The 144,179-nt window shown below is 34.6% G+C and overlaps 1 protein-coding gene across 5 annotated transcripts; it reads left to right on the plus strand.

Annotated features, from left to right (window-relative positions):
* The first annotated feature begins 1,117 nt into the window (after positions 1-1,117).
* On the plus strand, positions 1,118-120,795 carry LOC149778462 (sushi, von Willebrand factor type A, EGF and pentraxin domain-containing protein 1-like). Of its 5 annotated transcripts, none has more exons than XM_089939303.1 (28): positions 1,118-1,276; positions 12,704-12,814; positions 15,299-15,376; positions 16,808-16,898; positions 31,379-31,473; positions 32,642-32,857; positions 35,265-35,356; positions 35,821-35,950; positions 37,764-37,855; positions 38,322-38,451; positions 40,728-40,819; positions 41,281-41,410; positions 43,247-43,459; positions 44,231-44,322; positions 44,787-44,916; positions 46,707-46,919; positions 48,718-48,885; positions 61,992-62,201; positions 66,433-66,729; positions 69,124-69,327; positions 70,440-70,637; positions 92,242-92,511; positions 93,079-93,252; positions 94,218-94,328; positions 96,744-96,947; positions 97,804-97,980; positions 119,076-119,345; positions 120,325-120,795. In XM_089939303.1, exons 1-28 carry the CDS (start codon positions 1,219-1,221, stop codon positions 120,522-120,524), a joined length of 4,446 nt encoding a protein of 1,481 aa, XP_089795429.1. In that variant the 5' UTR covers positions 1,118-1,218; the 3' UTR covers positions 120,525-120,795. The 5 variants fall into 5 exon arrangements, with proteins under 5 accessions (XP_089795429.1, XP_089795431.1, XP_089795433.1 ...); XM_089939305.1 differs by having other exon boundaries at positions 32,642-32,689; XM_089939307.1 differs by lacking the exon at positions 119,076-119,345.
* Positions 120,796-144,179: the final 23,384 nt, after the last annotated feature.

Raw genomic sequence — 144,179 nt, forward strand, 5'->3', positions numbered from 1 at the left:
ACAAAATGTCAAAATAAAACATAAATTTATCATACAATTATTATTTAGGGTATATACCAGACACATCTTCAGTTTTGTAACTTATCATGGTATTTTTATCGAGTTCTAGAGTGTTTGTATCTTGTTGGATAACTGAAGGGCACTGGGTTACGATCTTTACTTCAGGTCTCGCGATATCGATGTCTCTTGGATATCATTTGAGACCATGTACAGGTGGTACTCGTGTTGCTGTTAAAATAAGATGCTTATTTAATTACAAGTGTCTAGATCATTTGGTTACTCTTGCTAACAAACTTTTGATTGAAAAGTCTTAAGCTAACATGTAGAAACGAAATAAATCATCACTATTTTGCAACCTTCTGACAGTTAGTGCCACAAAAACCATTGCGTGTTCATTCGTACTCTCTATACTTGACCCTTGTAACTCTTTCATTCTGGCCTGCCACTGTGTCTTTTGCAGAAACTTCAAAAAGTCCAAAACGCTGCAGCTAGGAACATTCTTTGAGCATAAAGAACTGACCACACTGCCCTACTTCTTCACAAACTCCACTGGAACCTGCTCGCAGAAGACTTAAACACAAAATCTCTTTCTATTACATTTCGTTGAATGCCTCTGGTCTGAAATACTTCAGTGATGAACATATTTTTTGTTTTAGGTAATACATTAAGCTCATTTATGTTTCATATTTTGTGTGTGTGTAATAATTCATTTTGTTTCTGTAGTGTTTGTGAGATATTTTCGTGTGTTTTATCTTGTCTGTATGCAACCTGTTCTTATGCCGTTGTGCATTGACTTGACGTTATAAAGAGCTTAGGGATTTTAAAAAAAGATTAAGCCCTCCATTGAGTCGTCGTAATTATTATTATTATTATTATTATTATTACTACATTTCTGTACCGAAACACTAAGAGCAAACAGAACATTTCATAGTCATTTATTATCTACTTTTCGTGTGCGTTGTTTGCTGTATCTTCTCTGAAACCAAGTGGTGTGAGTGCAGATCAGATCATAACTTGCACACACCATGAAGGTGATAATAACTTACATCATGAAGATATAAAAGACCACACAAAAAATCAAACTAGGACGAATTCGCAGAAGATGGCTCTTTCAATAGAGCATGTATGATTCCCGGAATTAGACCCTGCCATAAAAGGAAGTGAAGAAAACAATAAGAGCACTAGTGCAGTGTGCGGACATAAAATCACCGAGCTGAGATGGAAACCTGGTCTCTGATTGTGGTATTTCTTATTTCCAGTACGGCATCTTCAGAAAGTAAGTGCTCACTTTGCTTTATTTCAAAACAAGTATTAGTGATTTCTGTTTCCGGTACTTCCAGTTCAATCGCAAAATCTTCACATTAGTTTATTGAGCGGGATTTTCCAGCAGTGGTTAGTTACTTGACATCCATCGATCCCCTCTTTAATTATTGCAGGCTTAAAATATCAGTAGTCACTGAACTTGTCATTATTAGGATGAAGATCATCCTTATCCTAATCGCAGGGGAAGACCGCCATGTGCCAGTGCGTGTAAGAGTTTGTATAATCTTCATTTACCAATCAGTCTTCATTTTAGGGGAAGACCGCCATGTGCCAATGTGTATAAGAGTTTGCATAATCTTCATTTACCAATCAGTCTTCATTTTTTATATTCTAGGAAAGATTATCCACCTCCGCCTTCTGTCATCAGTTAGAAAACAAAAATCTAAACAATATTGTATCAGCTTCAATTATGACACTGAGAGGTTAAGGTAGAGAGGAACAAATACTTCACTGACTTTAATGTTTAATTTTTTAAAAAATATTTCGAGGTGATATGTCATGCTATGCGATTGGTTGAAGGGGGTTCGTATAATGTTTATGATTACTGATACATCAATCTATGTTTCTTCTTGTGAATCCATAGAGTAATACAGCTGCAGTTTACACACATATTTATAAATTGTAAGGGACTTGACAATTATTCCGCTCTCAATAATATCTACATACCGAATATACTCGCTCATAAGTCGAGTCCAACTGCCGGCGCATTATCCGATGACAGATCCGGATCGGTGCAGTTTGTAGTGGGACTTAACTTACAAGCAAGCATGACGGTATAAAACGTATTAATTTGATACTAATTTTCAAGTACTTCTTTTAGAAATAAAAAGTGGCAGAGGGTGCGGCGCAGGTTTCGGTGAACTATTTAATAACTGGAACAACTTCGATATCTCGCCATATATCTCAGCTTCTATTCTTTCTGTTGTACTTACGCCACCCACTCTACGCCCTCTCCCCCAATCTCTTCAGAAACGTCTATCCTCAATTTCTTCAAGTAAGGAATACTATGTAAAAAAAACAATAATGTTTGATAATTTTCCTAACCTTATAGACCTCTTGCAGGATAAGTGTTGATTGTATAACACTCTCTGAAGATATTAATGTTTTAAATAAGTATCAACCTGTAAGATCCTGATTCAAAGCATTAACTTATCAGTTAAGTGCGCATTTTAATGGTAATTCAAAACGTGAAACAGCAAACATTGGCGCAGTATGTAACGCCGTGCCTGACTTCCGTTGGTTATATTTATATAATTAGTGATATCTTGCTTAAGCCCCTTACTTGGTAAATGCTACAGGTGTTGCATATTATCTGTACTTTGAGACAATTAGCTAAGTGAAATAACCTCTAATTAAGGCGTGAGGTGCAGTGCATTCACATCAGTGATGTTTGATATCATTATCACAGTACTGTAATTATTGTGTTGGGATCGTGGCAGAACATTTATGCCTAACAATAACTGTTGAGAAATCCAGCACTGTAGTTATTTTATTTTCATTGTGGCATAACATTTCTACGTAAAAATAACCGTTGAGAAGTCCAGCACCCTAATTATTTTATTGTTATCGTGGCATAACATTTCTACGCAACAATAACTGTCGAGAAGCCCTTCACCCAATTAACTGCTTTATGACCAGGTCTTGGTATAACGGTAAGGGGTTTTAAATTTGTGTTCGCATGTAATGTTTTGAATAATTTAAGTCTAATATATAGAATAAAAAATACCGGAACGAACAAACGCAAGCACAATTCTACGAATATACGAACTTTCAAACATACAAAGTAAAATCAAACAGACAATCATGAACAAAGTTATATCCTTCCCAGTTTTGCTGGGCTGAGATAAATTACGTTTTAGTCATCAGCTGATGGGAAATACCACTTAAAGTCTTTTCTATGTGCACAAAATCGTCTTGGGTCTTATTTAGATATAACGCAGTAACCTAATTACACCCTTCCAGAAATTTATAGAGGTCTCTTAATGGGCAATTTAGTGAAGTGATGCACACGTGTACAATGGATAATATTGTACTCAGAATATACAGTTTTCGACGCATAATGCACCTTTCCAGAATATCTAAGGATTATGAGGTAAGCTGTCAGTCCGTATCTGGGCAACTTGGTTGACCAAATAAATAAGTCTTAATCTGTTTGATCCTCTGACTGGAAGAGGTAAGCGACATTTTGATTGGCTGAGATTAACACAATTATCGGATAGACTGGTAACAGACAACATCGTATGTATGTATGTATGTTCGCTGTGTCATGGATATACCACGAGATGTATACATTTTTCATTAAAAGGAAACTAGGCTTGCAGAGTTTCCTTTTACTGAAACCTTGATACAACGAGTGGTATATTATTGATACAACGTACATACTATAAATATATTTTATTTATATCACATACAAATACACATTTGCCCTTTGAACCAAGTTAATATTGACTACAGGCAATTGTGTATTGACTGAGTGAATGAACTCATCACACCCCTTCCCAATGTGTCCGCTACAAATTGTATTTATATGCTTTTTGTGGCGATTCACAATCACCTTTGCTTATGAATAAGTTTATTGTTTCCTTTATGAGTTTATTTTGTTATTCACCTTGATTAAATCAGTGTATGAAACACTCATGATTTGAACATGAAAGATGGTTTTAATGACGCTATTAGAGCACTACAATCACTGAACGCTCAGTCATTTACGTACCGGCGCATGGAAATAACTGTGGTGTATAAACTAAGCGGCGAACTGACGAACCGACAAGTGGTATTTAAAATATTTAACATGTTCACAGTTTATCCAGGTCGTTAGTATGTTTTAATTAACATTACTACCATAAAATTATTTGACTGTCTCTCTGTCTATTCCTTTGGTCGGTTTGACTTAACTTTCACCATCATAGGTCCAGAGATATCGTCGCATGACACAAGCGAAAATCCTCTACGCTCGTCTTTTCATGGATTTTCGCCCGTATTTTGCTACGATGGTACAGAGAGAGAGAGAGAGAGAGAGAGAGAGAGAGAGAGAGAGAGAGAGAGAGAATGGGGGGGGGGGGAGGCCTTTGGACATTTTCATATTTAATTAATAATAATTGATTTTTCAACATTTTCGTAAGCTTAAGAAACAACAACAAAAGCACTGAATACAGTATAGTATGTGTGCCTTGTAACCAAGAAATTTACCGTATAATGTCGACAGTCTATAGCAACTTTTGTACAATTTTTCTGAGAAGTTGTCTGCTTCAGAGGTAACATGAGCTATTTATTAAGAATTTTGATGTGCTGAATTCAAATCTGACAATTAAAACAACTGATTGGCGACTGTTTCTAAGATAATTAAGTTTTTAGTCTTTACGTCTATGTATATTATGTAGATAGTAGAGGTTTAATCATAAATTGTTAGCCTAGGTTGTTTCATGTGTTTATGGTTGCTTTACATGATAATATTTCACCCGTTTTGTTTATATAAGACTATAAAAACAGCAAAAGGGTTATATAAATGAAAGTTATTATGAAACAAAAGGCAAATAACTATTATGTATATATGAGTACATAGCTTAATCCTTGTTCAGTATATACTCGGCACATCTTGGCTTGTCTATTACATTCATAAAATGGAGCATCTCTTATCACTGTCCAGCAAACGTCTGCAGGCATTGATGGGCTCCGTTTGCCCTGATAGCGTTTCTCCATTGTTGCAGTGTCCTGGTGAAATCATCGGCGTTGCTCGTCGCTCACTGCTCCGCAGGTCGGTGGAAAAAATCTAGACGAGAATGCACAAAATGCATCATTAGCGACATGTTGCAACCAAGGCTTTTGTATGCCTTGAGGAGGTTTCCACTCCCTGTAGTTGACTGCTTGTTTGTTTCCGAGACAATCAGTTGTCACTAACTGGAAGGCTTTTCATGCCGTCTTTTCCTTGCCACGCAGTGCACAGTCAAATGCATCAACTTGAAGAAGTTCACGAATTTGAGGACCAACAAAGACATCTTCCTTTATCTAAGCTTCACTTAACCTTGGAAATTTTCCACGGAGGTACTTCAAAGCTGCTTGTGATTTGTCCATGGCCTTGACAAAGTTCTTCATCAGACCCAGCTTGATGTGCAAGGGTGGTAGCAAAATCGTCCTTGATTCAGCAAGTAGTGGATGCTGAAAACTTTTCTTTCCAAGCTCCAATCACTGTAGGAGTGGCCAATCTCTCTTGTTAGTGGGAATCTCTTGCACGACTATCCCATTCACAGAGAAAACAACAGTACATTGTGTAAGCAGGCTGTCTACCAAGCAAGAGAGTAAGAACCTACAAACCACCACAAAGCTGCCACTGATGTTGGCCATAGTTTATGCACCTCAAACGTTGTTTCATATTTTCATAGGTTTCCTTCATATGGACTGCATGACCAACTGGAACCGATGGCAAAACTTTGCCATTATGCAGCAAAACAGATTTAAGACTCGTCTTCGATGAATCAATGAGCAGTCTTCATTCATCTGGATCATGAACGATATTTTGGCTGCCATCACACCATTGAAGCTGTTTTGAAGGCTACAAGATCAAATTCCATGAAGAGGAATGGAAAAAGATCCTTGTGATGGTAATGGAACATGAAAACCCTTATATAATTTTATCCTCTTCCTGGTCTGAGTCAAGTTAGAATGATTCTGGTGCATCAGGAAAAGGCAGTTCCTTTCCGTGGGGTACTGGGCGTATAGCTGATGGAATGTTTGGATAATGCACAGTCCACTTTTTCTTCTTTGACACACCTTTCCCAACTGGAGGCACCATGAAGAAGTAACAATTGATGATATGATCAGTTGTCTCTCTCCAAGTCATTGGCACTGCAACAGCCATATATTTTCTGTTCATGGTCAACCTAGTGCGAAGAATTGTTGCAAAAGTGTTGCAGCATATGTGTGGGGCCCATCTTTTGACCTGATCTCCAATTTTACAGCCAAAATAAAGGTAATAGGCTTTCTTAACCATAGTGGTTATACTGCGGTTTTGTGATGCAAAAAGTCCCTTCACCACAAACATAGTAGAAGTTATCTGCATTGCTCACTCAAGTACAAGGCATCTCTGATCACTCTTGCTGTTACAGAAATGTATCCCTTTGCAAAATCAAGCACTGACACATAAGAGAGCACGACACTGTGTGATTTATAGAGCTGATATAGGGCAATTTATTCAGCAGAGTGATGTAAGCTTAGTTATGATTGCATCATCCATGACTTCTAGGAATAAAATGATGCAATTCATATCATTTATGACACAATACCAGCTTTAGATTGCATCATTCATTGTTTTACTTCAAAAGCAAGTACTGTCTAAACCCAGTCATATATTTATTCATATATCTAGTCAAAAATGTATTTTAGTCATTGTTTGGTTTAAATTGAGACCTCATCCCTTTATAGCTCACTTGTCCTATTCCCAAGTCAAGGATCGTATATACTGACCTATTATCATACTTTTAAACTAGAGCCAATCAAAAATTTGAAGGATCATTTTCGTTTTCAGTGACCCATAATTAGTAAAGTTTAACTCCATTTATTTCGGAAGCATTTTGGCTGTAGACCAGTGTTATATAAACACTGTAGATAAATCCCGAGGAACATGTACATATACCGTTACGACGAACCATATTCTTGTAGGTTACTTGGTGTAAGTTCAGTTACAAGGTTTTCATCCAACCCAAATTCTTATTCTCTCTTAATCCAGAATTCTGTGTATTTTGTCGCTTTTGCAGGAATGCATGAGATAATAGTGGGGAACTGAAAACATAAAGGTTTGCGATGGAATTGTGTACTATTTTGAATTCATTCAGAAAACGGGGATTATTAATACTTTGTATCGTTAATTTCATACGTCACTAATGATCAATGAGTGGAAATTCATCATTGTTCTAGAATTACCAGGGCACAGTAACAATAAGTTGTATATGTGCGTATGTGCGTATTATTGCGCAAAGGTCTGATCACAGTTTGATATGCCAATAGCATTGTTATATCAAACTAATTTCTATCAACTATATATATATATATATATATATATATATATATATATATATATATATATATAATTGATTAAATTGCAATATATAGCAATGGACAGATTTTCATAAATTTAGGCAGCTTGATAGGAACTATATGTGTACTGTGCAAGGTTTTAAGTATTCGTTAAATGTCTTGAGTTTATTTACGTATGAGAATTTGAAATCTTCTTAATGTAGGTGGATAAAGTTTATCTAATGTCTTTATAATATGCATGTTCTGTGATTCATGGGAGACAACTCTACTTCAGCTACGTTCATTTTGCTAGGCAGGACATACGTAACAAAACTTTATAGCGTTAACTTTCATTAAACGTGATAACAAACTGACATAAGTACTTCGAACAATTCCATATAAAATAATCACAATGCATATTTAAAACCTTCATTATTTGCCAAGATTTTATAATTAATTTCAGGGTTATTTATCTTTCTATCCGGGGTGTGAGTATGCAATACAAGTATATGTACGAAGTCTATTAATTGATAACCTAATCTGGTCTGTTCAAGAAAAGCATGTAAAGAGTTTTTAATATCGTTATTACTGAGAAAGAAATAAACCATATTAGGCTCTCGAAAATACAATCAAAGAAAGCAAGATTTTTCTCGATGTCTCTCCCAGCTCATCATAGCCGTTGCCGCACGGTGAAATTAATAAGAAACATTATATTAGAATACATACGACTGGTAAGAATCAACGCAAATGGCTTCACACGAGGAAGACTACTTACTGTGGCCAGCATTGTGTTTGCGAATACTATAGGATACAGGCCGATCTTGCGAGTAAAAGGGCGGCGGACCTGTTCCATGCGAAATATACCACACCAGTGTAAGGGGAAAACACCACTGTGTAGTTCCCATGATGGTCCAGAGCGGATATGAAAACTCTGGTACGAATCATCCAAACTGCATGCGGACAATAAACTGGGCGGGGTGAAATCCTTTTAGAGATATCAACACACACACACACACACACACACACGCACACACACACACATAATATCAATTAGTCAGTCGCGAGCTAGTTGGGCACAAAACAAACAAAACAAATATCGCCAGCTTGCTGAAATTCAATTTGCCTTCCCGCGTTCAAATTCACAACTAAATGATCTCAATGATATTTAGGCACACCTGGGAATAATTCTTTGTTATCAGGAAATCGACACATTTTACACTGAAAAAGAATTCCAGCCTTGTAACGAAATGGATCCCTCCTAGCTCCGTGAACCGCTGTTTGATATTGACAAGACAGCTCCTAACGGTGGGTCAGCTCACCCGCTTAAAAGAAATCCAAAAGGAGTTCAAAGAGATGCATCAATATTTCTTGAAGTAAAATAAGAGTTTGGTGTTTAAGGTACCGCCCATGGATTTTCATTGTGGTAAATTAAACAGGAGCACAGGGGCTCGTTACAAAGAAAATCAAGAGATGGTGGTTCTAACCTGTAACAATATAACACAAGGGAAGACACCGGTCCGCACCCCTAGGTAGTTTCAACACTGCTAGTTTATCCTAATTGCGTCTGCTAATTTCCAACTTAGGCCAGTCGTAATCAAGAATAGTTCAATTTTCAAAACAGCTCGACACACTTCGTTCAATTTGTGATATAATGGAGAAAATGCAATAATTGTTCGCCGATCTTGACGTCTAGACAAGAGCCGTCTAGAAGTGCTGTTTTGCATTCGGATAGTCTTGGATTTCACCACTGACCGAAAGGTAAGATCCGAACAAACTCGAGTGTGTATAAAATATTGAACACAATTTTACATTTAGATAATTAGCAGTATCTACGCTACTAATCTAATTTTACCATGGCAAAATAAAATTGTCCATTTCTTTCTTTGCTATCGTCTGCTTGATTTAGCGCTCAACTGCGCACTTGTACAAAGTAATATTAGAGAGGAGTTACATATGTTTGGACTGTTCAGTGGACATAGAAAGTTTTCATAATTTGGGCTATAATATTATTCTGGAAATGTTGTGAATTATTGGAAGGAGATCTGGAAGACACTATCGTGATAAGTCACGATTCTTGGCGGACCAGTAGTTTTCCAATTTTGAAATTTATATGGAACTTTTCATTCTTTTGGACTTTCATACAAATTTACCAGTAATATTTTGGATTTTCGCCATAATTCTGTAAGTTCCTCTCACCAGTTAAATAGCAGTATTTAAAACATATTGTTTTCAGTGTTATTTTTAAACAAATGCAGATTTTGGATACACGATACAAGAAAGAACGACAGAAAAAATAATGAAAAGGACCAAATTTACGTTACTGAAAAAATAAAAGAAAACGTTTTATGCACATAAATCTAAATTGAAAACAATGCTTCGATGTAGACTTTAACTGCTGCCTTATGATGTAGTGAAGTTTGTTGTTAGTGGCCTTCACCTTACGTCTGTAAAACTTACAAACTTTACGACTGTAATATGCAAATTGTTAGTGGGAGGTTGCTGTCGTGTGTCGTGTTCCTATAGGGTAAGATCAATTATGTCCTAAAATTTATGTCCTCCCGACGAAAACTTTTTTCGTTACATTTACATTATACGTATATATTCATAACAAAGTATATTCATAACACTGCAATATATTCTTTTCTTTAAATTGTTAAAATTAATTTGCAATTTTAGGTGTTTCGAAAGTTGACACATTTCGAGCCATGATGTCCTATTAATAACAAAACGAGTTCTTATAGGACCTACCCCTTTATGAAAGTGGTTCGACTATTCCACCAAAGTAAGCTAGATTACGAGGTAGACGAGGGCGAGTCAACTAAACCATTCCCAGTTACCAATAGGGTCAAATGAGGTTGCCTGTTGGCTCGAGCCCTTGTCAGCAAAGTGTTCTCTACTACACTTGTTGTTGCCTTCTGTGACTGTAACACTATGCTAGACATCAGTTATTGAACCGATGGTAAGGTCTGACATCTGACGAGACTACAGGAAAGTTGAATAGCGATTTCGGGAGGATAATGTTAGGATTGAATTGGTCATATTGTATTTGTTTTGTTGTTCACTCCTTGAGGTCCAATATGACCATGATAATCGAACGACCTTGTGTGCACATACCAACCTCCATACCTTCTTGACCAAGCGCTCATCCTCAAATGATACATGGAACCTAGTCATAAGTATAAGTATTAGTTTGTAGAATACAAACTCGTGTGGCTAGTCCTCAATAAACTCATCGTAATGCAATGTCACTTCGTATTGTTCTGACATTAATTTAATCGCGTATAAGTTACAAAGAAGTTACATATATACGCCACAAAGAGAGGAAAGTGTTCTCCCTGAATGCTATAAATGGATGCGTGAGAATATGAAATTAAGGTATATATGGCAGAAGAATATTATCATACAGGTTACATAACTGTTAATTCGTTCCCTACTTAGAAACGAAACCGGTTCTCCGCAGGTGACGAAACCCATCCCATTGCCTGCAAGCAACAACCGCCTTATCCTCTCAATTAAGGGCACATCTTCACCTAAAAGATGGGATCTAGTCGCGGATATAGACATTTGTACAATAACAGGCACTTTCGTATGTTGGTCAGTTACTTACCTCCCGGCTGAATACACATTCAATCCAGATTCCTTTGATGGAAATCAAGACATATTGAAATTAATATGGAACGTTACATATATGGCATCTATTATTTTTGTCATGGTACACAAGACATATTCCGGAAAAGGTAATCTAATTTTACTTTAAATTTGATCATGCTTGTGCCCCATTCCATATCTATAAATTAGAATGCATACATACAGAGATTATTATATGATAAAGGAGTCTAGTTGGTGGTAATTGAAAATCCGCTTCAACCCTGGTTGTGCTTTCTATGTTTTACTTTATAAGCTGATGGCGATTGAATAAAATCTGAGGAATCTGAAAAAACATTTTGCACATACACATTAAAGTAACAAAAATGGTCGAGCCAAAGTTTGCAATTCGTTTACTGCTACACTACTTTTCATTTTCATCGCTTTTAAATTGTTTGAATAAATTCCAGACTTAGTCTATATTGTTTCTGTTTAAATCTTTACATAATTTGGTGAAGTCAAATGCAATATTCAGACAAATTATTATTGTGTCTATTCACTTAGAATATTTATCAGTTTTGTTTTAAGGACAAGGTCTCTTGCAAAACATTAGTTGTGTGTGTATGCAAGTGACAGTTTATGCTTTTTGAACTAATGAAAAGTTGACATCTCGCAAGATATATATCATATATTTTAATATATGCATTCTTTTCACAGTTTTGAAGGAAATAGGGCGCACTATTAAACTTCTGCAATCTGTAATTGACGTGATTTCTTGCATCCAGTAGATTCAAGACCATCATTTTAGTAGAACATTTACACGCCAATTATCCACATGCTTTTTTAAAGGATAGCTTGTGAATTGTGTACTAATCTTAATCTGTTTGACCATTAATCGGTCCGTCTGTTCGTCTGTTTGTTTTCGCATCCCATTCTAAACCATTGGTTGAAAATCACAAAAATGTGTTATGTTGCAAACATAGTGACCATCTGGAAATGGGATGTCATCCTTTCATCTGTCCCAGATGTCCTTAGGATTGGTAATCTCTCATGTACCTTAATGGACGAAAAGGTGTGAAACTTTTATGCAGTAATATAAATGTTTACAAGCACGAACAGAGTCTTGATAAACCTTCAAAAGACGAAAACGAGAATTTAAGTATGGTGAAAGAATGATAAAAGATAAAAACAAATCTTCCCAAAATAAAAGATATATAGTCAATCATAAATGTACGACACACACTGTTTGACACACTCCAGAGCCACACCAAGACCAATACAAAATGTGTGTTGCGGAAGATACCCGATAGAAAGTTGTATTGCCTTGGAACGTTTTGTAGACAATGCAGTTTAAATGGTTTAGAAGAGCCAACACTGGAAAAGTCTAACTGATCGTATCAGTGAAATGTTCGTACGAAGACAAAGCGTTAGTATCATCGAGGTCGGAAAAAAGTAATACAGATAAGGAATTGGTCAAATAGTTAACTAACACATTAACAAGATAATGTTAATATGTTAACATTAACACGATATTGTTTGATATGGACTTAATTAGAATGTAAACATACGACAACTTTACAAAAGTTTATTTTATGCCGCATGTGTATGACCTTGAAATTAGGTCTCAAATACATGCTATTTATGGAAGTGATACATATTTACCATACATAGAGTCCATGAAAAATATTTTGCAATTATTTGTTAAGGAAACCAATTTTAAAATAATTATCAAATGTTTGTGAAGGGTACCGAAAAAAAGAGTTGTGTAATTTTTTCTCTATTTTAGCCGTATCCTGTCCATCACCGAAGCAGCCCCTCCATGGACGTCTGGTCCAAAAGGCGTACAACGGTGTCCTCAATATCTATCAAAGTACAATCCGCTATGACTGTGACCTTGGTACATGCATTACGCTTATATATATAACTGTGATATATATATATATATATATATATATATATATATATATATATATATATATATATATATATATATATATATATATATATATATAATTTTATACAATTTGCTCCACAATCCATTCAAATTGTTTTCGGTTCGGACTTAATACAATGGTAACTGCATAACATTTACATCGAGTTTATTTAGAATATTCTCCGCTAAATATGTGACAAAGGTAACTGCATTAAATTTACCTCAGAAACTCTCATCGTACTCTCTGTTAAAAATATGAAAAGTGGAATGTTTACTTCAACACCAATTAAATTTTTGCTCCCCGCTACAACTATGACAAGCATGATTGCATTATCTCAGCTTATTTTAAAATACCTACCGCTACGACCATATCAATGGTACTTTCATACAATTACATCCAAAAGAGCAATGATCGCGATAAAGTTAATTACACAATTGAACCTTAATACCTATCAATGCACCCCCAGTTACAACTGTGACAAGAATAATTACATTGAGATTACCCATATATATATATATATATATATATATATATATATATATATATATATATATATATATATATCCACCAATATATGTTATGTACTCTCCGTTACTACTGTAGCTATGGCAACTTCATAGTTTACCTTTTCACTAATCAATTGGTTCTCCAATATGGCTGTGACAAATATATTGACTTGGATATTACCTAAGTATCTATCCAAATATCCGCCCCTGCGACTATGAGAAGGATAATTGCGTAGTGTTTATTAAAAGACTAGGTTATCTGATGAATTCCAGATGTACTATTGTTAGTTCGATTTGCCCATCGTCTCCAGATAATTTCTCTTAATCATTGCTTTTGTGTGCTTCTAAATAAGGTACACAGTCTGAAACGGTAAACTAAAATACGTAGGTGGGTGCTATTACGTTTGTGACCTGCAAATACTGTACATCTGATAACAAAAGCACAAATCAAGACTGATACAAGCTTTGAAACAAGTACCGAAATGAAGAATTGGTTTTGATGAAAATGGCGTACGACTGGCTATCTACTCAACTTTCTTGAACTTGTTTCGCTTTTGTCTACCTAGACCTTCGTCTATGCATATTACTAAAATCTGATAAAAGCTGGATGAACACGGAAAATCAGGCTGCTAGAGAATGATACACTGTATCTGGTTCTTGAAAAAGAAAACTAGTATCACTGATTTGGTTCGCATCTAACATCCTGACTGACCAATACCTGTTTATAATTACTGTGGCAGTTTAACACAGCTTAACTATTTTAAAGTCATATTACTACATCATTTGCAGAATGGCAGTTTATAGTGATGTCTAGGACGAGGGTATCATGATTCAGTTATGTAGCATAATGTCCCACCCGGTCACATTATCAAGACACAAGGCAAACCAGTATTTACACTCACCTCTTAATGCCGAGCTCCAAGCGAGGCAGCTGTTAGTACCATTTTTATAAGTCATTGGTATGAATGGGCCTGGGTTCGAACCACCCACGATCTCCTACGTTAATGCCGCAGACGTTTCATACTTGAGTACAAGAAAGCGACATTGTTGAAATCTTAATTCTCGTCTAAGCGAAATCACTAGAGTATTTGTGGAAATGACATACGATCAAATTTAGTACTGGAAGACAAAAGCGAATACAAAATTTAAATGTGTAGTATACTGTGTATATTTGGGTAATAAAGAAACAGAGGTTTCTGTACATGATGAACGCAAGCAATAATCTCAATACTGTATCCTGACCGAATGTTTTCTAACGTTGTTTATCCTGAACAAAATCAAAAGAAGGGCCTGGTGATTGAACTGAAAACGATATTTCACTTAGTCTCACAATTGTCCATATCAAACTTCATTCGAATTATATTCATGCCAGCATGCATAGCAACATCTTGTATGACATTTGTTTTAAAAGTGATGAAACAAATAATTTAACTTGGGGAAGTCTTTATGTCTTTTAAAGCGAAACATTCTTGGTTCTCTGTTTAGAAATTGTATCTGCACACAGAAATATATTTTAAATCTGTGTTTCCTTCGAGAAGTGTTTTCGTTGAAGTTATTCATCAGGTTGGCAAGCTACTTTTTCAGCTGACGTACCCGAGCATTACAATAATAATTAGGAAATTGCTCTACACGTTTCAGTTATGTTGATCTATTGGGAATCCTGTCGGGCAGAAAAGTGAATATTTACCTAAGTCACTGAAGATCATTTGAAATGAGACAGAGGACTTTACAGGACATATTATAGGGCTGTATGGTTCAACTAAGCGCTGACAAATGTTCATGAATTCGCACCCTTCAGACCATACTTGTCTACCTTATGCTACACAATGTCCTAATATTGAGCTGGCATGGCATGTGCTTGCTAAGCATGTGATTTAATGCGATAAACTTCGTTAGTTTTATTCAAATGATTCACTCGCTTATCTTACTGTTTACTGACAGGATATAGGATGGTCGGGCCACAATTTCGAAAGTGCCAGGCAGACCGCACGTGGTCAGGAAACGATACAAAATGTGAAGGTAAATAAACATTACTTGCCGAATATTTCCACATCCAATGGGACTAAAATCTGCTGTCTATGTAATGATGCTGTGAAGGTGTCTTTTTGCATATTCTAACACTAAGAACTAATGAATTATGGAATGTTACACATTGCAATTTGTTTAAATAAATAAACTGACTAAATGTTAGCAGCTTCAGTACATCATATTCACACCTTTGTATTGTCTGCGTGGCTTAGTATAACAATTTTGCGCAAGTAATACTTATCTATAGGTATATTATCATATCGCTGTCTTGTAAATGTAAAATAGTTTCTCTAGATATTTTATTTCGGTAAAATAAAAATTCCGATTAAATTTAAGATTCAAAAAAGCAACATAATTTAAGCATTTAAAATATCTTTACCAAGTTGCATTTGAAGGACTCACAAAGAAGATCGAAATAAAAAATCCAAAGAGATAACGTTGAAACTTGGAGTGACAATTCAAATTAATTTAACTTATGGACTTTCAACTATAAACTATTGGATCTTAGTTTCTACTGTATATTGGATACATTAACTTGAAAAAGTCTCCATGTTTTGCGGGAAAAAGAAAAGCGATTTGAGTTGACATTCTATTGATCTTTTGACCATCCAGTGAAAGTATATGTAAATAGATTAAATGAGAATGCACCCCATAATGCAATTCAAAGTACCATCAGTATTGACTCCATTGTGCAGTGGACGTTCAGCTGAACTATTTCCATATTTCCCCAGAAGGTGTTTGAAAGATAGTTTACATGTCTGCGAAGAAACTGGTATGGAAAAATACAAGAAAGGTAGTTGTAAGGAAACAATATTTTCGTTGCCATGAAATTTTATTCTTATTCTAATACTTAAATGTATATATCCTACTTCAAGTTATGACTGTCTGAAATGTAAGTGCAATGTGTTTCTCATCTGTATTCCGGTTCTGAGTCGATTGAGAAAATTAACGTATATGTCGCTGAAGATTCCTAGCGAAAGAGGTTGTCGTGGAATACAAAATAATGTACCACTATCTGGCTTCAATCGAATACTTTGTTTATAGGGATCTATTCTATTATTTAACGTTTCTTCAACGTATTGTACGCCAAAGACATTGCATTTGAATGAGACTAGATGTTTCTTCATGGTGGTCACGATACAAGCCTGGATTGAAAGGGTTTTTCCTATCTTTTCCGAAGATGTTAATATTTGATCAAATTTTGCATTTGTCATCCTTTCGATTGACAATCTATTATCAAAACTACATCAACCATGATCTATACATGACATGTATAGGAACAGAAAACATCAAACCTGCAATATATGTAAATACTGAGAAACCATTTAAGTGGGTAACTAATTTATTGGTTATGTATAGGTAACATACATGGTTTTTTATCGTGACGTGCCATTAAGTTATATGAGATGTATTATATTTCAGAGATCTTATGTGATAAACCATCATCTCCTGAGAATGGTAAAGTTTATTTCACTGACGAATCTGTGCAGTTCGGATCCCAGATCGAGTACATGTTAGTAATTAATTATTTTTTTCGCACTATCTAGCTTATCAGGATGCTTGACAACAGATAGTTCAATATTCGACACGATTTGTTTTTGAATATATTCAATCAATATCTTTTCGTCATTATTATAGAGGACACATATATAGGAGATAAATATCATTCGAAAAGCAGCAGAGAGGGTGAACAGACCACTTAAGGGAATGGTCACCCTTGTGTTTAGACCAAAAAAAAATAGTGACCCTTCATAGAGGTCAATACCACGTCTACGATTATTGTTTGTCCCAAACAGAATTGTAGACAGGACCCTCTCTGCTGCTCAATAATCCTGGGAATCATCATCTGAATCTTGGGAATCTTCATCTGAATCCTGGGAATTTGTTCTATGTTTCAAGTAATATTCAAGTTCTGATGGTGGTTTTTCTATTTATGGATTTATGTTTTTTCTTTTTTTGTAATATATCATTAAACTTCTGTATCGATCTCCACCGCAATTTTTGCAAATCTGATATAATCCTCTAACGCCGTTGTTACATCCAACACAACTTCGTGGACCAGCATGAGGGTTTTTCTTCATAAGATAATTATGTTTTTTACAATATTCTCCACGACACCTTTTGTTGCATTTATCTGTTGTTCCTTGACGCAGCCACGTACAATTGTTCATTATATTAATGATATCTGTTTAATTCAATTTAATTTTATCATCACCCCTACTATCCAAATATTTTATCAAGACCCACACGATATCTTGTTCTAGGATCATGTAAATTTATTGTTATAAATCCATGCGGAGTGGCTTGCGCTCGTGAAAAGAAATTTTTGAATTTAATTATATCCATGTCACCGCTGCACCAAGTTTGATGAATATTTCGCAGCGTGTGTGTGTCTACGCCATTAAACACAACTAAAATATTACAATTGTCCCTGATCACTTTTGGTATTTGTGTATATCGTTGAGTAACATAGATAACATCTGTATTTTTATGTCTGCCGCGAGAAAATATCCTGGCTGGATTTGATTGTTTATCTAGCATCACATCATCATATACAACTAAATTATTAATAAATCCGTCTAAAACATCAACGGACGGTGCTTCATCAATGTCTGTTATAAACTCTATAACATCATTATCTTCGTCCAGTAATCTTGCATTTTCGTTAAAATCTTTTAATACTTCATAACATCGTTGATCATCAGCGGATGGTGCTACCAAATACAACTTATCCCATTTCAACCATCTCATTATCAGATTAAGTAATAACTGCGTCTTACCCGATCCAGATGGTCCTATGATAATCATTCTGATGGAATTCGGTAGCGCAGGATGATGTTTAACAGGTTCTCGTTTTCTTGTCGCTGAGAAATCAATTATATCCATATATATTATAACATGAATTTATATTGTTTACGCTGTAGAGTTAAAACTCCGACTACTGATTTAGCTACAGTTATAAAAAAAAATAAAAAAATAGCGTATGGTGGAAAATGTTCTTGTGCGGTAGAAAGAAATTTTCGTTTTTACCTAATAAGCGCGGTGGTGATATTGCTGATTTGATGTCAAAGTTTCCAGGTACTCTATGGGCTAAATACCCAGGAGAAAAACATCTACCAGGATATAATTATTGCGGTCCTGGTACCAGACTTGATATCAGGCTCGATAATTAAGATCAACAAAAACCAGGCGAGGAACCAGTAAACGCTATTGATCGAGCTTGTCATATTCATGATGTTGCGTATAAGAGTAAAAATCTACAGGATAGGCATATTGCAGATGTGAAATTAATTCACGCGTTAAATTCCATAAAAAATAAAAATATCAGAGAATCATTAGTTAATTGGTTAGCAAGATCTGCGATGAAAGGTAAATTAGCGTTTGGGTCTGGTAATATATAATGGAATTAATTTATTATTCACCAAGAGGATATTGGAGAGGCAAAGCAGCAATTGGTAAACTCGCTGATGCAGAAGCGGTTAAACATTCTACTGCTAGCGCGTGGTTATCCAAACAGGCAATATGGCAAATTTATCTACCACCACCGAAACGTATTCAGTACGCGTATTTCGATGTTAGTGTTCCTAATGAAGTTCATCAAGCTGATATTCTGTTTTTACCACATGATACTGTGCGTGGAAAAACGTACAAGTACGCGTTAACTGTAGTTGATGTTGCAAGTAGATATAAAGAGGCAGAGCCGCTATCAACGAAAACATCATCTGAAGTAGCCGATGCGTTTGAACGAATTTATCAACGAGGTGGTGGACCACAAAGTGGTCTGCGATGGCCACAGCTGATACAGGTTGATCCTGGTAGGGAATTTCTTGGTCCAGTGTCATCGTTGATGAAACGACATAATACCAAAATACGACGAGGACATACTGCGATTCACCGTGATCAGGCAATTGTTGAGCGATTTAATCGAACACTTGCTGAGCGGTTATTTGGATATCAATACGCGAGGGAATTTATTCAGGATACGAGATCTCGCGAATGGGTTGCAAGATTACCAAGCCTGATAGCTGCATTAAATAGCGAGATCGCACGAACAACTAACATGAAACCCATTAGCGCAGTCACAAAAAAAAATATACCAACACAGCGAAAAGATACTGAAAAACAAAAAATATTGGGTGATGTTACAGTTAGATATTTATATGAACCGGGTGAACTTGAAGGTGGTAGCGCGAGAGCGACTGATCCTATTTGGAGTGTTACCACACACAAAATATCCACCGTGACAAGATCGCCAGGTAGACCTACAATCTACAGACTAGATTCGGCTGCTCCTCAACGTGGATTTGTACGTGAGCAACTACAAATAATCCCCACGGATACACAACTACCACCGCGATCACTTAACTAGCACTAGCGCCTCTGCGTCGATTACACTCAAGACAGGTCAACATGGTATTTTCTCGTGTATGACCGCGACCATTATCTTTTCTGTCTACGGTAAATTGTCTTGAATCATTACTCGAATACCGCCATAACATTATACAATTGCAACTGGCGCAATGATTATTCTGCTGCTGTTTTAGCTCAATAATAAATTCAACATCAAGATCAAAGTCGCGTTTATTTTTTATTTTATCAGATTGTTTGTATCCGATTAAATTTTTTCTTATTATATCATCATCAATTACGTTGAATTTATTAACGATTTCAGGAATTATAATTCTACGTAATTGAGATATATTTCTCACCCTCGATACCGCTAAATAAACTAAATTTGACCACTCGATGTGATCGTCTACAATCCAGACTCGTGTGTCACAAATAGTTAATCCCTGAGACGAGTGGATCGTCATAGCGTATCCCAACACCCATGGAGATTTGTCAGCGCGTAATGCATCTTCGACCACACTGATATCAACGGCGACAATATCATTTAATACGAGATTTTGATTCTCAGTCTGTCCTGGAATATCAACAATTAATATTCTGTTTTCGTGCATCTGATGGTCTGTAACATAACGGTACGGGTAATTCTGAATATTTTTCTTTATGCAGCTGAAATAACTGCTGTTGTAAATCGTCTCTGATTATTTTTCTGCTTGCTACGATCAAATCGGTGGGTCTCCATAATTTCAAAAATTCACTCATTGAGGTCTCTGAGATTACTCCGCGTATTATTTCACACTGAATTTTGTTTGATTGTAATCTGATTAATTTTTTAAATTCCTTTAAATTTGCATCAAGAGCTCTATGATCATCATCTATTTCTTCGTAATAATCAACGAAATGTTTTAACCAATCATGTGGAGATGGTCCAACAAAAGGCGGTGGTTGACCATGATCGCCACACATTATTATAGCGGTATTTTTCGTCAACAACCAATCAAGAAACGTTTTTAATGTATCCAATGACACCGTACATATCTCGTCCCAAATAATTATTTTAGGTATATATTTTTCTCCCATTCGTTCAGGAGTCCATGTATCCCCGCGCCACCGAAAGAAACTATGATACGTACACGATTGTACTTGCCGTTGTTTCATCTCGCGTGCAAGTCTGTGTGTGGGTGTCAGCACGATCATATCTGAATTTCTAAAAACATTAATCGTTCGAGTCGTTTTGCCGCATCCACCAGGTCCATTGAGATATACTGTCTTATATCTAGTTATTGGATCACTCAACGATGGCGCTTTCAACACTTCTGATATTGATGATGTTGACGGGGATCCTCAGAACAACTCCTTATCCAACCTTCGTGTTGTCACACAAAGCATGAACTCTGCATGTGGTAATACTGGAAGATGTAAAACAATCGGAAAGAGGGCGGTAAATTCCACAAACACAGAAACTGGCGAAGTAATTATATTTCGTTCGATATGTTCTGCTGCGAAATACTTTAATATTAATCCACGTTCAGTACAAAAAGTAGCAGAAAATATATATAAAACCGCTTTCTCAAAAAAATATAAGCAGAAAATCACCTTTCAGTATTGTTAACTATCATCACCACCTCGAATTATATTTATTTTTTGGGGGTCAGAAATTGTCATTATTATACTACTTTTTTTTTTGACTCATGAAAGGGAGGTAATTTATGGTCATAATCATATACAACATCCAAGGTCTGTGATGCCTGGTGGAGCAAGTTGAACAGTATGCATCACAGAATGGATTTATGATTTCTAACGTACAAAAATATACAGTTCGTGTATTTTTCTGCCCTATTAGAACAGCGCAACACGTAGACATCATATACATTACATCTAAACTACAGAAAACCGACATGTATATTCCAGCCTACTGAGTGCAGAATCCAGCGTCTAGTCTGTATCGTGTGGCGGGTTAATTTTAGATCCAATGTACAATGTACTGACTCGATTACAGAAATAGGTCCACGATAGTGTTTGGAATTAAAAATCAGTTGCATTTTCCTTGTTCAGTGCAGAAATATAATGCGAGATTGTGTATGTATGTGTGATTATTTATTTATCGAGTAAACTCCCTTTGACCAGTCATGGGGGGGGGGGGATGGAAAAATCTGGCAATTAGATGATCTAGACCGAATGTTCTATCATAGATGGCGTGGTATAGTAAATAGGAAATTCCTTAATTTATCTTTGTTTGGTGAAAATATGTCATATAAACGTATTTCTTGAATTAAGAATTGTATTTTGAGTAAATATATTCGAAATTAGTTCCTTTTCAATGATTATTAGCTATATATTAACTTTCGAAACATATGTTTATAACAAGATTTGATAGCTCAATCGGTATCGTATTGGACTGTGACGATCGCGGTCCAGGATCGAATCCCCATGGCTGACAACATGTCGGTGGTTTGCGCATAATTGCGATTTTTATAATAATTGGGGGCTCCGCCAAATCCCCCCGCTCAGCAAAACTCAACACGTATGAACCGGTGGTTGATACATATTTTCGTATCACCCACGGGCTTGATTATTGTGGGTGGGTTTTTGCTGAGCGTATGTCCTTCATTCATTATATGTTTGTACTGTCCTTCATTCATTATATGTTTGTAATGTCCTTCATTCATTGTACATACCCATTTCATTGTATATCCATTTCATACTTAATGAACTTGCTAAAAAACTCGAATAGAAGTTCATTTCATAATATATGTTTGTGCCGTCATTCATTCATTGTATATATCCATAATCTGAGCTCATTCATTGTATATATCCATTTCACTGTATATATCCATTTCATTGTATATACCCATTTCATTGTATGTCTTCACCAAACACACCCTCTTGGGCCTCTCGACCGTGGTTTGTCGGGTTAGGGGCTTTCATAGGGGGGTAGTGTTTCGTGTACCTGTACCTTGAAACATCCCGACGAACTCGCTAAAGACTCGATAGGGGTTCTAGGGATAATTTTTTTTTATTTTAAAGATTTATATATTATATAATGAACCATGAAAATATCAAAGACATTATTTCTGCTATTAAAAAACTAGAAGAAAACGGAATTAATATATCTGATGAGCTAAATCTTGAAAAAATAATATCTGATTTTGAAACGTTAGAAGAACTTAAAAATGAAAATAAGTATGTTCTATCATCTCAACATAAGTTCATAAAGCGGATTCAGGCAGCTATGTTTCAGTCACTGGCTATAGTGAACGATGATGAAGTAAATGAATTTATTCCTCTTTCTGTTGCAATAGAAAAGATCAGGTCGGGATTATCCAGCGAATACGAAACAAAAAAACAATCAGTACCCGCATAAGATACTTAAGAAAAATTATGTCAGCGGGTAACGACTGAGTAGTAATATAATTTCCCTCACTGTATATCACATCAGAATTAATTTACATAAAAAATAAAATATTTCAGAATAATAATAAAATATTTTTTGGAAAACTGATTGATTTCTATACTTTTAAGTACCAACCACCCCATCAGAATTAGCAAACTGATTGATTTGTATACTTTTAAGTAGCAACCACCCCATCAAAATGAGCAAACTGATTGATTTGTATACTTTTAAGTAGCAAGCGCTCAATCAGAATTAATAAATTAATTAATTTACATAAATAATATTTCAGAATAATAATAAAATATTTTTTTGTAGTATTTTTTGGAAAATTGATTGATTTCTATACTTTTAAGTACCAACCACCCCATCAGAATTAGCACACTGATTGATTTGTATACTTTTGAGTAGCAACCACCCCATCAGAATTAGCACACTGATTGATTTACATAATTTTTCAGTACCAACCACTCCATCAGAACGATTCATAAAAAAATAAAATATTTCAGAATAATAATAAAAATATTTCAGAATAATAATACAATTTTTTTTGTAGTATTTTTTGGAAAACTGAATAATTTGTATAATTTTCAGTACCAATTACCCCATCAGATTGATTCATAAAAAACAAAATATTTCAGAATAATAATAAAAATATTTCAGATTGTACAAAATTGATTAATTTGTGTAATTTATCCCATCAGTGATTATATTTATTTATTCTGAAATATAATTTTTTTAAGTTGTTCGAGTTTAATACAGGAGTGTGTATAATTTAGAATCTGATCTATGTTACAGATGATCTCAATAATATGTTCTCGGCGGAGCTCATCTAACTGTTCTTGTGTTAATAAGAAATCCTCGCTTCTGTATTCATCAATAACTAAATTAACGCTAAATTGCTCTGTGTTTTGAAAACACTGTTCTGATGGCGTTTGTCAAGTGCTTCTTTGTCATGTATAAAAACAATCACGTGCTGGTACATTATATAACATTTACTGGATTAATTAAGATTTCATATACAGATTTATCACAAGCTCTTCTCCACGCATGTCAATTAAGCGATTAAGGTGGTCTGTGAGCTTAAAATTTATTCGTGTTAACATATTATTGTGACACCGCAGATACACAGGATTAATTGGTTCTTGCACGATTAAACTTCCAGGGGGAACTTGTGGTGTAAATGTATATAAAATATATCCTTGTTGAGCCTGATTTGATTTTCCGAGATCTATTTGATAGCTACCATCGACTACGTCACAAACCATATTGACCACAATCGTGCTGGTTATATTAACGATTCCCGGAGAAACGTGCCTGCCGCCGCCGTGTGGATCATTATTATGTCTGAGAACAGTTGGAGGTGGTGTTAGTTTTTTCCACGCATCGAGTAGTTTAGGAAAATATTCATCAATGACATCATTGACAGATTTTCTTAATTTATCTGGATTATAATCAGGGAACTTAAATGTTGCAATATCAGCTTCGGATATTTTGTATTTGGCTGTGAAGGATTTTTTTATAATCGCTTGATGACTTAAGAACTACATCTCTAATTCTATTATAAATATTTTCAGAAGAATTAACTATAAAATTTAAAACTTCTATGTACCTGATGATATTATCGCGCGTAGATGTCAAATCAGATAAATACTCCCGAAAACTATCATGTATATTATTTAACTGTATTTTATGGTCTGAGTTTATTGAAGAAAATATAGGATCAATATCTAAAACAATAATATGTCTAATAAGATAATAAAAAATAGAGTCAGGATCATAAAAAAGTCCTCCATCTATCACCGTTGGTTTTATTTATATGTAACCTAACCAATTTGAATTCATTTCAATATCGTGACGAGAGCTACTTGTTGACGTAAAATCAGAGTTTTTCGGTTCTGGTGGTCCTTCATACACCGGGGGAACATCCGGCCAACCTAGTACGGATCTTATCGTGGATTGATAGATATCAACGGCATAATCAGGAGAATGTATCTCAACCGTCGAGGACAGCGTCGGTTCATGAACGTTAATTGATATTTTTGCTTCTTTTCCGGTTATTGATTTTATTCTACGTTGAAATTCCTCATTGATTTGTTCGATCTCATAACTACCAGTGGGTATTCCAACATCTATCCAGTCAGGAGTACCATCTGATTTGTTCTTGTTAGCAAATACAAGCAAATTATTTGCTGGTGTACCATTAAATGATTTTGATCTGATATTTGGCCAGCTGTAATATACTCGTAATTGAGCTAATGCTATTTCTTTTACTGGAATTGCAGTAGGAAAAATAATACTAAATTCAGGATTAGTTGAACTTAACGAGATCATCGTTATCTTTGGCGGAGTTGTGTTAGTCACGATCTGATGTAGTAATTCTGTCATTATTAGTATTTATGTCTTTAATACCGATACCTTCGTCGTATATTTTAGTCATCATTGAAAACTCGCAATCAGATATAATTCCATCACTGAGACTCACTGACAACAACGAAGATAACTTCGAGTATGCGACCGTCGTTGTATGTAATCTTATCATGTAATCGGATAATTTTTCATTCATGCAGGTGCATATTTTTTGTGATGATATTAAGCACACCTGCAATCGTTGTTGCTGCTGAAATACAAATAGTTACGACTGCTGGTGCCATCATTGTCACCGCTGATAATATAACACCGGTTCCAGCAACAACAGCGGATACTGAATAAACAATCACGTCCACGATAACTAATCGTCGTCGATATTTTTGCACTTTTACTGTATATTGTTCGACTTGATCTTTTAGCGCCGCCTGCCATTCACGCGCTTGATTGTATCTGTATTGTGCACCGTCCATATATATTTATGCAGCAACCAATTGAGGTGTTTCAGCTACAAATTCCAAACACCACCAGTAAGATGTTGCGGTTAATTTCTTATCATCTGCTTCCAGGATAAACATTTCTTCGGTTCCGCTATTTAATATAACAGATACAACTCCGGAAAACCTATCCGTTGAATGACGCCATGGATACGTTGTAAATATCTCAAATCGCGCACCACTGAACACAGACAACCTGTACACGCCAGTGACTGTTGCGGTATATTTGATGGTTTTATTTTGCTGCGACCATGTTGCGAATCCCGATGATACAGTGCATACGATGTTTGTGATATGCCCAGGAGTTATTCCGGCTGAAATTTTAATCAAATTGGTTTTATTAACGATATCAGGAATCCCCGCTACGACGTTTTTCTGTGTTTGTTTGATCGTGTCTAGGTTACTTTTGATATCAGAAAGTTTTATGTCAACGGAGTGCGGAATGCCGAAGAATTCTTCTGCGGTTCTTTGATGGTTTCTGCAAAATCTTCCAAAAGCGCCCACGTGAACGTCATACTCGACCCGCAACGTGGATAATTTACCATCTACGGTGTCGACGTATTTTTTTGTTGCTGCATCTTCGTCGGATGTTGGATCTCTTAAAACTACTATTTTATTTCCGTTCATGCTGAGTTCACCCGTCATTGTGTCACCGGTATTTTTCACGCGATTAGCAACGCTTCTTGCAATTTCATCTCTAATTGTTGTAAACGATATACTTGAATCTTTGATTCTACCACCGTCAGTAAACACAGGAATATTATCTGTAACTGCAACAAGTACTCGTCGAACTATATCATTCCATCTGATATTGCTCGTTTTTAGTTTACCATATCGATCTTGAAAAATAACGACCTCATCTGGATCAACTCCAGCCAGGCTCATGATATCAGCAAGTTCATCTTTAGTCGCATACTTCGACGGATCAACATCGCCGGATTTTCTCTTAACGCGGAAAGATCTTCTTCCGTAAATATCAACCATTATATTTTAAGATCCAAGATCTATTTAAAACGCTTTACGCGCAACGAATCGTTGCTTGTATAATCATGCACAACTTTATGTGGCGGTTTGGATGATTTTGATATAGCGTCGAGTACATTAATTACCTCACGGCCGCATATTGGCGGATCTGTCATTGTTTGTGTGGGTAGCGTTGAATACCAAACTTGCGCGTGGAGTGGTGCGACATACTTGATAAATTCAGCAGGTGGAGCTAACCCGTATGAATCAAAATAAACGATTCCACGTTGATCAACCGCGTATGATACCCAATGAGTACCGGGTCAGGAACGTTCGTCGAGATTAATAATACCTGTTTCGAATTTATTCGGTTGGTTTGGTAATTGATCTCGCATAAAAACACCTCTAAAGGCTTTTTTTTTAATCGTTTAGCAGCATCAAGTAAATCAAAATTTGATGCTGGAACATCTAACGTGGGAGCCTCAGACCGCTTCCCCAGTGAGATCCCGGTAATCTTAGACCGCGTCCCTTTTTTTGTATCCCTTTCCTACTGCTTTCTTTAGAGCCATTCCAGCAGCTGTTCCAACAGCACCTAACGCGGCTGCTTTTGCTACGGCTGGAGCGGCAGCAGCTATTAACGCTGGAATAGCCGCAAGAGGTGGAAATATACCACCCGTTTTAACCATGTCTTTGATGGCGCTCGGAGAAAGACCTAATTGAACTCCAGTGTTTGATTCTAGGGCTTTATTGAAATGTTTAATCTGATTATTTGTCAACGATAATTTGTTTGGACCACCACCCATCTGATCTCGTTTTAGTAATATTTTAGTTCCGCATTTGCTGGTGGTTTTTGATTGAAGCTTTTTGACCTGACCGGGAGTCAGAGTAACATTAACATGACTATACGACATTTTTATATAAATAATATTTTTCTGAATAATTAAAGATTTTCCACTGGTGCATCAACGACTCTCATTCGACCACTACCACCTTCAAGTAACATGGCTTTATCGCTGAGTATGACCGCGATTGCTCTATAATTAGCACCACCTGTATTCAATGTTGCTTTAAGATGTACATCAACGACAGATTGTTTTGATAGATCAAGATGTTCCAGTGAAAAATAATAAATCGGATACAAAGTTCTGAAATCATATTGTGATATTTGCAATCCAGTATCAACATTTTGATCACATCCCATGAATGACATTAAACGATGATATGCACGTCCTATACGATTCTGTTCATAATTTAGTTGTATATTTTCTGTTGGTTCTTGTTGTCCGTTTATCCGTAAAGAAATATCTGTGATACCTAGTTTATCAAATATCATATGAGAGTGAACTTGTGAGCCTAATCGATTAGTTTCCTGAAACGCAACAAAAATATGTCGCGGTGCAGAAACACCCTGTTGTGATGCTATATGCCATGTAAACTGACCGTTAACGTTAGTTTGCATACTATCTGTGCTTGTTGTTAACCATGACAACAAGGATTTACCACCAGTGTCCATGAAAGAAATTAATTTTTGTTCTACTGCGATCGTTGGAGTCATTACCGGCATCCATAGTGAAGGTTTAGACAATATTACTTTACCAGCATCACCAACAGGTCTCCACAGAGCATCGTTATCATCACCTTTTCGCACAAGAACAACCGTGTGTCTAGCTCCAAAAATAACCTTTCTAAAATTTCTACAAAATCCAAAAGTATGCGATAGTGGAATTGCACATGAAAATCTTCTATTGTCTCCTAGTAACATATTTTTACGTGCTGCAAATCCCAAGTTGAAATTTTCGCTGGAAGCATGAACCACTGGGGCCACATCAGCATCAGCGTTATTGGCAAAATTTCTTGGTCGTCTTATATTATACGGATCGCTTTCAGGGTGATTGGAGTTATCTTTCACAAACATCATTGTAGGACCTGTTGATCTTGTATAATCATCAGAATATCTTGCTAATCCTATTATTGTTGTAGCAACGTCTACATCTTTCTGAATCGATTCAATATTTGTTCCATCGATCATATAAGTGGCGCTATCAAACAACGCCATAATCCCATTGTTGACAAAACCAACTTTTACTGCACCTCCGTAATTAGTATCATCCGTTTTTACAACTGTACTTTCTACCTCAAGAAAAGCCTTAGCGGGTAAAAAGTATATACTTGTATCATGAACTTGTAGTTCAATTCTTCCACGTTGATCTGGTATTCGTGCCTCATAAGAATAAAACTGATAATCACGTAGCGATTCATCTTTAAGGAATGTTGCCTCCATATCAAATGCTTCATCGGATTCACGTTTAAACATTTTATTATAATTATTTTCGTCTAACACGAAAACCGGGTTTGGAAACTCCACTTCCTGATATCATGCTTGAAATATTATTTCCTGATTCACTGAGTCTTTGATCTGCTATCAAATTTGATGTTATATTTCTTTCTGCCTCTTTAGATAATTCCGCTAGTTTTTGATTTGCAGCCTGATTTATTATTTACTTACGTCTGCGGGCATAATTTCAGTACTTGCCAGTTTCACTGGTGGTTGTTGTTTTCGTCGCAATAATCGTGCTAGTCTTTCTTTGATTGCCGAGAACGCCTTACCAGCAACATTGACAATTGCTCCAGGAGCTTTTTCACGAACAATATCGATAGCTTTGATCGATATTTGTTTTGCAACGGGTGCTGCTTTTGGAGCTATCCTTGTGAATAATCCCTGAATAACATCACCAAGTCCATCTCCGTAAGTAGCTCTGTAGATTGGTAATCGTGAGTTTACCGCTCTGACCTGTACGGGTTTACGATGATTATTATGTATGATCATCTTTTTTAATTTACCATTTATTTAACAACTAGTCATCAACAAGTTCATCGATAAGTTCTCGGTAAACTCCGATATCCATGATACCACCTTGAAATAATCGCCGACAAATATCAGCTGCTTCATTAATTATTTCTGGTGAATTATTTCCGGCACGTTTTCCTCCTATGAGAACTTCTAACCGTGACACGTCATTGAGGATATCATCAGGACAAACAAAATTATTTCCCAGACCACTTCCCGTTGCTCCTTCTTCTGCTGTTTTCTTAAATAGTCTTAAGGGTGATCTTTCCTCTGCTGATTTTCCAGGTAGCTCTTTAGACCTTTTAAGTTTCGGCTTCAACCTTTGCTGCGGCGAAGAAGATTGTTGTTGTTCTGTTTGTTGCAGAGGTGAAGGAAGCTGATACTGGGAGAATTGTTCCAGTTCCTCTCTATGAAGTCTTCCCACGTCTTCATAAAGAGCTCTGTATTCCGAATCATTAGTTTCAACCCGTCTTTTGTTTGCATGTATGCGATATATCCATTTAATAAGATCTTCATTTTTTACTTTTTCATGACGCGGTTTTAAAATCCCAGATTTGTTAGTTATTACATTGTATATTTTTTCGGGTAATTTTTCTCTTTCAGTATTTCTAATTTCTTCAACAACCCCTTCTTTGAATTTTGCAATCAATTTTATATTTTCTTTTACTGGCCAGGGTTCAGGTGCATGTTATTTTTGCACTTCGGCGACTTCAGTACGAAGTTTTCCAATACTTTCAAGTATTTCTTCGCCAACAGGTGGAGGTTGAGCCGCAGCTATTTCCCTGGCTATGCCAGGTGGAAGATCTCGTAAAATCTTCGTTTGTTTAGTTCTTCTTGCTATTTTTTCAGTTTGTTCTGCTGTTTGTTTTGATACCGGAAGAAGATCTTCTTTGATGACAGCTGTAACCTTTTCAGTAGCTGCAGTGACGGGTTTAAACAATTTTTTAGTTTCTTCTTCGTACTCAACTTGTGCTTCTTGCTGCGCTTGTAGATTTTTTCTAAATGAGTCTCTGACAGGAAGAAATTTTTTAATTGCTTCTAATCGTTCTCGTGCTATTCTTGCAGTATGAGATTCTGGATATACCATTATTTTTAATATAACAATTTTTTAATTAATAGCAGCAGAGAGGGTCCTGTCTACAATTCTGTTTGGAACAAACAATAATCGTAGACGTGGTATTGACCTCTATGAAGGGTCACTATTTTGTTTGGTCTAAACACAAGGGTGACCATTCCCTTAAGTGGTCTGTTAACCCTCTCTGCTGCTCGAAAGCTATCTTGTGATGTTCCTAAGATAAATTTACATGTCATTCCCTTAAACAGTGTTCCGTTTGTTATTAACAACATTACAATGGCTTTGGGAAGTAACATTTGCGGTTATAACCTTTTGATTGCTGGCGTCATTGCAATATGAACTGCTATAATATTTGTAATAGGGCATACACGTTTTAGAAACCAATATCGATTGATCGAATATAAATTATTGCTTTGAAATATTATTGTCTCCTTTAAACTATTTCTTATTGTATCTATCGAATACTGTCACGTTCATCATAAAATTTAAATTCTTCTGTTTCCAGCTGTGAAGACCATCACATAATGGAGCCTATCACTTCACAGTTTGCTATATGCACTGAACATGGACACTGGTCAAGTCCAAAACCCCGATGTATCAGTAAGATATACATGAATAATCAAATAAACACATTGCGAAAAATTAGAAATAATACAATTTCAGTGTGTCTAATGCAAGCATCTACAATTCATTTGTCTCTAGATTACGTTGACTCCCAAAAGATATACACTCAACATTTAAAGTAGTAATAAAAACTTAAAATTGTTTCAAAAACGAACCTATGCATAGACCTGTTTTTGTATCCATATGAATGGTGACTGAAGATTAGTTTTAAGTTTTGTTTACTAAAGCGGATGTGTATTATTGTCTTTCTCTGACTCTCTTTCTCTCTCTCTATCTGTCTCTGTTTCTTTCTCTCTCTCTCTCACTATCTATCTAATATATATATATATATATATATATATATATATATATATATATATATATATATATATATATATATATATATATATTAAAGTTCACTTTTCACGTTTACCTGGATACTATGTTCCCTGTAAATCATGCCTCAGACAAGACAGTACTTTATTCAATGAAAATAATGTAGAACTTGTAAAATATTTTGTGCTTCAATTTTGCTTTTGTTTCATACCTTGAAAATATTCATTGATACGAATCTCGTTTAGGTTGTCCATGCATTATTTTAAAGTTTATATAGCTTATGGTTAGAGAAGGAGGTGTCCCAAATTTTACCGGCTATGCCTAGCTGTATTCCCGATACGTTTATAATGAATGTTTTCAAATGTGAAAAGCTCGTTTTCTTTTTGGCATGTAGAGTCAGTTTTTAGTTACTATATGTCACGATTTGCTTTTAGTAGCATGATGGACATTCGGCTAATTAGCAAATGCGAATTATATATCTTCTTTTGTATAAAGTCTTGCAACGGGTCCGCTCTAGCCACCGGAACACTAAAAACGATTTGCAGGTGGGTAGAGGAATTAACTAAAGACACATATTTTTATTCCAACTCATAACTAATCTTCTGATGTGATAATGTGTTTGAACTCTATGATGCTTGTTACGTAACTGAAGAAAGATGAGAATGAACTGGGCTGATCGGTCGTTGACAACTAATTGTAATCAGGTAATGGTAATATATTAAAATTAACGTTATCACTAAAGTAAAACTGTAAAATCTGCATTGGATTGATGAGCACGATGGAGCATGGCTAAGGAAAAATTGCTAATTATACTCATTCCATTTTGTAGAGACGTGCAAAGTTCCCGCTCTTTCCGACGGATCAGTAAGAATAAGTGGTACGTTGGAAAGGAACATAACTGAAGATACCGACGTCACTGACAATAATACTCTAATCTTTACATGTGATAGTGGGTATGAAACGTTTGCAGGTGGCTATGAAACTAACGGACTATTGAAATGTGTTAATGGCGCATTGCTTCCAGCCTCACCCGAGTGCAAACCACGTAAGCCTAATTTAAGCCTATAGATATTGTGCATGGTGACATGAATAGACTCATAAAAGAAACTTATTGGATTCATAATTTAGATACTTTGTATCCTAATGGATTAATGCCAATGCACTATATACAATTGTACAATTTAAATTGATATATTGTATATCCTTTATAACAATATAAGTATATGTATGACGTTTGTCTCTATTTTATTGTATTATTTTATTATTTTACTCTTTCAAAACTTGGAATCCTTGCAGTGAGGTAAGTGTTGACGTTGCACAATAATAAATTAATTACGATTGCTTGTTATGCTCTTATTTAATAAAAACATTTCATGCATTTATTTACGTTTATAGCTAATTCTTTTGTTTTTTCAAATGCTAAGGAAACCTCTTTAAGTATTTAATTTCCATGAGACATACGATAGAGGAGAATTCCTTCCTAAGATATTTTGCTGGATGTCTTTTTGCAGGTAACTCATTTCTATTGGCAAAGTCTTCTAATATATTTCTTTCTTCGCTTTTAAATGCGTAATATACATAAATTAGGCTTACGTGGTTTGCACTCGGGTGAGGCTGGAAGAAAAACTGAAAGAAAGAAAGAAAAACTGAGGATCTCTATAATTTTGTATATGAAAGCGATGATTATTCATTCTCTTAGAAACTTGTTGAAGTGTTTGTCCAACATACTGCATGCTACATGTTTTACAAGTTATTAAATAAATCAGATCAGTTGATATGCAGTTAGTTTTATCACGTAGAGAAAATACCTCTTTTGTATTAACACTACTGAAAGAAATACTTTCTCTTTATGTTTAAACATTGAAAGCACCGGTGTCTGTTACATTTAGATGACGAAAATGTCTTTTATATTTTCTGTCTGTTTACTTCTAATTAAAAAATCTTGCAAACTCTTGGGTCCTCTATAAGCGAGAATTGGTGTTATTTTGTAAATTGATTTTACACTGGTTTTATTGGATACATTTTGGAGACTATACTATTTATTAATTATACGACCTATGTTATGTAATGAAGGATTATACTGTATTGTGAAATTAATTACATCTCTCTATATTTTACATTATGCTGTGTTTAAAGTCTGATGATGAATAAGATTACGGGCTTTGTTCAGCGCAGAATCAATTATATGTGTAGGATAATTTCTATTTTGGAAATATGTTTGTAATTTATTCAACGAATTTTGTAATTGACAATCATCTGACATAATGCGTCGGTATATTTTGGCCTGGCTATATAGTATACCGTTTCTACATGACATGGTATGACATGAAGAATATTTCACATATTGGTGAATATTAGTTTCCTTGATATGAATATTTGTAGAAATAGTGTTATCAATATTTGTTATTACATTTACATCTAAAAATGAAACATGCGTACTAGATGCAGTATAAGTAAATTTAATCGTCGGGTGAAAATGATTAAGGCGATGAATACATGTTTTCAGTTCTTCAGTTGAATGGAATTATATATTAATATATATAAACTGACTTTAAAGGAATTGTGTACACTGCATACATTTTTCATATCAGACACAAAGTCTACGTCACGTCCAATAGGTATTAGTATACTCTTTGCACTATATGGTCTATATATCTTCTGATTGTTGGATATAAATTTGGTGAGAATAGTTTCATGATCTTAAGGATATATCGAATATAAAATGAGTCCGTTCTTTGAATAAGGAGTAGTCAATCAATAGTCTGAAATTGTATTAAAATGACAATACAAACTAACTGGAGAAAATTCAACCAAAATAGTCTAATGAGTCTTCAGCCTTAGGAAACAACAAAGGATCCACATACAATTCTTAAATTCAAGAAATCATAAAGATAATGTGCCACGTGTATCAGACACATTCACACTCACTCTCTCTCTCTCTCTCTCTCTCTCTCACACACACACACACACACACACACACGTATGTATCTATGTATGTATGTATGTATGTATGTATGTATGTATGTATGTATGTATGTATGTATGCATGCATGCATGCATGCATGCATGTATGTATGTATGTATGTATGCATGTATGTATGTGGGTTGGAACGAGTAAATATATTGAGGTAGTCCCTTGTGATCATATATTTAGCATTGATGTTTAATTTAATAAATTAATGAATTGTTTACCGAGGCCGATTATGAAAATGCTACATATATGCAATTTGCAAGGAAACAAACAGGTACTAAAGGACAATAATGCCCGTGAAACCTTATTTTGTTTTCTCATGGGTCGATTGTTTTTACCGACGTTTTCCCAGATTCTTCCTTCACCAGGCATACTGGCCGCATATGCAGCCTATCAAGCGAGATTGTAATAAGTTGGATAAAATGTTCTAATTTAAATTTTATCACAGTTTTCATATTGTTTGTTTCCTTTGAAATCACAGAAAGATGCAACATCGCAAATATTGAAAACGGTCATTTTAGAAACAGTGGGATTGTGATTGTTGCAGGAGAGAAGATTCAGTCGGGTAGTAATGTACGTTGTGTCCTGTTTCTTCATTCTAGCCATCCTTACATTCTTTTCTTTCTTGGATTATTTTTTTTCTTCTCCATATGTATAAAATAATATATGTACTATGTACGCCGCACCAACTTGTATCTTGATACATTTTCGGAGTGATATTGTCCCAGAATGGCTGTTTGTCATCGATGCACTATTGGCATTGCTGTCATCGAATAAAGAATTGTATTGTATTTTAATGACTAGAATCAGCACTAAGAGATCTATGTAGACAATTGAGGAATTAAACCAAATGGCATATATTGAAAGCATGAAGTAGAGAAGCCTTTGAGAGATGTCTAGAAGCAGTTTTTGCAATCCAAATATTGGACTGTACAGGTAATAAGGATATAATATTTGTTCGCAAGATTTCATTTTTGGTTTTATTCAGGGAAGTTACCTTTTAGTGTAATTTCTGGGTAATATTTTACAATTTTTAGATACGATTGATATGTTCTGATGGATATGAACTGTATAATGAATCGAATTCGATGTACCTTGAATCAGAACATACAGACATAAAGTGCTATCGAGGTTCATTCACCGCTGAAATTCCGACATGTACACCGAGTAAGTATTGCCTTTATTTTTTATTACATTGACTACTTTTCTTGTGACTAATCAGGTCGTTGAGAACCGATAGTTGTATTCTTTCTATTGTTACTGTTTCGTTTTGCTATTATTGTTTTTATTGTTATTTATCTTCGGTAGTATACGAATAAACAACCACACAGAGTCTGAAAGCGAACGTAATATTCATGGTTCAACACTCAACCTTACTTTGGTAATGCCACACCCATAATAAAAGCGAACTATTTTCTTTCCTTTAACGTAGTTGTGGTGGGATAAAGACTTTGCATCTTATTATTGTTTTCTTAGATAAAACGCAATGTTAGAGAACTGATTTAAACAATTATGTACGCTACAAATATCTTTTCATACCAGGCATAAAGTCTACCTTAAGTCCTATAACACTCAGTATATTCTCTACTCTATGTGGTCGTAATGTGTTCTGATTGGTGGATGCAAATTGCGAGATTAGCAACTCGAGGAAACGTATAAAAAAGAATAGGTTCATGGGCTTACGGGTGTATCGTTGATAAAAGGAAATCCGTTCTTTGACTGGTTACGTTTGCCCATCTCCAGTTAAGGCTGCCTAGATAACATCAGTTATAAAAATGTATTAAATCAAAATATTTTTTCAGTAGATAACAAACTGTTGTCAATTATTGTTATCTTTATTAGAATGATTCATTGTTTATGACGTTCTACTTGATTAAAAGAACACACTAATTCATGGGCTGGTGTATTTTCTAATATGAGTTTTGTCATCTTTAAATACTATTCCTACCTCTGACTGTTTTTACATCAAAAATGGAAAGTGATTATATCTCTATTGGAATTACACAACTTATTATATATGCAAAACGGCGACCAAATAAGCAGGATCTTTTTATCGATTTAGCCACGGAATACACGCTAATTAAATATAAGCGATTTAACCATTACACCAAGAACAACGTATTCGAGTAGGAGTTTATATTTATATATAAATAAAAATGAAGGCTTATACAATCAAAAAACAAAATGTGTTATATAGTTTTGCTCATTGAAATTAATTAGCTACAAAACATCCAACAATGTGTCTTTCCCAAGTTACTGTCTGTCTCACGGAACTTAAATACATAAGAAGGCTTGATTAGTAATTCAGATAATAAATGCATTAGCCATACACGTAATTAAATGCATATAATATGCTTAAAATAAAAAAAGCATAACAAGCTATCTTAATTCATGTCATTTTGAACGACATAAAAAAACTACACCTCTGTAATGATTACACCTTTTGAATTATAAATAGGTGCTCTTGCCTCTTTGCTGAAAGATGTCAGAACCATTGACTTGGGGGAATCTATTACATTCAAAAACTGTAGCATTTAGACAGAACACACTATGTCTCACACACATACACACAAATCACACACAGCGACAAATATATCGGTTGCAACGAGTTGCTTCTGTAAATATATTGAGGTAGTACCCTAACAGAACACGTACATTTTATTACACTGGAATAATATGTTTCGCACTAATGTCTAATTTAATAAATGGATGCAGACTTTACCGAGGCACGCCAAAAAATGCTAGACATCACTTTCCAAGGAAACAAACAGGTGCTATAGGACAAACATGCTTATGAAAACTTCCTAGTTTCTTCACGTAGGTTTATGGTTCTTACCTATGTTTTCCCATGTTCTTTCTCCACCATTTATATTAGCACCATGTGTGGTCTATCAAGTGAAAATGTAGAAAGTTGGATAAAATATTCAGTACTTAACTTGTATCATACTTTTCTAATTGTCCATTTTCTTTGAAATCACAGAAAGATGCAGCATTACAAAAATTGTAAACGGTCATTTTAGACATATGGGGATTGTGATTGTTGCAGGAGAGAAGATTCAGTCGGGTAGTAATGTAAGTTGTGCCCTGTTTCTTCATTCTAGCCATCCTTACATTCTTTTCTTTCTTGAATTATTTTCGTTCTTCTCCATATGTATAAAATAATATATGTACTATGTACGCCGCACCAACTTGTATCTTGATACATTTTCGGAGTGACATTGTCTCATATTGCCTGTTTATCACTGATGCACTGTTTGCATTGATGTCGTAGAATAAGAATTTTGTATTGTATTTTAATAATTAGAACCATCACTAAAACGTCTGTATGGACATCTGAAGAATTAAACCAAATGACATAGATATAAGCATGAAGTAGAGAAGCCGTGGAGGGATGTCGAGAAGCAGTTATTGGCAATTCAGAATATTGGACCGTAAAAGTCACAAGGATATATCACTTGTTTACAAGATATCGTTTCTCATTTTATTCAGGGCAGTTACCTTTACACATAATTTCTTGGTAATATTTTACAATTGTTAGATACGAGTGACATGTTTGGATGGATATGAACTATATAATGAGCCGAATTCGATGTACCTTGAATCAGAACATACAGACATAAACTGCTATCGAGGTTCATTCACCGCTGAAATTCCGTCATGTAAGCCGAGTAAGTATTGTCTTTACTTCTGGATTACAGAAGCTGATCTTTCTTGTGACCAATGAGGTCAGTGAGAACCGATATTTTATTTTTGTTACGGTTGATGTTTGTGCTGTTGCTGTTATTATTGTTATTGTTGTTTATTTTCACTGTTGTAGGTAGAAAGAACTGCATTATTAATGTGCATTCTCAAACCCGCTACAGCCCAAATCTATATCTTCAAGCTTGACCGCTGAAGATTCTCACCTAACGGCAGACGGGTAACAAAAGCGAGACATATGTTCCCCTAACGTGATAGTAGTGCACGTGTACTATGCATTTTATTATTGTATTTTGAGATAATGCGCAATGATAGAAAACTGGATTAAAAATAACTGTGTACTCTGCATATATTTATTTTCATATCGGATACAAACTGAACGTAACGTTCAATATCTTTTAGTATTCTCTTTACAATATGTGGTCCTGATATCTCCTGAATGGCGGGTACAAAGAGAAAATAGTTTCATGACATTAAGGATATATCTAAATATAAAATGAGTCAATTTTTTCAATGGTTTTGTTTACGACTCATGAATTAAAACTGCTTAGATAATTTCAGGCGTACAAATATATCATTAATTTAGGTTAGAACTGATTCTGTATTTCTCGCAATACATAACAAACTGGTAAATTGGCATCATCTTTAATGAAATGATTCTCTGTATCCAATATACTACTGAAAATAAATAAAAAAAATTCAAGTCTGATTTATGTTCATTTATGCATTGAAATCATCTATACATACTATTCTTAGCACAGAATATTCTAAGTTAATAATGGAACGTGGCTTCTATCTTTCTGTACAATTGTTCACATATATGAAAATAACGAGTTGAAAGCAGGATCGAAGTTTTGATGTAGTCATGTAGAAATACGCTAATTATGTATTAGAGATCGTAGCACAAAACGAAAACAAACACACCTTGAGGTCGAAGTTTGTATACATTTATATATATAAAAATAAAAGGTAACGGCATAAACAAGAACAGAACAAAATACCATAGATGACTCTGCCCACTGAAATGAGTTAGCTACCAAAGACATCGAACAGCCATGTCTTCTGAAGGAGTTCTCCTATATCATATGTCACATGTATCGTCAATACATAAAAATGTTTGATCAGCCTTTCAATAAAACTATAAGTGAACTAGGCATATATGTATATTAATGCATATGTGATTAAAATAACCAAGAAAAATAAAACAAATCTCGTAAAAGGTACAAATTAAGTCCCTATGTATGTGTTATGTACAGCTATATTATATAACTCTTTCGAATGATTGTGTTTATATTTTGTGTAATTTATGACAGTAAATTCTAACGATCACCTGTACTTAAAATATTAGATAGCTATTTGAATAGGTTATGGAATTCTACGAAATTTATACGATATTACGACTGTATATTACACGGGCTGCATAAACATTTTTTTCTTATTTCAAATAATAATAATAATATATGTCTACAACTTTGGAACAGTTTCTCATTGGCAGCTGGGTTTTTAGAAGAATTAAATCACTGACCTTAGGATCACATGAATAGGTAATTTAAAATATAAGAATGAGTAGCGAGATCTGTCACGTGGGGTATATTGCAACATATAGTCGTAATAGACTCTTCAAATTGTACGTAAGGTGGGAACTGAGTCGTTAATTCGTTCCTATTCTTGATTCATTCATATCTCCTATTCTTATTTCATATGTTGCAACCAGTATACATATATGATTAATACTGTGTTTAGATAATTTGAGAGGAAACATTTGTTTGTACTTTGCATTGGAATTACAAAGTTCTCATTGGACGAAAACTTTATTCTGGGACTATTTTGAATTTTTCATCGGAATTCTAGATAATGCCATTATAATTGGTGCATTCTAGGACCAGAAATGTATTAGAAACATTACATTATTTTGGATATGAATCCAACTGGTTAGGTTTATTATGGATTCCTATCATAATGCTATAAGTTTCTCTTACACCTTACCGAGGCACGCCATGAAAATGCTAGACATCGCTTTCCAAGGAAACAAACAGATGCTATAGGACAAACATGCTTATGAAACCTTCCTAGTTTCTTCACGTAGGTTGATGGTTCTTACCTATATTTTCCCAGCTTCTTTCTACACCATTTATATTGGTACCATGTGTGGTCTATCAAGCGAAAATGTAGAAAGTTGGATAAAATATTCAGTACTTTAATTGTATCATGCTTTTCATATTGTCCATTTTCTTTGAAATCACAGAACGATGCAGCATTAGACAAATTGAAAACGGTCATTTTAGACAGATGGGGATTGTGGTTGTTGCAGGAGAGAAGATTCAGTCGGGTAGTAATGTAAGTTGTGTCCTGTTTCTTCATTCTAGTCATTTTTACATTCTTTTCTTTCTTGAGTTCTTTTCTCTCTTCTCCACGTTTATGAAAAATATCTGAAGTATATAAGCCTCACCTACTTATATCTTGATAAATTTTAGGAGTGTCATGGTCTCAAAATGCCTTTTTATCATTGTTGGACTATTTGCATTGATGTCGTAGAATAAATAATTTTATTGTTTTGTAATGATTAGAAACATCACTAAAACATCTGTATGAACAACTGAAGAATTAATCCAAATGGCATCGAATATAAGCCGAAGTAAAGAAGCCGTTAAGAAATGTCTCGAAGCAGTTAATGGCAATATAAATATTGGACCGTAAAAGTCACAAGGATATATCACTTGTTCACATGATTTTGTTTCTCATTTATTCCAGGGCAGTTATCATTTGATATAAGTTATGGGTAATATTGTACATTTTAGATTTTATTAGTATGTGCTGATGGATATGAACTGTATAATGAGAGGACACAAAGGTACCTTAATTTAGAATCGACAGTCATAAATTGCTATCAAGCTTCATTCACCGCCGCCATTCCGTCATGTAAACCGAGTAAGTATTGCTTTTTCTTCCGATTACAGTAGCTACTTTTTCTTGGGACCAATCAGGTCCGTGAGAACCAATTTTTTATTTTTACTACGGTTGATCTTTGTGCTGTTGCTGTTGTCATTATTGTTACGGTTGCTGATGTCCACTGGTGTAGGAAGAAAGAACCGCATCATTGAAGTGCATGCTCAAAGACGCAACAGCCCAAATTTGAGATCTTGCTTCAGGCTTGACCTTCGAGAGTTTCCAGGTAACGCACATGGATAACAAACGTGGGATATATGTTACCCTAACGTAGTTGCAGTGCGCATAGTCTTTGCATTTTATTATTGTTTTTAGAGATAATGCGCATTGGTAAGCAACTGATTTAAAAGGAATTATGTACACTACATATATCTTTTCATATCAGGCACAAAGTCTACGTCACGTCCAATAGGTATTAGTATACTCTTTACACTATGCGGTCCTGATATTTTCTGATTGTTGGATATAAATTTGGTGAGAATAGTTTCATGATCTTAAGGATATATCGAATATAAAATGAGTCCATTCTTTGAATGATTTTGTTTACGACTCACGAATTAAAACTGTTTAGATAATTTCGATCACACAAATATATCAGAACTATTGTTAGGTTAGTATTGATTATTTAATTTCTTTCAATAAATAACAAACTGTAAGCAATTGGCGTCATCTTCAACGAAATTGTTCTTTGCTTTTATATACTACTGAAAATTAAAACAAAATAAAATTAAAACCTGATTTATAGTCAAGTATGCACCGAAACCATTTATACATACTATTCTTACCTCCGAATATTCTACGTCAATAATAGAGAGTGATTGGATCTTTCTGTACATTACATCTGTTCACATATATAAAAAATAACCCATTCAAAGTAGGATCTAATTTTTGATTTAGTCATGTAGAAATATGCTAATTATGTATTAGAGATTCAAATAAAAAATGAAAACTAATGCCTTGAGGTCAAAGTTTGTAGTCATTTATATCTAAAAGAGGCAATGGCATAAAAGGAAGAGAAGAAAATACAGTAGATGATCTACCAACTGAAATGAATTTGTTACCAAAAGACATCGAACAAACATATCTTCTGAAGGAGTTCTCTTATATTATATGTCTCAAGGATCTTCAACACATAAAAACGTTTGATCAGCCTTTCAACAAAACAAAATGAACTTGCCTTACACGTGCATTATTGCGTATGTGATTAATAAAACCAAGGAGATAACAAGCGATCTAAATTTATTTTATTTTGGATATCATCAACAATTACGCATTGTATGAGTCAACGTTCTGAAAAATAAAAAAGTGCTATTGCTTCTTTGCTTGCAGATGTCAGAATTATTGATTTTAGTGAATCTTTTATCAACAAAAGCTAAATGACCTAAAACAATCAAGCTAATATTTTCTTCGCAGGATCGGAGGAAATATAAATTATTAATCAAAGTGAACGTCAGTAAGCAAGTCAGTAATCGAAACTGATATTTTCAATATATATAACTGCTTGCATACAAGCTAGTTTACGATTACATTAATAAAGACAACTCGGCAAAGTTGTCTAATAAACGTAAGCAAAGTTTTGAAGAAGCAATGCAAATTGCAGTTATTGTATCTTTCGCCGATAATTTGTGAATGTTTATTCAATATGCAGAGTTAAATCATGGCATTATAAATTGTCTTACTATAAAAAGAACTTGAATTATATTCGGGAACAACAAATAAGAAACCGTGTAAAAGGGACGTATTGTTTATCTTGTTTCACACCAAATTATATTTGGCGACAATACAGCTAGTAGTTCAACAATTTGGATTAAATCACAGGACGATGCCTGATAGACCCTCAAGTTAATTTGGAGTATTTCATCGAAGGAAAGAGAGTATTAGATAGATATATTCATAATGGAACCCAGATTCAATCAAGATGTCCTGATCTTATGGAACTTGTTCGTTTCTCTGAATATCTTGACCTAGAGGAAGCATCTGTGAAATGCAACATGGGTACCTTGGATCCTGGATCACTTGACTGCAAGGATAGTAAGTAGATCTTACCTATATTTTACTGTTTGATAAACTGCATTTAACTGTCGGTTAACGAGAAGACAGTGTATAACGAGCAGTCAATCAATAGTCTGAAATTGTATTAAAATGACAATAAAAAGCAACTGGAGAAAATTCAACCAAAATAGTCCAATGAATCTTCAGCCTTAGGAAACAAAAAGGGATCCACATACGATTCTTAAATTCAAGAAATCATAAAGATAATGTGCCACGTGTATCAGACACATTCTCACTCACACACACATATTTGTGTATGTATGTACGTATGTATGTATGTATGTATGTATGTATGTATGCATGCATGCATCCATGCATGCATGTATGTATGTATGTATGTATGTATGTATGTATGTATGTATGTATGTACATGGGTTGGAACGAGTAAATATATTAAGGTAGTCTCCTTAAAGCATACGTTAACTTATATTAAACTGGGATCATGTATTTATCATTGATGTTTAATTTAATAAATGAATGAATTGTTTACCGAGGCCGATTATTAAAATGCTACATATATGCAATTTTCAAGGAAACAAACAGGTACTAAAGGACAATAATGCCCGTGAAACCTTATTTTGTCTTCTCGTGGGTCGGTGGTTTTTACCGACGTTTTCCCAGATTCTTCCTTCACCAGGCATACTGGCCCCACATGCAGCCTATCAAGCCAGATTGTAATAAGTTGGATAAAATGTTCTAATTTAAATTGTGTCATAGTTTTCATATTGTTTGTTTTCTTTGAAATCACAGAAAGATGCAACATCGCAAATATTGAAAACGGTCATTTTAGAAACAGTGGGATTGTGATTGTTGCAGGAGAGAAGATTCAGTCGGGTAGTAATGTACGTTGTGTCCTGTTTCTTCATTCTAGCCATCCTTACATTCTTTTCTTTCTTGGATTATTTTTTTTCTTCTCCATATGTATAAAATAATATATGTACTATGTACGCCGCACCAACTTGTATCTTGATACATTTTCGGAGTGATATTGTCCCAGAATGGCTGTTTGTCATCGATGCACTATTGGCATTGCTGTCATCGAATAAAGAATTGTATTGTATTTTAATGACTAGAATCAGCACTAAGAGATCTATGTAGACAATTGAGGAATTAAACCAAATGGCATATATTGAAAGCATGAAGTAGAGAAGCCTTTGAGAGATGTCTAGAAGCAGTTTTTGCAATCCAAATATTGGACTGTACAGGTAATAAGGATATAATATTTGTTCGCAAGATTTCATTTTTGGTTTTATTCAGGGAAGTTACCTTTTAGTGTAATTTCTGGGTAATATTTTACAATTTTTAGATACGATTGATATGTTCTGATGGATATGAACTGTATAATGAATCGAATTCGATGTACCTTGAATCAGAACATACAGACATAAAGTGCTATCGAGGTTCATTCACCGCTGAAATTCCGACATGTACACCGAGTAAGTATTGCCTTTATTTTTTATTACATTGACTACTTTTCTTGTGACTAATCAGGTCGTTGAGAACCGATAGTTGTATTCTTTCTATTGTTACTGTTTCGTTTTGCTATTATTGTTTTTATTGTTATTTATCTTCGGTAGTATACGAATAAACAACCACACAGAGTCTGAAAGCGAACATAATATTCATGGTTCAACACTCAACCTTACTTTGGTAATGCCACACCCATAATAAAAGCGAACTATTTTCTTTCCTTTAACGTAGTTGTGGTGGGGTAAAGACTTTGCATCTTATTATTGTTTTCTTAGATAAAACGCAATGTTAGAGAACTGATTTAAACAATTATGTACGCTACAAATATCTTTTCATACCAGGCATAAAGTCTACCTTAAGTCCTATAACACTCAGTATATTCTCTACTCTATGTGGTCGTAATGTGTTCTGATTGGTGGATGCAAATTGCGAGATTAGCAACTCGAGGAAACGTATAAAAAAGAATAGGTTCATGGGCTTACGGGTGTATCGTTGATAAAAGGAAATCCGTTCTTTGACTGGTTACGTTTGCCCATCTCCAGTTAAGGCTGCCTAGATAACATCAGTTATAAAAATGTATTAAATCAAAATATTTTTTCAGTAGATAACAAACTGTTGTCAATTATTGTTATCTTTATTAGAATGATTCATTGTTTATGACGTTCTACTTGATTAAAAGAACACACTAATTCATGGGCTGGTGTATTTTCTAATATGAGTTTTGTCATCTTTAAATACTATTCCTACCTCTGACTGCTTTTACATCAAAAATGGAAAGTGATTATATCTCTATTGGAATTACACAACTTATTATATATGCAAAACGGCGACCAAATAAGCAGGATCTTTTTATCGATTTAGCCATGGAATACACGCTAATTAAATATAAGCGATTTAACCATTACACCAAGAACAACGTATTCGAGTAGGAGTTTATATTTATATATAAATAATAGACGAAGGCTTATACAATCAAAAAACAAAATGTGTTATATAGCTTTGCTCATTGAAATTAATTAGCTACAAAACATCCAACAATGTGTCTTCCCAAGTTATTGTCTGATATGATTGTCTCACGTAACTTAAATACATAAGAAAGCTTGATTAGTAATTCAGATAATAAATGCATTAGCCATACACGTAATTAAATGCATATACTATGCCTAATATAAAAAAGAGCATAACAAGCTATCTTAATTCATGTCATTTTGAACGACATAAAAAGACTACACCTCTGTAATGATTACACCTTTTGAATTATAAATAGGTGCTCTTGCCTCTTTGCTGAAAGATGTCAGAACCATTGACTTACATTCAAAGACTGTAGCATTTAGACAGACTTGAAGACAAGTTTTTCCTCACAAGATAGTAGAAAATATAAAGTTCGAAAAAATGGAACGTTAGGAATCAATGCAATAATCTTAACTGATATTCGCTGTATATAACATTACTTGCAAAAAAGGATTTTTCGAGTACTTTAATAAAGAAAATGCTGCGAAGCTGAGTCATCGAATTATGCAGTCTTAATAAAGCAATACGAATTGCAGTTAGCGTGATTGTTGCATATAATTTGTGAATGTTTATTCAATATGCAGTCTAAAAGTTTGGCATGATGAATCGAAAGGTCATTCTGACAAGAATATTTGGAGAAAAATAAAAAGATGGCGGATTTGTGAAAATGGCTTCCTTGGTATAATACCAAATTATATTTGACGACAACATAACACATATTAAAACATTTTCTTCCAAATTGTAGGGCGATGCTTAATAGAACCTCCAGTTAGTCTTGAGTATTTCATCGAAGGAAAGAAAGTCTTAGATAGAAATATTGATAATGGAACCTTGATGCAGGCAAGATGTCCCGATCGGATGGAACTTGTTCTTTCATCTGTATATCTTGACAGCGAGGAGACTTCTGTGCAATGTACCTTGGGTACTTTGGAGCCGAGAACACTTCACTGCAAGTACAGTAAGTAAGTTTGACCAATGTTTTACTGCTAAATAACATTTGGATTCAATTTGCTTGGTTCCACAAAAACATTATATAACACGTGTCAAAAAATCTGAAATTGTAACAAAATGACAATAAAAACCATTTGCGTGAGGAAAATTAAAACATAAAGAGCTTAAAGAATCTTTATCCTACGAAACTGAAAGGCATTCTCATGCAATTCATTAATTTAAGCATTAAATGAAACCATGTATAGTCAATACTATACATTATACATGTCTGAGAATTGGTCGTTTTATTATATGGATGACTCTCATTTCCTAGTCACTTTTATCAACAATACATCCATCCATCAATCCATACATACATCCATCCATCCATCTATCCACCCATCCATACATATATCTATACATCCATCCATCCATCCACCCATCCATCCGTACATACATATATACATACATAGAAGCATATATGGACTAGGGTCACAATTTATTTTACTATGTATTCTCTATATGTTTTCTCAGTCTTGAATTTTCCATTGTGTATAAATGATAATAAATCATATTTTATTATGAAGTGGCTTCAAAGATGTACTATTGTTTAAATTCTTGTAATAGGGTATCCATCACCACTTTTCATAGGGTAGACTATAAATAAAGCACAGTGAATTAGGTAGCATATTTGACTTTTGGGTCATCGGCAATGACTTATTAATCAGTTTCCGCTGTCGCCGAAATTCCCACAGATCTTTAAATCAACACTAAGAATGCCTAAATTTAACTTTTTTATCGCCACCAAAAGGTAAGAGCAATAAAAATGATCTAAAAATAGACTGGGACTACATTTAAGGGTACTGTACTGGAAGTAAAATGTGAATTTGTTGCCCGAATATATATATATATATATATATATATATATATATATATATATATATATATATATATATATATATATTCGGGCAACATTAGGTGTCCTAATATGTTCTGAATGGTGGGTACAAACCAGGATGTTTCAGCTTTGACATTGATATAACTTTACAAAGTTCAATACAATTATCATAAAGAATATTTTCATGACTGTACGGACATATCTTGAATAAAAATTAGTTCATTCATTCACGGCTGTCGTTTACCGATATCCGATTAAAGATGCATAACAAATGTGAGCAATACAAATATATGATAACTACCGTTTGGTTAGCTGTCATAGTATAACTTCTTTCGGGACGTAAGAAACTTTTTCCGTTCTTGCCATCTTTGCTAAAATGATTCCCTATAATTGGTATGCGGATCTGATTAAAATATACTAAATTAAGGTCTGATTTATTTTCAATCATGATTTGGATTTGTCTATATTTTTAGCCTTGAATGTTCTACCGTCAGTAATTGCGAGTGTGCCTATTTCGCTGGACATTACATTTGTTCAAATGGGTTAAAAATCCAATCTAAATAGACAAAGCAGGACCTTATTTTCGATATATCCATGTAAATTCTCTAATTAAGTATCAACGATTTAACCAAAACATAGAAAACAACACCTTTAAGTAGGATGATTTTTATTGACATGATGAATGTTTGTCGATGGTAGACAATTTTGTTTGTGCAAAGAGCAAAATATGTCAATGAGACAGTCTTTTGACCCTTCTTACGCTGTAAAGAATTTATTATTTATTGTTAATATTTGCCACGAACAAATTACATGTACTTGTCTCTGACGTTTGTTTTCTTTTTTTCTTGAACCTTGCATTGTTGGTTTTAATTCTGTGACAATTATAAAGGCCTGTTGCTTATTCTCGCAATTTCTTATATAATCATAGAACGATGTAAGTTAGATAGCTCAAGAAGCCTGATACCTGAAGTGAATTACGTAGAGCACGGAAACAATCTGACTGTTCGTTGTCTAGATAAAATGGAGACTCACAATGAAACTTCAGTGTTCTGCAGCAAAGGGATATGGACTCCAGAACTTCCCAGGTGTATAAAGAGTGAGTTGATCCCACAATTTGTTATATTTTTCATGGCGAAGTACTTTAATTTTAAACATAAAATATGTGCCACATGCTATGGAAGGCCTGATATTAGAAAATTTCTTTCTCTGTTGATAACTCAAGAATCTCCTTCCCGTGGTGTTGAGTCAAACTAAGCAGAATATTTCAGATGAGGAGGAATGGCCCAATTCTATTTTCTATCTTCATCATCCTAAACAGTGTTGAGAGAAAACATGAGTTGGTAATTGGGGTCATAGTATCAGAGTAAATACTATTTTCATAACATAACAAATATTTCATCGGCTTAGAATCTTATAGACAGATAGTAAAAAGTAAATAACCTTTTATTAAATTCATAAATTATAAAATTGTAATACTTTATCATTAATTCGTCACCTACATGATTGTATGAAACATATCCAGTCCAGTGGATCCTCTTCGGGAATTTAAATATATAAAACGTACACGTTCAATGATCCAGGGCCAAGACTTACATTAAATGATAACTCTGTAAATATAGACTCTAGTCAAAATAATAATACATATTTATATCATAAAGTTGTTATATTTTGAGGAATGTATATGAACTGAAGAAAAGTCAGCAAGATGACATTGTTATCACCAAATGGCATATATCCAATGCAGTCTGCTATATACTGCTTTTTTTTAATTTCAAGGTGAACTTTGTTTTCAAACCTCTGCCATCGGGGTCTGGTGGTTTTCAGCTTGCATTTAAAAAGCATGCCAAGTATCATGAGTAAAATGTTAACAGATGAGTAGATTTAGCATTTAAACATTCAAACATAAATAGATACCCTGCTATTTACAAACTGCTTTTTATTGTTTGTTACATTCTTATTCTACCTGAGAAGTATGAGAAAAGTTGGTTTGATACACACATTCACATAATGAAAGTCTGAAATAAATAAAAGAAAACCTATTTATTGCCATTCTAACAACACTAATTTTATTCAACAATAGGTGAACTCACATATAACGAGTGGCCATTAATACACATCCTTCATCATTCTAATAAGTTCGTAATTTATGTTCCTTTACATGCACGTGTCTTTAATTCTGAAACTTCTTTTATAGGTATAGAGATATAAATTAGATTTTATGCTCTATATGGATCTCATATCATACAAGTACGTGTACTATTTATTCGTCTCTATGTCATTAATTCCACATTTTATGTGTTTGAAGACGGTTAGTAAACGCTATAAAACAAAGTCATTACATCTGAATTATATGTAAAATAGACAGTGTAAAAACAGACATCAGATGTTCGTGTTCGTATTAAAATCAAATGTAATACTATTATTTTAATATCATTTAGTTTCTCTAAATTCCGCACATTATTTGTAGTCCTAACTATTTTAATATGACTTTGTAGTTGAGTCATCTTCATTTTCAATCCATCTGCATACGATTCCTTTTTGAATACAGTTCCTACAGCATGTATTAGACATTCTATGATTCATTCGAACCATAACAATTTATTAACTTGTAAAGCATAATAGTTTTTCGTTCAGATTCTATCCAAGTTCATCTAAGGGCGCCCTTGAATATATTGATATCCACCATTTCGTTACACTATCTGCAATGACATCCGGTTAATCAAGTCCGTCGAATGATGTATACGAATATAAATAAAATCAGACGGCTTCTAATCTAAATTATATGCCGAACACATTGCACCCTGTAGTAATAATCGGGGCTACTTTAATGTTGTTATCCTCAATATTTATGCCAATGGCCTGGCAATGTATATACAAGGTAAACCTATGATTTTGAAGACCGTTCAGAGCCATCAAATGTGAGTCCTGTGTCACTTGTATGTTGTATTATCCGATACTTTGTATCATTTATTTTAGCTTGAACAGTTATATGTGAATTTTCCTGATCATATGAGATAAACAGTAACTACACTAGAATGAAAATGTAAATATCGACTGTATTTCCTTATCTACGGCTTGTCTTAATATGAACCAATGATGTGCATTACCAATTAAGAAATATAAATGATTGTATATATTGTAAGCAGTTTTGATCTATCTGTAAAGCCCTGTAAGAAATAAAAACATAATTATTCGAGCTGACACAAACATATTCTCAACATTACTCTAGGGAGGGAGTCCAGTTATGTTTTATTTTCGTATAAAGCATATAATTGTATATAGTACCGATTGTTTCACTTATGTATCTTCCTATAAACACAATAAATTTCGATCAGTAATGACAGTTGTCGAAGGAGATCAGTTTATCTTCTCTCTCTCTCTCTCTCTCTCTCTCTCTGATAATTAATTTTAAACAATAAAGTTCAATATCTTTATAGAAGAAGCTAGAAATCTTTACCGTAAAATAATACTGTCAAGGACTTTTGTTGCTTGGGATATCGGTCAGAGACGCAATTGCTTCAGTTAAAATTATGTGGTCATTTGTTGAATTTTTTCTGCTGATCCTAGTTCACAATTAAAGATTACTGCATTTGTATGGGAAAATACAAACGAGTTTTTTTGGATGAAATACTGCACGACCTTGGAAACGCAGCATATCCATCCAACAAATCGAGTTCATATTTTCCTATAGAAATCTAATAATCTTTTTATTATATTCCCCTTTTCTTATTCTATTATGGCTTAATTATGTAAACAAAAACAAATTACAAGAAACAAAGTAACTGAATATATGTCGTATTCCATACTAAATACACAACCGCAGATTCATCATTACACAACAACAACATTATTAATGCGCACATAACTCTGCATAGAAAAAGTTGAACTTTATCGCGCGCTAGATGTACCTTTCGAGAGAAAATGGCGTTTTGGTCTCCTAAATATTTAAATTTGGAATGATATTGTGAACGAATGCACATTGCAACTAATTTTCCATTTGATCTTGAATGAAAAGAGTTCGGTATTTTTGTCGATTCTACGAAATTTTGCGATTATGAACTGGCTTTATCTGTGGCAATTCTGTATGAAATACATCGGACTGAAGCAGCGTGGAAGAAAGCGTGTTGACATCTGCAAGTGTGTTTCTATTCTGTCACTGAATATTTGATGTTATAATGTGGGGAAAATATGAAGTCTGTCAACTGCAATTACCACAGTGATGCTATGGAATTTAATGTTTGTTTCATTTTGAGTGCAGTAAGTAGAATGTAATTGAACTTGGAATATAATAGAAATTAACGAGCAATTTCAAAATGTGTAATCAAGCTTAAGAACCCATGATATGACTCATGTAATTCGGATTTGCAGAACTAAGAAACTACATTTTGAGAATATTCAGGATGTAAAATTGTAAGTACATTTTTTGTCATTCTTATTATCAGCTATAAAAAATCAGTTTATGCTTTGTCACTTGTATGTTATTTGTAGGTATCCAGCAATTTTATGAAATTTGGAGCCTATCGCCCGCCTAAATCAGAAACATTGTATCAAAAAAATTAACGCGGGATGTAACAAATCAGCTGGTGTGTTGCAGTGAACGAAACATCTGTTTTAGTTCATTCGGAAACAAATTTAATCAATTAAAACGTAAAGCGCATACTACGTGAGTGTACATGAATTTTTTACAGATCAAACGTGCTTGCATCTGCTTACATTGTTTGTTTACAGTAGAATGTAGTTCCTTTATGAGTGCAATATGATGTGCGCGCGAGTTCAATCTCGTAAATCGCTAAACGATTCTGAAATGTAAAGATAAAGGAGAAAATATGAGCATATAATAATATCCTGATATATGAACGTTTGTTGATTTATACAAAATGTATGGTATTCTGAAGGTTTACATTTATATGTGTATCATATAATGCATGGTAATAACAGGTTAAATTTACAGCTGAAAGACCAGACTACATAATTCGTTGATTTAATAATGTCGTAGATTCCACGCAAATAGTATCAACTGCCTATCAAAAGTTATTACTTTTAAATGAGGCTCCTTTATAACCTCTGTTTTTAGATAGTATTAACTTAGTTATTTCAAATGTGTGTTGTTGAATGTCTGTTATGATTCAGATCATGAGTTAGGAAATGGAAAAAGTCGCATATACTTGCTGAAATACAGTAAAAATTAGGCAATTTCTTAAATTAATTTAAATTGTAATTTTAGTCACCTTAAAGCTTTAAAACCCTCTTTCCTATATCCGCACAAAATATTAAGTGTTACCAATATATTCAATGTAAGAGGAAATCGTGCCCAATGCAGGTTTCTTGTGCTCAAGAAATGGCGTGCTTTGCCGTAGTATCAACGTTCTCTAGGGTATACGATGTCCTGTAGGAGACATGATATATACGACAACACCGGTACATATTATGAATACTATGATTTTGATGCTTGACTTTCGTTCAGTATGATTATTTCTAATTTAATTATTTCTACTTTAAAGTAACCATACATCAGTGTCTTTTGGTAACCATTTTGTTGCTTTTTTCTAATATGACTCCTGCACAGTTTCTTGAAGAAATGTATTAGGACATATGTTTATCGTTATGAAGTAAATGGCTAGTTCACTCACTCACGTTTGAATGGTCGAATTCCGTGTTTCATTTGGCAAATTAAATAGGTTCCTTATTCTTATAAAGGAGTATGAATAGCCCCGTGAATATCAGAAAACGTAACTGGAACCTGTCAAGATAGATTCTAGAAACATCTTCATTTACAAATTCAGTTGTATATATGATTCCCTTCTGATTGTATTCTTTGTGTAGTACACTACAATCCCTAGTAATGATACTAGGACTTGTACATATTTTTAATTAAGGGAATTCTTAATTTGATATCTATTAACTTTTTAAGGAAAATATATTCCAAATAGGAATGTTATATCTATGTTTGTGTGATGATAAGGCACGGCTTTACTGTTTTTCTGATTCAAGATCTCGTAATAGAATCCAAAACTTAGTGATATGAATCATTTTAAAGTACCATTCAATAAATACTTTGCTTTTTTATTTTGACTCTTGCTGCAGTCCAATAATAATTGTAATAACATAATATAGATCTTCGAGTCACACCGTAAGGGGCATGTGGTACACTTATTTGAACATAAGTACATTTTGATAATGACAAACCTTTGATAACTGCAGTTTTGTTCCAACTGGGTTAGTGATCTTTATGACAACAGCAGAAGTAAATAATTGTATTTGTTTAGTTAATAAATCTGTCATAATCAGGTTGGGTAATATCTCAGCACACACAATAAGATTATATGGAGAGTAGCGATCACCTTGTTTCCAGCTAATTCTGAAAGCAATCGCGATGAACGGTGTCCATTTACAATTATGCAAGATTAAATATATTTGAAAAGTGTTTTACCAATTCACACAAATTTAAAAGTCGAACAATTTATCAGTAAAGTCCATGGACGATCCTGTATGTTATATTTATATGGAAAATATGAAATAATATACGTCTGAATGTTTTACCCTAAATGTCATCCGTTAATAAATCCAGTTTAATTCTTACACTTCACATTTTTAGAAGTCGTCACCTCTGAGAAACAATGTACTATTTATTATGGATTTTGATGTGCTTAATTCAAATGTGACACTTAAAACAATTGATTGGATAATGTTTCCAAGATATTTAAGTTTGTGCATTTCACGTCTGTGTATATTGTATAGATGGTAGAGTTTTAATCATATATAGTAAAACTAGGTCTTTTCATGTGGTAATGTTGTATGGTTGTTTTACATAATATGTAAGACATTAAAAAACAAAACAAAAGGGTTATGTAAATAAAAGTTATTCTGAAAAAAGGCAAAATGTATCATGTATATGTAAGTACATACTTTTGTCCTTATTCAGTGTCTACTCTGCGCTTCTTGGCTTATCTCTTGTATACATTAAATGGAGTATCTTGTCACTGTAATGCAATAGTCTGCAAACATTGATGGGCTCCAATTGTCCCGATAGCGTTTAACCATTGTTGCAATATGCTGGTGAGATCGTTCGCCGTTCTCGTCGCTCACTGATCTGCTGTTCGGTGGAAGAGATCGAGATGAGGTAAAAAATGTATCTTTAGTGGCATGTTGCAACGAAGGAGTTTGTACGCGTTGACGAAGGTTTCCACCAACTCGCTGTAGTTGTCTTTTCTTGTTGTTGCGGAGATAAGGTGTGCCACAAACTGAAAGGCTTTCCATGCCGTCTTTTTCTTGTCATGCACTGTACGATCAAATGCATCATCTCGAAGTTCACGAATTTGAATAACAAGAAAGACACATTCCTTTATCCTAGCTTCACTTAATCTTTGAAATGTTTCATGGAGGTACTTGAAAGCTTCTTGTGATTCGCCCATGGCCTTGACAAAGTCCTTCATCAGACCCAGATTGATGTGCAAGCATGGTAACACAATCTTACTTGATTCTAAATGTGGTAGATGCTGAACACTTTTCCTCCCACCTCAAATGGCAGTCGGGGTGGCCAATCTGTCTCGAACGACTATCCAGTTTGCAGCAAAAAAAAACAGTACATGGTATATGCAGTCTGAAGCCCAAGCTAGAACCTTCAGATGGTCACAAAGCTGCCACTAGTGTTCGGCATTGTTTAAGCACGTGAAAAGTTACTTAATGTTTGCATAGGTTTCCTTCATATGGACTGCATGATATTGTTTGATTCAGACTACAAGATCACCTCTCATGAATAAGAATGGAAACATATTCTTTTGACGGTCACGGAACATGGAAACCCTAACATCACCGGCCAGGAGATTCTCCTGCTGTAGTCTGGAGTCCAACAACTCTGTCTTACATTTGGATAGTTCCGAATCCCTGACAAGGTCATTCAGTTCACCTTGTGTTATGAGGTGTGTTTCAGAGGGGGGAGGATGGGAAAAAATATGGGTCATGTGTCATTGATGGTTCAGAACTAGAAGTTTATTCTGTATGACTCAAGATAGAATGATTCTTGTCCAATAGGAACAGGAAGTCCTTCTCCGTGTGGTACTGGGCGTATAGGTGATGGAATATTTGGATAATGCACAGTCCTGTATTTCGTCTTGGAAACAACTTTCCCAACTGGAGGCACCAGGCAGAAGTAACAATTGCTGATACGATCTGATGGCTCTCTCCAAATGACCGACACTGCAAAAGGAGAACAATTTTCTTTTCCTGTTCACCTACGGGCAAATATTTGTTGCACAAGTCTTGCAGTTCATGGGTAGTGCACACCTCTTGTCCTGGTCTCCAATTTTGCAGCCAAAATAAAGATGATATGCTTTCTTAACCACAGTGATTATACTGCGCTCTTGTGATGCAACATTTACTTACCATAGACATAGCAGATGTTATTTGCATTATTCACAAAAGTTCGCCCTAACCTCTTAACCACACCACAGCCTTCAGTTTTTACAACACATCATTTGAAATTATTCCAAACGACACGCACACTGGAACAAACTTTAATCCATTTTTTCTGCCTCTACCGCCCTTCTCCAAGTAGAATAAACAAGGCGACCAATTCTCTCTTTTTGGAGCTGTTTCCAAATTTCCAGGAGTATAGAAACTGGATAGGTGGCAATCAGATAATTCTTGTAGGTTTCAACTTTCGCGTTGACTGTCCTTGAAAGCCATACACATAAAAACTCCTAGATTCTGTTCATGTTTCCAAGCTCAAACAATCCGTTACCAAACTCACCCATAAACAAGGCCACATTTTAGACTAGATTCTTCATAGGACTGATGCTAATTTTTTACGGTACTCCATGGTATCCCGTTATCAGATCAACTCTGCCTTATACGCCATCTTGACATATCAGTTCATACCCCTATACCTTTATTTGCTTCTAAGAGAAACCTCCGTATAATAAATAAAACCAAACTAATGCATGACATCCAAGCAAACTAAACAACTTACTTTGCCTCCTACAGCAGAACTACTCAGTAACTGCCTCAGTTCACTGCCCCGGCAACCAAGAGCAGAGTATCAATTAAAACGTGTTTTCCGTAGTATAGTAGTGTTAGGGAGTGGCTTCGCGCAGCTAACAGAGCCCGCCGTAAAGCTGAGAGTCTTTGGCTTTCCATCAAACTCACTCTCCATAAGCAAATCTATGAAGCCGCTAAGAAGAACGTCACAAACATAGTCTATGCAGCGAAATCAGCCCACTACAGTATTAAGATCACGGAAAGTTCCAGTTGCAAAGAGCTCTTCGAGATTACTAACAAGCTAATGCCAAGTAACAAATGTAACCCACTTCCAACAACCTTCTTTCCAGTCGACCTTCCGTACCTGTTTGCAAATATCTTCCGTGACAAAGTACAAAATCAGTAGAGATAAGCTTTACAACACATACAGTTGCGATACTGAATTTCAGCGTCAACCGTAAGCAGCAATTGAACTTTTATCTATAGACTTAGTACGTACAATCGTGATGAAGAGTGCACCAAAGTCATATTAATTTGTTCCAATTCCATCATCGATGATGCTCGAGTGCTTAGATCCAATATTGCCTTCATTAACCGATGTTATTAATACTTCTCTCTCTCTCTCTCATATGGGGAATTCCTTTTTTCAAAACTGCCTCTGTAAAGCCTCTGCTGCAGAAACCAACACTCGACCGTAACGATTTGAAGAACTACCGCCAAGTTTCTAGGCTTCCATTCATACAAAAATGCTTAGAAAATGTTTTTCTATCCCAACCTGTATCTCATCTGAATTCCAACAGTCTTTTTAGCAATGTATAGTCTGCATATCGCCCTTGCCACAGCAATGAAACTAATCGTTTGAAAGTAATTAATGATCTTCTCTAATCTTTGTATATCGGAAGGAATACAGTCCTCATCCTACTTGATTTGTCTGTAGCATTTGACAAAATATACCATGATATATTAAGTTACCGTAAAGGACATGTATTTGGCATCCATTACAAAACCTTACCGTGGTTCAAGTCATATTTGGTCAACAGTACACAAATTATGTCCGCAAATGGAATGCACTGCAGACCAGTTGATCTATGTAGTGGTGTTCGACAGGGGTCTGTTCTTGGACATGTTCTCTTCATTCTATACACACAGCTGCTCTCAAGTGTCATAGATCATCTTCCAGTGTCTCACCACGTGTGCGCTGATGACACCCAACTATACAAATCTAGCCCTCCAACGGAAGTTGATCTCACCATCCAAGGTGTAGAGAGGTGCATTTAAGATGTGATATCATGGATGATATGTAACAGGCCGCAGATGAATGATGATAAAATTGAAGCCATTCCGACCACAGCATTAAGACTTTCTCATTTACATCCTTTACCTCAAACAATAAATATCAGTAACGCCACCATTAAACTCAAACATTCAGTACGAGGTGTTACTCTCGACAGTACACTCATATTGCACCAACATGTCATGAACATAAGCAAAGCTGCATATGTTGAGCTGAGACGCATTAGCTCCATTCGCAAATATCTTTCTGTGGATGCTACTAAAACACTTGTGCGTTCATTAGTACGTTTACGACTGGACTATTGTAACTCAGTTTGTTCTAGTTTGTCTCAATATCCACTCCAGAAACTTCAAAAGATTGAAAACACAGATGCTTGGATCATCCTTAGAGTACCACGACCAGAGCACACCTCTCCCATTAAACTGGCCATAAATTCGATACAGAATCAAAGCAAAAATGTGTTCTCTGTGCTACGTTTCACTGACGATTTACAGTCCAACATAACTATCCGACCTCACCCATGTGCATACACCAGAAATATACTTACGCTCCTCTTCGTATACGCATTATTCCCACTATTAAAACGTCAGGGCCGTGCAACGTGGAACGAATTGCCCACTGAGGAGTGCTCTTTAAACTCACCTATTTCGTTTGCAACAACAAACGTAATGACCTAATAATGTTTCCTTAAAGATTTTCAGCATCATATCATTATATATGATATGTTTCATGGTGGTTGTTTTATTTTGTAATCATATCATTGTATATGTTTTGTAAGTTTTATATGTTGTCTAATGCTGTAAAGCGCTTATAGCTTCTAATGATTAGGAGCAAAACAAGTCCTCATTATTATTATTATTAAGTTCGATGTATTTTTGCTCACTGCGCTAAACAGTAAGCTGTCCCATTTCAAAATCAAAAACTGCCAGATAATAGAGAACGACACTGTATGATTACTAGAGCTGATATAGTGCAATTTGTTGAGCAGAGTGATGTAATCTTAGATATGATTGCATCATCCATGACTTCTAGGAATAACAAGATGCAGTTCATATCATGTATGACGCAATACCTGCCTCGGATTGAATCATTCATTGTTTTCCCTAAAATAAAAGTACTGTCCAAACTCATTCATAGATTTATTAATAGATCCAGTCAAAGAAGTATTTTAGTCATTTCTGGTTTAAATTGAGATCCCTTACCTTTATAACTCACGTATCCTCCGCCATTTCCAAATCAAGGGTCTTCTATATTGAACCAGTATCATATCTTTAAAACTAGAGCCAATCATCAATTGTAAGCATCATTTTTGTTCTCAATGACATGGAATTAGTAAAGAGTGATTACATTTATTTCGGAAGCGTTTTGGCTAAAGACCAGTGTTATTAATAATTGTTGGAGGACACTTTATTACAGGTTCATTTTGCGCTCGTGATAGGGAGCATTAAATTATATGGTACTTTAATTATCTTTACATAATATGGACCGAGATTTATGCAAACACATTGTGGTTGAAAAGCTGCAAATTCTTTCTTATATTGGGCTTTAATGTCATTTGGATATGCAACATAGAGCAAATCATCGATATTTATCTGCAATGTCTAATTTAGCAATAGTCATATATATCAGGAGCGACTCAAGATGAGTTCGATCCCTCCGATCTAAGAATATGTTATGTTAAGAAAGATAAGAAAATATAAATGAAAAAGCATTCAAAAAAAAGAAAACCAAACTTAATCTAGAGTATTGGTGCCATACTGGCTAATTACCAGTGAAACGGAACATATAAGCAAGTTTATTTTGAGATTTGCTATTTTGTGCGCTGAGTTGAACTCAACTTGTATAATTGTATTATTAATATTATCAGTGCTTTTAATCGTTTTTAATATCGTCACCACCACCATTATTACGATTACCATTATTGTTTTAAAGACCACTACTTAATTGTACCTATCATTGTCATTTCTTCTGTTACTGTTACTGTTACTGTCATTAAGATAACAGTGAAACATAACACTACAGCCTCATACATATACAGACGTACATTTAAACGCTCAGTTTATATCGCGTATGGGATCTATCAATTGGAAGTAAGTCCAAAGCCCTAATATCCTCACTTACCGTGAGAAGCAAATTAATACTGGGGAAATGAACATATTGTTACTATGAGAGACAAGTGTGGCACTGAGATATAATTACTATGAGAGACAAGTGTGGCACTGAGATATAATTATACAATATTGCCTTCTCCTGATACAACATACAGATGAGAAATGTGTAAATGAAGCGATGAAACATGCACAAACATATTTAAAATATGTACTATGCGATTAAATATATAATCAGGATATGCTCTCGGGAAAAGAACCAACCTTTACAAAATTATTTGAAGCCATGGAAAAGGAATATAAAAAACTATACATTGCCACAAGCTGATATGTATGATTGAAATGTAACACAGGACTATACATCAAATGATAGATTTTGTTTAGAGTATGCTTAAGTATCGAAAAGTTGCACAAAGTCGAGGGATGCAAATGATTGTGAAACATTCGTGCTTCAAAGACCAGAAATTATATTTCCCATACCCAGTAAACGTGGAGGTGGTTGCATAATCCATATTAAGCTTGTTTCATCATTTATTTTATTCCTTTTGCTTCCCTTTTCCTGATTACGTTGTAGTTGAGCAGAGTTTTGCAATCTATGTTATCACTAGTTCTTCTATTTGTGTAACATGCCGTGGGACTCGAATAATGTTTCTGCTTATTCATCATTGATATATAACATTAATTGTGATCTCTCCCCACAATCCAATAATAAAAGGCAATCAGACGCATAAAGTACTTTTCCTACAAGTCAACAAATAAAACTGACACAATTAGTTCAACACCTAGCAACATTTACGACCAGCCACACATTTTTGGTATACTTATTTTCTCTTTGTGATTTGATGATCTTATTTTCTGTTTGTGACTTTAATGTCATACACACTAGAAACTCTGTTTACAAATTAAGATTAGAAAAGACACACATTTTCAGCAAACCGAGACTACGTCTATGGTAATTATCCCATAATATTTCGTAATTCTTCCCAACAATCCATAATTTAATATTGTTCGAAGGCATTTAGTAACTATTTTGACTGTAGTTTTATCAGCAGATGTTTAAAGCATTCAAGTTTTGCAACGTAACTTTTCAGTACACAGCGTATTGTACATTACATGCAACGTAACTATTCAGTACAACGCGTTATATATTCCTTCTATATCATTTGAAAGCACGTATCACAGGGAAGCCTTTTCTGCTCCAACTTTTGTGATTAGAACTCTTTTAAATGCAAGTGTTCGAAAATGCCATTTTACAAAAACAACATATTTGAGGTGTTCGGAATAAATGATTAATCTTTAAGCGTTAACAAAAACCTCACTATTTAGCCTTGAAGTTTCATAATACTGTACTCACTTGGCAGAAATGTATAAAAATATTAATACTAGCAAAACATAGCGGTTAAGAAACAAAAACGTTTGTGGGACGGATTGATTGATTAAAAAACGCATTCCTGACAGGACTTCCAGAAACCGTAAATAACGGTCCTTGGCTGTAGGTACATATCATTTTAGCAACAACGGGTTAACCTCAATTCTTAAAACATATAATTATGAAAAGCATGTATTAACATTTTCAGTAAGAAAACAAACTGAAAAACTATTAAGTTCAAGAATAGTCCTTCAATGTGAGAGTAACTATACCTAACAAAGATTCAAGTATACTGCGATTAAATTTCACTGTTCGAAGGTCACTATTTAGTTTATGCTCTGAAATAATCAAATGTCGATGTCTGAAAATGTACTGTCATTACACAGAATGTTTACTGCAGCTCTTATGTAGTCCAAACATCAGTTTATTATTATTTACATATTTATATGTTACAGAAGTTTGTGATGAACCAGCCTTTCAGTACACCATCATCAAGAATGGTACACTAGTCAACGAAGGCAGAATATTTTCACATGGAATGAAACTTAATGCGTCTTGTGACTCATCATCCAAACTGTATGCTGATAATAGTTATAGAGGATATAGTACATCATCTGTAACAGAATGCAATGATGGTGAATGGGAACCTAAATTCAGTTGCAAAAGTAAGCTGGAACGAATTGATTAAATACTAATCTCGTCTAGTGTTTACAGTTTTGGCTGCTGTTCAAGTGTAAGTGTGTGTGTGTGTGTGTGTGTGTGTGTGTGTGTGTGTGTGTGTTAGTGCTAGTATATCTTCCTGCATTGCACGTGCTGTTTCCGTTATCATTAGTTCCGTTTATTACCCATTTACTAAAACATATTTTTCAAGAAAATGTCAGTATAAACATACTTTTATCCCATGCATTCCAATGATCGAAATATATAATTAAAGCTCATTTAATATTATTTAAAAGTACAAAGGGTACGAGTGTAAGTGCCACATACACGAAAATTAAAACATATAACGAATGTTTCCTCGCACGTTAATATCAAATTAACATCATCGTGAAACACAAAGAAATTAACTTTTTTGACGAGTAGCAAAGTCATTGTAGGCACATCTTGCACTTATTGATAAGCATAAAGAAACATATCTGCTAGAAACATGTGAAAATATTTTTTTGAATAATTTGATACAAATATGTTATTTTATTTGAACTTTAAAAAGTGAAAATCGCACTATTTTTATATCAGCCCATCGAGAGTTCATCTAAACTAAATGTGTATGCAGAACGTGCCACAAAAGCAAAAACAACAATGTACCAGAAGCACGGATTTATAATGACATAGCCTGTTACAATACTTCACACGTTTAATATTTACGATGTTGATATGTTAAATGCACTGACATTACTTTTGGTTCGTCACTAAATGTTTTCTTGATTTGGGTCGGTCAAACATATTCATAGCATGTCATTTGTGTAATTTGAGTAGAAATATAATTTATATATTTTAACGCTTGAAAATATGAATATATAGTTATATAATGTTAGATATAGAATAAACAAGTTCGATGTCATCAACAGGTTTCTTAGTGATGATATACAAATTCAGGGATCTCTTATTGGTTCTTATAAGTTATTCATACAAGCAATATTTTAATATTATAAAGCGATGGCCTGAGTATATACCAGTTATTATTACAAAAGAGAAAACAGAACAAAAAAATGCTTATAAAGAATAAATTTCATCGATTGAATTAGATAATGAATCTTAGATTGGTATATATTATGTAAAAGAAAACAAAATAATAGTTATTATTAAATATTGATTACACGAGATAAAAACAGACTTAGCATTACAGTCGTCGAATTAGCGGCTTAGAATATTAATTTCAACATAATATTAGTAAACGCATTTATGATATTCTAATAAGTAAATAGTTATATGTAATTGGCTGCAGAGCTAATATTGTATTAAACATTGACACAAACAGGAAAGGCTTCTTGAACCCTAGAGACATAGTTCATGACCTCGATCCCTACGTAAATCAAATTTGACCAGCAACGTTAACTAAATCATATGTGTAGAAACATTCCGTCTTCTCTCTGCACTTATTCTAATTAAGTTTGTACACTGCTTGTGTATCTTGCATGGATTGCTGTCCCTATCCAGTCGTTCCCACACAGAAGTAAACCTCACATTGATTAATATCGTTATTTATAACGAAGAGGAAGTTATTCTACCTTTCTATGAAGAGACAGTTATATAGACGTATAACATACAAATAGCAATCATCATCACCTGGAACTTAAACGAAAGTAACTTTAAACAATAAAGACTATTTAAAATAAGAAAAGAAAATAAAGTACCATTTCATGAAGAGATAACCATTGTTTTTAAGAATACATATCTCCATCGAAACTATCAAAACAGGAAAGTGTTTTCAGGCTTTACATTCGTTATGGACATGCTGAAACAAACGTTTGCAAACAGTCCACATAGATGCATAAAATATACAATAATTCAAGTATAATTGGGTGTTTAGTATATAGGTGATTTTGTCAGTCTCTATAAGACTTCATTGTCCAAATAAACTGCCGATTGAAGTCCAAGTCTCTTTTTCCTTATTTTTCCTTTAAACTATTGCTTCCTAAATCCGCACACTTACCTTAATCGTAGACAATAAAATGTGCCATGATATAGTATCCTAGATGTACACGGAGAAACCACATTGAACATTTTGAACCTGATATACAGTGTGGAAATCATATGTGATACAGACATAGACATGTAAATGGCTCAACCAGTTTACTTATATGCTTATTATAGTGTGTAACACAGCAGCATTATCCGAAGTTCCATGTGAAGTTGTCAAGACAATGCAGATTGTAAAACTTTTACTTATTTTACAGGTTATATCGTCAACTAATCATGCATGTTTGACAAAGAATTCGATACAGTTTACTATGAAGAAAAATACATAGCAGTAATTATTGCAATCAATGACGATTTTAAATACATCTTATCAATAAAATATCATTTCATACATTCATAAACTGACTATAATTTGTTTCAATATTTTCCACCTGTTAAACATAACAAAATTAATCTTATTTAACACAGGAAAGTCAGCAATGATCGACACTATTAACTGATCACTTAATTCATATCTAAACATGGAAACGGATGGAAATAGCTCTATATGCTACATTTTTCGTCTTCTAAGAAACTCTCTGAAAATGCAGGAAGAATATGTTATTCTGCTGCAGGTTACACATAAACCTACTATAATTGCAACGATCGCATGCAGATGAAATTTCATTTTTAAAAATTGCATCGAATGACTTATTTCTGTGGTCAAGATTTATGATGTATATATAAGAAGAAAACGGATGTTCTAAGTATTGAGAGATATGCTTTGATATTTTTACACTAGTTTGTGTTACAAAGAAGCCCTTGCGTCAGTCATTTAAAGTGTCAAATGCCGAAGTATGGTAGTACTTTGTAAAATATATTGTATGCGTTTTAGCATTATAATTGTGTATTTCAGAAACATGCACATTACCCACAGGCACTTTTAAGTTTGTAAAAACAAATGTAACGAAGAAAGAAGGTGATCAAATCGCACATGGAAGGCGAATGGTACCAGTCTGTCCGTCAGTCTATATGGAGGTTAAACACAGTATTTGCTCAAATGGCACCTGGGTTCCATCATTTGAAGGATGTGTCAAAGTTAATTCTATCACATTTCTGACTGGTTTGATATTAAAATTTCCGACAGTAACATGCAGAACAATCTTCTGAGAATCCGAGTCAATGGTAATGTGATCAGTCTCTCTGTTTCATAGGTTTTATGACACTATTTGGGATAAAGTTTTGAAAAATATTATAGAATTGAAATAACTGTACTACGTTTCAGATTGCTGACGATTCATTAACGATTACACTGTTGTGAAATTTATTCTTTACTGCCAAAGTCCCAACTGTCTTGGATGGTTAGAAATATAATGGCTACTATGTCTTTTAGATGAAAACATTTCCCATTTTGACTGTCTTTTACGCTATTGACGTTGATTGTCTAGGTTTGGTACTTTCTTTATATTTTGAAACTGCCTTGGCTTATATTGCGTTTGTTATTGTATTTGTTGAAACCGGACTGTCTAATTTTGTATTAATTTGGAAAAAGTAATTGCCAAAATGTAAACCATACAAGAACAATTGTTCTTACCTGTGCCATATCAGTACATGTCTGTACTTGTCTTTGTCATATCAGTACATTTCTGTACTTATCTGTGTGATATCAGTACATGTCTGTACTTGTCTTTGTCATATCAGTACATTTCTGTACTTATCTGTGTGATATCAGTACATGTCTGTACTTATCTGTGCCATATCAGTATATGTATGTTATTATCTGTGCCATATCATAACATGTCTGTTCAGGTCTACTCAGTATATACTGCATATAATGCATCCGATAGCTGAAAGTATGCTAGCGCTGTTATCTACAGATTTTTGCTATAATCTTGCTTATTTAAGTATATTTTTATGCTAAAATAATCTTTAATAGTTGATTAAGACTCACCTTTAAAAATGCAGCATTTTACAATGTACAAATGTCTTCAGAACAACTAAAATTTGCATAAAGACAGTAATTCATCCTTTATCGTGTAAAGGCGGTTGAACTAGAGCCAATAGTAAAACCATTTTATAAATGTGAAAATAACGGCGTATACTAGGGAATCCTGACGATTAAAGAAAATTGAAGTCATAAATACTCAATACTTTTTTGTTTTTATTTCTTAACTTTTCATATTAAATTATATTTTTTTAGAAGATATGGAGTCAATTGAAATATTACATTTTATTTTAGAATTCACTATCCATAGTGTCTAAGTTTTAACTCTCCAGATATCGGTAGATGTATTATTCCTAATGATCCTGGAATGCAAGTCACACATATCCAGAACGGTGCAGTAGTTGCGGATCGACGCTTAGAAGAAGGGGATAAGATCGTGGTGTCGTGTAAGTTGGGATATGAAATTGACGCATCCTCTGGGTCTGAGAATGGTTATAAATATGACTATTCGGATGCTGATTCGACCGGATATCCTGTAGAAGTGCCTGAAGCCAGACCAATCAGTGATGGGACGTTTACGTGTAGTGAGACTGGAAAGTGGGAACCGGAGATCCGTTTTACATGTAAACGTAGGTTCAACAATATTTCATTCGAATCCAAATTATTATTTACAAATACCCAATATGAACCTTTTCAGAATACACCTCCATCATATAGGAAGACAGTTGAATAACTCATTAAACAATAGTTCAGTCAAAAGTACTCAGTTATGTTCTCTGCCTCTGAGTATACATTGCCATTTACTTTGAGGACCCCTATCAAAAGTGTTAGAATCAAATTTAAACAGCACACATTTTAATTTCTTTGATATGTTACATTTACTACTGATTCCTTTTTATATCAACATATATTGGATGCAGCGGTATATTATGATAGCGGCATATTGTTATTGAAACAAGAGTTAATATTTTCTTTCAACCTCATTTGATGATGGAATATGAACCAGAATTGAAGGATAAGAACACTCCAATATAAATAATGAAAATAAAATCTAACAAGAATCAATAGCTGTCTTTAAGATGTCCTGCATACACCTGACTTTTCCTCTTTACCATTTGAGACTAGATGAAAAGATCAGATTATCTTCTAGTGTCACACAATACTAGCTCATGCTTAGTGTCTTCTCTTAATTATCTATTCAGCTCTTTTGCATATCCACTTTTTGTTGTGGTAGCAGCCACTTGTCAAGTCGACACAGTTTCACTTACTTCACACACCAACACACATACATGCATGCACATGTATGTATGTATGTATGTATGTATGTATCTATATATATATATATATATATATATATATATATATATATATATATATATATATATATATATATATATCAAAGAGAGAATATAAATGTGCATGGCAGAGAGAGAGAATATATCTGTAGTATGTTTTCTGTAACCTCGATATACCACGCAATTTATATATTATTCATGAAAAATAAACGAGGCTTGCCCAGCTTCCTTTTTTCTAAAACATTTATGCAATTTATGCAATGAGTGGAATATCAGTATATCAAAGATAGTGTACAGTCTATAAATATGTTATATATATATATATATATATATATATATATATATATATATATATATATATATATATATATATATATATATATATATATATATATATATATATATATATAAAATCTGACTAAGAACAATGCAAAACTAGTATATATCTAACCTAGGCACTTTCGACTCTTAATGAGTCTTTTTTAAAGGCAACCAGTAGATTTGTATAGACTATGGGAATTGAGCATCTGAACGAAATAAACCAATAGTGATAAGTAAAATCAACAAGCAATTTATTACTCTACAACGTAGAGTGAAAATTGAATGGGCACATACATTATTGTGAAGTAAGTCCTGAGGAATCATGAATATCCTAACACAAGTCAAAGATACATAATGTCCCGAATCAGTAAATGTCTTTCAATGAATTTACAATAATTACAAAGTAGTGTATTACTCCAGAAATGGAATGAGTACTTCAGTAATTCCAATGAATGAATTTAATGAATTGTTCTATTCAAATTATACTATATTCTGACCAAACTGGATGTTACCAAAATGGATTCCTACAGTCTGACATGTAGCAGGAATGAAATATTTTGTCGTCAAATCCCTTTTTGTTAGCATTATCACTTGACCGAGACGTGATCACACCCGCGTCTGAGCACGACAGAGGCTAGAAGCTAGAATGTTCCAAACTCAAATGCAGTATTAACATCCTATTTATAATCTACACTCGTGGACAAAATTTAGCTGTGTCAATATTCTGTTTGCAAATGACAATTAGCGTAAATATGTGTGTGTGTGTGTGTTTGACGAAAACAAAAAAACTGCAAAGTACGAAAATACAACATGATAAAGAGATTCTCCTAAACAGAACCCAATTGAATTCTGCTATGCAGAACGTTGTTACAAGTAGATGCCTTATCATTCATCCGGCCTTATTATGACTGGAAAGGCGGCTGTTGTTATCCTAAAATGACTGACCTGCCTCGTACAGTGATATCTACCGGGAAGCCAACAAAAATTATCTACTGCAAACTTGGCCTTTTATTTGGAACGTGCACTTTGTGTTCAAAGATGGACATAATAAACTTGACAGTATCACCATTTTTCTAGTTTAATATGCAGATATATGTACAATTGAAAATAGGTAGAAACTTTAACATAGTTTATGGGTTTTCATTATGTAACACATTCATGACTGATTTCATGTTGCCTTCTCTACTTTAACTCAAATTTTGTTTTTTCTGCAGTACCATTTTCAAAGTACCCCCTGATGGATCCAGGACGAAGTATAGGCCATATTGACACTACTGCATGTTCCTTTGGCATTACATTTCTCTTTTGTTGCTAAATTGCTTATTTATGGCGTTATGCCAGAAAATATCAAACTAAATCAAATCCTACTAAAATGGCTATTTTATGTTTCATACTTTCTACTTTCAGATATCGCCTGTCATAGTTTGGATGATTACGGATTTGAAAATGGTAGAATAATATATTCGTCACAGGATATATATAATGTGGGTACAGTGGCTTCATTCACATGCAACCCTGGTTATACAAGAGCTGGCCCAGCAGAAAGAACATGTCAGGAGGATGGTACCTGGTCAGGCACTTGTGTCACGTGTCAGAGTAAAACACGTAATTGTTAGTACGATATATAATAATTTTATAAATGTAGTTGTGCGATAAAATCCGTAAGATTCATGTCGAGCCCGGAAACAATGCTTGATCTTTGTTTTCAGACATCGTTGGGAAGGACTAAAGTGTTGTTGCGAAAATCGAGCTTTTTAATAATCAGGGGTATGTTTATGCAGATTGGTTGGTGCAATACAACGTCGCTAGAAAAACTAACAGTACTGCATTGAGTACAATACTCATTACTTCTTTATGAAAAATACAAAAATCTATGACAGGGCTTTAGTGTAAAGTAACCTGAATACAAATCATTTAGCAAGATTATCAGGTTATTCTGAGACACTCGAAGTATAGAATTCATGTATGAATCACTACATCTATTTCTCAAATAGATTTGAAGGACATAATGGAAACTTTCCACAAGCGAAAGTGTAAGTCAGCAGATTGCAACTACAATCATTCGAGAGTTTTATATTTATATGCATTTTGCTAAATCCAACATTCTTCTTCTTTTTGAATCTATTTAGTTCATCAATAATGTTCTCGAGTATGCTTAATCACCTTCTACTCACCATAGATGGTTAAATATTTTAAAATAATTGTAAAACATATTTTCATTGTCACATCACGTACAATCTGAATAGTTCATATGCATTTTGATATAACCATTGTTTGTAAAGATTACTGATCCACACGTTACACCTGAGACAGGAACTGTGATATTTGCTGATTGTATGTCTTATTTGTTTCTCTTAAGTGTTTTTACTTTACTTTTCTTTTATTACTGTTCTTATTTAACTGGATGAAGAATATGTCCAATACTCCTACAACTACTACTAGTTAAACGTGTTAATAAAATAATAATAATAATAATAATGATAATAATAATAATAATAATAATAATAATGATAATACTGTTATTATTATTAGTATTATTAGTAGTAGTATTGTTATTATTATTATTATCATTATTATTATTATTATTATTATTATTATTATTATTAAAGAGATGGCCCAGCAGAAAGATAATGTTATTATTATTACTATTATTATTGTTGTTATTATTATCATTATTATTATTATTATTATTATTATTATTATTTATTTTTTTTATTATTTAGCATTAACAATGTGTCCAGCCCCGTGTGTTCCAGACTGGGCGATAAAGACTGGATCACAAACATACAATTTAGGGTCCAGAGTCGAACTTAAATGTCTCCCAACTGAAATGCAGTATAGTGGTGACAGCAGCAATATCAGACATTGTGTAAATGATAGCAAATCTGCATCTTGGAATGGCACTCTAATTAACTGTAAAGGTAAAATCTGCTCAATCTCTTTCTCTTTATTGTACACACATGGAGATACACACACACACACACACTTGTGCACACATTCACACACCCACCCACCCACCCCCAACACACGCACATACACACATTAAGATTCCATTATTGTTATGATTGTCTGTATAAGCAATGCATTGATGGAGGAAGATACAACTTAAATCAGTTTTCAATAAAAGGTAGCGTTGTACACTTTGATGCATTTCTTTCAATAGTTACTGGATATAGTCTTCATACAAACGATCATAACAGAACGTACGGTTGAACAGCCTTCTGCTCTAGCGTGATTTGAGTCATATTATCACAAGCGTACATCATGTATTCCTATTATTATGTATTATGGATCAATAAGAAGAACATAACACGTGATACACATTTCATTCAAAGCAATAATGAGCGACCAGATGAGTTTATAGACAATCTAAATTTTCTTGTTCTTCTTCTTGGTCCAGAATACATAGGTCTCACTTTTTAACGCTTTTAAAACGTCGAACCAGTTTTTGCAAAGCTAACAATGCCAATAAAATAATACTGCTACTGTTACATGCTTTATAATGTTATCAAGTCAAGTGAGAGCAAATAATTCGTCAACAGTACGTTGTTTTCTAGAATAACTGGACTCAGTCATCTGCGTGAGGACCGTTTAACGTGTCGACTGATAAACAGAATGACACAATAGTCATAGTTCCTATTAAAAAGACTGATTATAAAGGTATTGATTGTAATAAACATGTTCCTTGTTTTGTTGGGAATTCTTCATGTACATGTATTACTCATAATATTAAATGACGTATTGTTGAGTTTCAATCTTGAACGTTGGTTTAAATTAAGGAATTCCAATCATTGCTTGGCCAAAGACGCAAACAATGACCATCTTGAAAAGTAGCAGCCCGATCATTTTATTGCTCTTATAACCGATGGATACGTCGAATTGAGTTGGTAATAGGCCAAGCGAAGAGGAAACATCCGGTAATTTAAGTTGGTGACGCAAGTCATATTATGATTTACTCACCATTGAGCAGAGGAATTGTAAGCTTTTTGCCCGTTTTTGCTTACATACGTCACTACTTTTTATCCGTCATGACTTTATTCATTTGATATTGAAAACCATATACGATTTGTAACTAGATGATTTATAATCCACGAAACTGAAGTGGCCAAACAGTAGATAGAGCCATGCATATCAGACGCGGTGACCCAGATCAGTAGCCGGCAAAGACGGCTTTCACTTGACAACGGTAGCCTTTTTAATCGACCTTTATTTTTTGTATAGTCGCTTCCACATGGATTCCTATCCTTGCTCGGAGTTGTGGGTGATTTTCAACTTCCGCCAGCACAGCATAGACTACTATTTATTTTATAATCGATAACAACTGCATATAGTTATCTAATCGTGTTGAGATTATTATGTTATGCCGCCGAAAGCAGTTCTGAATAAACAAATACTCGTAATTGAAATCGTATCGAAATTGTTTTACCAGGACCGCATGTTAAGTCGGTTGTTATTGATACAGCACAGACAACAATATTACACCGTTAAGAATTGCTGTTGCATTACTTCCAGCTACACACATTTCAACAGTTGCTGCCGCGGCTATTCCGCAAATTATATTAGCAAAATAATATGAACGTTTAAATATTTTGTTCAAGAAGTCCGTTTCTCTTGGTGGTTTTATTTAACAATTGCTGTTCCACTTCGATTATTGTTTCACGTAAGTAATATTGATGGTCCATCCTAATTCTTCTATTAATAACATTGATCATGTGTAATATGTGCATGCTCGTCTACCGAATTATCATTTTTTAACGAGAGAAATGTCATTAATCATAGCAATTATATGCTTGGGAAAGGTATAAATTTCAGGAGATTTTGTGTTGGGGGCCAAGCACTCTCTTCGTTAAAACATATACCGATTATATCAATAAATGTTATCGGAAACGATCGTTCTCCTCATCGTCCGAAAACTGGAATCAGATATGTACTTTGCCATTTGTGTATCCTCCTGTTTCCAGGTTTCATAGTCCTTGGAATTGGCGCGGTGCTTCTTTTCGTAACTAACGCAGCGTGGACTGGCTTTGCTCTCAGTTCGCCGACGATAAATGTCTGCATATGCCATATACTGGACTGTTATAGCACCAGCCTTCATGATGTATGTATTGCATCATAATGGACAACAATCGTGATACAATATTAAATGAATGGGATAAGACAGGCATAAACCTTGTGTTTCTATTACAACTCCACCATCATGGCCGCTCCATAAGGCCAGTTTGTATCGTTGGACCTGCTTTTATGGGTTGATGTGACTTTATGATCAGCATAAAATTACCTTGTGTGTATATATGTGAAACCCAAATATGTGACTGAGGGGAATTGACACGAACATGGTAATGAAGTCCCACAAAGCGTTCCTTAAAACTACGAAAATCTGTTGTTGACAGTGCCCATATTGCTTATGATCAGCTTGTACATCTACATCAGTAACATGCTTACTGCGTTGTCGATGTTTCCTAACTTCATACTTTTGAAGATTGGGATTATCAAACGTGTCCATACAAAACACCACAATTGGAAAAGCTGATCTTGCATTATCACCTCTATATATTTGTGGCAACAATAGCATTGTGAAGAACTGATTCAATTTCTTTCTGTCTAATGGAATAATGCGCGCATTTAAACAACTTAATGATTTAGCTGTTAACAAATACAAATGTGGCATTGACAGAATAATCGGTACAACGAAGTTTCATTTTGTACAAGTTTCTCTAAAAATGTTCAAGAAGACTTCATATTTATGAAAAAAACGTTTAGCATCTGGCACTTCCGATTCTCTTTTAGTTGAATGGGTTCCTAGCCGGATATGAGTAATACTAAACATCTCTTTTGTGTCAATCCACCAACAAAGGCACGTCTATGTCAAATGTGGGATCTGACATATTTTTGAACTGAGTCTTTGTTTATAGATTACTGATTTTATATAATAACTTATGCACAATCGCTGTCCCACTCCCAATTGTCAGGTTTGCAATCACCAAATCAGATTGTCAGCCTAGCTTATGTTGAGGGTAGCGTAGCCGCTCTTAATGGTGCTTGAGACATTAATTCCTGTAATCGATCTCGCATTGATAGAACCGCTCACTATCCCAGGTTTTTCAAGAGATCCGCTTTAGCGATTTTGATTGCAAACAAGGACTGCTTTTAAACCTGTTTAGCATTTGGTGCAGCCGTGGAATCAATTCCACGAGCATCTTTGTTGTACTTGTCAGCACTATATGAATAGCAACAGCGAGGCCAATTCCATAATATCTCGCGCAAACGGGAATTTCTCTGGTTTTCAACACGCACTTGTGTTACACATCCACATATGACAGTCATTATATTAACTATCATGTCGATCTCTAAAGAACATTTATATCATCAACGTTCCACAGCATAGATCTACGAAGTGCCCTTTTTGATCCATTATGTTACAAGTAAAATATGTAAACTGACCATTACGAAATGGAAGATACATAGGTAATGCAGGCGGAATCGGTATGAAATCTTTCAGTTCTACAGTTGGTGAAAACCCAAAGAGTATATTAGCCTGACAGGATACACATGAGGATATATATATATATATATATATATATATATATATATATATATATATATATATATATATAATATACAATGTATATACAAGGTAGAGTCTTTGCTGCTAAACATTGCGATTCTTCCTCGAATTTCTTCATTGATTCATCATATTTTGTTCGCACCGGCATGAAGTTCAGTACTATTGTAGTCGGCGCTAGTGTGTACTGAAAATACAAATGAGTTATTCGAGTCATCATTGCCACATGCTCGTGATCGAATATGAGGCCAATTGTAATAAATTCTCAATGACGCTATTGAAATTTTAAGTGTGCAGGTCTCACCAGATATAATAGGTGTAGAAAGAGTGACATTAAAGTTCGCTTTTCTGACAAGATCGTACTCATTGATTTAACGATCTAGGTTGTATTTAATACAACCTGTTGAACTGCAGCATATAATTCTCGCAAAATACGCAGTGTTTCAGTTGCCTCAGAATTCATCATCGATGTCGTAATATACACTATTGATGTATTCAGCAAGTTCGTGCATCGATATATTTTTCTGTCCATGATGTTATTGGCAAGCAAAGGCTCACAAATAGATTCTTCATCATTATTGATATGCTGATGCACTGCAAATGGCAATTGATTTTTAGAAGTGTTTCCAATCGTTAGTGCAAACCGGCATCTGATTGGTTTGGTTCCATTGCCTGTTGTTGTTCTTCTGATTTTTTCACAGGTGACAAATGTTTTGTCTGTTCTTCAAAGTTTTGGGATTTGTATTTTGAAAGCGCAGCCTACTCTTTGCTTTGTGTGCACACGCTGGACATCTTAGAAATGTTTGTCTATTTCTTGTCTTGTTGTTACCTTAGAAATTATTATATTTGTTTGCCTAGGAACATTTATTGTTGTGACCGTGAGGGTATTAATGGTTAAAACAAGTATAATGTCATATATTCTCTACATACATTGTCACCTTTGTCTGTTCTTCTGCTTTTAGATGTATTAAACGTTTGTAGAAACAATTTCACCGATCACTGGGAGCTTATTTGGTTCCATTAAACTCACCGGTTTTTTTGCTGTCCTGTTAACTCCCTAAATATTCCTTTCGGTCGTTCGATGTTCATGTATTTTGAGCAATGATAATACGATTACTGAAATACTTCAAATTATTGAACCAGGGTTGAATATATGGCTTGCGTTCGGGTAGCACATGTAGCATTATGTGTTGTACCATTGTAATATATGGATGCCCCTTGCAATACATCAAAGGTTTCTCCAATTTCAATGACGTCGTTTTTGACTCCTTTATTTACCTGTTGCAAGCAAGCGTGTAATAGTACCTGCCATTTCTTATGTTGCTTTCTTTATATTCTTGGTGCGTTTAGACACTTTATAAAATGGTTTCGATTTTTCTTCTGTTCCCTGTATGGCTGCCAGCTCTTCCACTGTTGCCTTTGAGAGATTATCAATAAGATCGCCATATTCGATAATTTTATGTTTGGAAATCAACGGTATGAATGTTTCTTAAAAGGCCGCTGTGAGATGTTTCCGTGGAGTTTATCGACATTTTGCCATATCTATGAAATTTTGGCAGCCCTCTACAACATCATGAATCATCACGAGCGGATTTATGACCTCTTTTCATACTATTTTTTACCACCGCTGGCGGGTGTGGTTAGAAAGTTAGCAAAATAGTGCTACTGATCCGGTATTGTGAGTCGATGTATTTACTGCCTGGGACCCGATCGAGACTCAAAGACAACCAGCAGGTCGTCGTTTGGGGCCGTAACCAGGTGTACAAAATGCTCTCAGCCGGACATTTGTGCGAGAATAATTGCAGGTCGTAACAAGCGAATACAGAATTACCAACAGTATTTATTTAGCACGTTAATATTTTGCGATTAACAGTACACTAGTGGACACCCTTTGACGTCAATCCCTCGTAAGCGGATTAACAATAGCATGATGCATCAGTATGTATCTTGCGGTGTTTACGACACCATATCAAATTTGCTTTGCATGCGAATTTGTCTCGAAACTATTGCACATAAATATCATGCATACGTTCCACTTGCACATTTACCCGTGACAAACCTTTCTCTTTTTAATGATTTTGTCAATGAGTCCGCTTTGCGATCGGACCACAGTCGAGTACATTTAAGTCGATGTTCCACATATTCTTCGACTTGTTTATCGAATAATTTGTCTTTAAATTTGACAACCTTTTATTTTGGCATTACTAAACAACGGATGTTCTTCAAGGCATGCGATATCTAAATAAAGGTCATCGGTAGTTTAATGCTACAGCAACGAGGTCAGTGACGTGTAAATCCTCTTAACACGATCCTACTAAAAGGGTCCTATCTCATAAACAATAAGTATTGAGCAGCCTCGACAAGTCCAACACGGATACACCAATATAAATAGCTTCAGCTTTGCATTTTGTTTACTATAAGAATCGCTAAGGCCAAGATCAGAGATTCCGGGAATCAAATGACAGGTCGGCGATGAACCTTCGAAATTTGTCTTTTTCACTTCTACAAACAAGGTCGACGTGAAATCATTTATGTAAATTCACCATGGTTTTCCCAAATGCGGTATTATTCATGACATTAAAGAGATCTTCCACATTGTAGTCGCTATTGGCTGTACGCAAATACGAATTGATCTGAATGTACGTGTCACATAAGGGCGTTGCTACTAGGTAAACTCCAACAACTCGGTGTCGTTTGCTTTTATGTATTTCTAATCGCAAGTACAACTACAGCGCTCGTACGTGTAATTCCTAATTGAGTCTGGCACTGTACCTCGAACATGCTTGGTAAATTCAGGAGATGTTTGTTGTGATTCATTCACGATTGCACACTGTTAGGGCACAAGCTACCCACGAGACACTGAGAAAGGTTCTGGGTCATTCGTTATGAGTGTTTTACAGTTAGTCCGGGTACCTTAGATCAACTTCAATGAAGAATCGCATTTGCTGTTGAATCAATCCATTGAAATCTGCTGACAAGAAATGATTTTATAAGTGCCTAATTATACAAGTTATAGGTATCAATATACATTATATAACCTTTACATTATATAACCTTTCCATTAATAGTACACCAAAAAGAGAGTTCTCAATAACCAAATGTTGGTCAATATCGGTGAGAATTCTAACTAAAATTTGGTTTTTGAAAATAAGGCGTCTTCCCGCTCATGAGACGTATTGTGAGGTATCGAGCTTTTGCTCGTGCATAACAGTGTCACTACATTTTTTTAACACATCAGCGAGCTAGAAAACATCGGTGCGCAAATACAAATATTGATGATCACCCTTGTTTCTAGAACCAAATACCGACCATTCGTTGTTTATGTGCTCCTAGTTGTTGGTGGAAATGCCTTTCTATGCAATGGCGAATAAAATACCTCGATCGGTGGCTACTGAGTTTCAGCACATTTGTATAAGTCGTTTATGTACTCGTACGAGTAAACACGTTTTTTCACTAACATGTCAGTGCTAAAGGCACAATCTCGGTAGTGAGTTTAAAGTGTTCTGCCGCTAAATTACTTGATAAATTGCCCAAAGTCGAAATCAGCAACTGTTTCAAATCAATAAACTGTAATTGTCCGAGCCTAAACTTTATGAATTTTTCCTACTTGCATGGAAAGACGCTTATCGGTGCCTTCGACGTCAGTACATACTGCATGCAATAAAAGGACACCGTCACGCAAACTCAGGTATGAAATACTACATGAGGTTTTGATTTGTTTGGGCATATTCGTAATTGTAAATCACATGTACGTGCGCAACTCCTCTGTAGTCGCCAGTGATGTGACAGTGATCACAAACTCGAAAATATTCTCGTCTATTTTCCGTGGGAGGATTGACCTTCTACCATCAAAAGCCCCAGTTTGTTGGAAAATTGCTACATAAGTTTATAATTTACATATGCACTTTTGAAACTTCAATTCAGGTGTTTGTAATTACTGTGCCTTTCTAGCGACGGCAGGGGTCACGACGTTCTCGTTAACAATCACACACAGGAGCCTTGGTAGCAATAGCATGTGCAATACTACAACCTTGTTGTAGTCTTCATGCAGACGGTTTTTTCATCTGGATGACGGCTGGGTTCATCCTTAAAAACACCTAAAAATGCAAGTATGTCGGCTTTTCATGCACCTCTTCGTATTCGTAAAAGATGTTCACGTGCAAACTGTTGCAATTGTCGTATCTTCGCTGTTGGATTAGCATCGCGTATTGCATTAGCATCCGTGTGACAAGTTAATTATGTGCAACTATGTGTCTTAATAATTCAGGCTTGTCCGATTTTCCCTTACTTCATCTTATTCTAAGTCCAGGTTGTTGCCCTACCTGTTTTAACTGATGCACATGCGGCATAATTTTATGACGGAAAGTCATTCTCTAAGTGAAAAGTTCGTCAGCAACTTATTTTAATATTAGTACTCTACTAAGATCGGAAACTGCAATCGCTTCAATCCTAGCCATTTATAAGGCTGTTTCGGGTGGTTTCGCACAAGTCATAGGTCTTTGTGTTTTATGAGCATTTTTAGCAGATATTGGCAGACAAGCACGACAATATCAATAGACACATCTACATGGCCAACAAAGCTGATTTCGTAATTTGAATTCCGACGACACATTAAAGACAAGCTTAAGCACCCGTGCCAACATGATATGCATAATAATGTGATTAACAGTATTAATAATGGCAAATTTAATATTTTCCTGTTCATATACCTGTTCGGTTATTGCGTCACGGCCATTGAAACTTTTGTATCTGTAACGTTCATTTAATTTTTGGCGTAGTAAATTCAATAACTGTCTATTTTACACAGAGAGAATCCGTTATGTAGATGCAATCAGTAATACACTCCTGACTGAAAACATTCACATGCAGTATAGTTATCATAATGATTACTTGTGAGTACCGTAGTAGTGTCATTGGCTGTTTTGCATGTCACTGATCATTACTCCACGGGTTGTAAAGTGTATGTAGACTTTATGAGAAAATAAATTGAAATTTTAAGGTAAAGTGGGATAGAAGGTAGTGACAAATATAAAACTAAAATGGGAAACGCTTAAAAGCTCTCCACGCCATTCTATTTACTATTAACTTGTGTTTACTTATTCCATCTCTATGCCTTCTCTTATGTATGTCTTCAGTATGTTAAACATATATAAATAATTCAGTGATATAATTTTATTTTTGATATTAGACACCCATTTGAAAGACTGAATTAGTTGTTTTCGATATAGCCAAGGAAAATACAACATTGATTTTGTCTTCTCAGGCTTTTGCAACTTTGTGACATTTGTAAAGTGTAACGAAACAAAGCGAAATTCCAGGGATATTGATTACATATCATTATAACGACTCACTCTTTTGTATATTAGTTGGTATAAATCCAGCTCATTTTGTTTGTTCTCACTCATCCACAACCCTCTAAATAGTTTGATTAATTTACTATAGGAAATAATGTGTGTGTGAGAGAGAGAGAGAGAGAGAGAGAGAGAGAGAGATAGAGAGAGAGAGCAGCTGAGAGGATATTGCATGTTATGCATCGCGTTTTATTCATTTCAAATGCAAAGGAAGCCGAGAATATGTATACTTCCTCTCATTCTTTGCCTTTTGAAGGAAAAATTAAAAGCTGTAAATATATCACTGTCCTGGATAGTATATAAATCATAATTAACGTAGTATACATGACGTATCAGGCGAAATAAAGCCTGTCAATGCTTACAGGCTAATGCTGGACAGTGATTCGCCAGTTAATGAATGCAAGAGACTAGCCAAGATTCGCTGAGTTGACACTATGTACTTAAATATACAGATAGTGTTTTGCGTTTTGCTTCATAATAAACATTAATTACATAACCGTTTAACCCTCTTGCTGCTTTTTAATGTGTTACTTCAACAGGACATATGAAATATTATCATGCAAACGCATGAAAAGATCTAGGTTTACAATTTATGATTAAAACTCTACTTTTTACACAATTTGCACAGACGTAAATTCTTACATCTTGAATATCTTATAAACAGTTGCCAGTCAATTGTTTTAATAGTCATATTCGAATTCAGCACATCAAAATCCATAATAAATGCACATTTTATTTCTGAAGCAGACGACTTCTAAACAAATGTAGACCAGTGTTATCTGTACGTATTTTAGGAGGTAATTTGGAAATTCACACACAGACACACATTCACACATAGACACACATACACAAATACACACGCTCTAAACGAAAACACGTACGCCTAGGCTTTTTAATTAAGCTAGACACCAATCCCTTACGTAACAAGTATGGAGCATTTTTTATTCCGTCCAAATGTGTTATTAAATAATATTGTGAACTTCCATGTATAATCTTTTGATCAATACGGATGTTCAGCTCGTAAAAAGCAATGTGGTAAAACAGTAAAATGGTTCGATATGGCTTCTAGCAGAACTTAACAGTAAGCCATAAAATAAAACACGTTTGTACATTGTCAATAGGTTTTTCATTGTTGGCATCTAGGGCCTTAAGCGGGAAGTCAGCTAATATTTAAGCTATACCTTTGACTATGTTGGGCCAGTCTATGTCTTGAATGACATAAGTAGGTTTAAATTTTCCGGCCACTATGGCTTCAAACGGGAATGTACCGTTGAGTTAAAAGTTCAATGGTTTTGGGACTCCATGGCCTTATACATAGAATGTAATGCTAAAGCTACGCTAAATATCTGATACACCCTAACAGTGACTAACACATATACCCCACCCTTAGTATCTGACACCCCACAATTGCTATGCAACACCCCACGTGCAAAGTAACAGTGACCAACACATATACAGCAGACCACACTTACTATCCAACACCCACACTTAATATGCAACACACAGCACTTAGCATCCAAAATGACACTGTGTTGACTAAAACCCAGTAATCTACTATGCAAAACTCCAACCTTATTATCCAACACGTCATTGTAGTGATCAACATTCCACACTTACCAATCAGCAGAAATGTAGCATGTAACTGAACAGGGATGAATTCACACACTAAAACAATTGAGCAGGAATGTTAGCAAATATACTTGAACACGTACAGGTAAAACATACTATCATACATAATACAGCTGGGTGCTTACATAGTTTTAATTGTGAATAGACAAATCTTAGTTAAACGTACAAAACACATCCATTAGCAATCATTGTGCAGTAGCTTGGTTGTGACCAAAATAATAGCCATTTGGTGCAGATGAGTTTTTATTTCCTCTCCTTTACTGTTTTTCTTGTTCCCTCGTCTCTGTAGTCCAATCTGTGATAATATATACCTTCTCCTACATCGATTCGTCAATGAGTTATTTATCTGTTAGAAAAGTGATAATTTCCCTCGCTTAATCTTGATTCACTCCTGGATTAAAAATCTCACAAACATCTTGCACGAATATGTTCAGTTCAAATGAGAGACGTTTAGGTGCAGAAAGACAGCCTAAAATAATAATTCGATTGCGTTTCAGACGTTCGTCTGCACTACTCAAGATATATTTGTATTGGTTGCACACATGTAAGTACGCCCTTGCTTGAAACCTTTTTGTGGGTGTGAATTCTACCATCTTGAGAATCGTAATCTTCTATCACCTCTGCCTCACTGATGACATCCAATGTGTCTCGTTTCTACTTCAGGCTGTCATTCAGGTATAAATCCATTTCTCTTAAAGGCGAGTGCATGAAATTATTGAAGGGAGCTACTGTGATATCGGTCTATGGACTGATGTTATCCGTTTTGTGACCATTGACTTTCAGTTTAAGTTGACTATTACTCAGATCAAAGTAATCTTGGGTTTTCCCTTTGACCTGAATTTAAATTGGAGCTGTGGAAGGAAATTGTATTAACTGCGATTCTTGCATTGTCAAATGGCTAACAGGTGTATTGTTGCATCAATGGGTTTTCTAGTAAACAAAACTTCTAAATATCCGACCGTTCTGATATTCCGTTTGGTTTGGTTGTTGCGTGTCTGCAAGGTCTGAAGTTGTTTGACGTGTCTTTGGGCCATGTTGTTGATGCGAACCAGGAGTTGTTTCATGTAGATTCAGCACATTATCATCCTGCTTTGTTTACGGCTGATGTGAGACTCTGATGTTCATTAAGCACATATTGGAATTTATTTTCCTCGAACCAGTCAGAAAATATAAAAGTGTGCAATCCCCGGGTGAATATAAAATTTAAGATGGGCGATACCCTTTCGAGAAGCCGATCTTAAAGTGTCTCTTAAAACATGTCATGGTTTGTAAGTTAAGCCACGATACAAATGACACATCTGTTATAATTGATTTTAGAACTGTCTTTGAAAATAATGTTTTGATGGTGAGGATAGAATATTTTGTACAAGGCAGCACTTGGTAATAATAAAGATGTAAAATAATACTTTTTGCCTACATCACTGAGGTACTTTGGCTGTGAAAAAACAAAACATTTTGCTGTCTGTAAACATCCATAGAACTGCCACTAAATAATGCCAAATAAAATTGGTCATTTACAGTTGGATAGCTCTCGTCTTCAAGAAGCCCATCTATCTCAAGGGAGCATAATATTGCAAAAATGTCAGAAGATTACTGCTGAGCCTGGAAGAGTAATAACTGGCGTTGGCGAGGATAATGTTTGTATTACTGTCGGGTTGTCTTTCACAAATGACTAGAGAAGATAGAGACAATAAAACTGGTCAGTAAAATATACCACATATGTTTATCTCCATGTTTTGAACTCAGATTCCCTATGGCAGTCTCAGTGACATATTTCGGGTAAAAGATTTGGCTCGGAAAGACGAGTCACATCACATCCATGATGGGTACTCGTGAAGTTTTTGGAGGGATGAACTCGGATAAGTGGCTGTAGTGTTTGAGGGCATGTTGGCGACTTTTACTTCTTGTTATTGTCGATGACGTGCGAGGCTACATTCCAACTATTAAAGCTAGGATGATATCCTTTCCAATGGACATTTAGGTATTGAATATGATGTGTAACTATTTTGACTCTTCTTCAATCGAGATTCCCCTGGATATTGCACATGTAGTAAATTTGTATTGCATATTGGGTCTATAAAAAGCTATTTTAAAACTTCTCAATATCTTGCATTTTATAGACAAGTTACAACTGAACTCACATTTGCTTTGATACAATACATTTCTGTTGTCCAGTTGAGTAAATAACCTTTTTCAGAAGTGTATTTTGTTTTGCTTCCCATACGGACTCAGTCTCCGGTGTTTTTTCCTTCACGAATGTTCCAAACAATCAATCAAACACAGTGAATTTGGTTTAAAACTATATAATGCTAATATTGATTGTAATATTTGACTAGACCTGGTAACACGTCGTTGTTTTTTAGAGCAAGTTGATATGAAAAATATGTACACATTGTTTTTATGGATCTATGAATCGTTCCAGTTTCAGGACCTTAGTTTTCAGCAAGTGAATGTGGCGTCACTGCAAGTCTTTTGAAAACCACGTTCGATGACTTTTGTTGCATGCCATTGCAGAAGGTATCGAACACTTTCTACTAAGACAATGTCTAAAGATTCCATTACACTGAACATGATTTTCTTATCAAAGGAACTACATAAATTGATTTTGAAAACAAGTGAATGACACAAGGCAAAGTACTTAATTGTAACCTACATTGTACGACGTGATTTTAAGACAACGCCTAAATCCCAGTGCCGTTGATAATCGGTTTATGCTATCTTAATTTGACTACTATAAAATATTCCTTTGTTGCACATGTTACAGACGTACATAATTAGTTTATTTTGACGGCACGAGACACATTTTAAATTCATTCATTGCCAGTAGCATTCGCAGTATGGTAGCTGTTGCTACTCAGTCAACTACTGTTCGCTGCGTTAGGTTCCCATGGTATTTGGGAATGCGATGCTTAACGTGTCCTATAGCCATTATGAGAAAGAAACGACGTTTCAACAAACGTCATCTGAAATTCTTTTGCCTTTAATTTATTTGTTTATTTGTGGTGCACATTCTTTGTTTTGTTGCTGAACAGAGCGTAAACATCATAGTTCTGACGCCGACCTCAACTTCTGATCGTCTTGAAGAACCGGATGTCATACTGGAGGGGGAAATAGCAGACAGGAGTTTGAAACGCATCTTCAATTATATTTGTTCTTTGATCGGTTTGGATGAGTCTGCCATCGTCGTTTGTTTTTGCTTTTTGTATGTTTATGGTTTCTACGACATTAACTAATTCTCTAAGAGTGGGTTTAGAAGTATAGTCTCAATCTTATACGTTCAGGTTTAAAATTTATTTTTGATCCGTCTGATTTTGAATAAGATATTTGTTGCTCCTATCGTTTGTAAGGATTTAACGGTAAATTTCGTCTGTCCAGTAGAGTCTGATCTGTTTTCACCGTACCACTCTTCTTAAAGTAATCAACCGTAACAAGAATTACCCGATTGTAGCGACGATAATGTCAATAGTTTCAGAAAGCTTCCCTGTCAAACCAGCATCTGTAACGTTTGACTAATTGGGGTTTACATTTTTACTCATTTGTGAAGAATGTGAAGAAGACTTACCCATTCCTATTCATGTCTCAAGATCAAAATAACTGTTCCTTTCAAGTCGCTGAAACAACTGTAATATGCCGTATCGATGGTGCTTCGGTGCTTTTTGAATGATTTGTTTTCTAATTGGATGACTGGAATTAGTAAATACTGACATGACATTCCATTGTTTAGCCAAACTAGAACTGACCGCACGTTTGAGCCGTTTGGAAACTGAATAAATAGTAGAAGTTCTTGTTGCAACACATACTGTAAACTCTGTCTTATGATATGCCACCATTCTGGATGCAGAGCCATCAGCAATAACAGTCTCAGCTGTCGATGGAAGAGTCCCTTTAGATAAAGGTTTCCATGTTTTCATTAAATGGGGAAAAACCTGTGATAAGTCAAATTTGATTGACATCATCAATAACTTTGGAAGAGGAGGATAAGAGGAATGAAGAAAGTGTCACAGACTGAGGTTATCATGAGCACATTTAACTTCTAGCTGATCTATTTCTCGTTATTTGAAGAATTAGGTTTCTTTTGGGTGTAATGCTTCTTCGAGTTTGAACTTCATTACCACTTGTGTCATCTTTATTTTTTACGTTTCGTTGAATTCTTGAATATACAGATTGGTTTTGGGGTGCATGCTTGAGATCCATATATGGGTATGCAAATGACATCGATGTCTATAGCAAACCATCAAGGACACGCTGAATGGTTCATGACTCGTGATTCGAGATGACTCTGATCTTAAGGCAAAGCATAACACTATCCTTCATTGAATGTCAAGTCGGCGAGCCCATCACACTGCGTCTGTTTCGCATTCATCTTTCCAGTTTATTATGCTCGACTGCGGTACCTTAAGGTAACATGTTATGGTGAAGTCACACTCGATTTGATACACTTTATCCAAGGGCCTGTTGTGCCTTGGATAATGTGACAGACGTTTAAGTTGCTAAGGAGCCCGTTTTGAAGCAAAGGTCCTGGTCGCGTCCTGATTGTAATGGTTCGTTTATCTTGTCAATGACGACCAATTGACTCTAATGAGATTGATGCCAGTCTTTTCACTTTTCATCTGATATAAATTTGTCCTTGCTTGTCATGGTACAGATAGTTGTACTATTTGGTTCCATCATTGGTAAACGTCCAAATATAGTCTTCAGTCCAAAGTTGTAATATTCGTCTTCGATCCAAAGATCAACGTAAAGCACTTTATCTTCTAAAGGTGGGAAGACATAACACAAGTTTACGCTGGGGATGGTGGTCATGTAAAAGCACTGATGACATTACCAAACTTGTCAATGGATGGTGGTGGCGATGTAGTGATGATGCAAACAGTGACTACTTCATAAAATCACCAAGACTAACACTTCATGTATACTTTGTCTTCATCTTCGATGAGTTGGCAGTATCGACCTGGATCTACCAACCTATCAGTCTTTGACAACATCTGATATTGAGCCTGTTTTCACTATAAACAGTTTAGCATGACTTGAACAAACAGACGTTTTCCTTTCTTCTGTTCGACATGTTCTAAGCTGATACTATTTAAAGTTAGATAAAAAATCTTTGAAATTATCTATGTCGTATAGAGAGTGACAAAATGAAGGATATCCATTAATTTATTTCTTTAATTTTAGAAACTTGTTGACCTAATCTAATCATAAAATAACAGAATTCGTCTTGTTGTCCCGCTGTTAATGTTCGTAGGTATGAATTTGCCCAATTTAGAATACTTTAAACAATCTGACACAACGTAAGACTAAGCCACGTTCCGGTCAAGCCGCGTTCTTGATCACCGTGGCGACAGGACTGCGTTGCATTATGTGTTTCAGCGCCAAAATGGCATGACGTAAACACCATTTGACCATAACAATGATAAGGTAAGACAGTATAAGACAATTTCTTCGGTGCATTCCTGACATCCTTGAAAAATCATTTGTCATAATAAATACAACCGTTCACGAAATACAACACTATCATGAACGATCCACTGATTCTGAGTGTGATACAACTGATGTTACCTGCACACGTCTCTGGCTGAATATCGCCGGCATTCAGGTTTATATAATTGAGGTTGCATGATAACTAGTTTATTCTCTAGTATTATATTCTCTCCACAGATTATTCCACATACTGTGGCATTTGTACCAGCTTTCCTCAAGGGATCAATATCTTTGTGAGCTACAAATGACAGCGTTGTAAAATGTACACATACATAGATTTCAACATCTTAGTGACAGTCTTAACGGTTTGAAGAGTTGATTTGGTGTCAGGTATACAAATCTACTCGTTGGTTTCTTTACATAGCGTCGGGTAGCAGGTATATACATCATGCAAACGCGAAAGTACGACGTTTTGATTTTGATTTGGTAATGAACAAGAGTGGAAAATAAAGTATAGCCATATCTGTCATTCCAATCGTCTAAGGCATTCTACTTAAACGAATAGTCAAATAGTTCACAAAATCTTTAAACTGTACGTCTCTCACTTTAAGTTGGAGGATTTTGAAATAAGATTCCTTGTTCAGATTGAAATTCCAAAAGAAATTGTCCGTCATATGCTAAGAAACTCTGGGAAATCGAATCTGACGTATTCATGACAGTTACTGTAAATGGATACATTCTCTTTGTTCCAAATATCGTCTGTGAAACCGAAAGACAAATCAGCAACATCAGTAATCATCCTTCAATTCCATCATGGATGAAAACTATGACCTTGAATGTAATCGTTGCAAGCATGATGAGTCACAATAATATAAAGAATGTGAATTCCAGTTGCATAAGAGGATCCAAATTCAGAAACAGTAAATTACCCACTTTTAAGTTGCTTGCTTTTTCGTCATCCGATAACACCCTGGATTATTATTTTTGAATATTATCTTAATAATCTAACTCGACAATTTTGTGACAAAAAAAAAAAAACGAGGACGAAGTTTTCCGTTGCAAACTAGTGGCATGTATTCTTGATATGATCAAGATGTCCACAAGAAAACGACAATGTCAGTAATTCACAACCACTTTCCTATTGTTCGAATTGTTTCGTACGGTGTCGGTCGTAACATGTTTACCTGACGAGTGTTCGCTTGCAAGCATAACATTGAATTCGTTCTTGTCCTCCACGAAGGCAATACATGACGCTAAATATAATTATCACATTTTACAATAACTGTATTCAAGAACAACATGACACTATTTGAAGCAACGAAATATCATTGGTTATTATACAAGAAAAAAGACAAGAGATGTATCATGAGGAGAAAGCACGTGTTGAAGTTCTTGCATTTCTAGAACTCTCGTTCGGAAAGCCTCCTTTTTATGAGTTATGCTTCTCTTCGTTACTGTACAATAAGCGATTGTCTTAATCATTTATATGATTATTTCCATTCTGACGTAATGATTATCTCTGAATACGTTAGACTCACCAAGAAGGCTCGGATTAAATAATTTATGATATTGATGGATGCTACAATCTAGGAGACACTTCGTTTGGTGCGAGGATATTGATCCACCGATAAAATATAATGTTTTGTCAGCTACCCCCTCCAGGTGAAACTATTGTGGTACGAATAAGTTGTTTCCATCGGTTATGTCGATGTAATCATTAGATTTTAGAATGTGTTTATTTTGAACAAAACGAATTCTGCTAAACCAAATTCGACTCACATAGATTTAAAACCGTCGTGAGTGACAGATAGCATCAAACGATATTGCCCTAAGGTTGGCACCTTCGTTTCAGTTCCTCTAATACTGACACTGTGTTGAAGGCATGCTATTTATCTGCTAGGAATTTAGACTTATGTTGACCGGATAGTGATAGGTAGTTGCTGTTATTGTTCTAAGTCAGTTTGTGGGAAGTTCAAAGATGCGAAAGGTATATAGGGACGAACAAACAACTTGTGTTTCTTGATTATTCTTAACTGACTCGGTCGTGTGGAGGCATAATTTTGTACCAGGGTCACTCATATCATCTTCCAAGTTTGAAAATTGGCTAGTAGCCGTTTCTGTAGTTCCAGTAAGTTGACGCATTCTATTGAAAGGCATTAATAAAAAGCTCACGGATTCTTTAAATCCCATTTCAACTAGATGGCTTTAAACATTTCATTCTTTTTGTTCTGAATAATAATTGAAAATAAATTGTCCGTCGTATGCGAACACATTTTGATCAACGACTGATACGTATTTATGACAGTTTCTGTAACGGCATGCTTCCTCTTTGTTCAAAATTTCGTTTGTGGGGACAAACGTCTACTCAGCGAAAACATAAATCATGTTACAGTTCCAATATGGATAAAATACAGGCGCCTAAATGCAATCTTTACAAGCATTATGAGCCACAACAATATTAGAATGTACATTCGAGCTTATAAGAACATCCAAAGTCAGAAAAGATAGAATCTACATTTGTATGGTTCTTGTTTGTTGCTCATTCATTGGTCCACTGGGTTCATTATCATACGTTAGAATATAACCTTGAATATTCAACTGGACCACTTGGTCACAAATTACTACGCCGCTTGTATACTGAACAAATGCGTTACACTTTATTGTTGATAAGATCAAAATGTGCATTAGAAACATAATCATCAAGCACTTTCCTGTTGTTTGGAATTGATTCACAAGACGTTGCTCGTTACATTCTGATACGACGAATGTTCGCTTGCAGGCATTGCATTAAAATAATTCTTGTTCATCAGGAAGGCAAGATCTGGAAGCTAAACAACAGACATCTCTCCACCATCAATATACTATTCCCGATTTGTTAAATGGCTGGTCACATTTGTTACAATAAGTAGCTGTATCCAAGAACACATTGACATTAGTGAAAACATCGAGATAATATTGTTGATGATAAATGTAAACTACACGAGACCTTCAAGAACGACCTGAATGTATAATATTGATTAATAGCTAGGAGTTAGCATGTCAAGTTCTCTCATTTCTGGAGGTCTGGTTAGAAATGCATGTTGGTTCCTAAATGAGCTCTGCTCCTCTTTGACATTGGCAATATCTGATTGTCTAATGCTTTTCAATGATCGTTTCCATTCCGGTGTTTTGCTAATTTCTGACTAAATTTTCATTCACAACAAAGGTTCTGGCGAAACACCTTTAATCTTGATGGTTGCTAAAGTCTTGGTGATGCTTCGTTTATTACACGAAAGTTGATCCACGGATAAAACATATTTTTGTTTTGGTTTCAAATACCCCTTTCATATGAATCTTGTGTTATTTGAAGAGTATTTGTTCCATCTTGCAGGTCAATGTAAGTATCAGGTTGTTGTAGGTGAAGACATTGGATGAAGCGATTTCCGCTTGTGAAGTAAACTCGCCCCACACATATTTCAAACTGTTGTGAGTGATGGATAACCTCGAACGATCTTATTCTTAAGCTTGGCAATTTCGTTTCAACTCCTTTAAATTTGTCCTCATATCAAAGGTATGAATCTTCTATGCTAGGATGTGCGAATTACATTTGACGTAATTTAAGTCAATTTGTGATAAGTTGGAATGTGGGAAACGTAGAGACGGGCCACCGAAAGATTTGCTTTTCGTTGCTAATCCTGAATCGCTCAGTCTTATGAATGCAGATAGATGTGGATTGAGATCATTCATGTCATCTTCCAAATCACTCGTATCAACATGGTCCAACATTCCCCACAAAGTATGAGACAACAAAGAACGTCGTCGTTTGGCTTCTGGTTTCTCCTTGCAAATGCTTGGTCGTTGTTTGATGATGTAGAATAGTCAGTGTCTCAGAGAAAAGGAAAAGGAGATGGAGCGTTCAGTAGCAGATGAACATACCATTCCAGCAAAGGAGTGCAAAAGGACAAAGGGCCAGACGAGCTGAACAAATTGAAGAACGCAAACATCTGCACCCATGAAAATGAAATAATTAAAAATATTAAAAATATCAAAGACAGTAACAAGATGAAAAAGGGAATTTTTATCATGTGCTTTGAAATTTCATTATGATTCTGTGTCACGAGAATATTTTACAAACCTAAGTGTTTCTTTGTCCATTTCAGTATGGGTAACACATTTATTTCATAAGGCAAGGACATGAGTTTTTGTTGAAAGGGCAATGTTTGAATATTACACATTTTCTACAAACACTGGATAAGCTGATGTTTTTGTAGTAAAATATTTAGGGATAGGTGAAAACGTTTTCTCTTAGGTTTCTCCAGAGTAGTTTACATTTCTCTCAAAATATTAAACTCTTTCAAGATGTATTTTAACACGCTAACAATTTATTTTCACTCACTTCCTTTTAAATAGTACGTTTAATCTTTTTCCTTGCTTCTTCTTTTCCGCTTTTTTTGTGCTGTTTAACATATGGTTGGGTCGTTGCAAGATATAACTAATTCTTCCCTTTGTTTCATTTTGAAATCATAAAGGACAGGTTATAGTTGTGAAGGAGGTGAAAAACGACCATCCTTATGGCTATGAAAAGTGATGTCACGCTTCCGATGTACTTTGTTAGTTAGATCAAAAAGACCCCCTAATCAGGTTTGGTTCCCCCTTAGTTGGGTTAAACATCTGTGTCATCTGTCCTCAAGAGCAGTGCTAATTATCGATTTTGAAGTCACAGGTGCCATCTTGTGTAAAGATTGTGCTTGCACTGTTATAGTCCCTTTTAGGCTATAGAGGTTAACATAGTTTGTCATTGATTCAGTGTCCACATGTGTTGAATCTACAAGGGAATGCTAGTTCCCGTTAAAGGCCATATCGCCCCAAATTACAACTTTTGTTTTTCTCTAGTACCAGGTTGGAACTATTTAGGTGTTTCCATTTACATGAGCAAGTACAAATTCTCCATAATTGACCTGTCGAACAATCTATAATAATATATTTTATTTCATTCACAAATTAGAGCTTAAAATGTGTTTGAAAGCCAAAATAAAATGGTATTTATAAATATAAACCATAACTTTTATGACATACCTCTACGTCATAGCAAACATATGATTCGTTTCATCTCTCCCTGAATAAAAAGGATGTACGTAGTATAGTAATGTAGGTATTGCTGGGCATTATGAGATGCATTCGTGTAAATACAACATATATTTGTAAGTGATTTTTATTATTTCGTTCGCTTCGAAATAACCCAGTACTTAAATAGTTTTGTCGTATGTTCGAGACCACCCAATATCCAACACTATATATATATATATATATATATATATATATATATATATATATATATATATATATATATATATATATATATATATATTTATTTATTTATTTATTTATTAATTTGTAGTGATATATATATATATATATATATATATATATATATATATATATATATATATATATATATATATATATATATATATAGTGTTAGGGCTTGAAAGGGTGACTCTCAATTGAAGGCCCAAACGACTGTCTCTATGAGTTAGGTCTTTAATGAACAGTTGTAAATGAATATATTTTCGACATTTACAGGATTAAGGGATGTATCATTACGAATGATTGCCGATGGTGTTGCCGATGTATGGGCAAACCTTTCCACAGCGTTGGGGATTCAGTCCAATCAAGTGATTGTAGCAGCTGATGAACCTTCAAGGAAAGCATTACATATTCTTCAGTATTGGAGGGACATTGTTATGAGAGACAAACCAAAATCGCTTATACCAGATTTAATCATTGTAATGGAAACGCTTCAGAAAAGAGCCGTAGCCGTGGCTTTAAGGAGCTTAAATGGATTAGAAGATAGTAAGTAAATAATAATCAAATGACACAAAATTCCAGCAGTGAGTTAGAAAATAAAGTACTACAATGATCCAATAGCATTGCATTTCTGTATTGGATTAAGACAAAACTGCATTAATTAAACGGAATAAAATTCCTTTGTTAGGTTAAAAAAGAAAGGTTTGTGTTTAGCATCCAAAGCAATATAGCTACAAGGTTAAAAAAGACATTGACAAATAATGTTAATGGATGCAAATTAGGTCAAATTTAGTGACCATAAATAATTCAAATCATTCGGATAACCCATGTAGAATCTACAGATCAAAAGTGACCAGACAATATGATCTTCAATACAGTCGTGTATTAGTTCACAAGTATGTTATCTGACCATACCTATATTACGATGGATATTTAAGGAAGGTCTACACATTGTTTATCTTCAGGTGTGATGTAATTATTTGTTACTGAAGACCTTTAATTATCGCCTTGATTTAAATCAAAATAAAGAGGTTTAAGATAGTTTCATGTTGAGAATTGTTTTTTTTATGCTGAAAAGATAATTGTTTTTTCATTATCTGAATTACATTTCAGTCCGATGCAAGCATCCTTCGCTTAACGGAACCGTCAAACCAGACCAATCTGACTATCTGTTTGGACAAAGTGTTAGAGTTTCCTCTTGTGATGACGGATACATGCTGGCAAACCAGAGTTATCTCGTTTGCTCAGAAAAAGGGACCTGGTTAGGAAATTCAACTTGCAGACATGGTAAGAAAGCAATAAAATATAAAAAGGAAAATAAGCCCCGAATTTCAACGCGCAATTCTAAGGGATCTACAGTAATATTATTTGTCATATTATTGACGATACGGCCTCTTACACAAGTGTTAAAGGTATTAATAGCATGTAGGTCTCTAAAAAGTAAACACACACACACGTATATATATATATATATATATATATATATATATATATATATATATATCTGTGTGTGTGTGTGTGTGTGTGTGTGTGTGTGTGTGTTTCAGTAGCTACTGAAGTACAACATACAAGTGTAAATATCGACTTTCGAAAGAAACAAATAGATTTCATAACAGTGAAATATCTATAGACGGAATGTGTAATATAACGTGAATATTGGAAAGTCAAAGAAAGAAATATCATAATGCAATTAGCGGTGTCCTGATAAATGGGTTCATTAAATAGATACGCTTTGAAAATTTAAATGAAAATCAAAGCATCCTCATATGTCTTCTTTAAAGTCAAGTTGATATAAGTCTGCACAGAAGTCGATAAAATTGATCGTCACCGTACACAGGAGTTATAATTTGCTTTGTCAGTATATTTCGTTTGATTCGCCAAATTTTATTTTGAACACAGTTAAGTTAACTCCTACTGAGTACGGTATGCTCTATTCATGAATCCGGCATTTGAAGTAATACGCTGATTGTATGAATAAAAGTCCTGTTGCGTGAGTTAGGAGACACGTACAATTTTATTTTATATTACTATTGCCCAAGCAAGGAAACGAACAAACCAACAGCACGGATAATGAGGACATTAGCTTCTCATTAAATGTATACTCCAACTTGCATCAGTCGGTCTTGATTGCGTAAACAAGTTTAGCTCTTTCCTAAAACTAATTCCGGTGTTTTTCTATTTTATGTCGTTAAGCCGAACATTTCAAAACGGCAATAGTGTATTCAGTGCGAAATATATTTACTTTCTATCAGCAATATGTAGCCCTGAATGCGGCATAAATGGGAAGTGCGTGAGAGACAACGAATGTCGATGTTTAGAAGGATTCTCTGGAAAGACATGTGACGAGAAAGTCGAAACAGAAGGTAGTTTATTTACTTCTAGCTATGAAACGGAATGCTACTTATTTTCAATTAATTCTAGTGTCTCCATATGTAATATTGTAAGTTAAGCTATTAATAAGCTAACCACTACCCATGTTTGTTTAATTTATGTAAGTGGTGCAAATTTTGATTTTAAGTTTCATCAATTGTACTGAATCTCACTCAAGTACATAGTAATTAGGTTTGGAGAATTTAATATTGACTGAAAACTATTTCTGGGTAGGAATTTGTGTTTCACCATGTTCTCATTTAGTCAATTCCAACATTGATTTGGTAATTTAGTTCAAATCCTACTTTCACCAAGGTAGCGATTGTGGAGAAATAAAATTTGCTAGGAGTTGCATAAAAATGATGTTGTTGTGTCAAGGCATGCAGATGATATTATTTAGAATATTTTAAAATAGAAGCAGTGTAAGGAGGTTATGTGTTTTTAAAATAAATACTTTACGCTAATGATTTATAGGATTTTGGTTTATCGTGCTTAGTTGCAAGTCCTAGCAAATAGTATATTTACTTAAATTTACCTTCAGCTAACTTTCATTTCTAAATTAACAAGAGATACTCGCTAAAACAAAATAATGAAACGAACAAGTGAAATAAAGTTATGCACGAAACAAACAATGAGAGAATTGTCTTGATACGAGTTTACCATTTAATGGAATCCATTATGTTCCCCTTTATTTTGTCTTTTCATTTGAATGTGAATCATTAGCCGATGACTATAAAATTATTCAGACTGGTGTCATTCAGGGAAGGTTTTCTCACAAAACCGTTGTGGAGATCAGTTGTAATAAATCACAAGCACCCTTAGATGATGTAAAACGTGCAACGTGCAACAAAAGCTTTTGGATGCCACAGAAACCTTTTTGCGAAAGTAACGGTGAACGGTTCCTTTGCTTACCGTATTATTCGTAAAAGAATATTTGATTAAGTTGCTGTTATTGTCAAACAGAGGTTCTGGAGTCTCATAAATGCGTTTATCGATCTTTGGATTCTACGTATGTCAATAATGCTCGGAAACTTTGGGTAGAATATAAGTAGATGATAATTCTTTTGTCTTGTGGGTAACTACATTTGGCGACAAAACATTATAAGATTGTTGAAACTTTAAAAGGTTATATTTTAAGTGCTAATTTGTGTTTTGGATGCTCTCGGGATACTACTTCAGCGCCAAATTCAAATTATTATTAATTAAAATTATGACACGTTCATTGCAGTTGGTTTAGAAATTGCTCCAAAATAAAGTTGCTTATCTATCCAAGGCAGAAATATAAATTACAGTGTTTTAATATGTATGATGTTGCAATATGTTTTGTGATGTTCGCAAAAATATTTTATGATCGAGCAAATGTCATAATTATGACAGTAATGAACGGATAAGTCGCTTTTTTCTTTTCTGATGACATATAGATTTTAACTCACAATCGCGGAGCTTATCTACATTATCAGGATGCTTTTTTTCACCGCATTTCCGGAACTCCATGCATTCATTAGTCCCTTCAGAATTTCGTTTGTGATACCTTTGCTCTTTTGGGAGTAGTTTCGTATTGACTAGATGGAACCATACAATATATGTAATCCATAGTCATTACATTTCAAGGGACTGATAGTTCCTGGTGTATAATCTTTCAGTATTTGACGTTTCTCCTTTTCCTTCAAAGTTAGTCACCCATACTGAAATTCTCTATCTGTTTTTCTTCTGTCTTGAAGGTGAGCTTTTAATCTGTCATGGATGTTTTACTAATATATTTAGCCATATTCTATAAATCTCGCATGTGATGGGTTGCTGCAGTAAAGCATTTGGTGCAACTGTTTCTTTCGGTTACTCTGTTAGTAGTATCAAATGTCTCTTTGGTCACCAAAGTTCAACTCGGACGTTTTCCAGACTGTCTGAACTGATCTTAAGTTTTGTTTACTTCCGATTGTGTGGTTTCCTCCATAAAGGCCATACGATTTCTATGGTTGTCCGTATAGGTGAGCGTTCAGTATACGTGTCGTTACTTGAATGGTCGCTACTTTTGTATTTGTTACATGTCTGCTGCTTTATGATATATCGTCATTTGTGTTGTGTATTTCATCATTTTTTTAAATATCGGCATTTGGTGTGTCTACATAATTGATATATCCTAATGCATCGATCATTGCATACTGTTCATTTGACAATAAGGAAGTCGATGAAACGTATGTCATCCGTTCTCTTCTCAGAGGAAGTGTTATCCATTCCCATGACTATATTTCGTAAATTCTGATTATGTTGTCACATTGTTCTGTTTTATTCCTGAAGTAGAACTCTATCATTTATACTATGCTCTACTTACGCCCCCCCCCCTCCCCCTTACCTAGCAGTTGTGCGACTTGATTTTTTTCCTTGTATTATTATTATTATTATTATTTTAGATACTTGTTCACTGCAATCCGTCCCAGGTACACTGTACAGCTATAATATTACAAGAGACAATGTAATTCCTGGTCCGGTTTCGTCTGGTAGACGGATCAAAGTGACTTGTGAAGAAGGATATATTCCAGTTTCCCAACGTTCGGATGTTAGCATGTGTATCAATGGTGTTTGGGAACCAGATATTTCGCAATGTGAGAAAAAAGGTAATTTGTGATATAGCTGAATACACAGTAATCGCATGTTTCGTAAACACAGACACCTCGAAGTCATCTGCAAATATATGTTATTTGATACTTATACTTACAAATGAATTATTGTCGTAAATGTTTATTTTTATATTTATTGTATGTCAGATTGGAGATTTCACAACAATATGGAACTAATTTTAGTATAAAGGCAGTGAGCCCCAAGTGAATTTAATCTGTAGTAATATCTTTAAAAAACACCCATGTGTGAATGTGTGTTTACATTTTAAAGCTGGTAAAATGTTTCCCTTTCAAATTAACATTAGTGTGTAATGACAAAATTAAATAATTGTCAAAGCTATTACATCTGCATTGATTTTCAAAGATTCTTGCAATTACATTAGTTAACTAACATGATACAAAATCTGTATAGAAATAAATTCATATATTATAATTAAGGAGCCAGATCAAACTATCTAGAATTTCTGATGATAAGTTACTAAAGACAAATGCTTTCATTTGTCTTTGGTCTATGTATTGCCCATGCTAAGAGTTAACATTTCTCTTAGAGATCTTGCCTATAAATTACATATTTCTTAACATTTTTCTAATGCTGACTGAGGAAGGTTTATGCTCACGTTGCAAATTAAGTGATCCCGAATTTGGAACAGTTGATATCGATATATACATACCAGTGAAGATATATCTTGATTTAAAGCACATAGAAATGTTAAGTTACGCATACTTTATGATCTTATGTTTCCTATTCGTTTATCAGTTTTGTCAGATATATTTGCAAAAATAATTCGGTTGATTACTTCATCTTTCCTTGGAAGTCTTCGTTTATTTAAAGCATTTCCACGCATTTATTTAGTTTCATGTGGCGCTCCAAGCATACTAAATGTGATAGTCGACCCATCGAAAGAGACTTATGCAGTAAACGAAAACGTCTATCTGACAGGATGTCTGAAAGGTCTTGACCTTGTAGGGGTGAGATTTCTTTTGTGTCTGAAAGATGGTTCGTGGCATGGGAATGCACAATGTACATCATGTAAGTAACAAGAAATTAAATTTGTCAGTTTTACTGCCGCTATTATAAACGTGATAATTAAACCACTACCAATGTTCATCACGTTAAAATTTATCGAAAAGTCTGGACGGACATTACATTGCGATAGTAGTGCAGATGGTGCAAAGTGGACCAATCATATTCTTGCATTTAATCCATTATGAGATATGTATGAACATTAAGATCTACAATTTATAATTGATACGGTGTAAACGTTTAGGAACACTGAACAATCCGTTAAAGTTGTAATGCAGTTGATGTTACAAATGTTTGTTTATCTGGGAAATATGTTTACCTGTGATATATGTATTTCGCTATAGTGTCTGGTTTCAATTATTTGCAAACCTATTCGCAGGAACAAAATATCATTTTATATTATGTTGTAATGTTTCCCTTTACTATTTCAAATGATAAAACTCGAGGTAAATAAAGTAAGGCATCATATTGAAAATGATTTTAGATCTTAAATAATGTCCCAATTGTAATTTTGCTTTCAAAGAATCACGCATGAGCAGTGAAAGTTTGTATACTGGACTATTAGACTTTTTTCAAAACGACATTGCATCTTTGTCAAATAAAACATATAAATAACCAGTGAGAACACTTGGAAAACATTATTTATTTTTCATATTTTAAAACATGCATCATACGTACCCCCATATATATATATATATATATATATATATATATATATATATATATATATATATATATATATATATATATATATATATATATATATAACATTTTTCACACTTAGTTATATCAGAGAAATCCGGTGATACTGGTAAAAGTATTGAAGTATTCTTGATGATGATCGACGTGAATGTATTTTCCATTTGTAAAATCGTGCCCGCAAGTTTGCTTGTGTGCGTTTGTTTGTTTGTTCCCATCAAGCCTTGCACATCCGTTGCAGTACATAGTAGTGTTCGAGTTGACCTCACTCTGGCACACCTATATACTACATGTGAAGTCTCGCCAGTTATTAATGACGAATTAATTAGTTCGATACAGCACTAGATTATGCTAATAAACACATATTTTACTGTAGAATTATGTCTTAATCATTAAAAAGACTGTACAAGTCTTTCGATTGTAATGCAGTTGAAGACGGAACACATTATTTTGCTGTGAAATGTAGGCCAAATTTCAAGCATTATCAGTACTACATTATTCTTTTAAATTCGTAAATGTTCAATATACGTTTGCATCATGTTTTAATGTTTATCTTTGCTGTTTCACAATATATTCTTTAAAGTCTAAACTGTTAAAGAGTCTTTAAGCATCTGTTTTAAAATCTTACAAAACATGTTGCAAGTGTAATATTAATTTAAGAGAAAGTGCTCATGGGCCCTTGTAGCGAGCTTTGAGTATCAGACTGCTGACCCAGGAAACTTGTATATAGATTCAAACAAATTATATAAACAATTAGTGAGCAATGTAGACAAGTTAAATAGTTAAAAAGGATTTATCGTCTTCGTTCCCAAAATAATCTAATTCGAACGTTCCAATATATTTAACAACGGAAATATTTTAATATACTGAGTCACATAACCACTGAAAAATTAACAATGACGACAAAAGTTTGTTTATATGGCAAATACGTACAAACTAGTTCAGACTGTAATTACGAAAGGGCTTAGGTCGAGAGATATAAAAATAAAACATGTGCTTTACTTGTATTGTTCGGCTGAAATGAAAAGATTTGTTTAACTCAGTCACCGTATCTACTCAATACGCTGTCGTTGAAGTCACACGTCAACATTTATAAAAATGAAACAAATGTAGCAAAAATGTTTTCGCTGTTACCATACTACGTCACGTAACACAGTTTCTACGCATACGCGATACGCGGAGCAGAGAGTAGGATGTCACCACTCTTCCAGCAATTCCCCAGACCCGGTGCAGTAAAATGGCACAATTTCGATGTCTCATACCAAGAAAAGAAGTCTACAGTGAAGAGCAAAATATAAAAATACACGTCCGACACACACACACACACACACTCACATACACAGATATATACATACATATATATATATATATATATATATATATATATATATATATATATATATATATCCGACCAACTACTACCAAAGCAAACTAATTACAGCCTTATTTAACTTTTTTTAAAATTAGACAATATATGTAGCTAAACAATAGCAACACGCACAAGATGAAACATATTTATTAATACAGCATATTCATTAAAGAAAACAGTGTGAAAGATTATGGATTTTATTGCGGTAACTAAGATCAGTTGCATGTAATTACAGTGACATGAAACTATGCTTGATAAGGATTATATATGGAAAGATCGTACCATTGTCTTCTATAAACGTACATATATATTTATTTATGAACTGATTCATGCGAAAACTGGTCTTATGGCAATGAGCGGAAAACGCTGTAAAGCCCTGCTCGGAGTATGATTTCAAATTTTCGCAAGTACCGCTTAGGCGAAAGTGATTTCTCATTTTCAAGAGCGATTTATACTGGGTTTTAAAAAACCGTTGCATGTTTTTCACTGATTTTGCAGATGACAGTGTATTTATGATATGCCTATATTTAATATAGTATAAATATGTTACAATACAGCAACCACATGAATACATGTCATTAACATAATGATTTATTATTGACCATAACTGATGAATTAGAGTATTCTTTGTAGATAGACAAATGAAACTAAACCTTATACATTTATAATATTTTAAGAGAAGTATCGAATATTTCGTTAGGAAGTTAAGAAGTATAAAATTGTATCTTGATTTTGTTTCGGCGTATGTTTTCAGAGGGTACATTTAATTAAATTATGGTATATCATGCATTTTTTTCCGATGAGAACAAGGCAGAAATACTATCTGGTTATTCACATTTTTAATTGCTTTGTCTGGACATTTGGGACAAAATCCAATAAAACAAAAATAAAATAAATCTAAGATTCGTTAACTGCGCGGGGAATGATTTATTTTTTAAAAAAAATATATTATTTTGAACAATTAGTTCTTATATTTATTTTAAATTGTGTTCTTTGCAATTTTAATTGGAAGTTGTATTTGCTGAACACTTCGGTAATATTCCTTCATCGACATCAAATTCGCCAATTCTAGAATCGGATGATCCTATTTTCCCACATGATACAAAAAGGACAGATGAAATGGGAAAACGAAGCCAGATGACAGAGAATCCAAGAGGGAGGAGAAAGCCATTGATAATGAGTACGACGACGTTGTTATGGAAACAAAATAGAAGAGATATAATATATGGACGGCGAGTGATTTTATCAGAAGGAGCTGTGGTTGCCGCGAACATGATATTGTCACATGTTGACCATGACAGAACAATGATAATGAAGCAGTTTTAAAGACCTGAGTTGATTGCAATCTTTGTATATTAATAATTTCTATCCATTAAAACACAGTTTATCATCATAACTTACATCCAATATAAAGATGCTGATATTATGCATAATGAAAAACCATAAGCCTCTTTAATTAATGTCAGTGTTATTAGATACAGTAAAGGCATACTTAAGTTTGCCGACAGTTTCATGCACACTTTTTATAATTTTATTAGTTTTCATTTTCTCAACAATTGATGAAAATAAGAACCAATTAAATGTGACATTTGTTCGTAGCCATGAGCTGTTTGTATGTGTTTGCTTGACTGTGTGGTGTAAACCACCGTATCCGAGCAGTTGTTGACGCACCAGATAGAATGTTTGTGTAGACCATGAGGAGATCCCAGTATATAGTATGAAAATCTAAGGACAGATGATCGATACTGAGTGCAGTAAGAATTAAACATCAAACGTTTTTGTTTAAGAATTCGAGGAATTTGTCAGGTCCTGCCATTAGGATATCATATATTCAAGACCCTCAGAGGAGTGAAGCTTCATGCGACCCGTGCCGATCCGAAATGGTTGCAGCGTACTTCGACAGCAGCGCTATCTTTCATCGAATAACAACCGTTTCGGATCGGCAATGTTCGCTAAACGCCCCTAACAAACCTGCAAAAGGTTTACTGATTTGGAGAAAAATAAGTTACTTTTTAGATTTTTTTTATCTCACATGTTATGTACTGAAGATACGAGTTAGGTCGATGGTCTTATATTAGGACACTATCTGAAAAATATATGAAGTTTAGCTCAGATTTAAAGTTTATATAAGCTGTTTTGCTTGAGCTATACAAACCGTTTGTTTATTAACCTATTATTGAAAAAATGTCAAGATAGTTAACAAAATTGTATGAGGTTACAAGTTTATTTTATTTTATTTATTTCTCGTAAACAAATTTCGACCCAGCACAGGGTGTGACAAAATACTTGTTCGAGAAATCTGCATGCCCTTATTCCTGCAGGAATTGTTGTTATTGTTTCTGTTGGTTCGTGTAAAACAGTTTTCTGAGATTCCGCCTGGCAACATTTTTGGAGAACAGTACAACACATGATATCGCATAATGATCAGGTATACTTTCGCAGTGACGTATATCATTACCTAGTCAATGGATATGCAAGCAATACTAATAATGATAGAGTTAGTGAGTGAGCCGTCGAATCATGTGGATGTATTATTTGATAGAGGAAGTGTGTTCAGTCCTTTTTATTCTAGTTCCCAGACAAGACTGACATGACTTACTAGAGCACTATGAGGTGTCGTTTTGTTAGATATGGAAAACGGTATTCTGTGCTGTTTCTATTTATTTACGTAAAGAGTTCTTCCTTGTACTGTCTTGGATTTATACAGAAAGGAAGATCTAGTGAAATTTTCATGTACCCTGCACACACCATGTAAATAGAACATCTGCCAACAAAAATATTCTTGTTAAGCTATCCAGGTCTTTTAGTCTTGGGAATGGAAATGTGCTGAGCATGCGCGTTATTATATTTAGTGAGTTACAGAAGGCTTTTTAAATTAAAATATGTAAGGCAATATTAACTGGGTACAAGCTTCCAAGTTCTTCTTTTAGTTGAATATAATATTCATTATAAGAGTAAATACATAAGCACCTGTTGCTGTCTTTTCCAGACATATCCAACTGTTTTTAGTGAGGTATGGTATCTAAAGCCTAAGCTTTCTTGTTTGTTAGGATTTACCCAATTAATTGGACTGTGGCTAATACAGTAGACAAATTTGTCATAACTCTTTGTCATGTAGACGTGATGGTTGCATTGCAGCATGAACTTGACTTTTTAAAGCTGTTGAAAGGTAATATTGTCCTGGGCAGCCGCGGTGGCTCAATGATCAGCGTGCCCGACTCACGACGATTAAAATGGGGCATATTCGAATACTACCAACGGACCATCCTGGGTTCTCCACCGTCAACCTGTTGTGAGTTCTTCACAAGTCAATTAAATTGCCTCACTAAATAACCCACTTATGTTGCTGTGCCGTAAAGCACTAAACTAAACCAAAACAGCTGTATTGATGCAGGTGATCAAAGTAACAAAAATGTCATTACAGTTGTTAATCTGTTTAGCATAAGAATTTATACGAAAAAGCGTTCAGACTTTAAGTCACATTCAAATTGGAGATTAATACTCATTGCCAAAAAAGCCCTGCTAGAACGACTAACTGTTCATGTTCAATTGGTAACAGACTCTGTTGAGGACGCGGTCATGAAATTTATAGGGCTCCTCTACTCCTCTACATTAGAAATCATCGCAAGCAGACAGCGTATAAAGTTCACATTTTCATAAATGTACATATCATGCTTCATAAAATATTTAAAATATTTGGCATTTGCGTGTAACTCAGTTTTCTTGCCGCAGTTTCCAGTATGGTTAGAAAACTTAATGTGTATATTCACCGTTGTCACTTATGTTAACATGTTGAAATGTGTGTGTGTGTATGTGTGTGTGTGTGTGTGTGTGTGTGTGTGTGCATTTTATAATTTTAACGTTGCTTTAGCCATTTGTCAGCTATATCGCTACGATGTCTTTAATGTGACAGTTCATATTGATGTTTAGAACCGGGGCATCATTACACAGAGATGTAGCATCCGCTCCCACCATGTCACATTACCTTGACACCGGGCCGACCAGTCCTAGCAATAACCTCTTAATGCTGAGGGCCAAGCGAGGCAGCTATTACCATTTTTATAAGTCTTTTGCATGACTCGATCGGGCTTCGAACCCGTGATCTCCCGCATCCGAGGCGGACTCTTTAACCACTTAAGCCACCGCAGCTATCCCCTTGAAAATGAAATTGCGTTTTGCAGTTACCCATTGTTTTGTGTACTGTTGCTCTGCTAAGGCTCTGTATTATGTAATTTTGAAACTGGCCAGACATATCATTCTGCCGAATAATATTTTGGTTCATTCTTACCAAAAACGTTGAAATTTATATATGCTATAAGTGTGAAAAAGAGACACGTCTTTAATATAAACTGATTTCATGAATGTGAAACACAATAAGACCACTGTTTCATGCAATTTCCCTCGCTAAAATGCCAAAGTTAATCTTGCATTTATTGTACGAATGACATACAGTGCGATACATGCTCCCTAGGAGTATTCGATCATGTGTAAAAAAAGCTTCTAACCTAAATGATCAAATGACAAGCATATTTTCATTTAAACAAATGTGATATCAAGACAGCGACACCTAAGTAGTACGGTCTTGTATTTATCTGTAATATTGAAGCTGTGCTAGTGATCTGAAATTTAATTGTGCAGTTTCCATACATGCATTTATTTTTCCTAGTTGAATCTGCTTGGTTCCCGTCTGAACAATTAAAACAAATGCACATGATGTTTGCTCTGTATCGTACTTTATTTTATATTAAGTGAAAGTACAATAATGCACATTCTTGGATATATATATATATATATATATATATATATATATATATATATATATATATATATATATATATATATATATATATATATATATATCGTAATTGCTCGATTCGATTCGCTTAAACAACGGACAAGTGGTGTTGATAAAACAAACGATGATATGGATAATAATAGTTCGTCCGCAATTAAGCACATGTACCAAGATTTTCAGACCGAATCAGATTAAAGCTTTTGGCTTTGAACTCTTAATTTGTACTATCTATTTCTTATCCATCCTAGTTAGACTTTTTCAAATACCTTAGTTTAAAAAAATCGCCACACACATACGGTTTTCTTTTCATGAATATTGTATGTTAACACTGTTTATGAAATGAGAATATCTACGATTGCTTTTTAACCCAAACTGAAAATCATCGAAAAGATAGTGGGTTTTTTTAAGAAAAATATGCTATATTGGTATTTAAAATAGATCATTTCCATATAACTTTAAATTGGAACATGCCTTTCTAGTTATCTACGTTAGATAAATAATCATTTTTGCAAATTGGGGTAAAGTAAAATGTCGTTCACAAACCTGGAGATAAGGCAAATAAAGTATTGTCTAGAAACATTTGTGTATTTAGTGTCAAGTTTGAAGTATTGAACATTTAAGTAGTATAGGGGGACAATAGAGCGACAATATAGACATATATCTTACATTTCAGATTGTCCCAAAATCCTAAGTTGAATTCGAGTGTTTGCCACCATTATGTGCTCTTATAGCGACATCGTCGGAAATGCTATGTTATAAATCTATTTACAGCTTTCAAATGATGTATTTGTCTAACTGAAAATGTTACATTGTAAGGTGGTAGGTCAGTTTGGTGGGAATTTTAACATGTTGGGATCTGTCTAGACTCAAACGGAAAATTAAGAATTTCACTAAAAACAATTCCTACCCGTATTATAGACAGTATGTTTGCAAAACTCGGGCCACATTGGGTTCCTTTCATTTAGGGACTGACTCTATATCTGAATTTAATAACAGTCTATTGTGTTCTTGCATAAAGATGACACAGTTCTCATTCATCAATATTGTCACATAATACATACACCTACTTATATTTTACCATAAAGTCAATGCACCCATTTACAAAATTAACTATGTGTTATATATACTATTTTTTGGACTTGAGAGGCGAGTTGCATTTCACATAGTTTTAAAATTCAGTATTTCACATTAAACTACAGAGAGAGAGAGAGAGAGAGAGAGAGAGAGAGAGAGAGAGTTGCAGAGAGAGGGAGTGAGAGAGAGTATAAAAGTTGTACAAAATGCGATTCAAAACATTGGACACCATTGTGGTTCTTTCAAAATCAGCTTTTTTTAATATGCGATGATCTCTATATATCTGTAAAGGAAGAGACAAGATTAAGACTAGTCCCTTTTTACATTTACAAATACCAAATGTTAATCAGGAACATAAAACTTGTTTGAGTCAGGAGTAGATTTCAAATGATTTTGTACAGTGTGGGAATGTAATTATGTTCCCGGATATTCATTTCCACAGGTGATTAACAGTCATGAGTTCATATTTTATTCTTAGGAAGTTCATTCAAGAAAGACAATGAACTGTAAGTTTCATTATTATGCTGCATGAAAGCTTCGATGTGTTTCATTTACAATGATGTCAAAGAAAATAGGGAATGTTTACCTGAATATTTTTATCACTGTCTCAAGAGTATCTCTACATGTTTATTACGCCGTATTCATATAAACATCTATTAATGAAGATGGGGCATTAAGACTTGTCCCTTCCGCTTCATGTAGCAAGTGCAAATGTTAAATATGAAGATATTTACAAGTTTGACAATGTTGCAAAGAATGACTAAATTTCCTATGATTTACTACAGTGTCATCACGTTGATTATGGTTTCATCCCCATGAAGAGTTTCAAGCCCTGAATGGAAATTAGAAACGATAGTCATGATGTCACAAAGGCCAAAAAAGGAACAATACTTAGTATCCATGTTTCCTCGAAACGTGGCTATATATCATACAACTAACCATTGAACAGTACTGTGGCTGTCAAACTAATAATGCAAGAGAAAGGAGGCACAACACACGAATAATTAAGTGTCAAGAAGTTAAGCTAGAAGATTATGAAGAAAAAATGTAAACACTAGTTTGTAGAATATTATAATGTAATGAAAGATTACATTACATAACAGGCTGATAGTAATATATTATATGGGTCAACCCGATCGAGGCTTGCTATTCATAACTGTCTCACGAAGGTGTTTCCGCTAAAGACAACGCACGTTATAACAATGCATATTTAGTTGTCAGAAATGTGGTAACTATCTTGATCTGTATTTACGCACCGACCTGTTGCTTTTCGCGGATGTATTGGAAGCGTTTAGTGATGTATCTATGTGTGAGCACATGCCCGACCCCACACACTACGTTTTTGATCTGAGAATGGCCGCCTGGGATGCGATGCTATTAAAATCAATGGGAAGTTTTTGCTTCTGACTGGCAATGGTCACCGTCTGTTTTGTGGACCGTATAATCTTGGTCTGGATTTCCAAGGCAAACTATCGATATGGAACAGCTTATAACCTAGACGTCGACGGATATGGCTGTCCCAAAGAGCTACATCATGTATTTTACGCCATTAACTTGACTTGTATCAGTGGACGATTGTGCATGCTACGCCTGTTGGTGGGATTGATCTCGTACACAGACATTCACAAAGACAACATGAATTCAACAGCAGCAGCGATTAAGGATACTTCTTTGAAGTTGATCTGGAATAATTACGCTTCTCTATTTCACGTCTTTTGTCTTGTTTTATATAACAATATTTTCTACCTGTAATAAATGAACTTAGTTCCCACTTAGTAACCTCCTAAATCCTTATAACTCTTTTGATGATCCATATAGCAGTTCATTCCATGGGTGCAGGATTGATCGCGTTCAAGTCATGAGTGAGATCTCTATATGATTAACATGCAGGAAAGAAACGGGTTATATGCATTTTTCCTGGCTTCGGTTGGTTGATAAAATCGGGTCGTATATCCAACCGTGGAACAAGGTCCACAGCAATTGTATTTAGGCTCTGGAGGGAGATTTCACTCCATAGTGGTTCAGGAAGCCTTGCTAACGCATCATCGACATAACTAAGCTATTAAGTGTTTTATCCGCGTTGGATTTGAAGTGGGAATTTGCATGCGGCACACATTATATATTAAACGATGATTATCACGCAAAGCAAAGACCACCCAAGCTTGGTGAAGTGTTTCCACTCAGTTTACTCATGATGTGATTTTGAAAAGGGGGAAAAAGAAAAACCTGGTCCTGTTAATAAGACAGCCAAACCTGTCAAACGTTTTTAAAAAGCCACGAGGTCAAACGCAGAGCGTATTTATTGCATCCGATAAAGATGGAAGCAATTCCAAGAAGGCATGGATTAAACAATTGGTGATAACGATGTCAATGGATAGATCGTTGCTGTAATTGCAAAAGACACACAGGTACTTGACAAACGTGTTAGAACAGCACTTGCGAATATTCTAAAGCCATCAACACCCGCGTACAAGTCAGTGATGAAATCATCACAGCGAATATTTACCTAAGAACGTCTTTATTAAAAGTTTAACGATCGCACACATACCACTTAAAGCAGACCACCCAAATGGGACGGAAACGATTGTACTATGAATAAAGTATGATACGCAGGGAAATTACGAGCAAGGAAAAGTACCATGGTCCCGCTTGGACACCGCAAGAACGCATGATTATTACATTTAGCAAGAATATTTTGAAGAAGGCGATAATTCATGTCACAAATGTGTGTTTATAAAATAGGATGCAAGAAAGCATAACAAATGAAGAACATGTGTTATTAGTCAATACGAACTCGCGCATGAAAGTGCTCAGAAGTGCAAGTCATTTATAGAAAAAAGGTCTTGTTGGACCAGTGTGTGACCAACAATACATCAGTGAACTCGTGGATTGGTTTTAAACTATAGTCCGGTCGGTTCGCATCGGCAATGAAGCAGAAGTCATTAATGAGGCCGTATCGTTTTTGTTTTCAATGGATTGTGGTGACCTGGTAGTACATTGCACTTCCCGTGTTCGCGTACGACATGAAATCTATGAGTTAAGAGATTTTACAGATAAATTTGTTAAAGACCAAAGAAACTCTATAATTCTCATAGAAGAGCATAATTCCTTACCCAGCTCAGTTAAATCTGTATTATTTTAGGTTTGTATTACATGTTTGTAAATGAGGTCAAATTTAGATTGGCATGAATATATCAATAAACTTAGAGATAGCGAACTAATCTTAAGCGCAGGACCTGGATGGTATAGATATCATATCGCTCCAGTTTTGCTAAGGATGAATTCAACGATTCAGACCAATTTATTATTTTTGATGCTATCAGTCAGTGGCAGTTATAAAAGCGAAGCTCCTGCAAGACTTGCTGCTCAAGACTATGACAGTTTTCCCAACTGTGGAGCTAAGTGGTTTGATATCAATTACTCCAGTGTATTGTACATGCCGTACTCCTCGGTTGGCACAACTTCCTTTAACTTGTATGGACTATGATTGGCACATTTCAGCAGAGAGGCCATGGCAATACAAATGTACATTATAGATCGACAAGATATTTCATACAATGACACTCGCAGAAGAGCATATCCGCTTACATTGCATATTACTGAACTGGCCTTCGTCATGCTGTCACATAATTATTTACAGGAGTGCCAAATTTGCTCGTTACCTTATTTTCTGGGATTGGAGGCAATTCAATCCATACCAGATCGACTACTGCGATTAGTGACTCGAGCGTCGCAAGAAGGACCAAAGGAATTACGCTTCCATCAACAGCAACAATGCCAACCATGGTCAGTGCAATCATCAACAAATGTATGTGCCAATACCTAACTTACTGCAAAGTGAACAAAGTTGAAGTTAATTACGGTTGTGGTTAAATAGTCTTTAGACGAAATCGTAATGTAACATTAATGGCGAAATTTGAAGAAGTATTCGATCTCGCATTGGACATGGAAGTGAAATGAAGGTGATGATGAAGAGAGATCGAGGGAAAAAGATTGTCATTATTATAAGTACCCGGCTAGAGAGTCTGATAAAACAAACCAACTAAGTTGGAAGTGCATGTCTAACCTCGGTATTTTCTCCCGTGTGACTCTTCCTTGAATAAAACGATGATCATGCATGATACGCGAATTTTAGAACTACCTCCGAAATCACAAATTAGTAATAGTACAAATATTAAACTTGTTTTGATAAATAATGTGAATAAAATAATTAGAGTGATGAAGTTCGAGACTGTATTGGTGGAGATTGAAAACCACCGACAACATCTTGCGCAGATAAGGAATCGACGCGTTTGTGATGTAATCAGGTAATTGGTGTAATTTCAGTGAAATCAGAGTAACTGATAGCCAGAAGATTTTGCTTTGCGAAATTGTTTACGCAACCAGTGGGTAAAGTCAGCATGATAGCAGATTTTTGCTACTCAGACATTGTTCAAGTGAATCAATAGTATCCACCGTGCTTGTAAAGAGTACCCATTTAGAAACGTAAACGGCGGGAAGAAAGCGATAGTTTCTAACTCGCAAGAGGCATCTTTTTGACAGTTTCGCCATTGTTTCTATAAATGTATGTTTGAAACTGAATAATGAGAATTCAAAATATTAGCAACATTGACACAGCATTACACTAGCGTTAGAATTAGTTTTACTGCATCATTCAGCATACACCCCGTGTGACTTTATGGGTAATTATTGTACAATTATGGGGCATGTAGGGCGTTGACCTATATTTTCTATCGAAATGGAATAGCCTCATACCGATACTTTCTTCAAAAGCCCGTGTAGATACACTTCTAGTAACATTTTCTGTAGCAATTATTTATATACATTCTATATTATTATCATAGTCTACATTACAAATCACCTGCAAATCTATAAACCATCTCTTTATGGAGCATTTGCAAATAATTTGAAGTAGTATTCCAATCACACTGAAGTGAATGTGAATACAGCTTTGACAGCTAAGAGTTCGCTAATGTGAATAGATGTTATATATTCTCGTTAAACTGCTTTGGCTTTAGCAAGACAACAATGTCACAAAATATGTATCATGCTAAATAATCTGGTCTGATACATTAACAATACCGTACAGATCTTTTCATATGTAAAAAAATATTTTAGACTGTAATGCAGATGGAGACTTATAGTATTTACAAATATTTCCTTTTAATTTACTTGTATTTGTTTTGTTTTTTGTTTGTTTGTTTGTTTTTTTTGGGGGGGGGTAGTAGGAACATTCTTTAAAATGCGGGAACACAGAATCCTCATTTGCAGTAGGTTTAATGATTCTGTCATTATTGCGAAATATATTCCTCAAGTAAACTAATAAACAGTTTCACATCAACAGATTTGAAAGCCTAATAAAATAAAAGGTTCGTTGGTAGAATTGATTCGATAGGATGTGCGTAGGATCCATATAAGTAACCATATTGGACTGATAGCCTCTTTTGTTTATTATAAGATTTAAAGAAAATACATAAACGGGGAAAGTAAAACTAGACCAAAATGTTTAGTGGCATTTTATCTGTTTCCTGTGTTTTAAAAATTATAATTGGGACCTGCGTGCTTTTAAGAATATTTTATGCAGAAGAAGAGTTAAAACAGTAAGTAATGAACTGAATTGCGTAAAATGTTAAATAACGGTGATAAGGCATTATGTACAGAAATGAGCACCATTGATAACCGAAACATGCTCATTGTCTTCCTACCTCAAATACGCAAAAAGGGGAATATATTTTAAAGTAAGACGCACTGATACACACACACACACACACACACACACACACACACACACGAGATAACAAGTTGAATATATACAAAAGACACAAGAGCAAAAACCAAGAAGGACACATTGCGAACCATCCAAAGGAAGCAGCTAGGCACAGTCCATAAATGATTCTCGATGTTCAATTCACAAAAGCAACCTAGGAGCATATATAAATATTTGCTGTAGAAAATATTCCCGGACGTCTACCAATATCATCGTTATTGTAGTGTATGTGGTGGATTTACGATATATAATTTAAAAGTTTAGAAGTGCTATAGCTCGAACACATGGGTAATGTCATAGTGTGGAAATTGTGAAATGGAGATTTTGACATGGGCGAGACTGGAAATGATCAAACATGTTAATATCAAATGAAATTGTAAATTCAGACAATATAATTTCACGCAACATGAGTGACTGAAGACTTTTAAATTGAAACGGATCTATATCTAAACGACTAACAGATGTTGAAGAAGACAACAAAGACGAGTTATGATAATGAGGCCGTCTTTAATTTTTCATTATTATTATTATTATTATTACCTACCCCAAAACGTGTATTGCAACTTTTAATATAATATATATGCACATTTGTACACACATGACTTTTATTCTCAAATGTTCCTCCATAGAATAATGTATGAGTGCATATGTTTGTTAAATTGATGAATGATAAAGTGTTTGTGTATGTCTCTCTGTGAATTAAAGTATTGTGTTTGTATTGTGTAAATCTGTAGGTGGTGATGCGGCAACAATTATGGTGTACAGTAAAATATGTTACATATATTGGATTAAATTTATATCTGATTATGGTTGTGTTTTATTAGATTTGATTGTTTGTTGGGTTTTGGAATCTTTTTATTGTCCTTACATGTCAATATAATGTAATTATGTTTACTAGGAATTTGATATTTTCCAAAAATTTCAGTTTGACCTGAGTTTCATCTTATATACCTAATAATAGAAACACTTGTCTATATATTTCACATAGTTCCTGGCCTTGATTGGGGGTAAAGTAAACAACTTTTTCTAGGAGTAAAATGATTGGTTCTTATCAAGGACATACAGGAACTATGTGACGTTTACATGTAAACGTGATCACGTCATCCTCTATTTCGCAATACATTTCGCAATTAGGCATTTCCGAAATTTCGAAATACTTAGTATTAAAAGTGATGTTGAGAGAGAGAGAGAGAGAGATCTCAGAGTCCATGGCTTTTAAACACTTGATGTCGAGTTATTTACTTCTATTGTGACCAAAAATGAACTTCTGAGTTTTCAGTTATTAGCTAATTTTTCTCCAAATTATTTGGATTCTCAAAGATTAATTAGTTTCTCTGGAAATATTATCTTAATACAGAATTCTTGATCAAGGACATTTATTGAAAATTCAGTTTGGATTTCCAAGACCGGATGATACATTATTGTGTTTGTACAAGGAACTGTAGACATCAACGCAATACAGGCTGTAGGATACGTCATCGCCTTCCATCTTGGAATCTTCATCGGGATTCGAACTTGGAATCGTTAGAACATTTCAATATTAGGACTAAACAAACTTTATTCGTCGATTATTCTTGTATTAATTTTGGATATGATTCTGGAAACCGTAAGATCTCTAAAAAATATTATTTTTACATTATTTGTCCAGGGAAATAAATTATTTGTTTTATTTTCCAAAGCTTGTTGTTTTCACTCTTTCTTGTGTTACTGTTTATTCGAGCCTAAATACGTGACATAAAATATATAAATCCAATGCAAAACAATAAAAATATATTTAGATAATGTAAGGACAATACATTGTAAAATAGCTAAATAGATATTTTTAAAAATCTATTAAATTAAACTATTCCGTACCTACACAACCAATACAAAAATAAGCTAGAAATTATGTTAAAACCCCATTTAATATAACTTCAAAATACAAAGTATTGATATATCTGGATAACACCATTTAAGCATATTTTCACTGAAAAACACAGAGACCATTTACAAGAAATGTAAGCATATTCAAATTCTACGGAGGGAAAATTTGAAATTGGCATTATGTATTCAAGGACATTAAAACATATTTGAAAAGTATGAATACAAAGGTTACTAAATTTTGTTCTATGTTTCCCTATTTAATTTATTCGTATACCTCTCAAGGATAAAGAGCAAATATCTCGTATTTGAGTTTATCATGAATGTCACTGTAGCCATCAACACAATATATTTATGCAACGCCATTGATAACAATTGGATTAGTCAAAAATAGATTATTTATGTTGTAATATGTCTATTGAAACAAACCTTTCCATATGAATAGTTAAATTTAGCTTGGTCAACTACAAAACATCTGCTTATAGGTTTCTTTTTTGGGCGTATTCTGCTTTGAAGTCGCTTTGTCCTGTCTGTTTCTCTTTTATCTGCTTCTCTTTTGATTTCCTCCCTACCTCTAAACGTGTTTTGTTCTATTTCTCCATGTCCACCTGCAATATATTTTTGACGTCTTGTCAGAACTGCTGATGTTCGATATATCGCGCTATGTCTGATGTTTTTCTCACTGTTAGCTTTGGGTATAATGGTGTTATTACTGTTCATGATAATGGTAATGGATGCTACTATTTCATAGAGGTTTAAAACAATAGTGTCGAAGAACTTCCTTAAAATCCTTGGTAATAAATTAAGTCAATGCTGGATCATTTCCTCCAAAATCTAAAAGGAAAAACTGCACCAATAATAATTCCAGCGAACGCCTGTCTAACTTCTGTAATTCCCGTGCCACACGAAATAGTGTCCATGCTATCCTCATCCAAATACAGAACTTTGTAAAGTGTTTTGTATTTTCTTTTACCAGCTCTACACTGTTCACCTTCACTCGCCCGGTCAAGTGTAATCTCGCTAAATAGTTTCTATCTTATTATAAACACACTGTATATGGGCATCGTATAATATAATCGTTGAGCACTTTGTATATTTCGCTCATTGAAATATACAGCATAGACTTTGGGGTGCTGACGGGTTTTGTCTAATGTACAGATATTTACTTCTTATACTTTGTAGAAGCAGACACTTTATCTTGTATTTTGGGTTATAGTATTTTGCAACATTATTCTATTTTATAAACTGAAAAGCATACTTTTTCCAGCAAGTTAGGGCGTAGGCAAGTGAAACTAGCAGGAATTTGTTCGTGGACACTAATCAAATTTGGTTTCTTTTATTTGTTTGAAGGCTAAATACTGTAAATCCTCGAATCTATAATCGGTATACTTCTCAAGTTCTGACATGTTGATTGTTTGTTATTCTCCACTCAATGAGCGTCTCATTGTGGAATTTCGAGATTTTGCGAGGTAACCGGAGATCGTTATTTTCAGTTATTTTGAAACTGACTTATTCTTTATGATTGAAGAATTTCTACATGTAATGTGCATGTTAAATATTTGGCCTTGGAATAATTTTTTGTTAATGTTGTATTGTTATTTACTGATTATATATTCGGAAGTATTTACTTTCTTCCGTATTGAATTTCGTAAATCTTGTAACTTTTACCTCCTTCATATTTATGTCCTTCGTCTTCTCCAAGCTAATCTTTCTATGGTTAGAAAGTAGCTCTTCCCAAAGACTAGTAGTTTAATATTGGTGGTCAGAAATGTAAGTTTCTATTAATCTAGATTTACATTGAGGCTTTTGGTCAGTTTTCGTATTAATCGCTTCAGCAAGGCATATTCAGGATTTATTTAAAGTGAAACTGTTCCACGTTTCAGTCTTTATATTTATGGCGAACATTCGACTGCACGTGTTTGATTTTGATAAAAAGTTTTCTGAGTAAGAAAATTGTTCATTGTTTTATGTTCCAAATAAATCCTTAATTCATTTTGTTGTTGTCGTATTTCCTCTCCTTAAAATGCCCCTTTACAGGCGATTCCTCTTTAGGAATTTCTCTTATATAATCAAGTATGTCATCTCCCACATTTATTCTTAATTTCGCACGAGATATACATTTTGTGAATATATATCACTAAATTTGTGGTCGCATCTATCATTGCTTTTGTTCATGAGCGTTCATGCGAACTACGTTTGCATCCCAATGGTAATCTATGTGGGTTTCAAAAGCTATTTCGTAGGGAATTCTTTCTTGCTTTATTGTTTAATGTTTTGGAAGATGTTTTGCTAAACAATATTTAAGTTTAGTGCAATTTAGTTTCTGTTCACCCCTTTAATATATCAAACAATTGATTGATAGTTATGTAAGCAGATGGACATCGTATTAAGGTTTGTTTTAATTACTTCTTCTAAAAGCCTGTTATCATGAAGAAACAATTACTACCCTTGCAGATTCAGCAGACAACATATATGAGCCCAAACACCACAATCCACCCTTTCCTTTACAATTGAATATAAAATAAAATTTAATTTGTTCCCATGAGACTGCATAGATTACGATGTCTGCGAAATATGCCATTCGAATCGGTATATGAAAAAAGGGAATAAATCATTCATTAAATACGTTGTGCTTGAAACAAAAAATGTATTAAGGTGCTATCAAGGTCATCGAGCTATTATACTCGCTTTGACCTTATAAACGTACAAATTTTCTTTCTATATTCCTTTGAAAGCTATGTTTCAGTTTAGATTTATATTACATTTTGTCATTCCTATGTTTTGTTCTTAAGTTACGACCTCGTGTAATGTGTCCCTTTTTGTACTTTAAACCAAATGCTGGTTTCTATAACTTCTATTTTTTCTCTTGCAGAATCATTGTAGTTTGACGTGTACAATTACGAGCTCTTCAAGTTTCTCAAGCAAAATCCGTAGTTATTTATCCCATTCTCATACTGCAGCGCCTTCACTATATTGTTTTCATGGTTGGGGATTGTTGTGTATATGCTATCCTCATGAAATGTAACATATAAATCAGAATCAGTTGTAACGCGTTACGTGATAATTGTTTTCGATGTCCGAAATCAACCAATATACATTATTTTGTAACAACGCTAACTGTACAACCCATCCAAACTTGTAAACAAAAGCACATATTCTCTGTAATTGTTTTTCTTCTCATGTTCAATCATATGGTATTTATCTTGGCTTCTCTGGAATTTATTTCAGATTTAGCTTTCCTGCTTTATTTTGATTTAATTAGAATTTAATTGTAGTGTTATGTTTTGCATAAGCTGTGTCGCTTGTTTCCATAGCCAAAGAATAATAATATTCAGGTGGTTCAAAGATATTTAAATTTAAATTCTAAAGTAAGGGATTGTGAAAATTAAAACAAAACACGAACCAAAGCAAACAAAGCATTGGTCCTACTTCTCTCATCTGCAATTTTATTATTGCAATAGCCACACAACAAAAGGCCATTTTTTCCAATTTATCTTAAAACAAGTGTTGCTCAGATCTCAGTGCCTTTACTGCATTCATATACTTATCAGTATAACCCCAATATATTGCTTTCAGTAATACCAAACTCTCATAAGCATGACCTGTCTACGTAATTAAACAGCAGGCCAGGAACTTATCTTTTACCAGCTATTGGCCGTTAGATTTAAATTGATTGGAACCACTCATGTAAAAGATGAAGGATGAGTTACATGCTACAAAAGCCTCCAACATTTTCAAAATGATGTCTGAGCTTGAGAAACTTATATTACATAAGACCATAGATAATTGACGAACAGTGACGAAACTTTCTTATAGTTTCCCTTCAATGCAGCAATTGATGTAGAAAATCTCTTGTATAACCTTTAACGCAAACTTGTTGTTTAAGCTCACTCATTCAACAAGGTGGAGAGAGAGAGAGAGAGAGAGAGAGAGATAGTGTCAGAGAGAGAGAAAATTTCATATAGTTATCGATTTTGTACGAGGGAACGTTATAGCCATAAACTCCTTGAGTTTGAATATGGTGTGGTGTCCAATCCAAATAAACAAATACAAATCAATACACGTTTATTGTCACTTCTTGTGTAACATGGTTTTGTGTGATTTCGGTTTTTCACAATAAGGTAGTTTATAAAAATGAGTTGGTTTTAAACCTAATGAAACATTTGACCAAACTTTCTTTTACGATATTTACTGTATTTATATTTTTTGATAACAAGGTATAGGTCAATGCTGGAAAAATATGTAATGTTACCTATGGAATTTCAACACAGACTTCACGTAGTATAATTTACCATCACTCGGATAGGGTTTGTGTAGTACGTTTCAATGGCACTGTTTGCGTACTATCTGAGTAATACTAATAGCGATGCCCGTATTCAGATATCTTCAAATTTACACACTTTTATTATTACGACTATATGGTCTTAACAAAGTATTTGAATAGAGCAAACACCAACACGTTTAGTGACATTCAACAAATAATTTATTTATTTTGAATACAAAACTAAGTATTAAAAATAACTTAGAGTATTGCGAATTAAATCCCACATAGTCCGAAAAGTTTTAAAGAAATAACGTTCTAATTAATTTTACAGTGATGTTCGAAAAAAGAACCATCTCTGATAGAGTTGCTGTGCCTTTAGACTTCAATGTATGAAGTGTGAGGTGATGATATACTAAAAGTCTTCCAATTAAATACAATAATATAATCAAATATATCTTTGTCTGCATTGACTATAACTCCAAATTAATGATTCTTTCTAAGAATATTATTTGTTTTTACAAATTTAAATAGATAATTTCAACCAAATGAAATACTGAACACAACAATAAGACTGATTTCTGTTTCAGATGTTATCGAAGGAATTAATACTTTCTCAAATTAACAAGACTATTTAGAAATATGGGACAGTAAAATGATAATAAAGAACATTGTCCTTGATGTAGACTAGGATAATGATTCTAATATGCAATCCAATCTCAAAAGGAAATGTTAAATATATATTATTTCTTTACAAAATAAAAATGGACATTAATTGTGTATCTAGTCCGGAACAATATGAGACTGATTTTGGACAAGGCCATATCCAAAATATACCTATACATAATATTCATTCAAATTGAAGAAAGAGAAAAAAACAATACAAATTAAATATACATTACAATTAATATTTCGCGATGATACTGGGAATGGAATATCATACCTATTTACCCTAATTTATAAACACATTTTAATTTTTGTACATTAAAGACTGCATATACTAAGAGGAGTGCATATATCTATCTAACTATATATATATATATATATATATATATATATATATATATATATATATATATATATATATATATATATATATATATATGTGTGTGTGTGTGTGTGTGTGTGTTCATGAACACTATTTGTAGTGCAACTATTATATGTTTTTTGTTTCTCAGTTTCAATTTGAAAATTATATTAGAAAAATATGTATGTAAAATGATTTCATTTTCAAAGACAAATCCAGAACAAAGTTGATACATTTTCATTTTTGCAGATTGTCATAATGGCAGAATACAATGGAATGCCACGTCCTACAAAAGAGTCAGTAAATCTCTCCAAATTAGCTACAGGAGATTTAAAGTAGAGAACCAATGCTTTGAATTTTGTGCAAAGGAGTCACGCTGCAAAGCTGTGTATATATATAAACATATAAACAGAGAGTTCTACTACTGTATGAGTTTATTAGAAAATACCAGAGTCATGCCTGATGCATTTATTAAAGAGGGACTTCCAACTGAAAACGTGTACGACCGACACTGCGACGGTAAGTACGATAATACTGCAAACATTATCGGAGTTGTCAGGGCCAAATGATATTATACAATGTAGTAATTATTTGTTCAATGTACACATAAACTTCCCAATACGTATCCAAGTTAACTGAAAACGAATGTTGCAAAGTGTAAGATTTAACTCGTGCAGTACATGGTCAGATTTGTAGTAAATTGTAGTATATTCTATTACAGGCTGGTGTAATTGGCCGATGAATCAACATTTATCCACTTTCTCGTCAAAATTCTTTTTTTATTTATAGGTTCAATATTGCCCTACTATAGATGCAAACAATTAATATAGGAAGAGTAGACATGTTCATATGGTTCAATATTGCCCTACTATGGACACAAATAAATGCTCACTGTGTCCATACTGCACCGGAGGCCTAGTGGTTAGAGCGTCCACCTAGGAAGCGAGATGTAGTGGGTTCGAACCCCGGCCGAGTCATACAAAAAACTTATAAAAATTGTACTAACAGCTGCCTCGCAAGGCGCTCAGCATTAAGAGGTTAGTGTTAGGGCTGGTCGGCCTGGTGGCAGGATAATGTGGCTGGGTGGGACATCATGCTACATGTCTGCAGCATGATGCCCCAGTGCTAGACATCACTAAAACTGCCACATAGCAGACATCTTAGCGATATGACTGAAAAATTGTTACAGCTACGTAAAAAAACCTAATCACACACACACACACTGTGTCCAAGAACGAGCTCAGAAGGAAATATGGAGTTTTATATTAGAAATGAGGAAGGAAGAAACTAAAAATAAGCAACGAAGATAAAACATATATTTTTGGTGAAGATTACAGATGACATAGAAAAAAAAAACAAATAATGTAAAAGACGTATCAATAAGCACACACGTCCGAAATGCATCTTCGGACACTGTAACATGTATGTAGGTAATGAATGTGATAACCATCCTCCTTAGCATTATTATTATTATTATTATTATTATTATTATTTTCAGATGCGTGTTTGGTGCCCAAGGATTTAAAAGAATTTTTATTTTACCCTGTAGACTCTCCATATACTTTCACGACAGTGCAGGATGGGACGGTTATGTCTATTAAATGTCATAATCGTGGATTAAGAGCGGTTCCGGACCTGGTGACATGCATGGGTGGACAATGGAGTCATCCAGCTGAGAAAATAGCATGTATCCGTTAAAGATTATGTTTATGGGACTGGCATATTACTAGTTGTATTGGATGGAGCATAGCTTCTAATTATATAAAGAGTGACTAATTCAAGCACCGCATATTGTCGACAATATCCATTAGTATAAGAAGGGATATGTTTAACTTGGTACACTATACTTATGGAATGATTCAAGTTTGAACTAAGAGTCACAAATCTTTAAGTCCTATTGCTATGAATAACATTGATTGTAGCGGTATCTGAAGTTGCATATTACCTGAAGTAAACTTATCTTTATCAGTGTTTGAATTCACCTTAATTTTTATTCAAGACTAGGATAAAAACTAAGGCATGTGCGTAAAAATGATCTCATTTCTCTTAATTATCATGCACGTTTGAGTCCGAAACTTTCCATCAATTTGTTGCATGACGAAATGCACCATTTTAAAAATGTGCAACTCTATTTACATGTCAGACTTGTGTTAGCTTCATTATAGCCCGAAATAAGAAGGCAGTGTGACTGTAGAGTCTACCTAATATCGATCTAGCTATTTGAAGCAAATCAGTAACAATGTGGAATATAATGAAATTAACTTAAAAGCCCCCATACGCCTAGGTTGTGAATGGGTAGAAAATTGCCAGTGATGTAAAGATTTTGCTGGGAAATACAAAATGTCCGAACAAAATGACAAAAAACCTATTTTACTTTTAAGAAGAGCTCCAATTAGCAAAAGAAGTATGGATTATTATCATGTAAGCATTTATGTTTAGCGAGATATTGCTATCTCCTTCAAAGTCTTCAACAGTTATTCCAAATGAATCAGATTTGACAGAAGTCACATATTCTAGGAATTGATGTTACAATGTCTATGTCAATGCTTCTGTTTTTCTTTCTCTCTCTCCTGTCTCTTCTCTCTCTCCTCCTTCTCATATTGTAATTGCATCTGTCTTTCTTTCTCTTTCTCTTCTGTTTGTAATTGCATTTGATTTTCTTTCTTTCTTCTTTCTGACGTTCCATCTTCCTTAACTCCAATTCCATCTTTGATTTTAAATGTAATTCCTTCATTCTTATGTTAGAGTCTGATACAGACTTTCTGATCGAAACCAAAGCACTTTTATTCAAAATATTCTTTTCTACCAAATACTGAACCAAAATATTTCTTATTTCCTGTTTCGTTAAGGAATCCTTTACGTCAGAAAGATCATCTTTTTTGAAAATGTTCCTGGATATGATTTGAAAGAAAGATTTCTACTTTGGATCACATTTTAGAAAACGCTTGCCGATTTCACTTATAGTTGCAAAAACTAAGGGATAACTAATTTCAAGAAACAAAGCTTTCTGAAATATTCTATCCAAAATTCAAAATTATTAGAAGAACGAGCTATCTAATTCTTAGGTTACTTTGTTTGAAAAATATAACAAATAATTTATTCCTGGAAAAATACTGTAAATAATAACAAATATGAAAACTTACAGTTTCCAGAATCAAATCGAAAAATAATACAAGAATAATCCACGAAATACATTTTTATAGTCCTAATATTGAAATGTTCTCATGATTTCAAGTTCGAGTCTCGAAGAAGAATCCAAAATAGAAGGCGATAACTTATGATGTAGCCTGTACTGTGTTTACATCTACAGTTCCGTGTACAAACATAATAATTTATCCTCCGGTTATGGAAATCCAAATAGAATTTTCAAGAATGGTCCTTGCTGTATGAATACAATAATATTTCCAGTGAAACGAATTCATCTTTTACAGTACAAGTAATCAGAAGAAGTATTGACATATAACTCAAAAACTCCAAAATTTCAATACTTCAATGTTGGTCACAACAGAAGAAAACAGCTTGATATCAAGTGTTAAACAGCCCGAACTCTTTCTCCAAAATATCACTATTAATACTAAGTATTTCGCAATTTCTCCTTCTGCGGGTCCGGGTTTGTAGAATTAGCCCGACGTGCCTCACTTCGTGTCGAAAGAGGCGACTAAGTAGAGGCAACCTGTTTGCCGTGGATTGCGTCCCGTGTTGGGGGAGAAAAGGATCCTGGTAGTTGAGCAGAGGCTTTCCATGCAATACACTACTTTGACCTCTACTTCTTCTAGACGGGTGGTCGGGATGGGCCTGGTCTCGAAAAATAAACTGGTCACGCCAAGCCCTAGGACGTTTTTATTTACTCCCTCACCTTCTTTATCTTTCTACTTGTATCTCTCTTGATACCACGGGTGACCCTATAGTATATTCAATTATCTTTCCCTCTCCCAAGTCTTAGAAAACGTCCTAGAAGGCGGTGGCTTAACGGGTCAATAGGGAGGTAATTTTTCCAACCCTAGAAGGTGGTGACTTCACTGGTCATCAAAGGTAATTTTATCAGCTGAGTATGGCATCTGTGTATCCCTGGCACATGAAATGTGTCCCCTTGTTGGGCTCTAAGGTGGGCGGGGAGCACGGGTGCTGAATTGTTCAATAAACCAACATGGAAAATCAAAACAATCCTTTCCTCGCTTCATGGTCATCCAATCAAAAGACGAATCTAAACCACTTGCTGCAAATAGTCGAAAATACAATACTTGGATTAGTCGGAAAGTCAATAAGTGTCAAAAAAACTAAAATCAGGTGACCTATATGTAGACTGCGAGCGCAAAGCACATACTAAAAATATCCACAAAATTAAAACCTTTCACGATATTCCAGTAACCTGTTGCGCCCACTCTTCACTTAATACATCAAAAGGTGTCATGCGTTGCGTGAATTAGCTGGAGTCAGCGACACAGAAATCGTCAAGGGGATGAATAATGAAGACGTCACTGCAGTCCGCAGAATTCGTGCCAAACGAAACAACAATCTGCATGACACCGACACCATTATAGTCATCTTCAACAAACCAAGAATACCTAAAGTGGTCAGAGTTGGATTTCTACATGTTAAGGTTGATATATACATACGAAATCCCCTCCGATCCTACAAATGTCAAAAATACGGCCATCATGAAGACCGATGCTCCAGAAGCCAAATATGCGGCCGATGCGGAGAATATTCTCATCGGGAATCGGATTGCAAAGCCACGCTGCATTTCTTAAACTGCGATAAGGAACACCATGCTAATTCAAAGGAATGTGACACCTGGAAACGGGAAAAGGAAATACAGAGGGTTAAATACACATCCAACATCCCCTATCCAGAGATCAGGAAGCTTGTACAAGCTAGACCATCTCTCCCCTGCCCAACCTTCTCAACTGTAGTTGAAAACAACTAAAAAGCAACGAAAGACGCTCACAGCCAAACACACCCACCTGAATCCCCTTCCAGCTCGAACATTCCGCATTACAAACACCGGAAAAACTCAGTATCGACTCAAACAACATTCAACAACACTCCACTGCCAAGATCACCAAACAGTAAAAAAATGTCGCAAACAATTAGGCAGCAAAAGGGGTCTGATGATCCCATAAAGCTGCACAATAGGTTTGGAGATTTTTAATACATGGATGCAGAAGAAACTGTTCCATGTCTTCAAGCTGGCTCCAGATTTAACAACAAAAATACACACCCATACTTCCTCCAGAGAAATAACCAAACAGATTGTCTGCGCGAAAATTCTAACCTAGCTCAGAATCTTCAATATAAACATGTAATGAAGAGCACCATCATACAATGGAACTGTAGAGGACTTAAACCCAACTACCGCGATAGTCTTCTGCTTTTAAACAAGCATGATCCTGCAGTACTATGCCTTCAGGAAACTTTTGTGAAAGATACGGATAACAAATGCCAAGCAATGTCAATAGTCATATTGAAATAGTCGATGGTTTCTCAAACTAAATTTCATATGCGATATGTATTCCGTTGATTGGTCTTGCTAATAATGAAACACCTCGTAACAGTTCTTTTTAAATAATTATGTGCTAATGTGCAAACAGTCTTTAAGCATGGCAATGAAATGATTCAAAATATCCTTGAACGAATTCACAAAATTCCCATCATAATGATACAGTCTAAAATGTATTTATGAGCACTTTCTATATCCTATGAATAATTTACAAAATAAATTAAATCGTTTCAGCCGAACACAGGAATATGAATTACTCCATATTGAATGCCAAGATGTGAATGAGAAATTATAATATAATCAATCCTAAAATAAAAACCTAAGATAGAATTTGACAACCAGGATGAGAGTAAACTTACTAAACATTTCTAGCAAACAGTGAACAAACGTATGCACTAGTACGTTTGGCCTGTAATTTATCAAAACCTCATAACGTGGGTTTCTTATTCAGCTAATTGGTCAGAGATTCAGCAATTATGGAAAAACGATTGGAACAGAATTTTCGATAATATCCACCCATATCACAAATCGCATCAGTTACTTTTTCTTGATCAGCACAATAAATTTTAGAGACAGCCTTGATCTTAACGTCATTTCTTTCAAGTTAATCGTATCATAAAATATGTCCTGTCACTCTAACACAATCAACTCAAAGCTGACTTACACTGAAATTAATTGTAAATTATGAAATAATGAGTTGATCAAAAGAATGTCTGAATGGTTTCCAGTTGATCTTTCCATGTGTCACTATAGATGATATTGTCACTGTTGTATGAGTCACAATTATCTAGACTTCGTTTATTGGCATTGGAAATGAATCTGTTTTGGTGACAATGTTCACTTATCTATAGTAAATGCACATGCGAAGAGTATTATCTGGTTTCAGCACAAAAGTAAATGGTGAGCTCAGTTTACTTTTACGTTGATCTATAAAAGTATTCTCCATTAAATATTGAATGTCTTTTCAAACATTCCTGTGTGAGAAGACCCGTCCTGTAAGGATTCTCTTTCACATGCGTACCATATCTAACTTCAGCATCATGGTAGAGTGTATGTGTTCGTGGAGCAGCATCTGGCAACCAGTAATCCTAGTCGCCTAATATTTGTTTTAGTTCACTATCTCCTTGTATATGTAGATGTAACAGTTTCTGACACAAAATATTTCACATTTCTAAATTCTCAAGATTGGTTAAAGAAAAGTCACTACAGTCCGATTGCATGATCTCGGTTTAAACCCTATTTTGGACAGGTTAAACTAAATTGATTGAATGATTAACATGACTGTCTCTGTAGGGGGTTGTGATCACATAATAAACCAACCAGAGAAGGAACTAACGCCTATTTGAAAGGTTTTATAAAGTTAGTATCGAAACCAAACACCCCATCTGCATTGTGTAATAAAGTTTCCTATACATATTGCATTGTTTAGAAATATAGCTAACTGGATCTTTTCTTGAATCATTACTCCACCAACAACTAAATCAACTGTATCAATATACAGTGTGATTGTTTAACTGTAACTTGGAGCTGAGAATATCGGTAAACTCTTACGTATGATCATAGAGCGTCGTAACTTGATTACTTGCTAACCAGCGATTCACTGACATAGACATTGTAACATCAATTCCTAGCATATGTGCCATCTATCATTTCAAGGAAAAAACTTCCAACAATACACGATTTCTATTACATGCAACGCACTGCATACAAACAGTCATATCACTTAAATATTATATGACATGCTAGAATGTATGGATCATAAAACATTCAAGACAAATGAAGCAAACAATTCCCTATTGAACTCAATGAAAATTGAAGCATGAATTTAAAACAAATAAATTCAACAAATAATTACAAACTTACAAAAATGTATATTTAATGTGATTGAGGCCAAACTTATTGTACTTCCCGAGCCTTTGCTCGCTTCTTATCAGATAATTCTCTATGTATCTTCTCTGGCTCCAGATCTCTGAAATTACAGAACCTTTGTTCTTTGGACAATTTATACCGGGAGAACATTTTCTTCGTCCCCGGAGTCAAGTATTTCTTGTGCATGCATAACGAATTGGACTGCCTAACAATTTTGTCGTATGATACTTAAACCACGAAAGTTCGTCTGGGGAACACACTCCCTTGTTTACCTTAGCCAACCAGGAGTATCATTCTCTAACCGCCAAAATTGCAACCCTCCCACCGACGCCATGCTAATTATCTCTAGCCCTCCTTTTTAAATAAATATTCTATAAATGTTCATATTATCTCACCTATTTCAAATGGTCCAACATTTCCCAAAATGTGTCTATGTCTTGTCTTACCCCACGATACTCTTCACTGACATATCTGTCAGTCTGTCAGACCGTTAACCGAACGGGTCTTTATTAAAATTCACTCATGCCCCCAACAAGAGCATATCACGTCCTTCGCAGGTTGACATTTATCTGCCAGCCTAGCTCTTACGTCAATCTTAATGTTTGTGTTTCACGCTGACGATGACAAACTGTATTGCGAAAATATGTATAAAAATTGCACCGTTACAATAATGTCTGGACTGCATTTCTGTTTACACGAGTATTGGTAATACTCATATCACGTTCGTAATTTACAAAGTTAACTCTATGCTCAATATTACATCCCCAACATATCCACCATATGAAGATATTTCTAGGAATTGTTTACCAAAAATAGTAGCAGTAGTAGTAATAGTATCAGTAACGTTTGTAGCTGTATTTACTATTGTTGTTGGAGCTACATTAACATCAATAGCACGATCGTCATTTGTATAGTATCTTCAGGATTATCGTGATCATCATATTGCTTGCATATATGAGAAATTGAGAAAAGTATTATAACGTGTCTAAATATACCTACATAACTTGAAATGAATTGGTCAATAGCTGTTTATTAATATATATATATATATATATATATATATATATATATATATATATATATATATATATATATATATACAGACAGAGAGAGAGAGAGAGAGAGAGAGAGAGAAAGAAATAACATGAAGACGATTGGTGGAAAATGAAATGTACTAAAAAAGTCAAAATAATATTCGGATCATGCACGTGCTACGTATAAACAACCCATTGTTTTTCTCTACGTAAGTCAGATTTTAGCAAATTATGCTACCAAGTTAGGTCCTACAGTGTTATATTTGTATCATCTACATGTTAATATGCTCTGTATACAATATAAATATTTGGTGGAAATTGTATCATATACTTGTACATACAAAAATGAGAAGAACTGATTTGCATTCAAATTGAATTCAACTAAATAGCCGTCTTTTTCCCCTGCATCAAAATATATGTTTGTTTGGTCAATATAAGCAATTAGTATTTGCATGTATAAATGACAACACCTACTCTGACGGTTTCAGCTGGATAATAATGTTTTTACGTAATCTTGTTAATACGATTTTCTCAAAAAATGATTTAATACACAGGGGAAAAAAAGATCAATAAAAATACTGAAATGGACTTTCATTATGCAGGAATCAAATAAGTTCACCTATTAAGCTAAACTTGGTGCTCAGACTTCATTGCCAGATTCAAGCCGTATGAGAATAATGCTAACGCTATTGTCCCTGAAATGTTTAAGTGAAACAATGTGAAGAAACAAAAACTTTGTGTTAAATATAAACAGTAGTTTAACTGACACAAGAAACTCATCAGGTAATGTAATGTACAGTATGAACTTACGTACAAAAGGTCATATACCTACGACAGTAAAGTGAGGTCTGTACAATCATCGTACATCAAATTCAAATGGTAAGTATGGATATGTGGACAGAGAACGAAAAATAGTATGACCTTTGTGGCTGTTAGTGGATGAGGTCAGATCATAAACATTAATGAGGATGACCTGATGTGCTAAGTTTCCTCCTGCACGTAACTATGTATAGACAACAAACCTATTTAATCGTAATTCACGATCAATACATTTACGTGTGCGTTGTCTGCCAAATAAATATTGTTTTTGAGTCGAACTGGCTTGAACCAGAAAAGTAGACGGGTTAAAGTTTATGTAATATAATACATTACGTACTGTTGGAAAAATGACGTGCTAATGTGAAACCTTTGATTTCGTGAATTAGACTTAATAAAACATACAATAAAAAGGATAAGACTGCTGGAGCATAAAAGTGCTGTGTTGGGGTGTAAACCTGGTCTCTAATTGTGACGTTACATCTGTGTGGTGTTCCATCTGTAGATTGGAAGTACGTGCATCTTTTTAATTAATTTTAAATATTTTGATTTTCTGTATTCATAGCATTCCCTAACGATCGAGCGACTTTCTTTATCAAATGAGATCTGCTCGATATGGACAAAACAAATCGTTATTATGACACGTATTAATGCAATGGAGAATAAGTTTCAAGATGCTTTAGACGCCTAAAACACGATAAAATTGGTTGGGGATGGGTAGCATCTGGACACTTGCAAATTTCGGCACTATTGTATTTGCTACCAAACTCGCCTGTTCGCACGCCATCCATCTCCAAGAATACCAAATTTATCTTGTCGAGTGGTCCCTGTCATGCAAAGTATGTCTATTTCCTTTGTGACTGCATAAATAATGATTTTTTGGGGTGTTTTTTTGTTTGAAATGGCTTTACGTAATTGAAATTCTAGTGAAGCTAACAACATACTAGTGATCGGTGGAGGCGAGGATGGGGAAGACTCAAAAGCAAATGGTTCCTATATAGACAAGTACAATTACAAGATTGGCGATTTTCCACCAAGCGGTTTAGGAGTAGATCCAGCAACCGGTAAGAAAAAGTTTAGGTGGACGGATGTTATTAGGTCGCGAGTGGGTGTGTAACTATATCATGAAGCTGTATTTTAAGCAAAAAGTGTAGGGACACAAAATCATATCCCAGCTCTTGTCCACAAGACATGGTGCGGAACTATTGCTATTACAAGTCAGATATAAATTAAACACAATTGTGTTCTTGTTAATTATAGAGTTTTAGACTGATAAAGATAAATAAAATATATCATATCTTCCACCTAAAGCAATAATTTATCACAACTTGTATCACTTCTGTTTCTTCTCAAAATCGAATAACGAGTGAGAAAACAGTAGTTTATAATAATGTGCATAAGTTCGTATCATTACTGAAAACATGCATAAAGGAAGTCTAATTAACAAAACATTTGTTTAACGAATACAACTAAAATAGTTATCGCCTTTAAAATATCTAATTTGACATTTCTTTTGATCAATTAGACTGCATGTACATTAATCAAAATGTTAAATTAAATGACCAGAGCAAATAATTATCTCCCGAATATTATTTGTCTTTATTCTTAGAATAGGGACAAATCTGTTGGAATTGTAAATCTTTGCAGTTTTAAACATTTGATGTTGCATTCTGAATATGTATGAATGTAAATAGCTACATTCGGTAAACTCAAATGGCAGGTGACACTGCTTTCTAGCCTACAAATATTCATTATCTAACACATTATTCTAAGGGACTTACTTATTATTATACCAAATATCTAGAAAATAATACCTCATAGACATTAGTTAATCTGATATACAATGTTGAACTAGAATTTCCTCGTAATCATTCACTATATTAAGGCACAAACATACGTACATACCGATGTAACATCATTGAAACCAGACGATTTAAGAAACGGATGAACATGCAAAGGGTCTGAACCCATGCTATGTATTTCTACAAGGGATACTATATTTATTTAAATGCTAATTAAAGTATTGTGGTTCAGATATACTAAACTCACCATCCAACCACCATGATTGGACGCTACAGGTTTATTGAATGAAAATGTTCTTACAAAATCAATGTAGTTTGAGTAAATTACATGATGTTAAAATGACTACAAAAGTCCACAATCTTGCTAATCAATACAATCTGTAATAATTCAACACTATGCTGATAAATCCGAAGATGTGGTCACCCTGTTAATTGCGAGCGATCTGAACACCATTGTTCACTTCGGCCAATGTGTACTGGTGACTCGATCTAATTAAACACCGACTCTTCAATGTAATTTAAGTGTTTGGCAGTTTTATTTTTTTAATTCTATAATATGCTATTATAATGTAAATTTATTCGCTGGAGATGATATTTTTCCAGAAAATTGGTTGACCTGAATCATTCTTTTCGTAAACAACAGGTGTTGGCCTAGATGGTGACCTTGATTCAAAATTAGTAAACACGATTCTATTTTATTTTAAAATGATTGCTTGTTGTCAAGGTCATGATGGGGCTTTGGGTTTAAGATGTAAACAACTTTTCATATTTTTTATTTTTCTGAGAAAATTATTGGTCTAATCAAGGTCATATTCTGTGTATGTGTTTTCTTTGATGTTGCCAGATTTTCAGTTAATTATCTTCAGATCATTTGGATTTCAAAGGAATTAATTCTTTTTGCTCTGGAAATATTTTGAGGAGTGCTCACACAGAAAGTTTGGAAAGACATTGCTTACAAGTTAAATTTGGATTTTCAACACCGGAGTGCCATTATTTGTATTTCTACAAGTAACTATAGATAAGCAAAGTACTGACTACAGCACACGTCATTGTCATCCATCTTAGATTTTACATCAGGATTCGAACTTGAAATTATTAGAACATTTGTTACTGGGACCGTTGAAAAATAATTCGTGGATTATTCTTAGATTATTTTACGATTGGATTCTTGAAACCGTAAGTTCCTCTTTTTTCATTTTAACATAATTTTTCCCGGAAAATAAATTATTTGTTAAATTGTAAAAAACTTGTTGTTTTTACTCTTTCTGTGTTACTGTTTATTACAGCCTAAACACGTAACGTCATAACGAATTTATTTAAATCTGATCAAAATGAAATTAGAAACAATTGTCGTGATAATGTTTGAATTTATTCCTATCAGTATGTACAATTTCAGTTTCATAGGAATATTCCAAATATCTTATCTGACTGTATTGTCTGCTCCAAATGCTTAAAAATCTGGGACATGGTTTACTATAAACTGACTTATCATTGCTGAGTTCTCGTGCACAACTACTCATGTTTTAAATGGATAATTCTGGTTAATACTTTCGATGAACCGCTCAGCTGCCATGCACATATCTATATTGTATATGAACAAAATTAGCGATTATTTGACTAATGAATACAATGAAAGCGACAGGCTTAATAATATTTCAGACATACAGTAACCTAGAAAATCTCGGTTATAAATCAGATCTTATGTGCGGTAAATAAAGACGTTCCCAAATAAATTCAGGTAGAACTGAATAGTTCGTTAGGCAGACTTTATAGTGTGCAAGAAATTTAGTTCGAAAATTCATGCAGACTACGTGGTAATCGAAGCAGATTGTAGAGCGCTTAGCCAGATCCAAGTCGACAGAATCACACTTAGGGATTCGCACAGTAAATTATGCAGACTGTACAGTTTTCAGCGCATTACCACAGTAATAGAGGAACATTGTACAATACCTGTCGCAGTGAAATATTATTCCAGACAGTCTGTTCAATACCCTGGAAACCCTACAGTAATGAGGCCAGCTTATGCAGTACGTTACTCACTCACTACATTTATCCATGCAGTTAATACACACATTCATGCAGTCCTTCAATAGTTATTACGACACAATTCATACTAGTTCAGTGTATTCCCTATGTATGCAAGACTGAGTGTCAGAAATCTCATTAGTGTCAAAATTGGGAGTCAGACTGAGTATTAAAAAAATGCCTTGGTATCACAACTGGGGGTCAAATTAATAATTTGGGGGTCTCTGACTGACAGATGACGGTAAAGGGAAACGCTAATTGAAGTGGCCGCTATCATATCACCCATTCCTTTCTGTAAATAATGCAATACATTTATCCATTTAGCCTGCCATACAATCATGTACACAGGCGTGGCAGCCTGTACACTTATCAAGACAGTTTGTAAAGTAATTCGTAGACACATCTGTAGGGCAATATAATCGTTTAGAAAGAAATTCAGACTGTCATGTTGCTGTTTTTTCTAGATAGTCTGGTAAGTAATAAAATGGTCTGTACAGTAATTTGGGCCGACTGTACAAAATCACAGGCAAGACGCATTTTACACAGCAACTGTGTACAGTAATTCAGGAAGTATATGCTCTATCTGAGTCAATATGGTCATGCGGATAGCATACTGGGTAAATTATTGACTGTCCGGAAGTTCTGGCAGTCAATTTAAACGGACCGTATTTCATGCACTCCAGTCAGGAATATAAGCACGATTTCCAGCACGTAAGTCAATCCGTAAATTTAATCCGATGAGCCAGTAAAGTTCCAAAGGCAGTCTGTATAGTAATTAATTCACGAAGAAACAATAACCACGACAAGTTATACGGTATGTTTGATAGAACGTAGAATATTTAGGTGTGTGTGTGATTTAGATGTGGTCTTCATAGGTATGCAGTACGTAAAATAAATCAGTAAGATAGGCATACGTTAAGTTGTCCAAGACTTTGTACAGTAGGAACAGGATAAAACTTTTAGAAAGCATGAACATTAATTATGACTGTTTATACAGCATTTCAGACAGCGGATGATGTAAATCGCTCATCACGGACTGTAACACAAATAGTATGACGCATGGTATGATAGAAAAAATCTAAAAAAGCCCTTAAAATTCAATTGCTGTGGTGATATTACTTACAAAGCAGAAATGAACTAATATATTTTTGGAAACAGTTTTCGTCCACCATAATTGGTTTATTTAAGAATTATTGAAGCAATTATTTTAACGAACTACCTATCACAATAGAAAGTCAGGTAAATAACAAATACTAGCTTAACTGTAATAGAAGAGAAGCAGATTTAACATTGACTACAGGACTAAAGTAAGTTCTTGTGGCAGGTTTACTAGTGTCATTTGTGAAAACTATTCACTCGTTAGGATTTCTCTTCCCCACCATAAGGAAACACTCCTTAAACTTGAGGAGAGACGCGCTGATTGGAGGTACTATGATGAAATCTTTCGGCAATTGGTTGCAAAGAGGGAAACTAAATGGGGACCACGCATCAAGAACAACCCATGTTTCAGCCCTTTAAGGTACTTGCACAATACAAACACTATCTCCAGCGACCGAACAACCAGCTTTTTGGTTTCCAGCGATCCGAACAACCTCGAACCACTAACGCGAACAACAAGACACCTGTCGGGAAATAGTGTTGTTCCTTTGCCTACCCTTATTAGAACTGACCGCTTGCTCCATGTTTTTGATCCTGCCACAAACGAATAGCTGCTCTTAGGTTACAAAACGGTTTCGATGTGGGTTTTAAAGGTATATTGCTAACACACGTATGTACAAAACTGAAATCGGCTCAAACTAGTGCCCAAATTACTGAAAAATAGATACAGAAGGAATAGGCAATGGTCTTGTCGTACAAAACCATTTTCCATGTTGCACATTTCCCCCTTATGTTCTAGTCAAATAGAAAATACCTAGGACTTTCAGACTAATTTTCCACCTTTCCTTCCCACCGGGCGATTCGGTTAACGTTGGAATTCCAACTCAACAAACACCAGTACATTACGAAGGCATTGATAATGCCATCACATGTATACAAAAGCTGGGTTGAGGTGATTATGGCCAAAACAGACATCAAATGCTTTCCGCATTCTTCGTATTTGTTCCATACAACATACTTGTTTTGGCTTTTTGTGGCGGAACAGGTACTATTTTGACAAATGCTTACCAGTGGGTTTTAGTTGAAGTTGCCAGATATTTGAGACCTTTACCAATTCTCTTCAATGGATAGCAAACGCAATGTTGTCTATAGCACAGATAATACATTTGTTGGATAAAGGTTTTATACTAGATGCAATTTTTTTTCCAATGCCAGCATAAGCTTGATCGCTTTCTGACTGTACATGCAGATATCAGCGTTACTGAGGCTGCGGATTAAACATTGGCGCCATGAACAACCACGACTTACCTCGGATACGAACTGGATTCAGTGAGAATGAGATTTCGCCTTCCCACGGAAAAGCTATAAAAATGTAATCAACTCATACATTTATATACGGCTCGAAATTAAACTTCTATCACTGAGTTGTCATAGATACACTTAACCTTGCTTGCGCAGTAGGTTTGGTGGGACGACCTTTTCGTATACGACTCATCAACTTGACTATTGGCATCTTAAAACCGCATCACCACATTAGATTAACAAAATAGGTTAAAGAATAATTAAGGGTCTGGCCAAACGTTTTAGCCGGATTTTAACGGTATATCTTTATTCTTACACGACATATGGATGACTTCGTACTCGTTGGACTTATACACAGACGTTTCTGCCTCAGTTATATACGGTGCGGTGCTAGGCACACTATTATTATGGCATTTGGGATCAGACATGGGCAAATAAAAATATAACGCTTCCAGAATTATACCCCATCATTATATCAGTTGAGGTCTGGGGGGAAACACGTATTCAACACACACACACACACACACACACACACACACATATATATATATATATATATATATATATATATATATATATATATATATATATATATATATATATACTGACAATCAAGCCTTAGTTCAAATTATAAACAAACATCCCTCTTAGGACGCAAAATCCTGCATTTGAGTCACATATTTGTACTCTCTTGCCTTAAATTAAATATCTTGTTCAAGGCAAAACATATACATTTTACACGTAACAATCTCGCCGATGCGCTTTCCCGCCTACAGGTTTCGAGTTTCCATGCCATGGCTCCCAATGCTGACTCACAATCCCATCAAATTTCATTTCATCCAACCTTGCATAGCTAGCGAGTACAGTTGCCCATTTGCTTAAAAATGTCCCACACCCAACTACACAAACCACATTTAAGTGGCTTTGGGCGCCATATATAGAGTTCAGATGAGACGCCTCGACCGAGTTCTATCTCAGTTTCAGTCACCAACTAGGCCCTTTTCATTGCGCACTTAACCAACAAGAAATATGCAGCGTCTTCAATATCCACATTTGTGTATGCAGGTGGCTATGCGCACAAACTTAACTTCTTCTCAAACAGTTCTTCTGCTTTCCTTATTCAAAAACTCAAGTAAATATCTTGGTGTTCGTTTGCCAATTAACCAAGCTGTACTTGGTAAGCTTACAGTTTATATGATGCATACCATATCAGCCAATTTCAGGCGTACCATGTATTCAGCCATGTTTACGTTCGCCGTCCGTGCCATTCTCATAATAGTAGAGATTATAGTGGAAACGAAGGCACATCAGAATGTTAATTTTATACAATTGTCTCGAGTTACTATTAACCACAAGCGTCTTACAATCACTTTTCGACACTTCAAACACGGATCGGGACAGCCATATATTTTGCATGTTGCTGCCCAACAAATTCCTGCTACATGTCCGATTACTCGTTTACAAGTATACCTAACTCTCAGGGGTAATACTCCAGGACCATTTTTTATGAACGATAATGGGCAATCGTTTCCAGAATTGAAATTAGTACAGAACGTAGAAGAGCGCGTTTTGTGGCCTTACCTCTAAACATGTTAAGTCTCGTAGTTTCAGAATTGGGGCCGCTACTGAGGCGGCCAGACAAGGTTTCAGTGACAACCAAAATCGATAATTAGGAATCTGAGTTCAGACGCATTTAAGAAATATATCAGGTTAGGCAAAAGCGTCTTGGCCTTGTAACACTTCAATCACTTTTTATATGATCGCCATTTTGCCGTGTGTGGTACTTTCTCTTTCAGGTTTCGTGGGTTTTGCAGAACATAAGAACGGGAACTTACAGTACTGAGAGTTAAAACACAAATAACCCTAAATATTATATCATTGGTAGAAACGTACAGAATATTCCAATATCTTAAATGTGATGATGTATCAATAATCTTCAATAAGATGATATACCAACCATCTATATGTATCACAAAGATAAGGTACATGATGTCATTGATTAAATTCACAATGATCCCTAATATAGTGTTAAAGTAAACAAATCAACGAAATTCCAATAAAAACGTTAAGTAAATGAGTCCTCTCAAAGTTTTGGAAGAGCATGAGGATAAAGAACACAATTTGGTTAGATACATAAGTGTTTTGATGCGTTATCTTAAGTGACCCGAATAGACATAAGCATTGGAAGAGTATTAGCCAATACATTACAATAATTGACTGCACTAAATAAGATCTTTGTACATTTGTCGCATACAAGAGCCTGGTATTATGCTATTGCAATCTTATTACTCTTCTAATCCTCTGAACTCTTGACGATATTTACGGGATAGATGCCAACATTAGAACAATTAATTGTTGTAACGCGTTGTCTAATGCTCATATCTACTTCTTTCAATACACGCTTGGAGTTAACATCATTAGAAGAGCATTGATAGAGTATAAGTTCAATGTTCGATGAGAGCTGTTTTCGCTTTTTGATGGTGTGGCTAATTACGCTGCGGTTTTATTCTCAGGTCTATGTGTTTAGGGACCCAATGTCAGTGGTTGAACTGTATTAATGTTGGAATCCAAAGATCAAAGGTCAAGACCACTGGGAGTTCCTTCACTCAATTGTCCTTAAATATCACATAAAAACATTGGCAGTATCAACATCCAGTTGATTCTACTGACCAATGTCAGTGATACAAGTAAACGTAGTTCGAATAGTGTTTTTATTTTCATGTGAACTATGTTAGCAGTTCCTTTTTTGTCATCAAACACAATAGAACAGTAAGCTTTATGCAGGTGATCCTTGGTGATTCCACGGTTGATGGGTAATAGGTTAAATGTCCCAGACACTGACATAGCAAAATTAAGACTTTGTCAGACTATGCTTGATAACAAGAGTTTAAATCTTAAGTATACTGTAGGTTAAATGAGGTTTTAGATTAGCTGATGATCGATTTTACAGCAACCAACATTCTATACCAGCTAATAATTAAAAGGCCAATACATTACAAGGCAGGGTCAATAACTGTTACCTTTTTCTACAAATGAAACATTTTGTATGCACCCAGTTCCTACAATAGATTAGCAGCAAAGCAAGTAAGTTATTTAATGCAGAGGCAGCCGGAGTAAGGTGTCTAGATCATGAACATGCCACAGTAGATGAAAGAGTCTGGTCAGATGGTAGGTTTCGATACCGCACACTTTCGAATCCAGCACATCAATCACTGAGTCACAGCGGCTCACAGGAGGAACTAATGTTATAGATTTAGGCCAAATATTACAATCTGGAATCTGACATACAAGTTATGGACGAGCATTGTTGATATTGATTAAATATTCATTGTTAGAAATTTAGAGGTTGGTGTTGAACAACGATGAGCTTCGCTTTTAAGAAATGACATATTTTTAAACTTTTGTTATGAAAATGATGTATGAAAACTGATCACAGTTCCAAGGTGTAAACATAGATGCTCATTTGCCTGTTATGTTTTCAGGTAAATTAAGTGTGGGAGATGTGCAGATTGGCTACTCAAAATTGTGTTATGTGTACTATTTTGATAATACAACGATTGGAATACAGAAATAGCCCTGATCAAATGCACACAAACCATTCAATTGCTAAAAGAGTACATATCTGAGGAATACCGAAATAATCCTAGTATCATAATTGTTCGAAAATTAAGAACGTAGAAATAAACTTGCTGGAAGCGCAAAGCGCAGTTTTAAGCTTGTACTTTTTTTATCCTGGGTTGTTTCCGTTTTTACAATGAATGATAATATGTGGTACCATCAGCATTGGTGCAATCTCTGGCACTGTGTATTAGTTTAGTGTTATGGTACTTTGGCATCCAGATTGTGAATTGTACAACATTAAAGGTCAGAACTATATGTTTTAAAGTTAATTACTCTGGCTTACCTTAACCTCCTTCAAATATGTATGAGTTCTCAGCCTATATATATTTTTCTTTTATTAAAACAATGTATACAAGTGTGTTTATTGTTTTCTGTCAGATAAAGGTGACATACTGAAATTTTATAATCGTGATCAAGAACGTCTACAGAGAAATAAACCATATAAATTCAAACTAATATGAACAAGATATTCAGAAAAAGAAAACCATGAATTGATAAGATCAAGAAACATTTGAAAAACCACAGTTTGAATAGCTCTCCTTGTTTTATTTTACTGTTGTAGTTTGGCCTACAGTTTTAAATACAACAATGAATTCAGTTATTTTGTATTTTGTAGTGAAGCCTTTTTATTATGAGACCTTAAGTACGAAAACAGAAAACAAAAAGAACGTTTACTAAAAAGGTTACTGCATTTGTATGAGAAAGTATAAGCGGACTAATAATTCACTCACAAGGTCGTACGGTAATTCTCAGAAAAGCTCGTTCATATGTTTCCATACAAATGCAGTAACCTATAGGTATGTTGTGGCGTGTGCATTACTGCGCGGTTATTGAGGTTTCAGAAGTGCAGAGCAAGGAAAAGTGCACAAAGGGTTCGACTATTGGTTGTTTTGTGTTCAATTAACTATAATAATATCTATGATGAAATAAGCTTATATTCAACAAGAAGAATATTGTATTAAATAATGAAGTTCACGCTTAAAGGTTATATGGAAGTAAACAATGCATACAACTTGACAATATTTTGTATTTTACTACTGACAATATAGAGCTATAGGTGTATGAACAAAACAAAGTATTGTGACTAGAAATTTCAATGAAGAATGTTCATATAAGTTTCTTCTTTGCATACCATATAAATTGTGTGAGTATCCAAATATAACTATGCACCTCATTGTACGGTTGATAATCTGGACGGATATTTATCCTAAACTTGTTGGTTTGTCATACAATGTTAAATTTAAAATATACAAGTAAAGTAATAACGAGAACAGACATCATTCTTTTTGCAAGTTGTTTGTAACTTTCGCTACTAATTGTTCATATATTATATAATGTTGCTTATATGTTATATACCAGGTGATCAACGTAAACAGGGACTGCTTTTGCCACCTTATATATGAATTGCTAAGACTACAGTAATATCACCATAGTAGGTACTTGTTTGCTTCTAGCACTAAACTTAGTCCTAATGTTAACACTAGTAGTTCACCAGACTTACAAACAAATGATTCAATACGTTTGACAGTTTGTCAATAACACCACCATCGTAATCAGCGCTGAGAGTATTTATAGTCCTAAGCAAACCATAAGAATTGAGAGTGGTGTCATATGGTTAAATTCGTGTGTTGAGGTTAAGCTAAATTTAACCTAAGAAAAAAAAGCTGAAAATGATGGAGCGAATCGAACGCGCACGACAAGCAGCTAACCAATAATGTTTATCTCTTCACAGATCAAATAATCGTTGCCCATTAAGTTCAAATAAAGATCTAATGTTGACCACGTTCGGAAGGAATAGTTAACTACAGATACAGGGAGTATGATCGTATATAACTTATGGATTGTTTTAAAGAATTACTCGAGATATTTACCAAAACAATTAGCAATGCAGTGCGTGTTATACAACCTAGTAACAACACACTTTTCAAATTACCACACTGAAACCAATAACTCCGCCTTATAATGAGATAGATATTATATGGTTATCAAAATATAATGCCAACTAGGTAATGTTATATATAATATAATTTAATGTGTTAACGTTTCGTCTTTATGATAAATGAAATTGTATTATTTAGATCACTGCAATTTATGTCTTGAGTGCGCCGTACTTTCGTAGAAACGTGAATATGTTGATGGAATATTGTTCGTAAATATATTAAGACTGAAGGAAGCCAGCTTTACAATATTCAAAACACTGCCAGGCTTAAATGTGTAAATACACTTAGTATTGGCCTTTAAACATGACCTCAGATGACGCTATATATATATATATATATATATATATATATATATATATATATATATATATATATATATATATATGATAGTATGGCAGTGGTATATCGTTATGTTGTTTCTGCTATGCATTGAATCAAACCATAATCATAGTATGACGTATTAGTACAAATTGATCGCATCTAAATTGTCTTATTATGGATGCAGCTCTCAAGGTGCAGAGGATGGGTGGTCAAAGGTCTCCTTATGAAAAGTATAATAGCCTCCTCCTCGTTACTATCACTTTATTGACGATCATGTTTGTTATGGTGTTTAAAGAGGTTAATTCAATATGACCGAATATATCCTGTTCTGAAAACAAAGAAGATCACAGGAATAGAATTCCCTGGGTTCTGTTAAAAGTGAAACATTACCAATATGTTTTATTAATACATCTCTCGGTAAATTTGTAGGGCAATAAATACGCTATATTGATGCAAATAAATGGACATAACCACTCATTTATGTTCCAAGGCGAGTAATGTTTATTTAACACTGATTTTCTGGGCACGTGATTTGTTGATACTCGTCTAACTGATATTTTGACTAAAAGTGATCATCTGTATCCACCCAAAAGTCTGTGAAATATGAGTAATTGGTTGGCTTCAAATAGCAGTATTAACATTAGTAGTTTATGTTGTTGTTGCATCCATTGTTTATACCGATCGTCATGCTAATTGGTACCATATGCATAAATGTGATCATCGTAGTGACTGCAATGTATCATAAGGTTAATATGAATCGGCTACACAATTTCAGTTGTCTCGGAGTAAGAATCATCAAAATGTGTATGAGTGACGTAGACATTCTCAAAACCAATGTTATGTATATTTAATTGAATTGTTTGTTTGTTTGTTTGTTTTAAAATTTCTTTATTCCATTACATGCTATTCTAATGTAATTTTGATTACTGGATTTGAAATTTTCCAGAAGAGAGGTCAGTTCCTTTTGTCCTGGCTGATTTTTATTTTTTATTTTTTCGATGTAAATACCTAATAATGGAAACATTGTATCTACTTGCTGAACTTTTTCAAAATCAGTGACAGATGTTAGTAAACAAATTTAAAAAAATATATTCTGTCTCAGAGTAAGAATCGTCAAGTTGTGTGAAGGTCATACCTGGACGACGTAGTATTTATCATGCAAAAACATCTAATTATTCCAGAAGAATCAACTCTTGACCCACATCCGGGAATCTGTTTTGCGTTTTAGTTAGAGTTATAACTGATGTTATGATAAGAATTAAATCAGTCGTGCATTAACACTTGAGATGACAAGTTGTTTTATGTTCTGTCCAGTTTGGGCTTAGTTTTTATTTTCATAAAATTATTGAATTTCAATTGATTATGTGCCCTGGAAATACAAAAGTGCTCTAATAATTCTTCGACAAAATCATTAAATGGAATTTATACGGAATTCAAAAACTGGAATAATATTTTCTGTGATTCAACAAGAGAATGTTGACAAATCAGTACAACGCTGGCTATTACAGACGTCCTCGCCTTCCATCTTGGATTTCGTGGGGGCTTGAACTGTGATTCATTTAGAACTTTTCATAGTTAGAACTCGTATTTAATAATTCTTGGATTTTTTGGGATTTAATTCGCAATACCTTAAGTTCGTTTTTCTTTTTTTCTTCACTTATTATTCTAAGGAAATAAATAATTTGCAAATTTTACAAAGCTTGTTGTCTTAACTTTTTCCTGTTACTTTTTATAAGCCGGCTCCTTCCAATATAGCAAAATATAGGTAGTAGGTTAACTATAAGCAGTTTGTATGTCATGTATTAGTGACAGTAATTACTATAGCGGATCGTTGCGAAAACGATATGCCTTTGTAATGGTGGAAACAAGGTTTTCGTTACAAAAGTCGTACTTAAAAGTTCTGACAAAAAGATACTGAAATGGTCTTCATTTTGCAAGAATATAATAAGCCCATCTTAGTTTTCTATGTTAACATGATGTTGAAACATGCATTTGCCTGGTTCAACCGGTTCCTGAATAATGCTGACGATGTTTGTAGACTAAGTATAAAAGTGTTTAGAAAAAACATTTTTGTGTCAAATACAGACAATAGTTTAGCTGGCGCCAAACGCCAACCGGGTCGTGTATATGTCTATGAATGTATTTGCGAAGATTCTTATACTATATATGTAAAGTTAGGACCTACCATCGTCACAAGACATATCAGAATGGAACGTACTGATGTAAGTATATACAAGAGCAAAATATTATGACCTCTGCATCTGTCGCAGGATGAGGTCGGTTCATAACCATGAATCTGCATAAACTAATGTGCAAATATGCCTTCCTAAAACCAAATAGATTATTCAGCAACTGTAAATAATTTATTCGCAATAAAAGGCCACTACCTATTTATTAACTTTGTCTGGAAGCCAATGTCGTATTCAGAACGTGGGATAGACAGTGTTAATCAGAAAATAGAATACACCATAGATGGATTAAAACACTGGAATATAATATATTGTTTTGTGACGGCGAAAACGCTGCTAACGTAAAAGGTTTAGTTTCAAGAATGTGACTGTAATAAAACGAAATAAAGAGAAACAGGCTGCAAGAGTACGATACGTGCGATGTGCCGACGTAGAACTACTGTGTAGATGTGGGGATAGTGGTCTTTAATTTTGAGGCTACTTATTCTGTTATCTATATGTAATTTAGTTATTTGTTTGCTAGTCCTAAATTTGTTTTAATTCCATTACATGCTATTAAGGTACCTTTGTCTGCTGGATTTGACATTTTGCTTAGAAATTCAGTTCATTTCTGTTTGACCTGACTGTTATAATATAGAAACACTGTACCTAGTTGCTGACCTTGATTCAGAGCCTGTAAGGATACTGGTAAATGTCTTTTGTATTAGTTTTTATTATTCTTTCCCATGATAAGAACCATTGCAGTCCGTACTGGGAGCACGTGATGTTAGGCATGCAAATAACTTATATTTTGTTCTGGAAGGAGGACCATGTGACCATCATAGGGAATCTGTTTTGCGTCTTAAATTATTGTATAAATGTTTTCTGGATAGCATTTGGGCATTCTGGCTCTAAACCATTCACACTTAAAGGTGTTTTGTTCTGATCAGTTTGAAATGACAAGGACATTTTTCGAAATGTATACAGAATTCAAAACTAGACTATTTTTCTGTAATTCATCAAAGAGCTGTTGACACATCATCACTTTGAAGTTTGCAACAGACGTCATCGGCTTCTATTTTGGATTTCATAGGGACTCGAACTCATATTCATTTATGACGCTTTGATAATAGGACTTCTATTTGTTAATTCTTGGATTAAGTATGGATTTGATTCGTAAAACTGTAAGTTCTGTTTCCAATTTTTACCTTGTTTTCTAAGGAAATGAATTATTTGTTAAATTTTGCAAAGCTTGTTATTTTTACTCTTTTCTGTTACGTTTTGTAAGAACCTAGACAGGTAACAATAAAATTGGGTGATTGTCTTTGGGATATATGAATTTTGTCTAACATATTTCAGAAAACTTTGTTTTTTGAAATTTGAATTTACCCATGTGTTTGAAAAAGTTTAAATTCCAAGTATTATTTCACATTTAGAAATCTGTAGTGAAATCAACAGGCTTTTATACAATATTGCAATTCTACCCAGGACTGGTTACAAATTTTAAACAATAGAAGTACATTTAAAAATGTTGGAATTAGAGATAAGACAGGTTCAGTGTCAGATCAAAAAAATTACAAATTGAAAGAGAGAAGTAAGTAAGACAAAAAGACAAATGCAGTTTGAGAAAGAAAAAGAAGATATGCAAATGCAAATACAAATGAAAGACAAAACGAATAAAGGGAATTTCTAATTAATTTTTAAAAAATTTAGAGCTGACAAGGGAAAGACACTCCCTTACTTTGGATGTTTTAAGAAATATCAAGTTACTAACCCCTTTTCTGGAAAAAGAAGTAGATCTGTATTTCGTACATTTTAAGAAAATTGCTGCACCTTTGAGGTGGCAAAGAGAGTACT

Source organism: Sinohyriopsis cumingii, chromosome 17, assembly GCF_028554795.1.
Source record: "Sinohyriopsis cumingii isolate HCF-2022 chromosome 17, ASM2855479v2, whole genome shotgun sequence".
NCBI classification, from domain to species: domain Eukaryota; kingdom Metazoa; phylum Mollusca; class Bivalvia; order Unionida; family Unionidae; genus Sinohyriopsis; species Sinohyriopsis cumingii.

Bases quoted from the DNA above. Each gene is read 5' to 3' on its own strand.
- LOC149778462 (XM_089939303.1), top strand. From the start codon at position 1,219: ATGGAAACCTGGTCTCTGATTGTGGTATTTCTTATTTCCAGTACGGCA. The intron at 12,815-15,298 runs GTACATGCATTA...GTTTACTGACAG, and splicing joins CCGCTATGACTGTGACCTTG to GATATAGGATGGTCGGGCCA. The intron at 69,328-70,439 runs GTTAGTACGATA...TTTATTATTTAG, and splicing joins TCAGAGTAAAACACGTAATT to CATTAACAATGTGTCCAGCC.